Source organism: Phaethon aethereus, assembly GCF_964289735.1.
Source record: "Phaethon aethereus genome assembly, chromosome: 1".
Lineage (NCBI taxonomy): Eukaryota > Metazoa > Chordata > Aves > Phaethontiformes > Phaethontidae > Phaethon > Phaethon aethereus.
Window position 1 is genome coordinate 125,964,215 of NC_138575.1, and position 144,179 is coordinate 126,108,393.

General features: G+C 45.5%; 1 protein-coding gene across 1 annotated transcript; it reads right to left on the bottom strand.

The window, feature by feature from the left end:
* Positions 1 to 16,831: 16,831 nt before the first annotated feature.
* On the bottom strand, positions 16,832 to 117,711 carry TSPAN7 (tetraspanin 7; the record flags this gene model as incomplete). Its single annotated transcript, XM_082013891.1, has 7 exons — positions 16,832 to 16,900; positions 24,722 to 24,805; positions 30,655 to 30,810; positions 32,660 to 32,755; positions 34,237 to 34,311; positions 36,494 to 36,682; positions 117,631 to 117,711. 7 exons carry the CDS (start codon positions 117,709 to 117,711, stop codon positions 16,832 to 16,834), a joined length of 750 nt encoding a protein of 249 aa, XP_081870017.1.
* Between the last annotated feature and the right edge of the window lie 26,468 nt (positions 117,712 to 144,179).

The following is a 144,179-nucleotide window of genomic DNA, read 5'->3' on the forward strand; positions in this document are numbered from 1 at the left end:
TCTGTAAATAGTTTAGTTAACTTCACAGCTCTCCTATGCTTGAGAGCTTGACTTGGGAGCATTACTAGGGTGCTTGGGCATGAGCATTGCTGGAGTACTCGGGATGCCATGAGGAGCAGCAGGGGTTGAACATCGCTGATCTGAGCCTCTCAGCCAGCTGCCTCGGGGTGAAGACCCCGACTTGACTGCCTTTCAGGGCAGACACAGAGGTCCTTCTCACTGTCCATCCCGGGACTTCAGGCTGTTTTCTCTCCATTTCAACGTCAGCGAGTGGAGTCATTGCAAAGCGCTTTCCCACACTCCCCCTTCCATGCTTTCCTTTGCAGCATCGTGGGAAATACCATGTCCACCCTCCTTATGAATACTCCCTACATGACTGAACGTTCATGGTGGGAATACATAGGGGGACTGATTACACCATCCTTTGCGGAGGGTTTGTTGGTGGTTACAGTATTTCCTCTTTGGCTGTGTTTCTTTCCCCACTCTCTCCTTTTTGCTGGAGATACAGCACATTTGCCTTTATTGTGTTCACATGGGAGGCTTCTGCTTTCGCCAAATCATTTGACTGTATCTCATCAAGCTGAACACACTGACAATTACCGGGTGGCATGCTGGCTGTCATTTTGAATTGACATTATTCTTCTTCCAAACTTTCAACCTACTTTGAAAGGCGCTCACGGTTACCTGCCAGGATGCTACTCCCTGCCTTTTCCTTTTCTGTGGCAATACAGTAGCTTAGGAGCAATTTCTACTAGGATGTTACAGAGTGAGGGGATGACCACCAGAAAACTGCACAGTGACCTGCATGGCCTGGCACGTCTTTCCAAACTTGCTCCCTGTCCTTGTTGTGCCTCTTGCGAAGCTCATGACGGGGTACAGCTACTCAAGCCCGTATTTCTGGGGTGACACACCACCTCTCCTTTCTTTAGCTCTCCCCATGGACATCTTGCTCTCTTTCAATGACTTTTTTTTCCAGTTTAGCAGCTTTCCAAAAACAGGGGCGCTCGGTCATTGTCTCAGCATCACCAAGCATGTTAAGTCTGTGCTGCACATCAACAAATGTCACAGTGTTTGATGGATTATAGTTTAAGAGTAAAAATCCTAATGAAAGAGACACTTGTGAAGGTAGGAAAGAGAGACCTCATTTTGCGGTCATTGACATGGCTTGGCAAAGTCCTATTATTTATTTACAGCTGCATTTTGGCTTGTAGCATAAGCCTAATTGCAGTGGTTGAAGAGGAAGGAGGAGGAAATACTGAATGGCGATGCTGGTAAACACTTCAGATCCTTGCCCTCACCTTTTCTCTACGTCCACTGCTCTAGCTGTCACACTTATTCTGTATCTGAGCAATGCAGTGTCTTTAGTAAATGGTTTGAGTTGCAGCGCTGGGTGTGAACACACTGACCTACTTCAACCTCCTTTGCAATTTCTATATTTCCCTGTTTACCCCTTTCATTCTCAGCTTGTTCACTGCTGCTTATAATCAGCAGGCTCTACCGCCTTTGTGGTTGGTTTCTCCAGACATAATTAAATTGTCTGGGGTTGACATCTGGCTCTGCTGAGGTTTGGGCTTTATCTCCTTGGCTGCCTCAATGTCCTCCTTGATTTGGGATTCTGCTCACTGCCTGTCCCTGCATGGCACATCATCAATGGGCACTTTCATTCCTGCAAGAGTCTCTTGTATCTGCCATAACGCGGTGAAGTGTTTCTGGCTCTCAAAGCACTCCGGAAGGTTGTTTCAAGACCCAGTCTCGACTGTGGTGCCTGTTGTGCATGCTGGAGCCTCCAGTGGGCCTGCATCAAACTACAGCAATTTACAGGGGTCCCCATCCCTTCGCAGGAAGGCCATGAGCTGATGTCATCCCCTTCCCACCTGACCGCATCTTTGCTTTGGAGCATCCCTTGGTCCTTCGGCGGCTGATAAAACTCTGCCAAATAGCTGATTTGTGGAAGAATCAGGTCTCTTCCTGCTGCCAGTGTTCTTGCCTAAGGGTCAAAGCAAGACCTGGTACCCCTCCTGCCCCCCTTCATCTCCTCCATTGTTACAAAGCCTTCTCTTTTTTTGTATGCTACAAGCTATGCTCTCTGCGCTCTTCTTCTTGCAATGCTTCTTTCAATCCTTTAATTTCAAGTTTGTGAAACGTTGCAGGTGCTAACAAGAACAGACCTCATCTTTTCCATGACGTACCTTTATGTCCCTGGGTGACATCCCTGTATCTTTCATAAGGATACAGGTAGTCACCTTGCTCCTGGGAAGGCTTTTTGCTAGTTATTGTTGTAGCTTTTGATGACGTGCACCCTCTTGGTCTTAAGCCTAACAGCTCACGTACATCCAATCTCATGATGTGCTGCTTGTCTTTGTCATTGACTTTAGTGGATTTAGTAACAGGTACCCAGCCTAGAGATGTCCCTCATTGGAAAGTTAGACATTGCAAGTTTTAATGTTCAAATCACACTTCCTGTATTTTCTGGTCCTGTGCTTGCTTGTGTGGCTGTGGTTAGCTGTGACCATCGGTACACTGTGTTTTCACTGCTGAGGGCCTTAAAACTTGGCAGATTGTCTTCTTGCTGCACTTTTATGACTCCTTGTAGAAAAAGTTTCCCCCTTTCCCTTGGATTTTGTGTGCACTTTTCGTCTGTCTGCTTTACTCTGGCATTTCCAGTGACATGCACTTTGACACTTTCTAGACATCACATTACAGTTGTGTTTGTTCCTTTCTGTTGTGAGCACATTGCTTTGCCCAGTGTGATCTTTGCACCCATACAGAGGCTGCCATGTGTCTTTGCTTTCTGTAGCCCAATTAAGAGATATTCTGCACACTTGTAGGGTGCTAAATGAAGATGTGTCAAGAGTTGATCAGTTTTGAGTTATAGAGTTTCTTTAATATGCCAGACTAACAAGGCTAATTATTTCTTTAAGTTTCTTTTAAATATGTAGGATTTTTTTTTCTTTCTGAGTCCTTTGCAGAACAATGGTCTTTGGTAGATCATTTATGTAAATGTGTCATCTCTGAAGTCATGTTCTTTCCTTCTTACCCTCATTCTCAGCCTTGCAGCTCCAACCACCACTAAAACCAACAAAAAGTGCCACTGACTGTGGTGTTTCCCATTTTCCTACCAGGAGGCAGGCTTTTATGTGAGTTTTTTTTTCCACAGTACCCTTCCCCATTCCCTATATTTAATTTTCTAAGCCTGGTGGCTGATCTGTAGTAAGTAAGATTTCTAAAGTAAGCAAAGTCAAGTTGTAGAGCAAGCAGCCTACTATGCTCTAGTCTGGCTGTATTCTGGAGCCTCTTCCCAGCTCTGTGTTCGAGGCGCTGTGAAAGTCAGCTGGAAACTTGGTGCCACACAATAACCCGCTAGGAAATGCAGTCGCTTCAGATTTGCTGCTGGGCTTAACACTTCGCTGGAGATTACCTCTGTGTGCAGAGACTGAGCCTGGCGCTACACAGGCTCTTCCAACTTGCACTAAATGACATGTCCTTTATCTGTGACAAAGTGGGAAATCGTATTATTAGCAAGATTGGTTGCCCTGATCTCAAGCAGGAGAGCAATCTCTTAATTGTACCCTTCCTTGATTAGGCAGTCTTTTCCCAAGCACCTGAGCTGCATGAAAGCTCAGGTCCTGCAGCGAGAGCCCTTAAGGAGCCCCAGCTGCGCGGCGCGGTGCGGCCAGCAGAGCTCTTCCTGGGAGAGGCTGGAGCTGCTCTGGGCTTCAGATGCTGCCAGACAAGTTTGTTTAACAGGAGGAATATGTAAAATCCCGATCTTGTGCCTGTGGTCATGACTATATAACGAGAAATCTTTTTCTTAAGCCTGTGGTTTTGGTTCTGAAATCTCTGGACTGAGTCCCCCATGACAATCAGAGCGTCTAACTGTGTTCCAGCAGCACCTCATTTACACCTGGGCTCATTAGTAAGAGCGAGATTTACAGAAACGAGCACTGCCGGGGAGAGGGGGCTCCTCTCTTCCTGCATTTACCTCCCTGGCTCCTAACTAGAAATGCTCCTGGGATGAAGGGAGTGGACCCACGATTATTTGGCATCCAGCACAACTTGTTTTCCCCTGCGGTGGAGGTGGCGGATCGATCAGCAGAAACCAAGCTGAGACCGGTTTCAGGTGACTGCCCTTTGCTTCCCATCGGTTTCAGAGCCGCCTCCGTGACAGGCGACTGAGGGCTGCCGGCGAGTGCCACCGCGCATCCTTCCCTGGGACTGAACTGCCACCGTGTCACGAAGCAGCGAGAACCGCTTTGATACGCTCCGGGAGTGAAATGGCAAGTGCAGCTTGAAAGGGAAGCACCAGAAAGCGGAGTACAAGCTGCTGCTTGTCACTGAGCAGAGACAAACGTGAGCGCAACCAAAACAACAGCGTTACCTGATGAGCAAGTGCCTGCAACCCGCCAGGAGTGGATCTGCAAAGGCAGGGGATCTGTCAGCTGTCGTTGCACCACCACCACCGCGAGTGCCACAATACATGAAGTGGGAATAAAGAGCGGTGGTGTAACAGGTGCAGTTGCAGTAGTGCTGAAAGGGACGCTGTCAGAGCTTGCAGACCTGAAATTGGATCTCCCGACCTCCTGCGTGGGTGTGCGGGAGGTGCAATGTTATATTGCACTGAGGCTCTGCCTGATGGCTCTGCTGCGGCACCCAAGGATGTAACGATCCCGCGCTCAGGCAGAGGGCTTGCGAAACTCAGCATCCCCTTCGCTCGCGGTCCAGAACAAGCAGAGGACTGCTGCAACTGGGACTATCTCAAGGAAACTCTCTACAACTACCTGAAAGGGGGTTGTGGTGACGTGGGTGTCGGTCTCTTCTCCCAAGTAACTAGCGATAGGACGAGAGGAAATGGCCTCAAGTTGCGCCAGGGGAGGTTTAGACTGGATATTAGGAAAAATTTCTTTACGGAGTGGTCAAACATTGGAACAGGCTGCCCAGGGAGGTGGTGGAGTCACCATCACTAGAAGTGTTCAAAAAACATGTAGATGTGGCACTTGGGACATGGTTTAGTGGGCATGGTGGTGTTGGGTTGGTGGTTGGACTTGATGAACTTACAGGTCTTTTCCAACCTTAATGATTCTGTGATTCTGTGAAAGCACCTGGTGTATCCATGCTTGGGACCACTCTGCTGACCTACCAAATACATGTCTGCTGCCCTGGAAAGCTACCTCTGAGACATGTATCAGCTTTAAAAGCAATCAGTCACTTTTAACTCGTCCTTCCTCTGCACATACCCTTCCCATAAATCAAAAATGTATTCAATTTCAGTCGGAGTATAAGGTATACAGGTATGTTATACAATGATGGTGATGATGATGATGATACATGGCATAATAGCTGTCTTTTACACACAAATGCAGATGTGAGTACCACCACATGCCTACTTTTTACTTTACAGAAAATACTCAGTATATGAAATGTCACCTAAGCATGATTTATCTGATCATATTTCTTTTCTGAAGGATTAAGTGGTAAAAATAAAGAACAATGGATAAATTGGAAAGTCCATGTGGGGTTTTTCATGGCTAGGGATTCTTCTGCTCATTAATCTGCACAAAACAGAGAAGATACGGTTCACATGAGGGGCTGGTATATCGTGCCCATCTTCCACTTTAAAGATTTTACAGGCCAGTTCATTAGGCTGCTACTAATATACTCAGTTTAGTCAACCAGCCTTTGGTGGCTGGGCTGTCTTGGGACCATGCCTTAGATGCAGAGATGTGCACCCGCACTAGTACCTTCCCCAGGTGGCACAGACATACATCTTTCTCAAGGAATCACAACCCTGAGAACGTTAGTTGGGGGAGAGAAACCAAAAAGCGTGGTCCTCGAATGCGGTGTTGAAAATTGCACCATCGGTACCAACATGGGGCCGGAAGGGACTGCCAGGACTGAGAAACGCGGCTCTTCTAGACCCCTGCAGCTGGACCCGTGGGCCGTGTCCTCCACAGCACGGCTCAGGTTTAGTCAGCTGGAGAGGGACCGGACTAACGGCCGCACGGCAGGAAAAGCGGGCCCTTTGCTATTTGCCCCCGTGCCATTTTCTCAGACTCGCCCAGGAAGGTCTGAATTTCCAAATGCCTTTTGGGTGCTGGGACCCCATAATGCTGCCAGCTGAAGCTCTGCTCCCCACCAGCCCGTGCGCTGGGGGTCGTGAGCCCTCCCTGGCCATTTACCGGCAGCTCCCCGGTGTGCCGGTGCCGGGCCGAGCTGCACAGCCCGGGGCGGGGGGGTATCACACCCTGTGCCATGCACGTCGGCCCTTCGGCACAGCCGAGTTACGCCGCCTCGTCAGAAGGTGAATGAGGCCCTACAGACGGACGGGCCTCCATATTCGCCTGCTAAACCTATCCTTCCCTTCCCTGGGCAGCAGGAATCCATCACATATATCACACCTTCTTACAATCTGTGTCTTAAAAGCAGCTTTTTTTCCCCCCCCGGAGAGATGACAGCGTTTGCTGTGGGTTTTTGGACACCTGTGCAGACAGCGGGCCTTCTTCGACCGCAAGCAGAGGACTCGGGTGGCCTTGGAACACTTACCCTACTTCTAAAGGAAAAGGGCTCCAGTTACCCTCAAATACAAGACGCTTGTTGGCCGGAGAGAGCTGGGGAGGCTGAGGAGCGGTAGCAGACGCAACTTGCCTCTGGGAGTAAGCCAGGGGCAAACACGACGGCTCATTTTGCGCCTCGGCTAAAAATTCCCTGCCGGCTACCGTAACCGCGCAGGGTGTCCAGCGTCGAAACCCTCCCGGGGTGGGCAGCGACGTGCCGGCAAGCTGATGGCAGGCAGCGACGCAGCAAGAGCGCCGGCGATGATGTGGCCGCCGGTTGGAGAGGTTGAGCTTCAGCTTCGTGATGGACTGCCACCTCGCTCTGCCACCACAGGCCGGGAGAGAGAGGTCAGCGCTCATTTTTGACGTGACCGAGCTTTGGGCATCCAGCCGTAGGCTGCTTGCGGGGAGAGCGACAGTTTGGCCTCCAGGGACCGGGAACTGCAGCCCCGGGCAGCGCCGCTACTGCAGCTGCCGCCACGGTCTGAACCGGGCGGTGGGTGCTTGCTTGGGCTGGAATTTCAGTGCCTTTTTGCAGAAACGCAGTCTGACTCCAGAAAAGAGCTATTATTAATCGTCTCAGCCATCCAAAGAGAGACGCATTTGCCGTTACGTAAACAAGCATCAGGTCATCCACTAGGAAATAATGAAAAAGAAAACTGCAGAGGAACAGTTCAGGTTCAGAAATTACCACAATTTTGGGGTTTCTTTGTTGTTGTTCTGCTTTTTTAAGGGAGACTGCAACTCTGTAGCTGGAAGGAGCTGAGCTCCTTACTCCGGTGGCCCAGGGGCAGCCTGCATTTCTGTGCAACTCCCACCCTGCCATCACGACACCCCTTTCTAAGAGGGCAACGTAGGTACATCTCATTCACCCCAGAACTTGCAGGAAGCTACTGGCAGACTCGAGATAAAATGCGACAGAAGAGCAAAGCAGTCTCCTTACTCCTTCGTCTCCTTCGTCTCCTTACTCTGTCAGCCTTTGCTCTCGAATCGCTGCCGAGCGCAGCCATCCGTAGGAAGCCCGGCAAAGCCATGCGGGGGGAAGAGGGGGTGCTGGACGCAGTACCCCGTGGCGGTGGCATCCTGGGAGGGATGGTGGCTACCCCGCAGGCTGCCGGGGGCTGACAGACCTGCCCAGGGGCTGGCGCGGGGCAGCTGGTGGGTAATAGCCAACCAGGCTTTATGTGCACTGTGCCTACCTGGGTTAGGTTCCTTGAGTGCTGTATTTATCAGTGGGGGTTTTTGCAGGGCAGGTAATTTATGGGGAGGGTTTGTGAGCACCTCCCACGTCAGTAAGTGCACCTCTGTACCGCACACAGCTCCTGCTGAACTAAAACACACTCGTCCCGTTGCGACTCCATTGAAAGGCCACTGGCACAGCCTGGTTTTGAGCTTCTACCTGCCTTTATGCCTCGGAGTCTGACCTGTCCTAGCTGCAACTACTCGCAGCTAATGTTTCTTGGCTCTGTGGCTGTGATGGCTTTAAAGGATACTTTCCTTTCCAAGCTTCAACCGTTCCTACAAAAATTACCTTTCCTAGTATTGCAAGAAAATGAATGACGGAAAATACAGGCTGCTACACACTGTATGAATCCATAGGAGACCTAGCTCTGATCTTCCTTAGTTCTGTAGTAAGATCACACCAAGTCTTCATCGATTTAGTTTTTTGAAAAAAGGAAAAATTGACCAGAAAAAAGAGCAACTCTCTAGAAAGTGAAAACTGCAAATACAAATACAGCAATTTAAAATACCATTATATTAACAAGAAAAGTAATCCTCAAGCCACTGCAAATGTGGCAGTTAAGTGATTACTAATTCATGTTTCAAAGCTAATTACACCTAGCTGTACTTCTGAAAACTTCTAAATTGGAAAAAAATTATTCCCCCCCCCCCCGTAAAACTTTCCCCAGAGTTCTGTCAGCAAAAAGGGAGGAATAAAACTCTAGCCAGTATTAAACTGAGGGACCTTTTCTTTCCCTTTACACTGAAATCATGACACAGCACTGGAATCAGCCTTCCCAGGGGGCTGGGTGCTCTCTGTGAGCATCCCCTTAACCCCCACTCCCGGCAGCCCAGGCAGCTTTGCCTGCAGGCCAGCAGCTGGGCAGCCCTGCTCCACCAGCCCATAAAGAGCTGGTGCGACAAGCACCAAGGGGATGATTTAGGGATTGCAGCCCTGCTGAGGTTCCCTCAGAGGAGAGCTATGGTTCAACCTGAAAAATATATTTTCCCCCATGTACTTTTTTTTTGGAAGTTAAGCAATCATATCAAAACAAACATGTGCTCAAAGAAGCTTACAGCTGCAAAATTAGGCATCCATAATCTTCGAAATGCCGAAATCGAGATTGCCGAAAGCAACTGTAATGCAGCCTGGTGCTCACTGCACTGATCCAAATAGCCTCCACGCTGCCTAATTCTCTTCTTCTTATTTTCTGCCCCCGCTTGTTCCTCTCCTCAGACCTACAGCCTTAGCTCCACGGCATGACTGCACTTCCCCGACGTATCCAGCCAGACGGTGCTCTGATGCCGCACCGTCACCTCCAGGCAGCACCGCAGTGCAAGCTGAGCAACGATTGCAGGTACTGCTCATCCGGGTGTTTCGTCTTGCGGCACGCGGCGCCGAGCCGTAAGAGGAGACGTGGTCATCAGAGAGGCATTTTGTAGAGCTGGCTATTAAAGTTTGTGTTGGCTCCTGAGCCGGCTGCCACGCTTGCCTCCAGTGCTCACACGTTGCCCCCGGGTCTACAGCACATTCCCCCTGGCAGCCCTGGCCCCCACCGTGGCTGGAAGGTCCCTGCTGGCCAGGGAGGGCTGGAACGGAGGAGGAGAGGCTGGGGGTGTCTATTTGCCCCGGGGTGGGAAGGGGGTCCCCTAGCAAATGCGTGTGAGACGGCAGGGGCAGAAGCGGGCAAGGAAGGTCTTGTCCGCAGCGTGTAAATTCGCTGATGGCCTCCTTAATGCGACCACCCGCTACCCTCTGCCTTTGCCGGGCAAAGCCCTGGGGGCCAAGCGCCCCGGTGTCATCCTGGACCACTGCTTCCTAATTCAGCAGCCCAGCTTGGAGGGGAGGATTCAGCCCTTCACTTGCATCTTCAGGTTTGTAAATGTCCTGGGGAAGCTTTTGAAGCCTGGCTGCAGGAAGCTGTGCCAGCAGTCCCTGGTAAGCCGTGGCAGCTTGGACCCCCCCGGCCCCAGGCCGAGCACGGGCCACGCGCACATCGGAGGGGAGCGCTGCCCCAGGGAGCGGCGAGGATGCGCCCAGGGCAGGGGAAGGAAGGGGAGTCGTTGTCTCATCTGCTCGGGCTTCCCTCTGACAGAGAGCACCTGCCTGCGCTGTGCTGACCACCCTGAGGAGAACCAGGTGGCCGTGGTGACGGCGGGTGGGCTATCAGAGCAGGGCAGCCACCGAACTGAGAAGTCTGCGTGGTTTCTGCATCTGCAGCAAAACACGAATCGGGCTGAAAATGCCAACGATCAGATAGGGTCGAGGGGGAAGGGATGCCGTCGCCTGGTGCTCATTCCCTGTGGTGCCCATGGGTTAAGCAGTGAAGGGGAGACAGCAGGGACGTACAATCCTCTGCCACTCAGCTGCCAAACACCTCTCGGACAATAAAATTGCCCAGTCCAGACAATCACGCAGCCGAGTCATGTTCCGCCCTGCCAAGCTCTATGGACACATTCAGCAAAAGTTAATAGCCAGCACTGGTACCACTGTACCCGGTGGTCCTGTGGTACCACTGGAACCACTGCCTTCCTAAGCTTTGCACCTAGGAACAAATGAGGCACTGGTCTTTTTGTATGCTTTGCTTCAGCTCCTTAATGAGTAAGAAATTGAGTCTATTGCGTTAATCCTAGCAAATTATTAATGGCCTTTCATTTTGAAGCAACCAGCTCCAGCATTTGCTGGAGTAGGATTGCCTCCTGCTTGTGACCGTCCCACCGCCTGTGTTGTCAAACAATATTGTTTTAGAACAACATTCATCTGAAGTGGATTATTATTGGGTTGACTACCCCTTGGGGTGTAATGAAAAGCATTCATTAATTCTCAGGGCAGGAGGGCTAATTACTTTTTTATAAAAAAACGTGCTAATTGCCAATAGCTTTTTTATTGAATGGGTCTCATAGAGACAATTTTGATTGGCTTTCTGATTTCCCTTTCACACTGTAGCACTTAAAATGCACAGTCCAAACAAGCAGGGAGCATCTAGGTTATCCAGACAAGCATCAGGAGGAAACCCCACATCACAAAGACGGGTGGACTGCACGAGCCCACACTCAGTTCAGTGCTCGAGCTTGCTGTGGTGCCGGCTGGGGTTTTCTGAGTCTTGTACCTCCACGCTGCCTCATGCTTCCGCGCAGGAGGTGGAGACCGGTTTTCTATACTCCCCCAAGGCACGGCATTGGTTTTGGCAGGCCGTGTGTGCCAGCGAGGCGGCGGGAGCACGCAGGGCTCGGGCCGGTTCCCGGCAGGGCTGAACTCCACCTCACCTGCAGGGAGGAGGCAGCCCCTGGCCCTGCAAGCACCAGGGTTGCATGAAGGTAAAAAAAAAGGAGTAGCACACAGCAATACCCCACGGGCTCAGTGTACCAGTTCCTGTACCTGGGAGAAATACTCCTTCATCTGATGTTTGGGTCACAGTGAACCAACTCCAGGCTGAAGAAAATTCTGAGCAATTTTTTTATTTGCTTTTAATTGTGAATAACTACAGGCCTGGAGATACCAAATAATCAACATAAGCACTAACCAGTTCTTTTGAGCAAGCAATAGCTTCCAAATATGACGTTAAATGTCAATGCCACAGAAGCACAGTAAGCCCATGGGAACCGGAGTAGGAAACTACCAGCGTCAAACCGCTCCTGCAAAGCCATAGGTAGTGCCACGGATTGACGCTGGCTGTGAATTTCACTGCATGTGAACCATGGTAGTTTCTAGCAGTCTGACGCCTGCAGGCTCCCACAAAAGGCTGCTCTCACCATCAGGAGGACAGAAGGGGTGTCCTGGCAGGCAGCAGTCCCCTTCGGACCAGACCACAGATCCCCTTGCTGCTGGCACCGCCCTGTTGAACACACAATCAGGATGAAATACTTCCTGTTTCAAACCCTTTTGACTGAAAAAATAGAGGGTTATTTATTTTTTGCTCTTTTTTCTCCACCTATCCAGTTCTTCTTCTCTCACATCATGATTTCTGATTCTGTACTCAAGGAGATAAAGCACGCAAACCATGGCTTCCATGACAAGCCAGAAAGCTGTCCTTGCTTCCCCTCTGGAAGTGATTGCAACTTAAAAATACTGTTTTTTACTTGGATGAATAATCTCCATTTTAAGAACAGATAGGGCTTTCAAAAATGACTTTTCACTTCTGAGTGCCCTGAGAGGTTCTGAAACAGCTGGATTCCCAAAAGGTAGGTCACTCGGCACTTTCTGAAAGCTACAGCATTTTGGAAAGACCTCCAGGGGATTGCCCGAAATCTCGTGTTTCTGAAAGTCTTGGCCAAGATGCTGTGTTATATGAGGATAGTGAATAAAAAATAGCATTCTGGTGATTCAGTAGTTGCATTGGGAATTTACATCACATTATGAGTTACACTGTTGTATGGCTCACCAGAGACGTTCTATATATCTATGTGTATATATACACACCCCAGTTATTGATTACACGGAAGGACCGCGATCTAAATGTATGTCACCTATAGATAGCTTCAGCAGAGACCAAAAATAACCACACTACAGTTACAGTGGAGCAGAACAGACTCCAGAGCTTGAAGAGCTGCTGCCTCAGCATGGCTTGCTTTTAATGAGCTCGCACGTACCAAGTATCTCCGGTCACGTTGGGCAAAAAACAAAACCCCCTTTGCTTCCTGGTTGCAACAGAAACAGGTGAAATGACAAGAAAAGGCAAGAGCAACAGGTTTTTTCTTCAAAATTAGGTCAAGCTGGTAAAAGCAGCTTGCAGAAAGTTGACCAGATTTTACGTGTTTGGGGGGAAAAACACTTATACTTCCAAAAAAGCAGAAGTCATTTGTATGTTGAGTCATGGAGATCTCTATTTTGGTTACACAGGTTTGTACTGAAGCAGCCCTAACTCAGCCCTGGTAGAAGTCTGACATCCCGATCAATCCTGCCCCTCCGGTGGGATGCCAGGTATTTTATGCATGGGGCTTGGCTGGCAGCAAATTGATTTGCTAATCTTAAAATTACCTTAAAGAGTAATGAGCCATTAAAGTCAAGGGGAAGAGCCACAGAAGGCAAAGTAGTTTTAGCCCCTGCCTTGGGCCCTCCGAGGAGCAACGGGCCGAAATGCCGTAGGCAGGCCCGCAAAGCCAGCCTCCTCCGCAGCGGTGCTCGCCCAAGGATGGTGGCAGCCAGCAAGGCCCTCCGGCATGGCCACCTGCTCCCAGAGCCGCCGTTTGATGCTACTGTGAAAAATCACCTTCACAGCAACGTATTACCCTCTTGGCGGTGTGCGGGGCTGTCCTGCTCAGCGGAAGCCCTGGGAGTCAGCTCAGGACGGGACACGTGCCACCTAATGCCACTGGTCCACCTTGCAGCCAAACCAAGGTAGCAGCTCACCGGGGCCAAAGGGAGGTGGTCTCAACGCTCCTTCTTCCTTCCCCGACAGTCCCACTCCATCTTATGCTCTCCTCGTCCCCCAGCCATGCCTTGTTCCACTCCCCACCCCGGGGCTCATCCAGTCGCCCTTTCCCTTGCTTTGACTCCCAGACCTGCCCGCCCTTCTTTTGCCCAGCTCTGGTCTGGTGATGGCAGCGAATGCGACTTGCTCAGGGGGGGATCAGGCCGCCAGAGCCAGCCCGGTGCAGCAGGAGCTGGCCCCCTCCACCGCTCCTTCAGTTTGTGCCAGAGGGTGGACCTCAGCCCCTGAGGCAGAGCCCCCGGGTACCCCGTGAACCCCGCGCATCTGTGCCCGGCCGACGTGAACCCGTACTCGGCAGCTCCGGCTTTGTTTCCTTTCCACTGCCTCGCTTCTCCCTCCGGGAGGGAGGCCCGGCAGCGCGGGGGTGCTGCGCCCAGGGCAAGGGATGCCACAGCGCCAGTGCAATCCCCCTGCCGGAGCTGCTGCCTGGCCCCGGCCCCAGCCCCAGCCCGGGGGATTTCACTGGGGAAACCCCTGGAGGGTCCTTCACCAGGAGCCTGAACCTCTCCACGGAAGCTGTCGAGAGCCCAATTAACACACCTACCCCATAGAAGCAGCAGTGCTGCTGGGCTGAGGGAAACAATTGTGCACGCACCGAAGGGCTTTGCTGAATGGACTTAATTCACCGCTTACGCCTTAAAGCCGAGCGCGTGCTTCACTGAATGGGCACGGGCAAGCTGGAGTGGTTTGGGGGCCTGCTGACCTGTCACCCAACATCAGCATCTTCAAAAGAAACAGCTCTTGGCACAAACAACTCCTTCTTTCAGGAAAAAGAAAAAAAAAAAGCAAAGAAAACCGAGGATAGGCTGGTGCTTTTCCACTCCGGAAGGTCGCCGAGGGAGGAGGCGGCAGCCTCGCCCCACTCCCTCCCCTCCATGGGGCAGGGGAGACCTCCCTGGGGATGAATAGGCGAGGGAAACTGGGGCGACTGGTGGGCCAGTTCTTTCTGGAATGGAAAAACATCCCCCCGTGAACTTCCTGCGCTGGCGGGAGAAGGGCACTGCTCCAGCATCGCGTAGCCCCAGCAACCGAGCGAGCGGCTGCGACCGTTCTTCAGCCTTGAGAGGGGACTGCAAATGTGAGCGCTGCGGCCCGCGCCCGGTGGCTTTGTCCCCAGCAAAGTACACATGAACTGCCCAGCATTTATGCAAGCCGTGTTTTGGCGTTCTCCACGTTTAAAAATGGCCCGCTCCCTCATGGCAGATGCTTTACTGAGGGCAGATTTAAATTTGTGGACCAGCTTCCTCTTCTCTTATTTACAAATCTCTGTTTCTCCTCCCTGCGCTGGAAGCGCTCTCTGAATAAAGGCGAAGAAGGCACCGGGGTTTTTAAGACATGACGCCTCGGCGTACGCCGACAGGGTTTTGCCCGTGCGGCTGCAAGCCCTTCTACAGTTGCGGGTGAGAGCGCAGCGACCACGCCAGCACCACGCTGAGGTCCCTCGGGAGCTGGTGCGGGAGGCACCACGCAGGGCAGTCCTCCCTGGGTGGAGGGACGCGGTAACCGGGTGGGTGGCGCTGACGGATGGACAGACGGACAGAGGACAGGCTAGGACTCTGGCAGCTGTTCGGGCTGTGCCAACACAGGCGCTGGGCGGCTCCTCCACAGCCGGAAGGCTGCAGGGCTTCCCACCTCAAGTCTTCTTCTCAGTCCAAAGGAGCTCTGTCCGAAACTTCCAGGTTTAAACTTCCAGGGGCTTTCTATCAGGCCTTCAACACTCCATGTATTCAAATGAGGAAGAGATAAGTGCCCGCCTTTCCACGAATGCAGCAGAGATGGCTATTACCCACCACCCTCAACCCCAAATCCCTCTTCTCCCCACCCTCACCAAAATTGGACAGAAATGCTTAATACCAAAATCACGTGTGGCACTAAAGAAGGGGTAATTAAACACTGCAGAACGTTATCAGTCACAAGAAGAAAAATTGCAAAGCAGAGGGTATGTATTTCTCACGTGGTGAAACCAGCTGTGGAAGGTTTTTCTAGGAGTTTTGAAACAATTCCAGCTCGCTCTCTTTTTCCCCAGGGTAGCAACATTTTTCTGCCACAAGCGAGTTAGTTGTTAAAATATGCATAAAGACATGTCACTCCAAGCTGTGCACTTGTGTTTCATGTTCACTTCCCCCCTTGAAAGAGTTTTGTTATGACTAAAGAACAAAAAGGAAGCGGCTAGAAATCTGTAATGGTTCCATTTATTAATACGTATATCACAAATACTCACAATATCAATGCATTCTCGTTGGCATGCTAGACAGAGGCATTATTAAAAAAGTCCTATTTTTTTAAAAAGGTTTTTAAACTTTTGCTTTCCCCCAAAAATATTTCATATGCCTGTTTTTTTGTGATTTTTTTATTTGTGTGTGTGTGTTTTTATTTCGATTTGTTTCAACAACGTATTTGGTGACTGCAACCTCAATGCAAAAAGAAAGAAAAAGAAAGAACAGGAAAAAAGTATGAAGGCCGCAGTACAGCACAGTTCAATTAGTTCGTAACTACCTAATAAAAATAAAGGAAGCAAAATTCCTGCCTTCACAGTAAGCAACAACACAGCTTAATAACAGTATTACACAGGATCGGGTTCAGAGGCAAAATGCACTAGACAAAGCCTACCGGGATACGCACTAGGCATACAACACTGAGTAAGAATCAAAGATGTAGAAGAACATCAGGAATAACGGTTCCCTTCAAGCACAACATTTTAACATCATTTTCAAGTATCTTTATGTTATGTTACTGATTCCTTTGTTTTTGGGGAAGGGGGGCAGGCGCAGGGAAGGGGGAAAGGATGAAAACCTTAGTAAAGCAATAAACAAAACATGAAATTAAGATAAAACCAAAAGAATATATATTTCATATACCGGTTTATATGAACGTGTGCAACACTTATTAACCATGGTGAAAGGCTAATTATGCCCTCCAGTCACTACATGCACAGCCCGATCAATGCTGTTAATGAATTACCTTTGTTAACTTACAATGCAACTACTGCGTGACCAAGAACATACATACGGTGCCGTCCTATGCCGAGCCGTGGGGATGGGGTCTGGGTCCGGAGGCCGAGGGGACTCGGCTGCTCTCGGTGGCACCGCGGTACTTCACAGAATGGTACACTACGCATGGGACAGAGTTCGGGAGGTGGGGTGCAAGTGTGCGCGCGCACGGGCTTGCTTGTGGGGGTGTGGGTGTGCGTGCGTGCGTGCGAGAGACAGTGTGTGCTATAACATTCGTGTCAGTCTTTCTCCAATTCTGCAGCTCCTGACCTTCAGACAGGCTCTGGACTTCACACTCCTGAAAGACTAGAGAGCAGGGGGGATAAAAAAAAAGGTGGGTTGCTCTGGTTGTTAACAGTGTTCATGGCAGGTATTTCGTCCTCTCTTCTCAAGAAGAAAACTGAAATGACAAAACGTTCAACAATGCCTTTCCCCCCACCCCGACCCTTTTACCCACCAGACAGAATATTGAGACGAAAATCCCAAAGCAAAGAATCCCACGGGAAGACTTAATTCCTGAGGAACACACTGAACATCTAAAACTTGCCTGCTGTCTTCAGCAGAAGCAGCACAGACATGACATATATACTGGGGTGTATATAGCATACCACATGGAAAGCAGAGAAAACTCACCTTGTTACACCATCTCGTACTGGTTAGCAGTAATAAATCGGGACAGACAGCATGCCAGCAGCATCCCGATCAACTGTTCCGGACAAGAACAGAAGTAGAACAGAAGTTAAGTTAAATAAACGCAGAGCAAAGCACAGGCCATGATGAGCAAAGATTTCATGTTCTGGAGCTATTATGCACTACAGAATTTATGCCTTATTTTAAGGACCGCTCTAATCAGAAAAACAGCATTAAAAGCTCCCAACTTTCTTTGCCAGACCTCCCTCATGATTGCTATCGGAGCATATTTATTTGATAGACAGCATGACTTTTTGCTACTTTTCAACCCCAGTGTCATTGCCTGGCCAAGTCAGATGTGGATGGGTAAACTGGCAGGGGTGTCGGCACACTACCGGCTGCGTTTCACTCGCAAGCTCCACCTGGGTCCCTCGCCACCACCCACCACCACCGAGAGCTGGCGGCCCCCTTAACTGTGTTGACAGTGTGCTGGGGAAAAGCTTCCTACTGCCCCAGAGTGATTACGCTTTCTTTACAAATGATGCAGGACCGGAGAAATAAGCGTTATAAATCTGGAAATAAATTAAAAAAAAAAAGTCTTTGACTATTCCCTTGGCTGTCACTCAGATTATTGAAAACAGATCCCTGGCTTCCACTCGTCAATAAGCACTCAGTCATTTCAACGTTTTGCCTATTGCAGTTTGTTAGCGTTTCCTGCGTTATTATTCCTAAATAACTCAGCCTCCCTTTTCTCATTTGGATTGGTCAATTAATTAACTCATGAGCATGTCCAGACTGCTACAGCTCATCCCTGGCTATGGGGGAGAGGCGAGAGGGCCGTCTCTGCAGACAGACCAGCCTTCCCTGGAGCTGGCTCCAAGCAAGGGGTGTCACAGCTGCTTTTGGCTGTCTCCCCGATGCCTGCGGGAGGGGACGCCTCTGCCCGTCTCCTTTTGCTGTGAGCAGAGTACATCGGAAGGGAGCGGTGCTTGAGGAGGGGGATCACAACCTTTCGGCAGCAGGGGAGCTCCCTCAGACCCCGCAGAGCATGCGTAGATAATGCCTGGCCAGCTGCTTGTCCAAACTGGCTCCTTCTTCTCTTTCGCGTTTGGGATTGTGCGCCCTTTCCCCTAGACCGTCAGCGCTCCCTGTTAATGCGATCATCACCAAAATATATGTCTTCTCTACCAGCCAACTGCTTGATTTGGGCTGGCATCAGCCCAGAGCAAGACCAAGCCAGGTGCTCGGAGTGATGGCGTTTGTCTTCCCAAGAAACCACTACGTGTGATGGAGCCCTGCTTCCCTGGAGATGGCTGAACTCCTGCCTGCCCATGGGGAGTGGTGAATGGATTCCTTGTTTTGATTTGCTTGCGTGCGTGGCTTTTGCTTTACTTATTAAACTGTCTTTATCTCAAACCATGAATTTCCTCACTTTTACTCTTCCAATTCTCTCCCCTGTCCCACTGTGGGGCAGTGAGCGAGAGGCTGTGTGGTGCTTAGTTGCTGGCTGGGGCTAAACCACGACACCAGGGTACCTGAAATCCGGGTAAACTGTTTTCTGCCCCTAAGATGCCACATTTCTGGTCAGGACATGCTTCATTTGCTAGAAATTTGCTCCCTCTCCTGTTTCAGTGTCCACCAGGACTGCTCTGGGCATCTCAAAAGGGCTTAAAGTCATCTTTAAAAGCAGTATGAATCCCCATCGTCCCCTACATGCAACCCCCAATTTTGCCACCAAATACCAAGGATGACACTGCCTTGGTTATAACTAGACGTGGGGCACAGATAACACCTCCTGACCCACCTCCAGTAAAAACCTAAGCTACTAGGTTTTGGGGGCTGTATTTTCACAGTTGCCAAACGAGATGTGGGTGCTGAAAACCCTCCTCAGCTTTTGAAAATCTCACTTGATACCAAGAAGACAGTTTAGCCATCTGTGCTTTTCTAGTAAACTCCTCTAGACGGGTGTTCCAGCAGGAAGCTTATTTTGTAGCCGGAGTGCTACTCACCCAGGAGTCCACAGATCGGCAACAATGAGGATGCCAGCATATTCTGGCTGGGCTTTGTATTTCCATGCTTAAATATTCCAGTCACCAGGAGGATGATTTTATCAATTTGGCTGTTTGGGAAGCGTTGCTGAAACCCCACCACATCCTGTGGGTTTGCTAGAGAGTCTTTAACGCTCCCACTGCTTACTCGTGCGATGTTTCTTTAGCTCAGCTGAGTTTTGGAGAATGAGATTTCCCATAGCGTGTCCCTCATATGTATTTCTCTGTGCTCTGAGAGGCAGAACAGAGTAAATGCCTCTGGGTGGCCCTGTCCCACCCACTTCACTATCCCTTTTCTGTGTTTTTGGTACCTTTCAGCCTTCTCTCGCATTCCTCAGCTGGTCTGAGAGATTACTTCTCTGCCTTACTGCATTTTTCATTAAGATGAACTTCACAGAGTATTTCATCCTATTTATTTTCACTGTGCAAATTCCATCCCAGACCCAAATCAGTTCTTCCCTCATCCTACAATGGCCAACGACTTACATATATTCAAGTTTCCCTTTTTTTTTTTTCCTGCCTGTGCCACAAAGTATCTATTATTTCCCATCATGAGCACCCAGATTACGGCCATCATTGTTCCTGACCACAGTCTGCTGCTCGTATCAGGTTTACAAGGGGAAAAATGCTGCAGCCCATACAAATAGGAAGCCATAGGGCTTGCTTTCCCCCTTCAGCTGTAGCAGACGTCCCCAGCTACCTTTAATTAGGTATTCTTCTGTTTTACACAGGCTGTAACTCTAATAATCAGTGTGTCTAAGCTTTGTAGTATTTGCAGGCAAGTGACAATGTTTTGATTTATTCAAGTCACTTGTAAGATGAATGGCAGGCTACACATGAATTTATCTTTCTGATCTTTGGCCCACATTAATTCTTGGCTCTGACCACATGCTGGTTTATGCATTTAAGTGGTTATAGTACCATAATATTAAACTTCTATATTTTAAAAATAATGGCATGCATATTGTGCCGTTGCATACGCATTTTATACAGCATTTCTAGCTAGTACCAGGACATAGCAGAGCTATAATAATAATAAATCTTAGAAGTATTTTGAACACATATAAAACCACGTATTTTCCAAGGTGTGTGGACTTCCACATTTAACCACAAGAGTCCTGTCCCTCCAGTAGCCAAGAAGAGGCAATACTGTATAAAGCTGCAGAATTTTCCTCACGGTGCTCTTTCATTACAGTCATAACTACAATCCTCTGCATTTAAATCAGGTTAGAGGCTCCCAGTCTGCGAACCACAAACGAGTGCTCTCCACCCCCAACTGATCTCTGCATTTGCTTGATCACTTGCAACCTCTGCTCTTCCGATGGGAGGAAGCCCCTTATCCTGTTGTGCAGTAGGTCCCCGTGGCTTCTTTGTGAAACCTGAGGAATTGGCATAAAAAGATCCCTGCAAAGAAACTAGCTGCTAGAAGTTGCATTCGTTTCCCTTCATTCCCATTGTCTCTCAAGTGCCCCATCTCAACTTTTATCCACTTATTAATTCATTATTTTTAATAGTCCCAGTTTTTTGGGTGCTGAGATGCCAGACTTGGTTCTGCATTTGTATTCTCTCCCACTTTTCCCCTTTCTTCTCTTTTTTCTAAGATTATCTTGGTCCTCTGAACTATTACAGAGAAAACTGAGAGTTTGTCTTGGTAACTCTGGTCTTGCCACAGGAAACTTGAAATTGCTGACAAATTATTTGGCTTAGAGCACTGGGAAACCCGTATCCCTCCAGTGTGTCTTCTTTACTACCACCCTGTTGGCCAAAGCTCATTCCAGAGAGCAGAATGCAGTGCATGTATTGTTAATCTCTCCATGGTTTCTAGCAGTCATCTCACGCATATCTCAGATCTGACCACTGAAATCCATCCACAGCAACTTCCTGGCAATCTTATCTCCCATCACAAACATGATAACTGGCTTTTTAATATAGTTATTTTGCAGGAGTTAACCTGGACTGGAAGCTGTCCTGCATGACATATTTATTACATCTTATTATACTGAAGAGAAACTAAAGTGCAATCTGAATTTCCATTTTATTTTGGGTCCACCATTTCTCATTCTTTGAGAGAATTTCTATAAATAGAAATGTGTTGAACTAACTGTGAATTCATCAGTGGATCAGGTAAGCTAAAAATGGATTTTTTTATCCCTCAGGAATAATTGTTTAGTTAAATGATCTACCTTGCCATATTTTCAATATGCAGATCTTCAAGCAGCCAGGTTCCCTGTCCCTATTTTAGAAGACAGCAAATTTTTTGTGTCACAAATCGCTTACCTGAGTCAGCCTCCTGTGCCGAAGTATGCCTCTGGCACAGGTCCTATCTCCATGCTGAATCCACAGTGATTAGTATTTAGAAGCAACAAAATTCATCTTATATTAGATTTCAAATCACATATTGGATCCCGATACAGATCCCGCTCCCTAACCTTGGTGCAAGGGGTGACAGAGGTGTAATCCTGTGCTAGGGCCAAGTCTCAGCCTCCCTATACTCAGACGGGAGCTGCAGCAAAGGTGGATGATGTCTGTACCAGAACTGCATCCACAGTCAGGCAGAGCTACTCACATTAACATTAACAAGTAAAGAAGGCAGGTGGATGCCGCACTGTAGAGGGGGACTGTAGCCACATGAGAACATATTTTCAAATGATGGGAACCGAGCATGTTCAGGAACCGGTTTTGAGCATGTAGAGAGGACCTGGCTTCCAGTCCTTTTGTACAAAAGAAATAATTTGGCCTTAACACTGCACTGAGACTCCCCTACTCAGGGACTCTACTGCAACCACAATCTATAAACCCCCACCCAAACCCTGCCTCTTGTGTCCCTTAAGGCAACGCCTGTGCTGTAGTTTTATCTTGGCAAAACTCCTCATCGTCTATGCTGCTTGCATAATTTTACTCTCTGTTGGGCACAACACAGTGATCATTTTGCTGCTCTGAAGAGCACCTGCTAAACTGAAATTATTCCAGCTGGAAGTCAGCATTGGCATCTGATTCCAAGAACAGGCAAACTGTATTTTATTATTATTATTTCAAATCTGAGGAGCACTACAGACAATGTCAGCAACACAGCAGTTTTTTTTAAAACTCTGACTCTGACTGGAGGGTCTGTGCCAGGCCTGTAAGATGTGTAATGCCATTACATCAACTTTCCCTGTTTCTGGGAATCAGCACACTCCCCATGCTAGTCAACACCTAACAAATCATGTGAAGGCCCTTGAGCATGCTTTACTGTAGAAGAGCAACATGATCTAATTTGTCTTTTATTCAGATTAAACCTATTCTCAGTAGGAACAGCGAAATCTCACCTACAGCTGGAGCACTGCCTGGCATTATTGCCAGCCACGGTTAACCTGAAATCAATTTGTAAATACCGTCCCTAATTGGGTCCAGCAAAACAGATTAGGCAGTAAATGATAACCGGCCACCTTCTATTCTTCACACCCCAGGAGAGATGCATTTTTGTGTCCCCCCCCTCTTCTCCTTTTCACACATTCACAAACACCTCAAGCAGCTGAGTACCTACTCGGAGTGCCAGAGCCTTGCGCTTAGGCAGGGGAGTGACATCCCCAGCTGGCAGCAGGGCGCACACTGCCATCAGGCAGCACCAGCTGACAACGCCGCATCAAAACATACTTCGGTTTTCACTCGGAGCTGCAGCAGCAAAGTGCCTTCCCCCCCGGGCTGCCTGCAGCCTGTCAGACTAATCTCGCCTTGCGCCAAAGGGCTCCCGTTGCAGGGGCCACACTCTGCCCACACTGTCCGCCCGCCTTCCTGTGTCGAGCTCACCAACAACTGATGACCTAGATCAAACATCCCGGCACGTGCCAAAATACTGACCATTCGTGCTGCACTCTTCCTGCAGGCTCCTTCCCAGCTGCAAACAACTTTCAGGCAAGATAAGATGATGCTTTGCCTATCATACATACAATACATCGATTAAAGGCTTTCAGGTAGCATTGGTCCTGACTGACGGGTTTGCCCCAGCAGCATATGAATTGTAAAATTCTACTCATCCCATTTTTCTTTTGGATAGTTTATATGAAGCATTTTGAAAGATTCTTTATAGCCTTGTGGCTGTCTAGAAACCAAACTGAAATAAGAGCTCAGAGTCCTATAGCAGTAATCAAGTCATAATCAAGGTTGGAGAAGAATATCAAGACAACCGTGACCCTTCAACAAGAACTAGAATAGCCTATTTAAAAAAATGCCCAAACTCCCCCTGCTCCATGCATCAACAGCTCCAGACTGGTGGTTTCACTGCTTCTGGATCTCAAAGACCTGACACCCACACACAAGCTCTGGGTGGCTGGCAGTATGATGAATCAACATTTATGCCCACATGAAACAGGCTGACAGGCCAAATCATGGGCTTCTCACGTCTCACACCAAGTTAGAAGGCATCAGGTCTCCCGATATGCCCCAGGCAGGACAGTCAGCTGGTCTGAGCCTAAGAGTTTTAGGGCTCCATTGGGTTGTGCGTACATTGACCAAGAGAGGATGTGGTGGCCATTTTCCACACGGCTTGGGGGCAGCTACTCTGAAGAACCTGGAGGCAATTGTAGCTGCTGAGCAAATTAAACCTCAGAGAGATGTGACTAAAACACTGCTCAGCAGAGTACAGGCTGATCGCATGGGGCAGCAGGGGCAAGAGGGCAGCCACAGCCCTCCCATTAAATTCACTTGCCCAACAGTGGCAACAGTACTGGCAAATCACTTGTTTCCAGTGCAGCACAGTGTAAACCTGCAGCTCACTAACTGAATTCATGAGTTTTAAGAAGTCAAATAATTTTTCCTATCACCTCATTTTTTCCAACCACTGGATACACCTAGGTCATTCAACAGATATATTCATATTTTCAGTGTTGCCTCAGGACCCAGATTTTTAATATTGTGCGAACGAAGAAAATGAAGGGTCCGTGATTGTTTGAGAATACAACATTTGCAGTTGCACTGGGTACTCTCCGCAGAAAGAAGGCAGATTGCCTCTCAGGTAGAAGTACGTCATACGGACATCATACATGTCACTGTGCATTTTTGCTGAACCATTCTGCAAACACTTTTGTGTTGCCCCTGTTTCCCTCTCTCTCATTTTTCCATGTTTCCAGGAGTCCTTGCCATCACACACAAAGTGACGAGTATAAAGGAGCATCTTGTTAAAAGATGCAGGTGTTTTCGGACCCCTTCTTGATCAGAAGATTCTGACCAGACTTTTAGTTTCCCCAACTCCTGTCTAGGTGAAGACAGTTTGAATATCAGGGAGCAGCAAACACCTTTTTAGCCCTCCTCTTGTCACTCCCATGCCAAACTCCTTTTGGTGCAGGCAAGGAGTTGGTTTAATAATCTGATTTTGGCAGATCTCTGCTCAGTGTTCAGTGCTAAAAGGAAAAAAAAAAAAAAAATTGGTCACCAAAACCAGATGCCCCCTCCAGGCTCCAGGCCCAGGATGGTGAGGCCTGAAGGTACACTCTTATTTGAATTCTAGACTCCTTTAAGAAAAAATAAGAGGGCTTAGAAGATAGAAGCTTATCCAAACAATGGATAAGCTATTTGTCTTCTTAGCTGTTTATGCTCCATTTAAGCCAATGTTTTATTGGGTTAACCTCTATTTGACCCAGTGGAGGGACAAGTTGTTTTCCTTGAGCTAGTCATTAACTCAACCGTAACTGATATTCCCAAGGAGAAACTTCATTTAAGTTGAAAAAAAGAAAATCAATGAACAGATGACCTCAGGACTAATGAGCATGCTGAGTTCAGTCCCTTTCCATAATCCTTCCTTCCTTGAAGTCTGGGTAAAGAAAAAGAGAGAGGGGGCAAAAAGGGGGGAAGGGAAGTGTTTATGCTCTTACCTGTGAGAATGCAATCCCAAAAGCCACTCCAGCTATGATTCCCATATTTGTTTCCATAAAACTGGTCACCAAGTCATAACAGCCCTGCAAAACAAACAGTCATTCCTTGTATCGACCTTCCCTGCCACGAATGAATACATACAAATTTCTCATTTAAAATGTACTTGGGCTAGACAATATTTTTGCTGTAATTTCTGACAATGTCACCTTTTTATTTAATAATAGTTCTGAGTGAATGATGGAAAGTGGTAGAAAACCGAGTTCTTTTTAGAAACAAAAGTATTTCAGTACTTTTAAAAGCTAAATGTGATGTTGTACTCATTTTTATAGGTCTTATTAAAGAAAGTCAGTTCACATATTGTTTTAAAAAACATTAATATAGCTTTGACCTGAAACCAAACCAGTAACAATATAAGGTAATGTTATACTACAATACAGGTGTCAAAAATGAATAAATGATGCTGAACTCCTAATAGTCCAAATATTTAATAAAAGCATGCTTCAGGCATCCAGTGAGGCATTCTGCTTGCCTTTGCCTGTCAAAGGACACCAGGCAAGGTACTGAGTAGTATATAACTTTAAACCATGTAACAAAGTTATCAAGGGGTTTGTATTAAGTTTCTTGGTTCGTTTGCTCTTGGACATAAAATTCCCTGTCCTGCTCCCCAAACCTAATTTTCTCTCTCTAGCTCAGACCCTGACTCCATCAGCTGACTTGCTTCCTCGTGCCTCCTCCCTCCACCCTTTCTGGGGCCAGATGATTCACACAAATTTCTCCCCTTCTCTTGGATAGCCTTTTTTGAGATGTCACTCTCAGTATGATAATTTTTGTGAAGTTTCTTCCCTCACCTACTCTAACCCTCAAAAAAGCATTTTAAATAAGGTTTCCTAGTTTGTGGTGTCTAAATAATCTAAACAAGTGACGCAAAACTTGAAGAAAAAAGGATAACAGAAGGAGGATCCGGGGGAACTACAGGCCTGTCAGCCTGACCTCGGTACTGGGGAAGATTATGGAGAGGTTCATCCTGAGGCCGCTCACAGGGCATGTGCAGGACAACCAAGGGATCAGGCCCAGCCAGCATGGGTTCATGAAAGACAGGTCCTGCTTGACCAACCTGATCTCCTTCTATGACCAAGTGACCCATGTAGTGCATGAGGGAAAGGCTGTGGATGTTGTCTACCTGAATTCAGTAAAGCCTTTGACACTATCTCCCACAGCATTCTCCTGGAGAAGTTGGCGGCTCATGGCTTAGACAGGTTTACTCTTCACTGGGTTCAGAACTGGCTGGATGGCCGAGCCCAGATTATTGTGGTGAATGGCGTTAAATCCAGTTGGTGGCCAGTCACAAGCAGTGTTCCACAGGGCTCAGTTTTGGGGCCGGTCTTGTTCAATATCTTTACTGATGATCTGGGTGAGGGGATCGAGTGCTCCCTCAGTAAGTTTGCAGATGACACCAAGTTGGGTGGGAGTGTTGATCTGCTGGAGGGTAGGAAGGCTCTGCAGAGGGATCTTGACAGGCTGGATTGATGGGCTGGGGTCAACTGTTTGAGGTTCAACAAGGCCAAGTGCTGGGTCCTGCACTTGGGTCACAACAACCCCCTGCAACGCTACAGGCTTGGGGAAGAGTGGCTGGAGAGCTGCCCGGCGGACAAGGACCTGGGGTGCTGGTTGACAGCCAGCTGAATATGAGCCAGCAGTGTGCCCAGGTGGCCAAGAAGGCCAACAGCGTCCTGGCCTGTATCAGAAATAGTGTGGCCAGCAGGAGTAGGGAAGTGATCGTGCCCCTGTACTCGGCACTGGTGAGGCTGCACCTCAAAACACCTGTTCAGTTTTGGGCCCCTCACTACAAGAAGGACATTGAGGTGCTTGAGTGTGTCCAGAGAAGGGCAGTGAAGCCATTGAAGGGTCTGGAGTACAAGTCTTATGAGGAGCGGCTGAGGGAACTGGGGTTGTTCAGTCTGGAGAAGAGGAGGCTGAGGGGAGACCTTATCACTCTCCACAACCACCTGAAAGGGGGTTGTAACACAGTGGGTGTTGGTCTCTTCTCCCAAGTAAGAAGTGATAGGACAAAAGGAAATGGTCTCAAGTTGCGCCAGGGGAGGTTTAGACTAGATATTAGGAAAAATTTCTTTACAGAGAGAGTGGTCAAACATTGGAACAGGCTGCCCAGTGAGGTGGTGGAATCACCATCACTGGAAGTATTCAAAAAAAGTGTGGACGTGGCACTTTGGGACATGGTTTAGTGGGCATGGTGGTGTTGGGTTGATGGTTGGACTTGATGATCTTAAAGGTCTTTTCAAATCTTAATGATTCTGTGATTACTAACCTATCTGCCCACACAATCCAAGGGACTGCTTGGCCCCTTTTGCCATGCTTCCTCAAATGACCAGCACCACTCTCAGTGTAAAGCCAGTCCCAAGACATTTATTAATTGTTATTTAATGTTATAACCTTATCCACTTTATCAGAAGTTGGAAAAAATCAGAAATAACAGTAAATTCCTTTTCCTAGTTTGGACTCCTGTCCCATAAGAGGGAATTGCCTCCGCATTCCCCCTCCATCCACACCCCCTCCACTTCTGCAAACACTTTAGAAACTCTTTACATGACTTCAGAACATTAGATGCTTGTGAAAAATAGCAGCTAGAAGGAAAGGATGATGTCCTTCGTCAGAGACAGGCCAATCATGAACTAAATTATATCATTTCTTCAACCTCTCTTACAATATCAGAAGTAATTTTATTTAATCCTGAGAGTAACGAAGTGGTAAACCTAAGAGTAGCTGAGGACCAGCACAGCTGTAATTCAGTTCTGAAATGTTTAAGTGTACATATTAATCCTTAATTACATCTTACAACAGTGTACAGTATGTCAGATTCAAGCCTGCTTATTTAACACATCAAGCAACTATAGTTGTGTGTCTTACATGTTATGAAATGAGATTAGATTTCTGAAGCAGTGCTTTCATTCCGTCTGACATGACTTAATGTTCTCCCAGCTCTTCTGAAATCTGTTTTGTTCAACAGCCTTCAAGAGATGCAACATCTAACAGCAATGGTAATTTGAGGGAGACAGAAGATCTTGTTAAAAAAACATGAAAGTGAGATAGTTTTGATCGCCGTCCTCATTTGAAGACTGTGCTTTCCCAAATCACAATCATCTGTTTCCTGAAGTGCATCACATAAATATGGCTTAATTGCTCAGCCCTCACTGTGCACGGAGTGAGAGTGCAAGAAGCACCCAAGAGTTGCATATACAGTACAGACATATGTGAAGCATTGTGTGAGCACATCTGTGTGCTGATTCAGATGACAGAAGTGACAATTTAGCAAGTGTCCAATCACTCTGCAGTCCATGCATTTGTTCCTTTACTAAGATTTTAGAGAGAAGCAGTTCTTGAGATTTGTTGGCAATGAGCTCTGAAGATTAAAAGCACTATATGAACAGTAATTAGCTAATCCTAATGATAGCTCTTTAAAGTTAGGTATTAGTCCCATCTGAGATGAAGAAACACAGAGACTAAATGATTTACGCAAGGTCACTAAGCAAGTTAGTGGCAGAGTTGGCAAAAAAAATCCAGGAATGTTGTCTTTTAGTCCTGCAATTAGATCATTAGTTTAATCCTCTTTGGATTATTCATCATTAGTCCTCATAAACTGCTAGTAATTTGATTAGCTCATTGAGAACTTGTCTTACTGATAGTTTTGCAAGATCCACCAAAGAGGCATATTCCAAGTACACTTATCTACAGGAATGGTAACAAGGGTCTTCCACACCAGAGACGGTATGTATTTTCCTTTTTCTCCAACACATGCAGAGCGAAGTGCCTACTTCCAAGCCAAGCAAGGGGCTTGGGTCAGAGGCAATGATGCTTTCTTCCTATCTGAAGTGAAAGCATAGGGCCACACAACATTTCCTCCTGCTTGCTTTTTATTTTCTATCCCCTTTCACCTTACTCACATGGTTTGGACAACTCCTAGATCTCACAACTGCTAAACAGAAATCTTTACAACTTTTGATTACAAACGGCTATCTCAGAAAATGGGACACAATTTTGCAGATGTCGCAGGACATTCAAACTTCCCCTAGGTAATTAAATAAAGTAATTAAGTCAACTGCTTCCTGAGAGATCGGCATTCCTCTTCTGTCAGGCAAGTTGTGCATCTTCAGGAGAGATGCTTAGGAGCAAGAACAGCTGCGAGTTACTAGCCCTGGACTAGCACAAGCTCACTCATCCTTCAGCTGCTTCCTATGATTTTGCAGGCATCTTTGCCAAGAGGAACTCACAAGCGGACAGGGATTTCTCTGTGCAGGCAGAGCACGCAGAGCAAGCCCAGAACTTTGGGGAAACATCAGATTGGTGGTGGGAATGCAAATGGCACCTGCTCAGTTATGCAGCCAGGAAAGGTTCAGAGAGTATGGCCATCCCGAATTGGAAGGGTGGGACCTGCTGGTAGAGTACCAGTCTCACCAGTCAGCTTTCCTGCTGGGAAGGTGGGCAGAAGCAGGGGCTCAGGATGGGCTGCCCAGGAGACACTTTGCCTGGAGCAGATGCTGTCTGTACTGCACATCCCCTAGATCCACCCTGTCCTGCCTCTCACCTTCTTTCCACTTCTACAAAACCAGAAAGTTACTACAAGTTCATGAAGTGCAACTGAATGGAGTGGCTCATCCTTTATGCTCATGATTACTTTGCTGGTGGTTACTGTGTGTTTCTTAACACATCACTAATGTTCCACATAGGTCTGCAACAAGATCTCATTAAACTATTACACAAAGGAAAAGCTTGGTGGAAAATAATCCTCCACTATCTTTTTTTTAATTCATGCTAGAAAACGTCCACTTGACTAGTTTTCAAAGAAAGTTATTTCAGGCTGTGCTCAGCCACCACTCCAACCTCCCGATTCACAGGTGACTGAGGTAAAAAAGACAGAAACAGAAGACAGAGAAGCATTTCCATATTTTCCCTGTTATCTACTCAGGACTTTATTTTTTTAAATTCAACTCTGAAAACAAAAACAGAAAAGAAAATAATCCTTCAGTCTGACTAAGTTATGTTGCAACTTAACATGGTGATTTGGCCACAATATCATTTCTTTTACCAACAAACTGTCTGTTGCCTCTCTTGCAAATCTCAAGTGAGAAGGAAAGAATTGATGATGCACTAGCACTTAAAGCAATAACTTGAGTTGTATTTCTGCACTGCAGTGTCTGCTATATATGCTACCTTGTTTTCTCTTTATTCCTCCCTTTCTTTGTATTTTCTGTATTTTTATTCTCCAATTATTCCTTTTCTTACTGTTTTCACAACCTGCTTTCCTAACCCTATTCTGTTTTCCCAACCTGCTCCTTCAGGTGACACCAGGAGAGGGGTTTTGCCTGTGTTATGCTTGTAGCAGCACATGTTCAAAGATTTTAAGAGTCACTGTAAACATACTAGCCAGCCACGCTAGTTGCCAATTACCCACATTTTCTCTGTTTGGGATGACAGTTAGGCTCCAGCACTGAAATTACTGTTTGAAGAGTAAAACCTGTCCTTCCCTCCACCTAGGTACCTCTGCAGGAGTGAGCAGAGAAACAGAGAAGTGCTGACCAACCAAACCCTCAAGGGCAGTCAAGCACGTGCCACTTGTGGTCCTGTGCCCGGCCGGCACTGCTTCTGTGTGCAGTGCTGCACCTCAACCTCTGCTGTGAGGAAGAGGAACAAACCCCCTCCTCATCAGAAACATTGCTGCACCTGGCCATTTGAGAAAGGCCAGCTTAAAGAATTTGAAAGCAAGCAGGGGAAAAGCCCATCCTTACCATCACTCCAGCCCAATACACACATTATCAACCAACCATTTGAAATGAAATGCAATTGTAGGCAGCCGTACGCCCCACTGGTGTACTGGATGATTTCATAACAACTGCCTCTGGCACAACGTTACTGGTACCTTCTGGTTTACTTTAGTGGCAGCCACAGTCATGTTGCGCAGATCCTGAGTATTACAGTCACTGGAGTTCATGCAACAGCTTGTAGGGATGCCGTGTTTGAAGAAGTAAGGGCTGGTGCTCCAGTTGGTGTAGCTCTGAATGCCACAGCAGCTCAGCTACGAGGAGTAAGAGGCAGATTGAAAACAAACAAACAAACAAACCAGAATTAAAACTAGTACAGAATCATTACTCCCCAGTTAATAAACTTACAATCAAAACAAAGACAGGATGTCTCCAGTTTTGAAAAGTAGATACCACCCCCTGCCCCATTTGTCACAAAAGTATCAGGAATGTCATTTACAGAAGATGGGAGCAGACAACCTATTAAAAAAAAAGGTATTTTATGAGCAGAGCTATTATTTGTAATATTTGACAAAGGTCCGGCCATAAAGCCATCTTTTTTAGTTGAAGGTCTGTTGTTTTTTTCTTTCTTTGTTTGTTTCCTTTGCTTATTTATTTATTCAATTAAAGATGATCCTGGAAATCCATGACAGAGCCTCACAATGCGATCAAAAAAATGGCCTTAAAAACCCCAAAGCACTGCATAGAATTACATGTAACACATACAGGGTCAAATTAGTACAAGTTGCTTAAGGTGAAGCAAGACTCTCTAACTCACCAAAATAATTTCTAGGAAAATTCACTGAGCCATGAATAGAAGGGGACCATATGTTCATAGAGTATGTCTATGAAATCAGCTGAAAGAACAGTAGTTGTGAAGGATATTCTGCTCTAGATGCTAAGCTAGAAGACAGTCACTCAAAGATATGGAGTATGTTTCCACATGAAAATTTTTGGCATGAAAAGGGCTTATAAAACAGAGCTACAAATGAAATGAACATTTTGCTACAACCGAAACACTGAACAATTACTCAAAACTATTTAGGTTAGCCAAATCCAAGGAATCAGAAGCTCAAAATACAGGTTAACATTAGGTAAACAAACAGACAATTTGACAGCAAAATCTACTTAGTTTAGAGCAGTGCATTAATCTGCTAACCTGAAGAAACCAGGTTAGAGGCACAGTTTCAAACATGCTGAGGGGTACAACATAATAGTTGCAATTTCTAAAGAAGTTCTAAAACTCTTTAGAGTTTAAAACTCTTTAGAGTTTAAAACTCATCAATGGAATTACATTAAAATTTCAGCTGTTCAGCAAGTTACAATCATATGAAAAGCAAACTGGCTCATAGAAGGGATAGCTTCTTGCTATGGTACAGTTTCCAGTAGGAATTTAAATGTGAATTTTATTGCTTTGTGTTGTAGTTGGTAGACTTGGTCCCATGTGGTTCGCATCTCCAACTAATTTGGCCATGCTGTGGCACTTGCTCATGTTCTGTGCCCTGCTGGAAGGCAAGGAGACCTCCCATTGTCCTGCTACTGCACCCCATGGGTCAAAAAGGCTCTTCCACCGAGCACCTAATCCATTTCTCCAACATGGCTGGAGAACAGCTTTTATTGCCAACCTCAGCAGCACATTTGTCCAACCTCTTTTCCTCTGGAGAAAATACACTCTGTTTCTCCCCTTAACTCACTATGACTCCTTTGCCAGCCTCTTGTTGTACTTGTGAAGAGAACTGCTGCAATTTACCAGTGATACAGGATGCCAGATTATAAAATCCTGTCTCATCCAGCTCCAATTTACAATATTTCATAATGCTATTGACAGATTCCCTAAGAACAAGGTGTGTTCTTAGGGGATAAAACTGGGCCCTAAACCTAATTCAAGATCTGGGACCAACAAGAAGCAAGTGGGACAGGCCCTGTCTTTATTAGATAGTTGCTCATTAAAACTTAGGCATCTTGGACAAGCATATCAGTTGAAATACTTTTTCTTTTGATCAGTTTTGCCAGCCTCTAATTTTGCTTACGGATTAAGCCATCCACACTTCAAGTTCTGTGATCAAATCTCAATGTACTCTTTGTCTCTATTTATTAATTCTTAATATCCAATTTTAGACTTACACTTTCCTGTACGTTATCCACCGCATGGCTCCGCTCATCGTTCTTGTTGTAATTCTGTATTGCTTCAGTATACGTCCGAAGGAAAGTATCTTTGATCTATGAGGGTGAGGAAAAAGAGAGCCCATGTGAGCAACCAAACATGTAACATCTGAAGCAGTTTTCACAGGAAGAAAACACATTTCCAAATCTAACAAGGCACCCAAACTAGCCCTTCCCATTCTTTTTTAAGTGTGTTTTCAGAGCTGGCAGAGCTCCCTCTTAATGGTCAGGAGTCACTCATGCCATTTTTCAAGTGGGGTGTCTCGGAAAGAAAACTACCCCAGCAAACTGCTACATGTTAAAAAACCGAAAATTACTTAACCTATAAGAAAGACATCCTTTGATGCTTTTTCCCCAAACACTTTGTTCCAGCACTAAGCCTGAAGGAGGCTGCATGCTTCTCTTTGCTCATGGATGCCTGATGGGAGTCAAAGCTTGTGCAAACTCCTTAGTGACAGAAGCCGGTGTCATCAAAAGAAGACATTAATCCCCTGACCAGGCGGCAGCCCTTGTCCCCAGCGCTAATGGCATTTGGGTAAGGAACAAGAGGTCTCTCAGCTGGAGAAGGTCTGGCATGTCACTGGGAAAGGCACTTTGACTGGGTGGTAAAGGGGCTGAGTAGCAGATGATTTGGGCAACCCATATGGCTGTGACCTTCACAATAGACTGCCTCTCCCAACAGGGAGCAGCAATCTGACACAGAGGTTGCTGCAGGTTAGGCCAGATGAATTTGCAATCTTCAGCAGATGGACAGGTATTTCAGGATCAAATTGAAAACTACCCACCACTTGCAAGGGTAGACACCAGAAAAGCCTATAGCAAGGTGAATCTCCTGTCAAAAGAGGAGACTAGAAAACCAGTTAATACAAAGAGAAGAGACAAGAAGGGTCTCCAGGGTTGTCCTGGTTCAGCACTAATATCATGTGGGTCCATGGACTTAAAGCCAAAGATAGACCTGATTACAGTGGATAAAGCAGAAGTGCTACTACAAATCTAGACCATCATGCTTTCTTAAAGCTTCTTGCTGTCCCAGTTTCTTATCTCACTCTATTTCTAATCTCTCCTTATTCTCAGGATAGAAACAAAATCCCATCCCACTCCCTCCCCGCCCAAAAAAGAAAAAGATTTACAAAACATTGAGTCTGATCTGCTGCAGAAGTGCTCTCTACCTTATATATACAAGCACTTGCCTGGCTGAAAAAGCTGTGTTTAAGAAAAGTATTTAATCTATTTTGCAGCCCTCAGCATATGTAAAAGAGTAAAGAAGATCTTACACGATGGACACACAAAAAACGATAGCTCCAGAATAAATTATCAGGCAGCTGAAGCCAAGAGCTTTGGCTAAATCCTTTCATTTGGAATCACATCAGTTTTTAAGAGCTGTACATGTTACTGTTGCACATCAGCCGCATCCCTGGAGATGCGTACGGAGCTGCTGGGCTCAGCGACCTACACATTCTCCATGCTCCAGAGAACTTATCAGCAGCTCCTGCCCAGGGAAGCACTGCCATACGCAAACTCAGCACATTTCCACCTACCTCGTGGCGAAACACAAACCCTGAAATGCCAGCCACTAGCTCAGCCAGGAACACCAGGGACAAGAACATGGCATACTGAAAAGAAAGGAGGCAAGAGAAGTCAGAATGTGACAGGCTTTTGTCTCAGCACAGATACTGCTCAGTTATCACATAAAATTTAACTTTCTGCTCTAGACATCCTTTAAAGATGTTAATAAACCAAAGGTCTTTTGGAGGCAATACATAGGTTATTGACTCAGTATGTGTTTATACAACTCACAAATGATATGTATTGTCTAATTACTGGCTTTTCTGACATCTCTGTTCCCACATTTCTTTGCATTCTCATAGAAATTAAAACACACTCACATGCAAGAGGTGGATCCAAGTCACTCGGGTTTTGATCTTGCGATAAGGAATACAAACAGACCCTTTATGTTTGCATGACACTCTGATAAAGAAAATAGGCTTCTCCAGGTGTTTTGGTTCGTGTTTATCTATCTCACTGATAGACTGGGATTTGTGGCCTGATTCCTGAAGTTTCACCAATGAATGAACTGAACCACTGACTTCAGTGGAAATATTCTCATGGTAATACTAGACAGATGCCTCAAATACTTTGCTGAGCTTTAGGAGCAACATTTGGATCTGGAGCTAAATAAAACTTGAAAACAGTGCTTTCAGTGTAGACACTCACAAACTATTAAAAATATATCTAAACAGAAATAAAGAAGGTAAAGAAAATACGGCAAAATGGGATGGTAAAATTTGAAGTTGGGGCTTAATATTCCGGAGGGAAAAATTACCTTTTTTCTCCATGTGTTAAATAACAGTTAATTAAGAAAGGAAACATTTTAAATTCAGTTCAGTCCTAGCAGGATTTAGTGGAAAGAGGGAAATGTATTTTTAATGGAAGATTGTTGGGGAAGGGAAGGTCATAGTGAAGGAAGAAGTAGAAAAATCATTCTCTACAATTAATGCATCTGTCAAATCATTGTCTGTATTCTGTTCAGAAGAGTAAAAAGTTCTGAAATATTTCTTGTGTGTACAATAAAAATAAAATCATGTGCTTGGAACAGCACATGCCGCTAAGTGGCATACCTTTAAAAAAGTTACATGACTTACAGAGCAACTAGCAAAGCCTGAATTCCTATGGATTTAGATCCTCTTTCACCTTTATCCCTTTCCCATCTGCACTGCAGTAACTCTGACAAGCCTCTGCACGTGCCCTGACAGCACATCACCAGCCAGAGACATCAGTGGTGCACCTACAACAGTGTTATGTACATGTTGACTGGCCACTAGCTTATACCTGCTGACCGATTTGCAGCTGCTACCTCTCCCATACTGTGCCATCGGTTGAGAAAATTAACTCTCTCTAAGATGTCCTTTTTTTTTACATCCAGTTGAAACTGGAGAAGAATCAGGCCCAAAATATTGTAGCAGGAGACGCATTCTACTGTCAAGCACTTTTCCACTATCTCAGTGCATCAGAAATGCTATTTCCACCCTTCTAATCATTACACATGTAGGATTTTGCTCCTCAATATTCCTACAAACATAGTTTATCATAGAGGTTTGCTTAACCTACAGTTACTTTGCATTTTAAGATGGGCTGGAAAACTCTGAAGAGAGAAACTTATAGGGAGAGAGGTTAAACTGGACTGAGAGACGGCTGCTGTACCTCTGCTTAGTGTACCTCGAGTCCATGTTGCTTTTGAGATGAGGACAAACATACCATACAGAGCTGTTTTCTGGGGTTGACTTGCTTTATTCTAGTGAATGTTAGGAGAAAAAGAAAGGCTGGTGTACTTTTAGAAGGTACCAACTATTTTTTCCATAGATTTCACATCAGAGCATTAAAATGACCCCTTTAAAATATACTTCAAATGAATTTCACATTTATGATGCTTTGGACATGTTAAAGATTGTAAGTATACCTAGCTATCATCTGGTTCACAGAAAACCAGAACAATTGTGGAATTACTCACAGAGTAATTCATCAGCAGCATTTCACCCTGCTCCCAACCACACATGGGCCTGTGCACTGTGCAGTAGCAACATCATTCATACTCAGTCAACAACTGGTTTTGCAAAGATTTTTCTCCCTTTCTTTATCCAAAAGACACACGTGTTGAACATTAAGATCAATAAAATCTAGCTTATGTGCCTAAAAAAACACATTAACATCTGTTGAAGCTTGGCAGGGGGTAGGGGGAATCCCAATATATCAACAAAACTTCTTCCCCTCTTGCTTAAGGCACTTTGGCATGCTTACCAGTTTCAGCATCCATGGGCTGCCACGACAAGTGGCAAAGCAGCCAAAAAGCCCAAAGACAATGATTGTGGTACCCGTCCCAATGAGCACGTAGGGGGCATTGGTGGAGTTCTCAGCAATGAGAGAGATGTACGTGCCAAGGGTGAGCTTGCCCCAGACACCGACTGCAAGAAGGATAACGCCTGTGATCTGCAAAGCAAGAGAAGAAAGACGTCAGAAGCTATCAGGGAAGGCATCCAAATTCAATACACAGTCAACCTGAAGAGATTCATTGGTGCTGTTGTGCTGGCAGAAGGAAGTCTCAAGACTTTTACTAATTCCAGAGGGATGGACAGAGAAAATTCAATTTCCAGCATCTGTAGATGTTATGTTAAGACTGCCACTGGATGATAAACATCTAGGACTAAACACCACAAAGCTGATGATTGCCAAGGGAGGATGCAGTGTGCTGTCTGCAGGAACAGGCTTTCTGCTCCTACAGCATACTGAGAGAGGTGGCCAACTCCATCACTCTTACCAAAAGCCAACAATAACTGCCCCCACCTCACACCTCCTTGAGTTTTGCCACAAAAACTACCTGAACCACAAAAACCTGCTGCTTGATGTCCCGTCCTTCTTAATGCCAAAATTTCAGGAACACAAGCATCCCTTGCAATGCATTGCTCTAACAACTGAGCCTTCCCCACTCTCCACGCTACACAGCAAGCGAACCCCTGGCTGCACAGAAGCCTTCCCCCCTGACATGGGGTGGGAGGACACCAGCGAGCTCCAGGAGCACCCAGCCTCTTGCCTGAGATGTGCAAGCAGAGGCTGCCATGCCCCAGGGCAGCCGGGGCATGCAGGCTCCCAGCACCAGCAGGGACATAGGGGAAGTCCATGGTGTGCTGTACACCGACATCGAGCAGTGGCCACAGCAGGGATGATGCCTCCACCAATCTGCTGATCTTCACCTGATGCTGACACGCCTGCTTCAAGACTGTGTGCCTGTAACTCATTCCCACGGCATCGCCAGAGGTGGGCCAGTCCTGAGTGCCAGCTCTGCAAACTCTTCCTGGATTCCCCCAAAACTTCTTACTAGCTCCTCCAGGTCACTGCCAAAGGGCAGGAACAGAAGAAACATGCTGACAGTATTCTTTCATCCCCTTTCCAAGTTTTCTCTCGTGAACATCTTTATACTGCTGTGGAATCTTGAAATTCAACACCATTACACCAGGGTTGCCCTGTAGTCGTTGGTGGAGGGAATCCTTGTTCACAGTTATGTTGCCCCTAAAAAATCCCAGCAGAGCTACATTGTAAGATCTTTCAGCTACTTTTCCTACAGGAAAAAGGAAATGTGAATTAATCCTACAGGAAATGTGAATTAGTTCAGGGAAGGCCTTCTCGAAGGAAAAAAGGAAAGCAGCTTTTGGCTTTTTTACCTAGGCTGGCTCAAAAAGGACTAGGCAGGGTGCACCCCCCTCGCTGCCTTTCTCCACTGTACCCTTTCCACCGTCCTGCTGCTCAGCCCTAGCAGGCAAAGGAGCCCATCCTCTGTTCGACCTGTGTCTGCGGCAGTGGCAGCAAATGCTGCTCTGGTGCAGCATGTCTCCCTCTGTGGAGAGGGAACTGCGTTCAGCAGAGCTGCTGAATATCAGTCACCTAAGGAAATTACCAGGAGGAGGGAGGATACAAATAGACGCTCTGAGAAAAGATACAGGAGGAGGGATGCAAGGAAAAAAAAACCGCAAAAAGAGAGAATAAAGAGAGGAGACCAGACAGACAAAAGCAAATTAATGTGTCCTCAGAGACAGGGGATCCTTTCTATACCAGAGAGAAAATAATCTCACCTGGCAATTTTGACACTTCTTAGTTCATCCCCTTCCTTCCCCCCCATCTTCCAGAGCTGTAGGGAAGACATGCCCCCAGCTGGCTCCCACTCAGAGCACACCGGAGTGCGGCATTGCCAGGGAAACCCATCACACCCCGCTGTCTCCCTAAGCCTCTCCTGCTCCCCCTGACCAGCTATGGCATTTCTGTCATACCTTCGGGACAGGATTAGCAGGGATTTCTGCTCTCCTGCCCACGGTGGCGATAGGAATAAATCCAGGTTCTGCCCATCTTTCAGTGCAACTGTGTGAAAAGTGCTGATTCCTTGCTCTTGTACACCACCAACTAACAGCTGAATGTCAAAAAAAAAAATCATGAAGTAGCTTACCTACCCATAGGCATCAAACACCTCTGCTGAGTTTGGTCCCATCCACACACAACACTATCTTCACCTCTCTCCCTTTTCTCCCTAACAAAAGTTTTTTCAGAGGGTGCAGATTAATCAGCAAAGTCTGAAAATGAGCTGTGAGGGACTTGGAAATCCACAGACAACTTTTGGTTTCTCGCCTCCAGTTCAACAAAGGGTTGGTTTCTGTGCCTGAGCTGCTGAAAGTTTTACCACTGTCCCCAGGGAGACATAAAAGCAGCCTTCGCTGCCAAAATGCACAAGCAGCTTCACATTTGAAAGAGAACTCAAGCCTTGTAATAAAAAACATTTTTAGTTGGCTGTTTGAAACAATTACTAACCCTTTACTATGCGTTTTAAGAGTTTGGTTTCCCCCTGTCTCAGGGGGGCTATCCAATTTATGGTATACACAGACTTTGGAAAAAAGAAGCAAAGTCTCTCAGTGGTCCATTCCCCTTCTGTTTCTTAATAGAGCTCTGATTTACATGGGCTTAAGGAAATCCCACAGTTCCTGGTGAGGTCTAAACGCCCAGCAAGCCTGGCACTATGCAGAGGAGATGGGACATTTCCACACAGACATGCTGCAGTTGCACCTTGGGTTGCAGCAGCGCCAGATGGAATTTCGCTTGTGAAGAGGGAAAATCAGAAGATGTCCCTGCAAACCTTTTCATGACTTCTATTTAACAGAGCACGAGCAGTGGTATGACTAATGCCCACCTCCACCCAAAGAGGTTTCCTTATTTTCAAGATACACTTTTTATCCTTATCTCTCTGCTCCATCATGCAATCAAGGGAAAAATCAATGTGCTGGCCTCTTGTGTGGTTTGGTTTTTAGGTTTGTTTTCTTTAAAAGCAGGAGGGACAAGGGCAAACAGAAGACCACGATAGTGCTGGTCTGAAAACAAGGCAGCAGGAATACACACTGCTCCTGCCACTCACCATCACTACACCCATCTTCTCCTACTCTACCGCTCGCCCCAACAGGCTGTGGAAGTGATCCCTGTATGGTTGTACCTGATAAACAAAGCAATTCCTTCATTTGACCTGAAACCACCACGCCAGCCTAATTCTGTGTCCAGCGTGACCTGTGGGTCAGTCCCAATAGGTAATGTGGGTCCATTCGTATCTGAAAGGTCTAAAAGGAAACTCAGAGCACCTCCTGTAATACACAGTCTTCCCCACTCCCTTCCCACTGTAATGTTTCCCTTCAGATCATGATCATATAGTTCAGTGGCAGAATGGAAAATGATTAGGAAATCAAGATAAACAGTGGCGGATAGATATGTGGATATGATCAACACATCTTATCCTTCAGATGTACAAAGTATTTCAGATATCCTGTCAGGCAGAGGAGAGCAAGCACAAGAAGTCTTTCGATTTTTAGATTCAAGATTCACCTTCCAGAGCAGCTTTATCTATAAACACCTGCAACAGCTGGCACACACGGAGCAAGAGAGCAGCAGTCCCACTACAATGGCGGACTTCTACAGCAACACCTGGCCTTTAGATGGCTCCTCCAAGAATTAAGATTTGTCCTGGCAATGCTATGACGACTACAGCCTGTGCTAAAAGGGGGCCACAACCTCACCCCAGCTCCTTGGCAGACAGAGAAGGCAGCTGCAGAGCCTACGATGCCCAAAATGAGATATCTGGAGGGGTACAGAAATACGAGCATTAGCAAAGGCAAAAAAAAAAAAAAAAAAAAAAAGGTTTGCTTCTAAAAAGCGACTACAGGAGAGATCTTACTATAGATAGTAAGGAGCTGTGGGACAAGTGTCAGTAGCTGCTTTTTGGAGGGCTGGGACCCCATTCCTCCCATAGTCCCTGTGGGGCAGAAGGGTCAGGGCTGCCTCTCTGAGCCTCGACCCATTTTACGCAACACCAGCTGTGACAAGCGCGATGTGATGAAGGCAAACACGGCTTTCACCACCTCCCTCAAGCATCTCTGACTTCATGGATCAGTTTCATTTTTTTTTTATGGTTTCAAGATCAGAGTCTGCATATGCACGGAGGCAGCCGATCGGAGGAAGGATGCACAGGGAAGGGCTGCCTAGATAGCTCAGCTGTTTTCAATATCTACCAGCCAACATGTACCACACCATCCCCTTGCCCAGTGGCTAACGACTCCATGGCGCAGTGCGAGGCAGGAGCCCCTGCGCCGGCAGGCGGCCGAGGGGTGTCCTGCGGGCGCACTGCTGCCCTCGGGGCAGGATTAATGAAGCCCACGGAGCAATTTGCAGGGCTGGGCTGGCAGCGCCCGGGCTTGCAGCTGTATCGGGGAGTTGCCGCCATTGTTGGGACCCCTGACGTGGAGATTCTGCCCTCCTAAAGCAGATCTCTGACCACCCCCTTCGTCACAGCGCCTGGGCCTCACGGATGACGGGGGCTGAGGCAGAGCCACCTACACTGCACACAACCAGCGCCAGGCAGGTGGAACGCGCCCTCAGTGCTTAACGAAAAAAAACCCCGCACAGCGTGGATGGAAAAACAGAAACTGTGATTATTACGTGATGAGGTTACCCAGCGTTTTGTGCCGTCCTGTCCTCTGGTGTGGTTAAGGGGAAGCGAAAGAGAAAAAAACCCACGAAATACCAGGTTTCAGGGCCTGTCACAAAACATACCCAATGCTTTGATTAAGCAGAAGAGCTCTGAAGTTTCCTTGGACTTTATACAAACCTTGGTTTAAGCAGTAATAGCCCACACCTGGATAAAACAGTCACAGCACGCACCCATCCCCAGACAGATAACATCCTTAGAGAGAAATCCGTGCCAGCAGCCCAGACAGGCCTGGTTTACCCGTGCTCAGGGCCAGCTCCTACTGCCATAACGAGCCCCAGAAACTCAGACAGGTTTCTTGGGCTTGCAAGCAGTTTGTGCTGGTTTTTTTCGGCTCTTTTTAGTGCTTGCAAGCCGTCCTGCCTCTCACACTCTTTTGATGGACGCTCCCTTTCTGCACGCGTTTCCAGGCCAAGGCACTTCATTTCGCCTCCTGACGTACGGCACTCTCCCTCCCGCCTCGCGCGTGGCTGCGGTCAGGAGAGCCCCGCGCCTCAGAGTCCACCCAGCGAGGGAACGCCCCAGCCATGAAAGTGCCGTGCCCTGCCTGAAGCGCTGCCCATCCCCGACAGCACCCACAGCACCTCCCGCAAGCAGCCGCCACCAAAGCAGTTTTTCTTTTGCTTGGTGACTGCCCCACTACCGGCATCGCTGTGGTGCTGTTCCAGCACAAGGGCAACCCTTCTCGACATGGCGGCCGCAGGCCGAGAGCCCTGGGGCGTCTCCTGTCCCTCGCCAGCACAGCACACCACGCGGTCGGGCAGCACAGCTGCCTTCTCCGGCTTGCCCCTGGGTGGGAGACATCACTGCCAGTCTCAGCAGAGCAAAGGTTTGCAAGTTACTGGTACCTGCTCCAGGCTCATGGGCCGAGACAGGCCAAACTGAGGGAAGGTGAGAAAATGAAGACACCCTTTGACACACCATTACTGCACCGACCTTTCAAGACCAGCAGCCTTGAATCACTATTTCTTTTTGGGATCAGACAAAGGGAAAAAAAAACCCCCACCCTGAAACTTCTGCTTCTTTTCTGTGCTCTTCCTCCACCCTTCAACACTATTAGAAAGCTATTTCATCCTGGATTTCAGCCAAGGATGAAATCCCTTACAAAATTCCTTACAAAAGATTCACTGCGGTGGAAGCCCCTAAACTCACGTTTCCTCAGCCAGGAAACCCGAGATGTAGCATTCAATAAAACACTATTAGGCCTGCCCTTCATTTAGGTCAAACACTTCAAAGGTTAAAAAAACAACGACAACATAGGAGATAGATATCCAAGTATGGCGAGGATTGTAAAGACTACACGCAACTAGAAATTGTATTGTTTAGCGCTAGCAGGTCTCACATTTCGTTGTGTCTGAACTCAGGCTCAGCAAACACACCCCAGAAACTCTTGGCCAACAAGATGGCAGGAAATGAAGCAGGTAAGCCACCTGGTCATTTTCTAAGAAAAACTCCACTGAAATCAAGATGTTCCCATGGAGTGTTTTAATCTAGATGACTTGGCATGTTCTGGCTTAGAAAAAAAAGGAGGGGGGTGGAACTCCAACCAGCTCTACCCCTTGCTTTGTCCATGTCCATTATGCCCAAACCTCACTGGCCTCCCAAGCACCATTATGCTCCCCTGGTCCTTCCCAGCTAACATCTGTGCGTATCTCATGTAATTTATTCTGTGTATCTGACATTTACTCTTGCATCTGAATGAACTGGGGACTGTCAGTAGGACAGCAAGACTGTGCATGGACCACCAAAGCATCTCTCCTTGCCTCACCTTGCCTCTCCTCAAGCATGGTGTCACATACACATCCTACCAGTCACTGATTTCAGTCAAAGGCAGGCTTTCTAGCTCTTTTGCCTTCCTTCAGCGTTAGTACAGATGTTTCCAATGTTATCTGCAGTATTGCCCCCAATTCTGGAGCTGATTGAATGTGATGAAAAAGTTAACATGCTACAGGCAGGCAGAAATACAACTGAACAGAATATTAGGTCTAACTTCACTTGCCCAATAAACCGTCTGCTTTTAAGAGACACGCAGACAAAGATATGGCCAAGAGCGTTAATACAAGGGTATGTGCTGCAGCTTTATAGGAGACAGGGAGAGTGATATTCTGATAACGCTGGGCATTGCTGAAATCAGAACTAATGCTAAACACATGCAGTTTCTCAATAAAGGGCAACAGAAAAATGGCTAAGAATTACTTCTTTTAATAATGCTGCAACAAAGATTAAACTGTCGACCCCCTCCTTCTGGGTAACAGCGACGAAATACGTAAATAAAAGAGCATTCAGAGAATAACTTCTGAAAGTGCACTATCTTTAATTCAGTCAGAATTAGGGAGGAAAACACTATGTACTGCTTTAAACTGCATGCACGCTACATCCTAATTGAGTCTGTTGTCTTCATACCCCAAATCTTACAGAGCATTGGTAGCGTGGTATAAAGGGAGCTGCTGCCTTAAACTGAGGTAGGAGATATGAAAGCTACTACATCTTGCATCTACAGAGATTCAAGAAGGCCAAATGCAGAGGAACTAATTTATATGCAGGGCTTACACATGGAACATTTAAAGTTTATCATTTACAGAGGTGAAGATAAATGTGCAGCAGTAATTGCTAGTTTATTTGTCTACATAATTCATGTCCTCCTGTTCATTACAGATGTCAACTACTTTGATTCCTAAGGTCTGGCAAAATAAATCTTGGAATACAGTCCTGGTTGATATGGAGCACACAGTAATCCCTACTGCTTCCAAAAGCAGAGGAAAGAACTCAGCATTTCCCTGGGACTGGTTCTTTATCCACAGAACTGAGATGCAGGAGGGCAGCTTCATTAATCAGGATCTCATTATAAGTATCATTTTTATATTTCATTTCATATTTGCAACCTTGCTAAATGAACATAAAATGTGTGCAACTAGAAAAGAGATCCAAAGTGGCAGCAAAGAATCAGATGCAAGGAAAATACCCATGTTTCTGGTATTTTCAGCTCCTTGATTCCAATACTTTCTTTTCATAGAATCATGGAATAGTTTGGGTTGGAAGAGACCTTTAAAAGTCATCTAGTCCCACCCCCCTGCAATGAGCAGGGACATCTTCAACTAGATCAGAGCCCTGTCCAACCGGACCTTGTATGTGTCCAGGGATGGGGCACCTACCACCTCTCTGGGCAACCTATGCCAGTGTTTCACCACCTTCATCATAAAAAAATTCTTCCTTACATCTAGTCTAAATCTGACCTATTTTAGTTTAAAACCATTATCCCTTTAGCAATAGGCCCTGCTAAAAAGTCTCTCTCCATCTTTCTTATAAGTCCCCTTTAAGTACTTGGAAAGGCTGCAGTAAGGTCTCCCCAGAGCCTTCTCTGCTCCAGGCTGAACAACCCTAACTCTCTCAGCCTGTCCTCAGAGGAGAGGTGTTCCATCCCTCTGACAATTTTTGTGACCTTCCTCTGGACCTGCTCCAACAGGTCCATGTCTTTCCTGTGCTGAGGGCTCCAGAGCTGGACATAGGACTGCAGGTGGGGTCTCAGCAGAGCGGAGTAGAGGGGCAGAACCACCTCCCTCGACCTGCTGGCCATGCTGCTTTCGATACAGCCCAGGACACGGTTGGCCTTCTGGGCTGCGAATGCACATTGCCAGCTCATGTCCAGCTTTTCATCCACCAGGACCCCCAAGTCCTTCTTGGCAGGACTGCTCTCGATCCCTTCATCCCCCAGCCTGTATTGATACTAGGGATTGCCCTGACCCAGGTGCAGGACCCTGCACTTGGCCTTGTTGAATGTCATGAGGTTCACATGGGCCCATTCCTTGAGCTTGTCCAAGTCCCTCTGGATGGCATCCTGTCCCTCAGGAGTGTCAACCGCACCACTCAGCTTGGTGTGGTCTGCAAACTTGCTGAGGGTGCACTCGATCCCACTATGTCATTGATGAAGATATTAAAGAGTACTGGTCCCAGTACAGACCCCTGAGGGACACCACTCATCACCGATCTCCATCTGGACATTGAACCATTGACCACTACCCTCTGGATGCAACCATCCAACCAATTCCACTGAACAGTCCACCCATCAAATCCATCTCTCTCCAATTTAGAGAGAAGGATTGTGGGGGACCGTGTCAAAGGCCTTACAGAAGTCCAGATAGATGACATCCATAGCTCTTCCCTTGTCCACTGATGGGGTCACTCCATCATAGAAGGCCACTAGGATGGTCAGACAGGACTTGCCCTTGGTGAAGCCAGGCTGCCTGTTTTGAATCATCTCCCTGTCCTCCATGTGCCTTAGTATACCTTCTAGCAGGATCTGTTCCATGATCTCCCCAGGCACACAGGTGAGGCTGATAGGTCAGTAGTTCCCAGGGTCCTCCCTTGTTTAAAAATGGGTGCAGTGTTTCCCTTTTTCCAATCTCCAGGGACTGCCATGACTTTTCGAATATCATGGACAGCAGCTTGGCAACTACATCAGCCAATTCCCTCGGGACTTTGGGAAGCATGCTGTCAGGTCCCATAGACTTGTGCATGTTCAGGTTCCTCAGGTGGTCTCAAACCTGACCTTCTCTTACAGTGGGAGGGACTTTGCTCCTCCAGTCCCCATCTTGCAGTCCATCCACTCAAGAGGTATGGGAAGAGAGATTGCTAATGAAGACTGAGGAAAAGAAGCTGTTGAATACCTCAGCCTTCTCCTCATCCATTGTTACCAGTTTGCCAGGCTTGCTCTTTTCCAAACACCAGCCTCCATGCATTTTGGTAGAGGTACGCTGTCTTTGCACAGCTCTATTGCGATCTTCTCATCAAATAGGCTAGGGAACGTCTGTGCATAAAATGGATGAAGCCAGGGGAAGGCAGACAAGAATTAATGCAATCCATCTTGGCTGAAGCTGAAAGGTTTAGCGATAAGTTTAGCAGGCTGTGAGGAAATGAGAGAAGACCAAGGCACACAGCTAATTAGATCTACCAGACATGTCCCCAAAGGGGGGAAACTTTTTCACGTAGAAAACGGTCGACCTTGACAGCATCCAGAACAAACCCTGCATTAAAAGCATGTCCAGAGAGGCTTAAAAATAACTGACCTACCTCTGAAAATTTTATAACTTTCCCAAAATAGGCAATGGATCACATTCAAAATGTTCTTGCTCTACAGCCTGCCAAGCAATGGGAGTGACTGGCTTTGAATCTTCTCCTGCGTCAGCCTCTGGGCTCTCATCAGGCAGGCAGGTGACTAAAACAAACATAAATCTTCCTTTGAGCTTCAATGTCAGCTTTTCACAGGCAGGAGCAAAGCAGTAAGAAAAGATATGATGCAACATGGAGATGCATGTAAGCCAGCAACACAGCTGGATTCTTTAGTCTCACATCTGGTGATCTTTACACTACAAAGCCAACCTGGGCTACCTTTTGCACAGGACCGACCTCTGCTGGAGCTAATAAGAAATGAAGATGTCATGAGCTGCATCTTTGGAAGAAGGCAATTCTTTCGTGTCCTTACCTCCTCTTTGGAAAAAATAAAAGATTATGCCCGCTGACAGAAAAAAGTCAAACACAAACCATCACCAAAGGTGTAGTCACCAATGGTGCTGCCTACTATTTCCACTAAAAATTAAGAAAAAAAAAAAGAAATTCTAATGATAGACAGAAACAAATGTCTGTTTTTAAAATCTGCTCTAATTACACTCTACTCATGAAGACTCTACTCAAGAAAAAGTTGCAAGCCAATTAGTAAGCATTTCTGAACCATTTGCAAATGAGACAGTCTGTAAAGGTCACTGTGTTAGGAGAAAACACTTTCAGTGACCATTCTAGTACATATCTGTTCTAGTGCCTTCCAGTCCCTGACTTCACCATTTCTTAACACATTCCCCAGTACCTGACATGACAATTTTTTGTCTCCCTGCTCTTCTAATTCAGGTCTGTCCTACCTCTTCCTCCCCTTTCCTGCCAGTTTCCCATCTATATAATTCATTCCCAAGAAAATCCAGCCAAAAGGATTTAAAGAAAAAACGCTCTAAGACTAATTTGTTAGATTACATTCCTCTCTGCCATCCATTGCCTATCTCACCTGGGCAGGCTGCAACTCTTTGGGCTCAGGGTTGCCTCTTCCTATTGCACATGCAGGATGTCCAGCGCAACGGGGTCTTGCTTCGTCCCTTTGCCCCAGCAATCTATTTGAGTTATGATGCCTGCTGCTAAGCATCCATCTAGTACTAGCTGCTGTCACAAAACGGATTATCCACCACAGCTCTTGCTGTTTCCATCCAAAGCTGCCATTCCTATGTATTAAAACTACTGGCCCATGCCCTACCTGCAGAAACTGTCATCAGGGATACCAGCATGTGCAAACTACGGCAACAGGGATGCTGCCTCTACTCTCATGTCGCCACCGGGTCAGACCCAAGTATCTAGTGCACCCAGGTCAGGACACAGCCACCAGATTTGCCCTGAAATACAGTGGAGGAGATTTTGATTAGACACATTGATGTCAAGCTTAACAACCTGTTCTTGCACAGTTACTTTCTGTAAAAGGACTACTATTCTATTTTCTTTCCAAAAATATTTTTAAGGTTCAGTGCTTTTCCTTGCTGGGACACTATTACAAGTACACAAATAGCTGTCCTGAGTGAGCTGCCACCAGATTAATGTCCTCAGAGGTCAAACTGTAGTCCTGATTAAAAAAAAAATTATGAAAAGAAAGTAAAATACTGACTCTCAGATAGATGCCAAAGTGAATAGTAAGTTATCATGGAGTTGATCTGGCTACTCACCACTGACTCCGCAGACAACAGGGTGTGTATGCCTAACTTTAACAATGCCTCTATCAACTACAAGGAAGTAGAGTTTAATGACCTCTGATAGGAAATGCAAATCGTATATACAACCCATCTGTTTCCCAGCACCCCCACCCATACATACGCTAACCATACACCAAGGTTTAATAACACTTTCCATGCAGGCTAGGGCAGAAATGAGAACCAGGGCTGTGTCACTTATTCTGTAGGGAAAACAGGTTAAAAATGAGAGAGATGTGATTGCAACCTTCTCCTTGCAACCCAGAGAAGAGGCCAATGATCATTTAATGAACAACAGGGAAGAAAACATCAGAGTCATTTTGTTTGCTGCAGGATGAAGAGTCAGATATGGCCCAAGAACTAAAAGCACGAACAAACAGTGCAGGGGGGGCGGCACACAACACAAGAGCTTGAAAACACTCTTGCAGCATGGCTCAAAACTAGCAATTTCTTTCTAATACAGTAGCAAATACCTATTCTTATAGAATTTTCCTGTAAGGAAATAATTAATTACAGGCCACATGTAGGAAGATTCAGGAAGAATAAGATTTGATCATCATACTAAGACCATGCACATAATGAATGGTTATAATAAAGAGCCATATTATTATGGTGAAAACTCAGCTTTATTACACCTTACACTTACAGAAAAATAATTCGAAATCTTAGTAAAATTAAGTTCTTCATCATTAAGCTTATGCTTATTTTTATCTAAGACACTTCATTAAATCAGAGAAAATACTCTGTTTTACAGTTTAGTCACCAGTGGCTCTATTAATTGATGTATCTTTTAAGTTGTCTGCAGACAAAAATGTGGTCATCTCTGGATAAAAATAAAATGCAAAAATACATTTCTTCTGGGAATTTTCAGACCTAATTTCTTGAAATGTAGCTTTAAATATGCATGACTGAATGTCTAAGGAAAAAGAACTTACAGTTTGGAGACATGAAAAGCAGCATCCCACTCTGCAAGCTAAAGTGCGTAATTACGAGAAAGGAGGTGCCTTCGGCACCCATCGTTAGTTTGCGGAGCACGGCTTAGAGCCCTGAAGCCATTCATGCTTCCCAAATACTGATTCATTGAGCGTGCCATGGTTCCTACGCATGTCAGTTGTTGTTACTTGTGAGGAAACTGCATGGTGGTCCATGGCCACCAGAACAAAAACCAGGCTGGTGGGGTGAAAGCCTGCTTTGGACTGCGCTTGTAGAGGCAGAGGCTGTTTCTGGAGAGTGGCTGGACAGCTTCAGCTTCAACGTGCTCTGCAAAGCTGCAGCCTGCATCTGGCAGGACCACGGCACCTCAGGTGGTGGCTAGCCACAGTTCACCTGTTTGTCCAAGCTGTGATGGAAGCAGGACCGGACCTCCCCTCCCCTCACCTGCACCTCCTCTGTTGAGCTGTGATTAGAGATGGCAGGCAGCTACAGCCTCCCTTGTCATGAATTGGGCTCACAGAGCTGAGTTTTCAAGGGCCAGCAGTTGGGCAAAGGCTAAGGCACAAAGCCAAGACCAAGAACACTGCTCAAGCTTGACATTGCACCAATGGGTGTTTCACATTCCGTATCTCCATCACCTTTCAAGAGGTACATGATGACAGCAGAGGCCAACCACGGACAGCTGATGCAGCAGTGAGGCAGCATCTTTGCAGCATGCATCTGGCCAACACACCTCGAGGACGCTCTGCAAATGCTGCACCTGCATTGCTGAAAACTCATCTGCAGCGAAGTGCTCTTTCCTCAATTTTTCTTCTGAATATCCTTCTTCCTCTATCATGTATTTACTCTGAAGAGGGCCTAGTCCATCTGGTATTTGGCTAGACGTCTACTCCTGCTACCAAAGTCTGAGTATGGCTTATCCATGAATGTCATCCAAACTCAGAGAGTTCAAGGACTGTTCCCCACACTGCAACTGAATTTCAGCACAGCAAAAGGCTGTCAGGAAAGCAGAGATGGTGTTCCTGTACATGACAAAAGGAAAAGCAAACCTTCTGGCACTTGGATTAAACCTAATTAAAACCAGGCTGCCTTTGGGATGGGAGGAGTTGATGAGAAGCAATGAAGTTACCATCTAGATTTGACAGTGGGCAGAGCGTGCACAGAAGAATCCAGCCCTGGCATCCTAGGTATGGTTGAACACAGAAAGAAGAGTATCCCACCTCACCAGTTACCCTGAGTTAGTGTCTGTTTCACCAGAGAAGACTTTAGTTTACATCTGCTGGTCTCAAAGGTGATAGTGCCCACCTCTCTTTCTACTCCTCTTGGGCAACACAGCAACTTGTGGACGAGAACGTTATCACAGAGCTTGAGAGTCACTGTCAGGACTGACGTCCAGTGAACTACCATGCCAGACTACAGAAGGACTCTCTTCCACAGGAGCCACATCACAGGATAATTGTGGCCCTCTTCAAGCTCTGCCTTTCTGCTATTCATTGACAGGCTTCAAGAGATGGAGCAATTTCCCACGGTGGCAATTTCCCTGCCCTGCCCTGCCCTGCCTGTGAGCACATGGGATGCAGCACTGCAAGTCAACAGCTTGTCAAGGTGGATACAGACCAACGCATACCCTTTCAGATGATTTAAACCTCCACATTTGCTTGGATAAACAAACCAGCAGGTCCTCCTCAAAGTTAGGAGCCTGAATTTCACATCTGATATTTGTGTCCACATTGTGGCCTTTTTTTCTAGTTACTTGCTTGTTTAACAAACATTTAGGGCAGGCTAGGCTTACTTTCTTCCAGATGTCCACCTCTTTTAGAGATGTCCTTCCTTCCTTGCCAAACTTCCATGCTTTTAAAAATGTTGAAATCTATTTTTGAGTGATTAACATGGTATTGAAAATTGCCAAGTCTTCAACAAGTATGACTTTAAACACGTGTATACTCAGTTCTATGTCAATGAGAAAGCACTCTCCTAACCAAAGAAATAGTGGATGTTTTGAAGGTCTAATACTATATATAGTAGAATAGAAGGAACTAATTGATCATCAGCAAAGTGATACAGCCAGAGAATATTTACCTATGGGACCTGAAAGTTTTTGAAAGCTTAAATGCAGCAGCTGTCCCTCATATTCACACTTCTAAATCCTTGCAGTAGCAATACACAATGATGAAAGAAATGTGGTTTACACAGCATAATATAGTTTGACCTCAAACTTTAAAACAGTTCTCCAATTTTACTGAGATATAAGACTTTGAAAGATAAAAAAATGTAAGATAATCAAGACTAGATGTTCTAGATGTTTTGAAACAGGAATATCCCTTATTTAAATCACAGAATCACAGAATCATTAAGGTTGGAAAAGATCTTTAAGATAATCAAGTCCAACCATCAACCCAACACCATCATGCCCACTAAACCATATGCTGAAGTGCCACGTCTACATGTTTTTTGAACACCTCCAGTGATGGTGACTCCTCCACCTGACTGGGCAGCCTGTTCCAATGCTTGACCACTCTCTCAGTAAAGAAATTTTTCCTAATACCTGCTCTAAGATATTTTTAACAATAATCCTTTATTGTTTCTTAAATGCTCTTGTTGATTGCTTGCCGCCTAATAAACCCATGCAAAATCTAAACTTCTATAATCCCTATGTGAAGAAAGTAAAGGAAGAAAAGGAAGACACCCTGAAAAACAGCCTCTAGTGCTATCCATGGCCATCAGACTAGCACTACATTCAAAGACCATGCTGGCATAAGAATTATCTAGACTTCAGTGGAAAGACTGTCTCGTACCTCAGGACTGACCAGGGCAGGGAAGACTTTGAGGGAGTCTCAGATGAAAGAGTTTTGGTAGTTTCAGCAGAGCAGTCAGCACAGGAATTCCCCCCTGCACATGTAACAGTCTTCAGACATGTAGCAACAAACTTACAGCATCATACCACATCACCCTAAACCCAAGCAAATCATCAAAATTTCTTCATCTCTGAACAGCTTGGTGCAGTTCATCCAGCTCAAGAGAAGAAAAAAATATGTGTGCATCCTGAGTTAAATGTCCAGAAAAAAACATACTCTTTTGCACTAGCACACATGTTGGATCACAGCAGGCACCACAAAAGTTGTCAGAATAGATACAGTCAGCAAAGACTCTGCAAAACAACTCTGAAGGGGAGTTGCTGCAATGCAGTTTAAGAGAGGAAGCTCCTCCAGGGAATTATGCTACTCATATACTGCACACGTGTAGTCAGCATGTGGAAAAAGGATTCTCCATTGCACTATGACCAGCAATGTGCCCAGAGGGCAAAGATAGCAACCAGGCCTGCTGGGTGCACAAAAACTCTTGGGCAGTGTCAGTTCAGTTCCATCCTTAACCTAGGCACTAGTCTGCCACTGCCCATATGGCTATTATATTTCTGTAATTATGACTTTGCTGATCTTACACAGCTTCCTTCTGCATATAATGAAAGGCAGTAATGGCATCCACAGCAGCACGAGACCCAGAGAAATTTCTCACTTTGCTGGCTGTGGGAACTGGAGGAAAAGCAGAGCTATCAGTTTGTTTACCTGCTGGTAAACAAAGTTAAGATTTAGCAGTAACAAAACTTGCAAAGAATTTAAAAGTGAGATACAAGCTCATTAGTCACTGCACGGAACAACCGTGGTGTGAAACTCTCTCGGAATCACTTTGTATTCGAGCATCTACGCTCCTAATAACTTTCAGAAATAGCAGAATACATTGAAATGTGAGATAATAGATATGCAATGAAATTCAATAGTGCCAAATTCAAGGTTGTGCTGCTGGGACCAATGTCAGAAGTTTCAAGCTCCTAAATTTGCAAATAATAGTGAAGGAAAAGGATTTCTGAACGCCAGTGGACCACGGTGTTTACGAGGAACCACTCATGGCACACACAGAGAGAAAAAGGCATGTGCAACCCAATGGTGCATTTCCAAAGGCAACGTATTTCCAGAAGAGGTTGCGCACGGGCTGCAACTGCACAAAGCAGCGGTGAGCCCCATCCGCAATGCTGTAATGCGATCCGCAGTGGGCCTAAGACTGGTTATCCTCATTCAAGAAAGGTGAGGCGATACTGCAACAGGTACAAAGAAAGACTCCGAGGACGACAAGGCAACTGAGAGTGTCTCTAGCAGGAGGGGAGACGCGTGGCTTTCAAAGCCTCGCATGAAGTGGGATAAAGAGGGGCAAGGGGATATGAACTTCCCTGTAAGGGGATTACACGCCAAGGACAAGGGAGAGCTATTTAAGCCGCGGGACAATGGCACTGGGAACAAAGCGGGTGCATGCTGGCCACGGTGGCATTTAGGGTGGAAATGAGAGTAATGAGGTTGGGAGCAGCCTCCTCTTCTTGGAAGAAGCGAGGTGGGAGGGGAAAAGGTGAAGCCTGCAACATGACCGCTGCCTGCGAAAGATGACAGCCGGGCAGCTTTCATCCCCTCACCCGTGGGAGGGGAGCTGCTGGGCCGCGGCACAAGCGGCGAGCGGAGGGCCCCGCTAAAAACCCTAATTGGCTGGAGCCTGTGAAGAGGAAGCGGGGGGCCGGGGGCCTCATGACCTCCACCTGTGCAGTGCCAGGCTGCCGCTGCCAAGAAGGTCGTCAGCTGCAGCATTCACTTCAGTTCAATCCATGCAAAAATCAGCTTCGGAGTGTGCGTAATGATCTGATAAGGGCTTTGTTTAAACTTTAAAAAGGATTTTATTATTGTAACCAAGCCCCTAATGGGCTGATCCCATTTTATGGAAAATCACTGGTTATTTACATTTTCCTAATCATAGTCAGAACAAGCTGAGAGCTGCCATTCCTACTGTGGGACTGCCTTTTTTTTTTTAGAAAGGACACAGTTCTTTCATAATTGAGACTTCTGGTTCTTTTCCTTCTCCTTTTGCATGAGTCACGTTTTCCCCTCCAGCTCTTCCAGGCACCGTGCTGCAGTGAACTTGGATGGTGGATACAGGTCTGGTTTTGGCAAGCAATGCACATATGGCGGATCCCCACTATGTTGCTGTACAGCTCACATGGTCCATTTCTCATCATGAGAAAGGAATTGTTCTCATTTCAGCGTACCCAAGTCAGTTCTTCAAAACCAATGATACTCTCTATAACCATCTGTATTTGCTCTCACCCACACCTTGGCTACTGCCCCTCCTCCCAAACACAAGTAGTAACACAGGCAAGGATGCGAAAAAGGTAACAAAACAAGGCTTAGGAGGGCAAAAGTAAGGTTTGTTCCACTCTTAAAAGAACCCAGATTTGTCCCAGTCAAGGTCCAGCACTCTGGCTTTGTGTCTACACAACAGCTTTTCATACTGCTCTGTTTTTCATTTGTGTACAGCTCCGTTTTTCATGTCCCGCTCCTACTAGAGAAGTCAAAGTCAGAAGTTACTTTTAATAATAAAATGCTTTTTTTTAGAGAGAGGAAGGAAATATCTGCCCCAAATTCCATCAGGAAGCCATTCCCGTGGATCATGGTGTGCAGATGCTCTGTGCACTCTCCTGCACTGCTGGGAGATGGATTTAATAACCAAGGTTGTTTTCTCAAGTCCTATCTTCCCAACAGCTAAAAGGAGGAGGAAGAAGGCAGATGAAATTCAAATTTGTCAATTCCTCCAGAACCCACAGAGACAGCATGTGCAGCCGGCTCCTAACTTTTTAAAGTTTTTTTGAATTTGTAAGTGTGCATTTTTAGAATGCACAATCCTTAAAACCAGCAACTGCCTACAGATAAATCAGACACACGCACCCCTGAAACAACTATGTGTATGTCAGGGGCCTCCTGTATGAGACAAGCTGCCAGCTAGAGTGACCATCAACTCCCTTCTTTGCAGGTTTAGCAGGGATACAACGTCTTTATCCGCAGGCAAGTTGGATATTCAAGGAGATGATGCTTGGCTGTGCATGTGAAGCTATGTGATCAGAATATTCTTATCCTCAGTGGAAAAAAGATGACTGCTCCACAAGCTGGGCTGGTAGAAAGGGGAAAGTGACAACAAGGCCGCTTTGAAGGACTGCAGAAGAAAAGCTTCAATTCCCTAGCACGCTCCTAGCATTTAGCACAAGACTGCAGTGAACTGGCCCTGTAGTACACCATGTTATTAAAATAAAAATATTTCCAAGAATCAAAATTCAAAACTATTACCCCCCCATCTGACACAGCATAGCTTATCAATATTATTTCAAAATAGTTTATGACCTGTAACCATTCACCAAAAATCCCTGGATTATGTTAAAAGAAACAACTGAATTGTGTTTTATGTTTCTATACATAGACACATACCGTTGCTTAAATGGTTGAGATACAGGAGTGCCTGTTTGTGGGTATTGCACTGTGTATGTGTCTGAAAATAAGGGCATATCCCTCACATATAAGTTGTTTTTTGCTACACATTGGAGTTGCTTAATGAAAATACTGACACTTTTGAGTGTGTGTATGATTGTATGTGTTTTCATGTAAAAAAAGAAGTTTTTTTATCTAGGCTTGCAGTCAAACTGCTAAATTCCAGCTGAAACAAACCAAAAAGGAATCAGCCAGAGCAGGAACAAAACTTTAAAAATTTCAACCTAGATGTGTGAAGTTGTGAAGATCTGTAGTGCTATTAAAAAAAAAAAAAAAGACAGTAGAAAATACTAGATGATCATAATACCAAGTGACACTACCAGATTGCTGATAACACAAATATAACTATACTGCTGGTACTCCAATGCTCTTTTGAAACACAAACTAACCTGCAACTCTATTCTCCATGAGGACAGTCAGGCCATCAGGAAAGTTTTTCAATTGTAGGTGTCCCACACTTAAGTCCATGACTTAAACTCATCTTACGTTCTGGTCCAGAAGCTGTGGAACACATGCAGGATTCCCTCATCCCACACTGAAGTTTTGCCACAGCTCCTGTGGGAGCACAGGGACTAACACCCTTGTTAGTTGTGGCTGAGCCGCTATGATTCCCTTCAGAAAAGCCTCAGGAGGCAAAGGCTGCCGCTTCCATCTGCGGACCGCTCATCATCGCTGACGTACCTCCATCTGGCCTGTAAAATGTCCTTTGTCAAAACCAGCGAAATAATGAAAAACTTCTGAGCAGGAATGCTCCTGCTCTTTGAGATGCAGTACAAGATTCACAGAAGGTATGGATGATGATGATGATGATTATTAGCAAACTCTTAGATTTCTACATATAATACTTGTGGCTCACTTGCTCCTTTCTTCTTCAAGTTTTCTTTTCTTGAAACAACCACAATGATGTCCTAAATGACAGATGGACCAAATTGTATGGGACTTTGCATATCTTATTCCTATGAAAGATGAGTCATTTTTAAATACTTTAAGACTTCTTTATTCCTATCCATCTCATCAGCTCTAATCAGGTTTTGATATACCATTAATAATTACCAACCAAAACTGCAATCAAAGCAAATAAATGAAGTAGGTGGATTGTTTAAACAAAAGGAGAGAGGAGGACTTTATCATGATCCCTAGCTCTGGCACGCACAGTTTCAAACTCTAACTTTGCAAAGCCTTGCTGAGCCACTCAGAGCAGATGCTGGAAAAGTGGAGGTGAGCAGTCATCCCACTGGCTCTTGGTGCTGCTCTGCAGTCCCCCAAACATGAGATAAATTCCCCACAGTAAGAGATGAGGTTTGTTCTGTGTGACAGCTCTTCTGCGTTTCCTTTAAAGCGCCTGTAACTAAGCCAACTGGCGAAATCTCTGCGTGCATTTGGCACTAGTGCACTTTCAGCTTCACTGGAAATAGGGCTAATAAAAAAAGCCCATGTTTACACACAGCAGAGAAGAAATATGTTGAGGAAGCAATTTCATTTTCAAGCTTGAATGGAAGTACTGCAATTAATGGGAAGTAAAAAGATAAATGCAAAAAGTAGGCATTAAAAAACCTGTTATATGTTTTAGAGCAGCAATTAAAGGAAATGATTCAGTGTAGAGCGCCCATTGAAAAGATTAAAGAAAACCATCACCTCTTTCTCAAGAAGAATTACAGTTTGAACGGAGGTTTTATCCTAGTATAATGATAGTTTATTTACCAATATTCAATATTTATCTTACTATTATTTGTATTAGCAGTAAAGCAAGCTAATGTTACCATCATTATACACATCATTCTGTTTTATTTCATTTGACTGGTTGTTGTAAAATTCATGTTTGCACTGTTGCCAGTCAGTCTTGCTCAAGCCTCATCTATGATCTTTAAAGATTTTAATTTGGGGAGCCACCTACTAACGAGAGAAAATAGAAGGCATTAAAAGGGTGAGCATGAGCTGTACAAATTCCTTGTTGATTACTCTTACATGCATTTACCAAGCTTTCCTATTTTACTTCACCAGCTCTTACTACACACTGCCAGCAGCTGTCACTAAGACCATACTCTGACTGGCTCCAGGCAGGGAGGTAGCTCCCAAATTTGCCATCCTATCTGACTGTAGCTGATGCTCACTGTTAATCCGTGATGACACACTGGCAACATGCTGGCTTACCAAATGGGCTACACTAAGCTTCAGGTATCGGAGCCCGGCAGCCCAGGAAAGCAATAGTAGCAGTATCAGCAAGGAAGGCAACAGCAAATAAAGTTGCTACACTCATGTATAATGAACACCCCCCCGCCCCAAAAAAACCCTTGACACAAAACACTATGGGAAAAGACCAACGCTATGGGAAAAGACCAGTCATACCTTTTCCATTTTGTGTTGCCAACCTCATTGTTAACACACTTCACAGTGCTTTCACTTCCAAATTCCTGGCATATACAAAAGGAGCACATCCTCCTACTTAATTAACATATATAAATATAAAGACCAGCATTTTATATATGGATTATATTAACAGGTGGACTTTGTGGCTTCCAAGCATGACAGGCTGTTAGGGAGCTTTCCTGCCTGAACATTTCTGAGGACAAAGCTAGGGCATCATGTCCTTTCCAAGGATTCAGAAGGAAAAAATGTACAACAAAGGCTGCTTCCACCTGTGACAGCCCTTGCAAACAGCTCCAGTATGTTCTGCTTCTTCAAAAACATGTTATTCCCAACTAAGTGTTACCAACAGGGAGTGCTCCAAGATCAACCTCTGGAGAAGACGACACAGCCCAACAAGTAACAGGAATTTCTCTGAGACAGTCTACACGATCTCTGGCTTCCTCAGCCTATAAGTCCTTCTTGGACTTCGAGACTCTGTCTACAGGCATATGAGATTAGTGTAACAAAACTCAGTGTAAGATTTCATGGAAGTGGAAGGTGATTTTATTTTATGAAACTCCAAAGCTGATTTTACTTACTTACACACTCACATTCAAATACTCATAAGCACCAAGACATATATGTCCAACCAACTAGTCTGGCCAGGATCACCTGCATACACACACCACAGAGGTCAGGAGATGTTGGCTGTCCAGTCTTCACAACAGCTCCTGGGTTCTTCTCAATGAGACACAAAAAAATTATTTGGGGCTCATCTTCCATACCATTTAGGAGTAAATATTATTCAGAAACTTCTGCCTCATTATTTTGTTTTACTCTTCTCACAAGTCTTAGACAAAAATTCCTTAATTTCACAGTTCTTTTCTTTATCTGGGCATCTTATGGCTCCAGTCTTGTTCTTCATCTTATCCTCTCAGGTTCTTCTTTGTCTTCTTGCCATTTGGTCCCTTGATTGAACTCGTGCAAAGGGTACTGTAAAACATGCTGTTCCTTTAACCTTTGTTCTCTGTTTCTTATGGAGGTTTCACACATAGACATTTCCATTCATAATTCACTTACATTAATCTTGGTATTTCAGTTACAAGTTTCTACACTGCAAAGACTTGATGCATTTTGCAGAGCATTTTGCTGCAGTGCAACTGCAGAAATTCCTTCATTATCAGTAGAAAGCATCCCAAAACATGCTACACCAAGAAACATGAAAATGATAGAATTAACAAGAATGAATCTTTCTCATTTGTGCCACAAGGGCCAGACTTTCAAAAAGATACTTCAGATACACTGTGAATGAAGCATGGAAGGGCTGAAACTCACTGAGCTGTAGGTTACTCAAATACCTTGCATGGCATCAATGAAATACAGATGGCAAAAACTCAGCAGCACACCCTAGACAACGCTGAAAAGAAACCCAAAGGAAGCCTGATGAGCTTGGAATAGTTGTATTTGGTCTGCTCTTGCTATCTGCTCATTGGACGCATCATACATATAATAAAAGGGTGTTGCGTTCTCAAAAGTTAGTTTTCCTTTCGCTAAAATGGCCCTTGTAGACTGGGAAGTCAGAAGGTGAGAATGTTCCCACAATACAAGTACGTTGCCCCCATTGTACGTAAGTATTATTGCCAGCACAATTCAAGGCCTGGGTCTAAAGAAATGCTTGGGAGAAGTTCCACCTTAGCTATTTTGTGCTACAGTTGACAGCACAGCAGAACACGCTGTTACTGCAGCAAGAACGGAAAAATAAAGAAGGAATACAGGAGAACATAAAAAGAGAAAAAAAGCTTAAATAAGTGCAAATAAATCAAATATCCAAAAGCAAACATGTTCTCCTGAAGAAAAGCAGATGAAGTTTGTTATCTGGCAGGAGCAGTTTTGGTATATATCTTCACCCACCAATGAAAAATAAACAAAACTGTTTTAAGGAGGCTCTGCCACCTTTCTTTCATCCATTTGCATCTTTGGCTGTTATTTTGTTCCATGTCTCTGTTTTATACTCCTCACAGGTGCCTGGGCATCCCCTTCTAGGCATGCCTGCCAGGCACTTGGGCTCTACAGCCCAGAGGTAGGTTTGCTCACTTCTAAATGCCAGCTCAACACAAAGGGAAGCCAACAGAAACCATGGGGAAGCTGCCAAATGTTTCAGTGGCTCTCAATCCCCTCCCTCTGTGGAGGAGCATTCAAAATGCACTTGTGATCTGCTGGGTGCGGAAGGGTAGAACAGAGGGGCTCTTTTCCACTACACTCTACTGCTTACTTTTTTAGATCATATAAAGAATACTTAAGAGTATCCTTCAAAGCAAAGCAATGCTTCAACTATAATGAAAACATGTCCTTTCTACATACTTTGCCCTCTCCCCCAACAGGACTGCTCAAACACAGCCAAATTCCCCTTTGTGCTAACCTGACAAACCAAGCTGAACTTACTTTCATCAAATTTGCTGATAAATTCAGATCTGTAAGGGCTTCTGAAACACATTTATACATGTGTTGAAGATGTGTCAAAGAAAGTGTTTTCTCATTCAAATGGATATTTTAATGTCAACACAATATATCCTTGCTGCATCAATTACAGGAATCGCACTGTTTAAGAAAGCAAATACAAGAAGAAAGTAAAACCTATGAGAAAATGTGGCTATCGTTTTCACTGTACAAGCTGATAAAGTGCCAACAGAAATGGAAAACCAAGCCCTGCCTACTGGAAAAAAGAATTCTTGCAGCATCTACAATCAGGCATACCACTAGGTATGAGCCGTTGCCTCCTCCCTTTGGTATGGCTGGCACCTGGCAGCAAGTCATCAGCAAGGTATTATCTTCACTGTTATTTCTTAAACTCATAATGCCCCAAATGCAACAATATTATGAAAATGTTCTTTTCAAAACTTAAAACCAGCATTAATTTTCAAATAAAGATCACTAGTGTACATATTTAGCAGCACTGCCTGCATTACTGCTGTTAAATGAAGCAAAAAAAAAGTGTTTTATTAATTTAAACAAATGTCCTTTTTTAACATAAAAATATTTTTTTCTAGCTTGCCTCACTTGCTTTATCAAATGAAGTCACAGAAGTAAGTAGGAAGTGGGATAAAGCCATGCAACATGGCTTCCTGAAGCTTAATTATTGCAAATTAACCCGAATAACTCTTTCTGAAAAGCTGGCTCACTTTTTATACAACAGAAATATCTCTGGAATCACATGAGTTCCCTTCAGTAAACCTGCTGACAAAGCACCACGTGGCAAACACAAAAAAAGCTGTACAGAAACAGTCAGATTATAAAGGAGCTGGCAACACAGGGGAAGCTGCAATAGCCTTTGCCAATAGGAGTTATTAGAGAAATTCTGCAAGCATTGGAGCTGACTTATTTTTATGAGCGTCACAACAAATTGGGAATATCCTAAGGAAAGTTTATTGGTGATGAAAGAGGCCAACACTGTCACACAGAGGAATACTGTCACACAGAGGACACTGGAGGAAATGGAGGCATTTTACACCAAAACAGAAGGAACACAATTAACCATGTAATGCCCTCAGCGTATGAATACAGATCTCTGCCATACGCTGGTCTCAGTCAGCAGGAATTACAGATGAAAGACCTGTACCAGCTGCTCAGAAGGTGAGTATTAGCTACCAATGCAATGAAGGTGTGAAAAATGCTTGTGCAAATTATATATTTCCTGTAGGCACATGGAAATACGGGTGCTAAAGAACAAAGCATTGATGAAATCTCTTCTGGAGTAGAGTATGATTCTGTCTGTCCACGTTCAAATGTGACATAATGACAGCGTGGAAGATCTAGAGAAGAAATGCTCAGCTCTTCCACCTCTGATCAGCCTACTGTATGAGGAAAGAACAGAAGAACATGGCTTGCTCTGCTGAACGCAGCAATACCTGAGAGTAAGTCCAACTGTCTTTGAGCTCAGCCAGCTTCCCTTGTTTACTCCCAGGGAACTGCATGAGTACAAAACCACAACTCTATTGTCTCAGGATAAAATCAGGTGTTTAAGCCCTCATACAAATGCATTTCTGAATAGCCTTTCAACAGGACTTTTGGAGGCAACAGCTAGATCAGTTAGATCTGAGACAGAGTTTGGTCAATACACAAAGGTATCAGACGATGTAGCTACTAGTGGTAGCAGGGAGTAAGGTTCTTTCCTCCAGGAGGTACTTTCCAGGAGGTAGTTCTAGAAATATCTACATACCACAGAATCCATATTCATGTTAGGTTTTTTTCAGTGTTAAAACACAGAAATAATCAGACTTTTAACCTGGCTGGCAACGCTCAAATCCCAGCTCTCTGCAAGAGACTTCTGCTCTGCCTGATCTGCACTCGGCACAGAGAAGAACCTAAGCCCTGAAGTGGACTAAAGCTTGAAGTGGTCCATACTGCCCAGAAGCCCTGGTTCAAGATGCACAGCAGTGAATGCCCACAACACTGTTTGGATGCCAAGTCTAACACACGCATTTCCTGGCAGCAAAACCTAGAAAGGGAACAAAGGGGGCGTGAAAAAGCAAGCTCTTCTCTTTTTTCTTTAAAATCTTCATCAGAAGACTGAAGCTTCTCAAACTCCAGTGTGTGACTCCACATCAGGGTCACCGGTGCCTGCAAGGAGCCTCCACGAACATTGTGACTGCTGCAGAAACCAGTTTCCCAAGCTGCCCAGTGGGTTCCTCATCTTCCTCCAGCAGCAGCATGAGCCACACGCATGATGGTGCAAGTGCAAGGTCTAGGGGTAGTTTCCAGTCATGTTCTTAACTGTTCTTTGCAAGCACGCATGACTCGTGTGACTATGTGGATCATGCATAAAACTGGCTAAACAGCCAGTTTAAATTAGAGCTGGCTGGAAAAAAGATTGTAGAAAAAAGATTGTGAGAAAGATCGCATTCTGGTTTACAAGTTTTATATTCCAATTTGACAATGCTGGCTAAACTTTCAGCCTCCTGTTCTGAAGCATCAAGCATCTGGATCTCTCTAAATTCACCCATCATTACTCAAACAGAGCTTTCAGATCTCACTTTTCCTTTCTTAACATATAAGTGAGCACCCACACCCACAAAATAATGCCTGCCTGACTCTGCAGAAACACTGAAATAAAGGCTCAGAAGTCTCCATCCATGGAGGCACTTTGTAGACTACAGATCACTTATTTTAACAGATTTTAGGTATCTAAATGCTAAGCCAGAGCTGTGAGCTCCCTTCTCCTCTATTTCGTTCATTGATCTCTCAGTCCAAAAACCCGGCATTGACACTTAGCTGTCAACACTACTAAACCACGAAGACTGCAGCCAAGAATGGGTATTACAGGGCAGAGGATAAAATATAGAGGCGGCAGCTTTCATAACTACTATAAACCAGATTACCAGAGGCTGCAAGAAGCCCTGCATGTAAATAGGGAAATTTTCAAAAGCATCAAGATATTTAGAAGGGATAATGGACTAGAAAATAGGCACCCAATTTCCAAAGACTGTCTTTCATCACACAGAAGTCCATCAACCAGACCATCTGAAAACCTCGAGATCCATCTGCACCTTTAGGTAGCTAAACACCTTTAGAAACCTGACTCTACATAAACATCACCTTTTCTGACCACTCTCATGCCTGCATTAATCTGTCACTTCTCTCATATCCCTTGACATATGTTCATTTTTTTCATTTAATCCATCTTAGAATAACATACCAAAATATTCAGTATTTCAACTCCCTACCCGCAGCCTTTTAATATAGACACAACATATTTACAGTGGATTTTTAATATAGATGTGTAACTAGAAACACCAGTAGAGATGATTCCTGTAAGGAAAAGGTCACATTAAATATACTCTGCAAAGAACATAAAATCAGTGACATTTTGACCATCAGGCCTTGAGGAATGATCTGTACTTCCCTGCTCACAGCGTGCTGGCTGGTGCTGGGCTGATGCTGAGCAGATGGCTGCAGAGCAGGTTTTGCTGGCGCTGAGCCATCGTACTGCTTTTTCTTGCTTGTGAAGTTTGGATTATTTATTTATTACGTGGCCTTAGACGCTTGTCATCGGGGCATGATGGAAATGCAAACACATGAACAATAAGATGATGTTGCAGTGTGAGGGACTATTCATGATCAAACTTTGATTTTCTACTGCCAATTTTCCATTTACCACCTCTCGCCTAATAAAGCCTTCCCTTGTCTCTCCAGCTCTCAACTGCTAATGAAATGCTTGAGTGTTTCTATGGAAGTTGATATTAATGTGCTTTTCCTGGTAGTTTCCATTCTTTACAAATAGCGCTGAGGATGTCAGCAGACCTCCTGCAACCATTTTTGTTAAGCATAAAGGTTAGGACCTCAAACTAATTGGCGTAAAGACAGAAGAGTCTTTAATTAGAAATCTGTAACAGCGAAAGGCATTAAATACAGATGCAGCATTATTAGGTGCTAATTTTCATCAAATTGTTCAGAAAATGCATTTTTAGTAACTAATATGATGCCCATTTTTCCCTTCTAAACCAGTTCCTCTAAAAATGGTAACTTTTTTATCTTACACTCTTTCCTATCACTAAGCTTCTCATGGATGCTCTTGTTTTGACACGACTTTTGAGAAAAAGCAAACCAAGAACCAAATACACATGAACTAAAGTAGAAATAAAACCTATTTGACTTAAAACTAATATCCACACAAATTATGCTGCACCAAATCAATAACCACTCTGCTTTTTGCATGCATATTTAAACAGACCTAATCCCATACATAAAGGCAGCAGGTTTAACAATTACAAGATAATTGTCAGACAGACTTTAGATCAACCAGATGTCCAGAAATACACTGTTAATCTCAACTGTAGTTTTACCTCCAAAATTACGCTCTATTCTATCTTCTGCCCCCCATGCCTCATTTTTAAATCCTTCCATTATTCACTCCATAGCTTTTTATTATCCTCCCCTTAACTCAGTGTGATCAGTTAAGTTCCAGTAGATGAACACATTCTCCATATGAATAGGAAATCCAACATAGCCACATCGCTGCCTGGTGTTTACATGTTAAGTGGTAAATCTTATAAGAAGAAAATTAAAACAACATCAATTTATACTTTGCATTAAGTGAACCAGACATCTCCCCTCTCCCTTCCCCTGCTCCCTCCCACCCCCTGAAGCTTCAATGACGACAGCAGCACTTAATCTTTTTCGCTGAATGATGTTAACAGCACTGGGTGATGTGTCCTGCTCCTCTAAGTTTCTCGGTTATTAAATACTTTTTCTGCTTGGTTGCTTCCAGGCTTAGAGTCAAGTTAAAAATAAATGAATACAATGCAATTATTAATACTCAGTTCTGAACCAACTTTAAGTTTTTAAGAGGTAGTGAGAGAGCACAGTAAATGTTTGAGCAGAAGTTCTGATGAAATTTATTTCCTTTATTTCGATTTAGAGGTGAAAGACAACAAAAATGCATTTCTAACAACTGACTGGTGTCATGTATCAGGGCAATGAAAACTCAGGAATACTCTACGTCTGCTTTTAAAAATACTTTGCTCAAAACTAAACACGAAGCCACTCCCTTCACCCCATACAAACTCACAACTAAACTTTGTACATTTTGCTCAAATGGTTTTGTCCTACTGTCGTGGTTTAGCCCCAGCCGGCAGCTAAGCACCACGCAGCCGCTCGCTCACTCTCCCTCCCACAGTGGGACAGGGGAGAGAATTAGGAAAAACCTCGTGGGTTGAGATAAACACAGTTTAATAGGACAGAAAGAAAGAAGGGAACAATAAGGATAATACCAACAAAGGAATGTACAAGAACAAGTGAGGCCCAATACAGAGATTGCTCACCACCCCGTGATCAACAGCCCGTCCCCGAGCAGCGATTTCCGCCCCCCGGCCAACTCCAGTTTATGTACTGGGCATGACGTCGGATGGTAGGGAATATCTCTTTGGCCAGTCTGGGTCAGCTGTCCCGGCTGTGTCCCCTCCCAGCTCCCCGTGCACCCCCAGCCTGCTTGCTGGCAGGCCAGCACAAGAAGCTGGACTGTCCTTGACTGCTCAGCAGCAACCCAAAACATCAGCACATTATCAACAGTTCCTCATCCCAAATCCAAAACACAGTCTCACACTAGCTTCTGTGAAGAAAACCAGCTCTATCCTGGCTGAAACCAGGACACCTACAAAACCCCAGATGAGTATATTCAAGTGGCTTAAGCTCCTGCCTCGGTTCTGGGCCCTGGTCTGAAAAATGAGTGGGTGTTTCCCATCCTCTGTTCCCAGGCCAGCTCCCAAGGGCACTGTGTTTTTTCCACAAGCCCCTCTGGGTGGCATGGGGGAAATGGGACAAAACATCCCCCACCAAAAATTGCCCATCCCGTTGGCAGCACTACAGGTAGCCCATCTGCTTTCTCCACTCTTTGCCTCTTCCCTCTCCTCTGCCTCCTGGGAAGAAGAAAGCAGGAAAAACCAGCACATTTTCCAGCGCATAAGCCTAGTTTCTTGACAGTCTGTGCCTCGCTTGATAACGCGGAAGCAGGCAGAAATGGGGCAGCAGGAGAGAGGTTGCAACCGTACCAGGCAACACCTGCAAGGGACTGCACCTACTGCTCCAGCACACCTCACCATCTCCAACACCGATGGCCACCAGGAGGACAGCAAAACAAAGCACAGAGCTGCCCAGGGCAGCAATGAGACCCAGGTGAGGGCCAAAACGACCCCGGCCACCAAGCCGGACCCTGCAGAGCTGCCGTTTGGGCTGCTCCTGCTGGAAGGAGTTGCCTTCTTCAGGTCATGCATGGTCCTCAGGCCAAACAGATCTGACCAAGGCCTCATGTCCTGGAAACTGGGAACTTACTTAAACCAGGCTTCGGCGGGTCGAGCGAGCACACGATAGACCCTGCAGGTATGGAGCTGCACTAGGCAGCTGAAGGTAAGAAGCTGAGGTTGCAGCCTTGCTCGGGTCCCAGAGAGCACCGTGTAACATGGCAAGGCTTCGGTGACACCACCGCTCGGCTGAGCGTCGCTCACGTGGCTCGCACACCACCACCCGCGTGGGCAGATGAGGCCAACAAGCCCAGGAAAAGCAGCATGTCAAAGAGTAAAGCCAGAGGAAGGGTATAACCCGCCGGCCACAGAGGATTACTCCTCCCACCCTCCACCCTCCTCCCTGAGAAACAAACCAAACCAGAACAAAATCAGGGCAGAGAGAGCTGAGCCAACAGCCAAAGCCGTGTGGGAGTGCCTGGACATTTCTGCTGAAAGCCAAGACGTAAACTCTGCTTCTCCACCCCAGAGGCCTGAGTGTTCATGGCCTTGTTTAATGGGTTATGTCACGGTTAATACATAAAAGAGTTAAAAAAAAAAAAAAAGACAAAAGCATACTGGTTTCCCTCAGGCAGAGGTGGCAGAACCTGAATGTGGGGCTCAGCCTCCCACCACCCAGAGCACAGGGCCCCAGCACGGTGGAGACGTGGCACCCAGCCTGGGCAGAGGTGATGGAAAGGAGCCCTGGTCCCCTGTTGGGCTGAGCAAGAAGAGCAGAAGAAAGGACCCTGCATGGGGTTTTAACAGCGAGGACACAGTGCGTAGGAAGAGGAGTGTTAAGGCTCTTCTTCCATCGGCCAAGGAACACAAGACAACAGCCTCTACCCTCTCACTTTCGGGGAAAAAGGGAGACAGGAGCAAGCAATGAATGATGAAGGCACAGCATGCGTGTGGTGTGGATCACAATTGTGTCCCTGATACCATGCAATCCTCCACCTCACACCAACCACTGGTACCCGCTGGCTCCCTGGAAGAAAAAGCAATATGATTTGTAGTTTGCTGAATAAATTCCTCATTTCCTTTTCCAGCTATCTCAAGTGACAGTCATTCTTCTTATCACAGAAAAGTACATTAGCAGAATGAACATTACCCAAGGCAACTGTGTTCATTTTTTCTGGAGGAGGAGATTGCATCAGAGTAGCTAGCACAAGGGACACTGTCAAGAAGGTATAAAATAGCTTCGATGGCCAAGAGGAACCTGATGACTAAGGGAGTGCCCTTGAGAAGGCTTTGGGTTATTCTGTGAAACGTGGCCCATGGCAGGAGGAAAGCAAAGGGCATAAGGCTTCTTCAGAAGGCACGTCAGTATATACTGAAGTGACACATACACAGGCAGTCAGCTGTGCTGCTAATCAGTCATTATCCTTCACCCTCTTACAGGTGCTGCTTTATATCAAATGCCATCTATAAGTTCTTTACACTGTGACAAAGCACATGGAAAGATGGAAATGACAGTAATCCAGACCTCTCAACACACTGGTATCACTCCAACATGAGATTTGGGCCGAGTTTGTCAGCTCTAAGCTCTGATTTCCCAGTAAAGATACAGGTCTCACACCACAGTTCCCACAGCTGGGAGTCACCAACAAATCTTCTTATTAGCAAGAATAGACTTGACAAAATAAAGATGGGTGAAATTCAGTTCTTATAGGATCAAAATACATCTTTTCAGACAATGTGTAGTAAGCATGCTCATGGCCAGACCGACATTCATACCAGAAACATGTTGACGCAATGTGGTGTTCCTGGATGGATTTTTGTAGCTACGATCATGTTTTGTTTTTCTTCTTCAGAGAAGTGGAGTAATTCAAGCCTTCCCCACAGCTCCTTTCCCATGCCTGAGCTGAATTTCCTGAAAGCTACCCCTATGCAGCAGTTCTTGAGCTTAGGTATCTTAAGAAAGATGTCCTTTTCATACTCCTCCTCCTCGCAGGGGAAAGCCCACACCACTGTTCCAGCAGGTCATCACAGGCTGACCACAGCCACCACTGTCCATGCAGCATTGCCATCCTAAATTTGTTTCCTGACACCTGATTAGCAACTCAAATGTTTTTCCTGGAGGCCTTTCCCTCTCTGTATTTTCTTATACTTTGCTTCATCCCACTGGCATCCAAGTGTCCTGAATATATCACTGGAAAAGGATCCACCATCACGAAGACAACAAAGTAAATTCTGTCTTCTGGCTTACCATTGCCTGTCCATTTGTGGACTGAATCTTCTGCAGCTCCCGTATAACCACTCTCACCAAGACTATGTGCCACTGGCAGGTGGGGGCTCTACTGTATGACCATCACCATGCTGGCAGCCAGTTCCACTTGGAAATAAGTTTGACAACAAGGAACAGAGGAAATAGAGACTGACAAGACAAAAAATGAAGAGCAATAAAGTAAGACAGCAAATGAGATCAAGGAGATGAAACAGCAACCACCACCACAATGTTTATATTGATATTTTTGCAGCCCATCTGTGAAGCCCTATATGCTTTACTAGTGCATGTCTTGTGAGAAGAGATGTAAAGAAAATCAATCCCTGGTATGCAAATGCTTATTGCTGTAACTACAACTGGTTAATATCCTTTTACGCTTTTAACCTGAAGCTGTTCTACTGTGAACTGCCCTCCAAAACAACACAGTCAGCTATTTAACAAAGAAAATTCAAGTAGGTGAGACCACAAGTACGTAAGACAGCCCTCTGTGAAAAAAACACACAAACCCTGTTGCCCTCTAAAGACAGCACCAGTGATCTGGTTTATGGCCTTAAATGCCTAGAAGATTACAGATAAAGTTGATAATCCACCTTTAAGACGGCTAAGTGACCGTTTTGTCCTCAGACATTTGCATATGATGTAGGACATCCTCTTGTGGTGGTTTGACATCTTCTAAGCAAACGCCAAATCCCCTTTTGTGTTCCAAACACCTATAGATAAATTAATATAACAATCTGACTGCTAAATTTAGGTCCAAATTTCTAGCAGTCAGTGCTAGATGCACAGTGACCTGTAACCTGCAAGCTAGTCTTGCTGAAGAAGACTTTTCCAAGGCAGTCTAATCACGAGCACAGGCAGCTCCTCCTCTAGAGGCTGCTCCAGCCACAGGGCACAGAACACAGCCCAGGAGCCTGCACGAGCCCTGGTAAGCCTGTGCCCAACCCCACAGGTTGGGTGCACCCCACCGCAGGGCCGGTGTCCCCCTCTGTTTGGGAGGTGGGGCAGGCAGACCTCAGAAGGCAGCACGCCAGGGTGGCCCTGGCTGCTTGCTGGCTGGAAGGGCCTCGCTCTGCCCCTCCATTTGGCGCTCAGACCCTGCTGCCACGGGAGGCTGCACAGAGCCACGAGGTAATTCAAGTAACGGCATTTCATTTGGGCATGTTCAAAGTGCTGTGCAAACAGAGGGATTAATTAATCCCCATAACAGCAGTGCAAGGTAAGCACTGCTCTCCAGACAGAGAAAAAAAATACGACAGCGGCAGTGTGGAAAAGCCAAGAATAAAATGCAGGTCTGTGTGCCTTGTCAGGCTCGATTTCAGTCCCTGGGGCCACATAGGAAAACATTTGCCTTTAAAGGGGGAGTGCTTTATATGATGATCTGGATCTCAACCTTGACCTATTTTAACAATTATAACTGGACAGGAAAAAAAAAATCTCTCCCAAAATGTTAAATGAAGCTTTTAAATCAAAATCTTCTCTTCCAATGCAGAGGAGTTTTCTGCAGAAAAGGAAGCAACTGCAAACCCCTCCTGGCTCTGTGGTGGCAGGTTCCCGAGCTCACTTTTCCCAGAGCGATGCTACAAGCAAGCAGTGCTGGGACGTTCTTACAAATAGGCTGTGCTACTGGCTCTCAAGTCATATACCAAGTATGATAGCAAGCAGAAAGCTGTTCTGTCACTGCTTAGACCCAATTGCTAAATTGCAGTAAATGTAGCTAAATACAGGAAATCAGTACTTACATACAGGAGTGACTGGTGTAACTACTCCAGCGGTGCTACATGATGTTGGAATCCCAGGAAACAACTTGGAGCCATTGTGCTACATGAAACCCAGCATTTCAGGACACCAAGTTTATTTCCCATGCACACAAAAGCCAGCTGACAGGAAGGAGAGCAGAAACCACTCTTTGCCACATGGAGGAGACAGTAGTTGATATGAAGGGGACACCATTCTCCAAGGCAGGAGGTAGAGCAAGAGTCCCCTGCGTTCACTGAAAACCCAAGATCTATACACTTGCTCTTTCCCCACAAAAGGATTGAGCAAACTTTCATATGATGATCACTTATTCACTGGTGGGCAGGAAATTATTGCTATGTAGGTTAAGATTAAGTCATCTGGAAGACCAAAAATTGCAGAGTCCAGTTTTATTGCCTGGGAGATCTTGTCTCCTGTGCTGTGAAGTCCAAAGCAGGCTTTAGCATCGTCACCCAGTTATCAAGGAGCACATTCAGAGCAGCCCGAAGTCCACCACAGTCCCTCTGCTTTGCATGTCCTATGAGCTGAACCAGGGCTCCATGGCTATTCCAGCAGGCCATACAGACACATAGGGGCTCTGGTGGAATTCAGGGTGCCACAAAACTGTCCCATCTGCTGAACATGGCCAGTCTTTCCTGAAGCCTCTTCTATGCAGAGTTCAGCCCTGCAACGCTGATGGACATGAATTTTGACACTTGCCTCAGGTTATCCTTGCGGGCAGACAGCAGGGCTGTCTGAAGAGCTTTCCCTGTTCCTGCTCTGCCCTGCCTTCATGTATCTAGCAACAAACATCGAGAACTGGAATATATGGCCATCTACTCTGCCGGAAAAGTCGTGACAATGAATAAATGGCAACTGTGCCTGAAAAGTAAAGCTGGGCAATCTCTTAGACAAAATCCAGTATGGAGGGGGCTTTGGAACAAGCAAACAAAACGAAGGAAGAGAATAAAAAGAAGATATTCGTAGCCATTGGTTCATTTGATTTGCCAGAGAAACATGGGACAAGCTGCTGGTAATGCTGTGACATTGACAGGTAAGAACTGGCAAGATGGCACAGAGTGCAAAACCAGGAGTCACGGTGGAAAAGCCCCTTCTTGAATATGGTGCTTCTCGCTGCACAGCTAAGAAGCTGTGAGGACTACACTTTCCGGTATTAGCTGTCTGGTTTCTTACCTTGGGACTGGAGATTGGGGAGGGAAAAAAACATGGATTTTCAAGCACTCTGCCTAAGATTGGAACGAGAGTGCAAGCTGCAGGACGCCTCACCAAATTGATCACTATCACTTTACACCCCCACTGAGGTTGCACTATTACCCAGCGATAAGTCAGAAACAGGTATAAACCACACCATTACAAAGCAAGCTGCCCTGCCTATTAACAACACTTTACCCATCTCTTCCTGCTACTGGTCTTCACAGAGAAACCACATTATTTGTTAGTGACCTGAGTATCAGGGGGAGGTTCACTGACACCTTGTCGGCAGCCACGCACAAACCTCAAGCCCCTGTGCTGGAACTGCAGTAAGCTCATATACTGCTGCAGCCGCCACACATGTACCTGCCCCTGCTGCCCATTTTGCTTCTTTTATCCTCATTTCTGTCTCTACTCAGCACTTAAGAAGAGGAGGAAAGGAAAGGAAAGGGACAGAAAAGAATCAATCATTTCTAGTAAAAGCAAAAATAATTCTCTTTCTAGCGGAGAATGACAGCATAACTTTATTTTCAGGCTTGACCATTTTCTCAGAGCTAATCAGCAAACTCTAGCTCATGTGGGAATTAACTGTTTAGAGCAAGAAAATATCGAGACAGCCAAAGCCTGCACTTCTCCTGCAGCATTGCTATGGTCAAGGTTATGGTCTCTAAGCATCAAAGCAGTTCTTAGTGAAATTTCACTGGCAACATTTTAATTCAAGATGTACCATGTAACTCAAGCTTACCATTTAAATTCTAATGGGATATATATTAACACAACTTATTGAAAGGTCTGGCCTGCTCAAATCCCATCCTTGTAGGAATGTTCCTACCCAGGGGGGAAGACCACACCAAGATACAATGCCAAGAGCCAAGTTAGTTTGTCTTCCAGCAAAGTTACTGAAGCCTCAAAATCTAATGTCTGAGCTATCCTCTTGGCAAGAAAATTTTAAGCAAATTAACTGCATTACCTGGTGCTGCCACCAGATGTCAGAGAGCAATAGACAAAAATTGGTTGTAGCTGTCCCAAGTCAAAAAACTGGTATTAGAAAGGGGACATAACAAAGTCAGCTCAACCATGACATCTCTGTGTCAGTGAAGTCCACATCATTCTACCTCTATTTACTGCAACATGTCTTATCACACCATAATATCTTATATGCAGTGAGTCTTCTTTCACATAAACACCCCCAGGTTTTCAGAATGCCGTCAGAGGAAGGAAGGGAGAAAAAAAAGCAAGCTTGGTTTTCTGAAGCTGGAAAATTAAAAGAAAAACCCTAAGGTAATGCAGCAGCATTATGTAGGTCTTAAAGGCACATAGCTCAGAAATACCCAACTTCCAACTTTAACATCATCCCTGCTTTGTGCATATGTAGCAATATTATTACATATACTGTTATCTTTCCTCCTTTAATTATCATGCTGTTGGCAGCAAATTTTACACACTTCACTCATATCTCCACCCTCTCCAAATCCCCTGTCAGTGATGAGTAAAATACAGACGGGTGCATCAGAGACTCTACAGCAGCCACATTCTTCCTGACAAATTTAAAGAGTCCCTTTAAATCACTCTGTAGCAGAGTCTGACAGTATGAATTGGAACATACAATGGGGAAGGAGAGCAAACAAGGTGATTTCAGCATGAGTTTGAAACCGTGCATTGTACACAGGTGGTAAAGCCACAGTTGGGTTTGGATGGCAAGATAGAAATGTTAAAAAAAGCCACCCTTACACTCCATAGCCCTGCATCCTCCATATGTCACCTTTCTGGAAATGCATCAGACAGCTTTTCAAATCTTACTACAACTCTTCTTTTGTAACCTTTCAATATGATGGATACAAGGCTTGAAGGATGCTGAAGCCTCTTAGATGATGTAGAATACTTACACTTTCTTGTGAAGAGAGTAAGAATGTTAAAAATTGTCATCTTGGGTCCTTTCCAAGCTAAGATGGACATGCTACAAGTCCCATGGGAAAGGAAAAATTCCCACTTCTCTTGCAGTGCAAATCTTGTTCAGGAGCAGTCCAAGAATGTGATTAAAGCCTATGGCTGTTTAAATTGCACCTTTGACTGGCTTCAGGCTGAGAAATTCAGAGGTCCAGAGGAGAAAAATATTTCTATGGCAGGTTGAGTGGCTGAAAACCTCTCTAACACTTGAAGACAATCAAGGACCGAAACGGGGCTGAGCGTGTACATCAGGCGAGAAGAGAGACGCCTAGCAAAGCAGCCAGTAGCATACGGCAAATTAATTCTTTTTCTAGAAATTCCACATGTATGATTTCATACCATGCATTAGATGAATATATATACACTTCTACATCCACGTATGAAAAATCTAAGGAGCCACATTTGAAAGCAGTAATTTGCCAGCCCTTAGGATGGAGTTACTGGGCAACTCCTCACAAAGCCCATCCCAGGACCTGAGCGACATGTGAGAGGACCAGCAGCTGGGAATACAGCTGATGCCCTGGAAACCTGCGAGTAGATGGGAACTGGAACGATGGATGTCAGCAGGGGAACGGCACGGGTAGCACTTTGTTCCGGATGCTTCATGCTGAACGTAGGAGATTATCGGTTATGTGAGCAGCAGATATATGGGCAACAGCTCCAGCTACAGTGGATGCTCTGCTTCCCGTCCTAATCCCTCTCCCAGGCGATGAGGGCAGCAGACGCAATGCTTTCCTTTGCTATCTGGAACACAGCACGCTATGAAGTACAAGGTAAACAGAGCGTCAACAAATTGGTTTGTGCCAGCCTCGGCATAAAACACTCAGTACGTGAAGCACATGGTACAGGCTAATGAAAATTGCTTCAGAGGGTTTGAGTACCAAATGTCTCAGCGAGGAGATGGCCCCATCCTTCTGTTAAGCCATAAGACTAGGGAATTCCCATGACACTGGAGAGCAGTTCTGCTTGTTGTGGTGTATCTGGCTGTTGCACGCTATAAAAACAGCCACTAAGTCTGCACATTAGTTCCACCATATGTCAGGCAGCAGACACTTCTAGTATCAAACATTGCAACAGTACTTCCTCCTAAAAATTCCTGATTTGGTCCTTAGGGTTACGGCAACCTGGGTGTGAAGCAGGTGCTTAGACTTGCAGGGTTATTATCTGATGCCAATTGCTTTTTAGAGTGATCTTTTGTACTGAACAAATTTATTCTATAAACAGCATTTGCAAAATCTCCCAAAATGTACTTGCGTCCTTATTTATTTATGGAACGGTGAATAATTCATGAAAGAGGGCAGACAAAGGGAAGAGATGGGGACAAACAAGGTGCTCAGGATTATAATACATGTATAGATTTGAAAAAACAACATTGGACTTTGAAAGATAAGACTGCAAAGTTATCTGACAGTGTCGGCTTTGAAGCCTTATGATGTCATTTCATGCTTCCAAACGCACGTCAGCAGCCACAGGAGAGATTAATGGTTAAAAGCCACACCACACACAGATCCATGCACAGACCCACTGAGCTCGCTGTGTGCTTTTTCATATAATTGGCCTTACCGTTGCGTAAGAGAGTGGGAGGTTGTACAAAGCGCACAGGCATGAGACTCCACACAGACCAGTGGCCTGAATTAAAGGCAAAGCCTGGAGACCTGCGCTCTAAGGGCTGATCACAGCTGCAAAAAGGGATGTCATGGCACAACCCAAATTCTGTGATAAGCAAACCTAAACACTTTATATGATAGAGCAAAAAAAAAACATCCTGAAAAAAAGCCCCCAAAGGTCTTTGGGGGGGTACCAAAGTATACTTCCAGATGCTGTTTCTCCAGCTGTCTAACCAAATGCAGGCCAGGCCGATGGCACCCAGCAACTGCAGACACCAAAAGCAGTTCATGTTTCAAGCTCCTAATGTTGGCATTTGAGTTTGAAAGAATCAGGTCAAGATCAGTCTTGCTCAGTCTGATATGATGCAGACTTCTGGATCCTACCCTGCTCACCAAGAAGATGTGAGACCTCATTCTCCTTTCCCAGAGTCATGTTGTTAAAAGCTGCCAGAGAAGTGCTAGTATGCCAGCAACAAAAAAACCAAACCCTGAAGTATGGTGAACATTTTCAGAGAGGGGAGGGGAGGTTAGGCCAGTTCTTGGCCTCTGCATTGCAAATAAGAAAAAAAAACCCTCTTAGCTTTCACCAAGAAGAAGCGCAACAGCTGGGGTCATGAAACAAGATAGCAAGACTGAGAGGGCATGATATAAGACATCTTGTTCAACACTACATCCAAACTTTTGCCTTCCAGTTTCAAAGAAGAGCTGTTCTTCTACTCTTAAAACAAGCAATACGTGAGTGAATATGTATAGAAATCAGTACTCACATCTTTGACGTATTGATGAAAACATCATCAGCAGATGTATCGTAAATTAAAAAAATACTTTAAAAAATACAGAAACACTACAATGAATCTCACGAAGGATACATTCATTCATCTGGGTAAAAAAATCTTCATGAGCACACTGTAGTTTTAATAGTAAACCTTTTCTTTCCCAACTGATGGAGTTTTCCATGCTTTTCTTTTGCTTTTAAAGACTGAAAGCTTTTGATGCAAGAACAAAGTGGAAGACAGATATAATACTAAGAACTTTCGGTGCCACCAACTTGCACTATCTTGAGTCCTACTCTGAAGCACATTTCCTACAGGAAAAAAAAAAATGGAAATGGATAACTTGCCAGATGAAGCAGGTACTAAACCGTTTAAGTTAACTGACCTATTAAAAGTCAGAACAAATCCTGATGTACGGTCCTATCATGTTGTTAATAAAAAGAAAAGTAGAGTGAACAGGATGCGGTACCTCCCTCCCCTAGCTCTAGCTCCTGCAAAAGCAACGTCTGGCAGCGTACACTGTCACAATCTCTCCTCCATGAGATAGGCACAGGTAAATGGTGCAAGTCGGAGAGTGGGGGGTGCATAACTTTGCCCATCCATCAATGGTGAAAGCAATCTTAGCTAAAAATGACCCAGAATCTTGCCATGTTAAGTAAATAAGATGCCTTCGATGAAAAGGGAGCTTCCAACCTCGTAGGAGTTCTTGTATTCCCAAGTGGTTGAAGCAGAGGGGACTAACACGGTAAGGACACGCGTTAAAAGGGTGCACTGAGACTGTCTCCAGAAAGGGATCTGCACATATTCCAATCAGTGAGGTCTTTTAATTAGAGGAAGGCTTACTATAAATTGAAGGGGTTGCACAGAAACGTCAATAAGGCCTCTTAATGCTTCAACACGTCTCCTACAATTTACTCAGGGAAAGCAAAGACTAATCTACTGCCGAAATACAAAAATAAAACCGCAAGTCAGCCTGAAGTCCAGGTTAAGGAAGCCAGTTGGTTTTGACACTGGGAAGATACTTAAGAGTCATTAAAGCAAAAAACCCATAGCCCTGCATATTTACCGCCTCAGACTGTCTGAATCCCCGAGAGAGAAGCAAGTGGCTGCTGATTGCCACCTGCTAATTATAGCGCCGGTCTCACGATGGGGCCATGCCGCTGCCGGGGCGGTGTGAAGGCAGGCGGCTCTGCGACACATTCACCAGCAGCACTCCAAAAACAGCCCGCTCCCACCCGCCTCCATTTCACAGCCACCGTTTAATTGCCGAGCGCTGCACAAGGAGGGACGCGGGAGGAGCGGCCTGCCCTCCCGGAGCGGCGGCTCACTGCTGCTCCTCCAGCCTCCCGTCTCAGCAGCCACGCTGGGCTGGCAGCAGGTAGCACACGTGACACCCGGTCCTTCTCGGTGGAAGAAAACTCAAGGCAAGACCCTGCGGAGGGGGAAAGGGATATTTATTTCAACTCCCTCCAGATGCGGGGGATCTTGCAGAGGAAGCGGAGCCAGAGCTGGCAGAGCCATCAGGGCACCCGCGGCCTGAAGCGGTCCCTGCCAGCAGTTTCCATAGGAAGGCAGGTGACCGGCGCGCGGCACAGCTACCAGGTTCGCAGCTGGGGCCCTGGCTGTGAAACGATAACTGCTGCCCATTTATTGCTCAGCCCCCAATGTTTCTTCAGAATGGAAAGCAAAATAAAGCAGGGGGGAGAATGCTCCTAAAATGTTTTTCTTGTCCTGGAGACAGCAACAGCTTGCTGCAGGCCTCCTGCTGGCCTACCCTTGGTCAAAACAACCGAAAGGGCTGCCGCACGTATTTCTCTCTCACAGTTGTTTACAGAGTTTTGTCCTTCCCTCAGGCACTTTCCTGCCCATGATTAGCAGCGATGTGTGAAGATACTTCGGTATCAGTACCCTTTCCCTGGAAGCGTTCCAGTCCACCGGCCCTGAATGACTGCTGTGAAGGGCAGCGTTAGCCCCAGCCAGTGCATTTCTCATCCTGTACAGGTCCCTCAGGTTTCTTCCAACACAGTCAGAAGCGGGCGACGAGGCACGCACGGTTTTGCAGCAGTCGGCAGGTAGTTTTTCAGTTTGAGTCTGCCAGTGCATCACTGTAAGAGTCCCGTATAACCAGAAGACTGTTTTCCCTACGCTTCTGATAATCACGCAACCAAAACGATGCCACACAACCTTAAACATTAAAGACTGCACGACAAGTCAAGTCTAAGGAGACACTTAACATAAAATCAGTGCTAAAGAGATGGGGAAACAGAGATGGAGAAGGAATGAAAAATAAAGCCAGCAAGATAGTGCATCCAGCCAAATCACATCTTAGTTACTTTTCAGTCCACGCAAACTGCCTCTCTTGGAATCAGTTCCAGTTGCACCTAAACTAAACCTGATCAAAGTTTCTATAATTACTTGTATCTTTAAAGTATCAACTCATCAGTAAGAATGAAACAGAGTCAGCTCATCAAATGCTTCTTCTCATTATTACAGTCTTTCACAGCAGGAGCCTGCATCTTCCATCACTGCAGACATCTGCTATTGCCATCAGAAACCCAGAGACAAAGCAGCACGAAGACTCTCTTTTTCTGGATTATTTCAGTTTGAACGTTTGTCAGTGCCGCACACGCTATCTCCATTCTGCCCAGCTATTGCATCTAAGATGCACATAAAGAAGCGCAAAATTACTATGAAAAGTACCTACTGTAAAACCCACGCACTGACAAGGGATTTGGGGATAGATATAAGTACTTGAACCTACATTTGCCTTCAGTCCATGAACTATATTAGTTTTCAAGTCTATGGGGCCATTTAGTATGTGGGTTCCCAAATGCTAGCATCTAGTTGCATGTTCTTCAACATTTGAAGCCAGGAATGTGCCCATACCAGTATTTGTTACTTACCAGCTTCCAAAATCCTTACATTTATGACTGATTTAAGTTTTCCTGCATGATTTTCACCTGAAATTAAGGTTTTCAAGTGAGGAACCTGCACTTATATCAACATAATTTTGGACAATCATTCGCTCTTGCAACTTGACTATGGTCAAACGGAAGAGAAAGCTAGTATATTAGCATCCCATGAGTTTTCACTTCTGTAGGAAAGCTACAGATCCCTCTGTATAAAAATATTTTTATAGTTTTTTGTACCCGCATAGCCACTCCTCTTTGAATGCTACACCTACAGATGTTCCCATAAGCAATCAAGGAAGCACAGTCTTGATGAAACCGGCAACGAATGGAGGACCCATACAAGTGTCATTAATGGGTCACTGTAAAAGCAAAAAGAGATGTCAAGTAGGTTTTGCCCTTTTTTTCTTGTTCTTGGTTCTATTCCACATTGACATTAGTGAAGGAGAGGAGGAAGTAAAGGACATGCTTATTAAAATTTGCAGCGCACAAGTCTGGAGGGAATGCAATCATACTGGAGGACAAGATTATACGAGATTATTTCATCATTTGAAGACATGCTTTGAAATTCAACATGGCTAGGAGTACAGTTATTATACATACCCAGAAACAACCAACTGTACAAATAGAGGTTGGGGAAAACTGTTCAAACAACAGCTCTTCAGAGAAAAATTGGAGGTGGAACAGACCATAAGGTGAACGTGACTCAGTGAAGTCATACCGTTATGAAAACTGAACATGCTGGCATGTATAAACAGGAGCACACACCACCTACAATATAGGTCATCCTTCTGCTCTGCTCGACTTCATAAGGCCCCAGATGAAGTATTATCTCCTGCACCAAATACTTCAGGAAAAAAAAGGGGGACCAATGGAAAAGAGGTCAAAGAACAACAAAGGTATCTAGAAAATACAACTTGTGAGGAGAGGTTGAAGAAAATTGTGTTGTTTTCATCTAGAGATGAGAATGCTATGGGCTGGGTCATAATGGACTTCTGTGTACATCAAAACATGCTACAAAAGTCAATAGAATGATCTGTTCTCCATAACCACAGCAGATAGGGAATAATGGGCTGAAATTGTAGCAAGAACAACTCAGATCAAGCACTATAAAAACTACATGTAGTGATAACAAAGCACAGAAATAGATTTTATGGAGAGTTCTTCAAACACAGGGTAGATTAACACCAGTGATGAATGACTGAAGTATTGCTGATCATACCCCGGAGCAGGGAGAAGAACTTGATAACCTCCCAGCATTTCCCTTCCAACCCATTTTTTCCTAGTTTTCCATGAATCTCAGCTTTACAACTGTAAGCACTAAGAGCTACAACAAGATTATAACCATAAGAGCTACAACAAACTAACCCCAGTGAAGTTTACATTCATCAAGTACCTCATTAGTACTGAAAGTTAAGTCACAAATGGTCTGTGCGATCTGGCCAACGTGATGGCAGGGAAGTGCCTTTTACTAAGGACACGATTCAACTGGCATAAGTTTAGCAGAACAAGTGAAATTTCAGCCACATACTACTCTCGTCCCCCAGTGTAAGAGAAACACCTCTGGTCGGTGTCTTGGGATGACATGGGCTGCGTCAGGGCTGTGCTCTGCACTGGCTGGGCAGGCAGCCTTCAGGCTAGCTCAGGGCTTGTCTGGAATTGCAAGTTTTATTGTGCAGATAACACAGTAAGATTTGTATGTGTGCACCATAACATTTACCTGTGTGCACTGCACCTCACCCAGAAGCCCATGCTTACACTTCCAGCTGTTTCCTTATCAATGCAGCTGGCCACAAAGAGAAAATGCTCTACGGCATTGGCACATGAGGTCTCAGACGGATTTTAGGTTCCTCTTCTTAAAGGATTTTGGCTACAAACTTTACTACATAAGGGAGCACAGCATCCCAACATGCTTCAGGGTTCTCACTGGTGTTAGTCCATATGGGAAGTCAGCATATTTTTAGAGTAACACTTCTTTGAAAACTCTATGATTAGCCCTGGCTCTAGAGCCTATTTTTTTTCAAAAAACAATTTAGGACGCTATGGGAGAGGAACAGTTCATGTTATATCCTCACTGAAACGTCAGGTCTAGCTTTTTGCAAGTAAGAAAAGCATAAACTTTCAGATTATGTTTCAGGTTTGGGGTCTGCATATTTTAAACACCAGAGAAACAACACACACCGAAGTTCATCTGTGTGGTTCACTGGATTTTCTCCTGGCGGGGCATGGCCTCTCTGGAAACCATTACAAAGCCAGGGCAGTGCCGTCCGACAGCTCACGGGCCTTGTGCATGGTGCAGGAGATCAGCGATTGCTTTCTTACACCGCAGTGTTCGTTCCAGCCCCTTGGGGCCAGGCGGGCGAGGAAGGCACACACAATTCCCCTACTGTGGAGCACATAGATAATTTCTTCTACTTAGAGAACTCTAAATATTTGGAAGTCAGCATCCGTTATTATTCTGGAAACTTCGTATGGCAATAGAAGACGGGCTGATTCTGGCAAGCACATTATCAGGCAAGCACAGAGACACTTTCCCTTTTTTCAGTGTAATAACACCAATAGACATATTACAGCAGGATTTCTACAGCCAGGCAGAGAGCTCAGATGATAGCTCTACAGGGGAGGAAAGGCAAACTTTTAAATGCGAACGTCCCAAACAAAGTGCATTCAGAGATCCCCTCTCCTGCCATAGATGAGCCTGTGTAAAAGATTTCTGCCGACAATGGCACAGAACATCAACAGAAAAATAACTGTGAATTCACATTCAGTTGTGTCTTTCAGATGCCAATACAAGATATGTGATTTCTCTTCCCTGAAATGGCTTTGGAAGAAAGAAATAGAGAAAGGGGGAAAAGGAGGAAAGAAAAGAAAAATGTACTGGAATGGACTTTGGGAACAAATGCTACATCAGCTGGAAGAAACCCTTACTGGGGTTGAAACAGCACTTTGCTATACTCAACTGTACAGATTTGTCTGACTGGACACGGCTGCGCTCAAGGATGTTGCCATAATAATTGGGAACATGCTGACATCTGCATCAGAGGCTCAGTCTAGTCAGAAGTCAAAGTCTTAGAAAGAGGTGGTGAGATCATCCTTAAGGGTCTTGAAAACTTGCAGTTGAGCATTTTGGGGAAGCTTGACTATTTAATTCTGATACGTTCTTCCTAAGCTTGCTGAAAATGTTGCAGAACAGAGAGTTGATCCTTTACTCAAACACTTCTCTCAGACCAACCCCAACCTACACTTCACTTGATTAAAATGCAGTTAATTCAGACTTTTCTTAGCCAGTACCACAGACTATATCTGTTGGCCTATTGCTGGGACTCATAAGAACAGTGATTGCTTTAACTGTTTGTCAATTTTGCACATCTAGTTATGGTTTAGCTTTGAAATAGCAGAATTCCTATATGAGAGAAAACCAGAAGGCCTAACAAATAACAATTTGAGTCATACTCTCTTCTTGCCATCAATTTGCATGGTGCTGGGAGATGCAGAAAAGGAAAATGCATAATAGAGACAATGCACAGTTTTGCAAGAAATTGCTCATCAACCCAAACCCTGACATGCAGAGGGGCCAAGAGGAATTTAATTTCAAATGAAAACTTCATTAAATTAAAAACATCCAGTCACCAGCACCTAAAATTACTTCATAAGAAATGACATTTCCAGTTACACACTGTGTTCCGCTGGTGAGAATACTGCATCGTTGTTCTAGCTTTGTATATAGGATCCATATCCCTGCTAGGATACAACAAATAACTAGTTTTCTGACTGCAACAGCATTTATTTTTGTCTTCCCAGTCATCTTTATTTTGAAATTAGGAACCACTTTTATTCATTCACAGCCCGGGAAGATAAGGGCTTTCTCTGCCATCACACGTGTTTAGCATGGGTCCAGGACACATTATTCGCTGGATTTGTTTGAAATTTCTTTTGGTTACCAGACCTTCACTCAAAATGCTCTTCAAAAAGAAGAAATGTCTCACTTCCTAATATCAGCAGCAACATAACCAGGATCCTGACGCATCCACCATATCAAAAGCTGATGAAATTCAAGAAGAAAACAAGCTTTGCTTCCAATACCTAATGAAAGGACCAGGGAAGTAGTACTGAGAGAAACATTTCCTTTAGGAATATATCTGAGATTTTTTACTGACCTTAACTCGACCTGTGATTGTCTAAATCTAGAATTAGATCTTTGTCTTCCAAGACAGGCAGTCAGGCAGTGGGAGCCTCAGAAGAAATTAATAGTACAAGACAAGAAATAGGCATCTTCATTCACGTCCTGGCACTCCCTGGGTTACCAAGGTAGGAACAGCTTTGTCCTGTTCCTAACATGGCTTACACAAATGGTCAGGCACTTTCCCTGAACAGTGTCCAGTGACCTCCTCCTGATCTTCATTTTCCTCACTTGAAAGAGTTTGGTATCATACAAGTTTAAGTGCAGAGAGGGGTTGTAGGTAGCCATGCAGGTGACCCTGAAACAATCAAAACCAGCCATGCACCTTGCCTCAGCAAACTGCATTTGCTCTTGCAACATTACATTTTCTTTACTGTCTCCATTGGGGGACTGGCTTGACCTGACGTATGACCTGCAAACCTCACCAAAATTGCCTTTTCTCTGTTCTGCGTTTTCCTTCCAGGGTGACTCTTTGATCTAGTCTTTACACAGGAGTCTTCAAGGGCAAAGGGCAAAAGGGAGCTGCGGGAAGGATGGAGGAGAGAAAAATCACACCAGGATGTGGACAGCAGCACAGACTGCAGCTAATGCCAGAACAGTCAGACCTTTCTCTCACTGGTGGGGACAACTTGCACGGCAGAAGGTGAAAGTTGGTGCAGTTGGACTTTACGTTCATCACGGGCTGCCGGCAGACAAGCGGCAGTTGCCTGGCCCCTGTCAGTGCCATGCACATGGGTATCACTCAAGGGAGGCTAGTGTCTCCTGCGATGGTGGTATGCGCAGTCCCAAAAACGAGACCAACGCATAACAGACTTGGAAACTGCTCCAGTTAAAGCTAGGAAGGATGACAGCATGTAAAACCAGCACCCTTCACTTTCCAGAAAACCACGGAACAAAACCAGAAGACTTTTAACAAGACGGTACTCAAGAATTTGGCAGCAAAATTATTATTGTTAAAACACCTTTCCTTCTCCCCTAAGGCTGCAACTGTATCATGCAGCAGAGCAGGCGAGGACACCACACTTCATCTACACATCACCTCACCGCCGAAGGGGCATCACTGCATCTTTTTGGGAAAAACATACCATATTAGCACGTCAAGTCTCAAACATGCAGCCTTTTAGGTTAAGGGCAAAACCATCTCTTTCAATTTAAAACAGCAGCAGTTTGGGAGCTTCTCATTCATGAGTTTCCAAGAGCATGTGCTATTTCCTAAAGTCTCTAAAAAGCTGAACTAGCTATTGCTTCAGAAGCAGCTCTGCACAGGCCATCCTCCTGCAATATACTTCGCAGTTCTCTGCCCGCACAAATGCCCCTGCACAGCCAGGTAGAGGGGCAGACACCAGATGCTCTCAATGCAGCTTTCTGTTTCCTAATGCTGCGTTTCACAGACAAAAAATAAAACAGCCCAAAACAACCCACTGGTTTATAGGTACTGCACACCTCATCCGTTTCATCACCTACAGCCAAGCTCCGTGCTGCAGAAACAGCTACACCTTGACAAAGAAAAGTTCACCGAGGTAAAGTTGTGCGAGGGGAAACTAAAGAGGGCAGAGGCTTTTGTAAGGAAAGCATTCTGGCACGTCTCTTCCTTGGTGGCTTGGCCCCCTGAGCAGAATACAAATGAAGAGCATCTCACTGCCAAGCCAGCATAATATCTCAGTCCCCTTTACAAGTCACCCGTTCGGCTCACGGCACAGAGACAGTGCAGCCATTGTCAGAAATACACTGGTCGCAAACAGAGCGAGAGGGAGGCCCACAGACAAACATCACCCCATTGGGACTGAATACTGCCTTAAGAATATACTAACAGATACAGCTATTAACATGCCTGCACAAAATGGAATACAGGCAGAGCACTCAAAAGTGCTTGTTCATTCCGTATCCTCCATTTCAAGCTATAACGTCACCCTGTAATTAGCTGAAATAACCTCTATTCTGTTCAACTTCTCTGCTGATGAGAAGCTCACAAGAAGCATGAATCGTCAGGGAAGGTTTAAAAATACACCAAAATTTTACAGCAACAGCAAGAGAAATAAAGCACTTGCTTTCTCTGTGTGCTTTTTTTTTTAATCTTGCAAGTGCTGATTAGCAAGGATGTCACAAGTTTGGCTGTGCAAGCTCGTTTGGAAAAATTAAGTGGGCATAGACTTTTCCTAAGTGGGAATAGACTTTTCCAAAGCTTCAGTTCTCAGGCAAAAGGGCCATGCCATTGCTGGGAAAGATTTGGGCATTTCATTCTCTAACAGAGGTACATTGTAAACTCCAGAAATGCCTAGCTCTAAAACAGATTGAGGTCAAAAAGTCTACTATCAAGGCAAAAGAACTAACACAGCAGAATTTCCATAAGAAATAAAAAGTTGAGGATGTCATATATTTTATTGGCTGATCATCTTTGCAGAAAAACATGGGTGGGAACTAACTGTGGGTAAATAAGGGAGCCTACATTTCAAACAGCATATTATTCACAAGGTTTTTTCTCCACCTCTGTTGCTCTGTGAACATCTGATTCACCGGGCCTTTTGTGTTTTTTTCTTTAATCAAACATTTCAAGCCATTCACCACATCTGACTAATGAACCCTGCATATTTCACTCTCGTTTTGTGTGCAGATGGGTTGTACGCACAACTGTGAGCATTGTGGCCTATGAAACGTAAAAAACAAATTTAGATTTAAAAAGTAAGGAAAAAACCTCCACTCTAATGCAATTTTAGAAGCTTGGGAGAAAAATACAGTCTGAGTGCTGGGGAAGCTCAGGCTGTCAGAATGCCAGGAGAATCTGTAACACTCACATATGAAGTTGCAAAAGAGAAATATATTGGGATAACCAAATAATTATATGCAGGAATTGGTTTTGTAAAGAAAATGATGTGCTGCACAGGAACAGTAAACTACTCTCAAGCCCAATTCATGTTCTTTAGGCACCAAATTTATACAGACTGTAATGAGAAAGGTATGTTTAATTAAGCTTTTTATTTAAAGAAAGTGCTGATAAAACATGAAAAAGAGAACCCCACATCTCTGGTATGCACTCCCTGTCTCTTAGTTTCACTTGTTCAAAAGTCAAACACTGAGAAGATTAATTTATTGGTTGGAACAGAAAACCAGTTAAATAAATAAATAAACAGCTTGTCACTCTGGCTTCAGAATGAATCTAGTGGAAAATTTTTTTCCTGGGAAACCTATTTTGGGAAAGTAATAAACCACTGGGAAGGGCAAAGGTTAAAGAAAAGGCTAGAAGCGTTAAAAGAACCACCTGGAGACACTGCGCTATTTCGGACGTTATTGAGGATATTTGCTCGGTTGCTTCATCATTGCAGGTGTCAAATGGTAACGTTGATTTCTCAGAGATAGCACTTGCCACACAGCGCAGCCAAAGCTGGATCCTCTGCTGCGGAGAAACTGCAACGGGGGTGAGAGGAATTGCCTCAACCAGCCGTGCATCAGCGGCAGAGCGGGGAACGCCACCCACGCGTCCCGCAGTCCAGTGCAAGGGCTCGGGCCACCGTAGGCTGCTCGTGGCCAGCGGCTCATAGCCAGCGCTCGCTCACCGCAGCACCGCCGGAAAGGGGTGAGGGAGCCTCACATCCTTCTTGAAGCAGCCTGGGTGTCTGGGGAAACAGAGGGACGTCTCCCCCTCCTCCTGCCAGATGCTGAAAGGGGGATGGCAAGGGTGGGTAAGTGGCAAGTGGGGGTAAAATCTGCCTCACGGGTTTCTCTGTGATGCCCCTGTTGTCTAAAATGGGGTGGCGGGGGGGGCAAGGAGCCCTGGGGAAGGAGCCTGCAGGGGCTGTACGCTACAGCCCCCAGCTACAAGAGGAGCCCACAGTCCCCGGGTGCCAGGGCATCTCCCCCCAGCTCCACCCAAGCAACCACACTGCTGCTCCCACCCCGCCATCCATTGTCTATGGCGGATTTCCTCAAAGAGAACCCCTTCCTATACTATTTGGCTCCTGATCTGTATGACTGCAGAATGCCAGTGGTTTCCTCTGCAAAGATACCAATCAGCTGGGCCGTGCTTAGGCCTGACGGACGCAAAACACTCGTGAAGGGTCCCCGTATGCCTCACTGCAAGCTGCACTATTACACATCAGCTCTGTGAAAAGGTGTGAAGCAGCTCTCTTCTGCTGCCAGCCGAGAAACCAAAGTGGGGAATATTACTATACACAGCATAGAAAATGTTTCCTTTGGCAGCAGTTAAGAAAACGCTATTCATCCTGTACACAGCCTGCATGCTCCTGCATAATAAAGAGAGCAATTGAACAGTCTTTTAAGAAGTTTACTGGGTCACGTTTCTCCGGGACTAAGGCCAGCGCTCCCGTTATTCCCCAGCGCTGGGTGCACGCTGCACAAATCCTCTACTGGTCTCAATCCTTATTTCTTACTGATGCTGACAGTGCCTGAAAACAGAAATACGAACCCTGAAATTACTTGCAATGTAAGACATGCTTCCAAAGGTTGTTTAGGGCAAATCGATAAACCCGCTATCCTTGCTTCTTAGGTGGCCAACGTCCCGTGCACTTCAGCATCAACTGGCACGGGTCTGTCCCCAGTCAAAACAGCACACACTGTTCCTCAGAGGCTTGGATGAGAACGAGAAGCAAAGTAAAATACAGTGAAGGGTAGGATAATTTGAGAACTTGATTATGCAAGCCATTAAAGTTAATGGCACTAGTCATACGAGGACAAATTATACCAGGGAGTATGGTTTTGCAGAAAAGCGCACCGAGGATAAATTGTACTTTCCAGCCAGACATTCGTGCAGCTTTCTAAGGCAGTCAATTCTGCCCCTGCCACAATCAAGGAACCACATTTTCCAAAAAGCATGTGATGCAAGACGCTGTGGGCAAGCGCCCATGCAGCGGCACTGGCGTCCTCTTGACAAATAAGCTCAATGACTTGAGACAATCATCTACTGTGTTTAGTGGTTCTCCAGAGAACCAGCAGAACACAGAGACATCAGCAGTTGCACAATCAGTGTTCAAGGCTCTCTAGGTCAACAGGAATTGCTAGGAAGCAATACCCCCTTTGAAAAAGGAAGCAATTTCTTACAGAAGAAGATGACAGAACATCTCCCCAAGCAAACACTGCCCCCTCACCCCCCCAAAAAGAAAAAAAAAAAGGCAAAAAAAAAGCAGGGGCATGAAGGAGAAGGAAATAGAGAGGAAGATGGAGGCAATGACAAAGGGATACCCAGTTTTTGGAGTCCCCTTTGAACAACCCTGTTTGCTGCCTGGTTGTGATAACCATTCCACCCCGGGGAACAGCAAGTGATGCAGGTCTGCTGCTTCTGGCACAGCAACCAGCACAAGACCTGGTTGCAAAGCCAGCCCTGTCCCACACCACTGCCCAATGTTACCAGCCACAGCCTCTTCCCCCATGTCCAGGGAGGAAAGCGGAGGCACGGGAAGGACGCTGGGTAGCCAAACAGACTGGGAAAGAGGTAAACCACCTTGCATTCTTAAATTAGCCTCTTCTATATCTGAACACATGAGAATGACACAAAGGACATAGACTTAAAAAGAAAAAACCCAACAGAACAAAACAAATGGGAGTGCTGGTTGACAGCCGGCTGAACATGAGCTGGCAGTGTGCCCAGGTGGCCAAGAAGGCCAACAGCGTCCTGGCCTGTATCAGAAATAGTGTGGCCAGCAGGAAGTGATTGTGCCCCTGTACTCGGCACTGGTGAGGCCGCACCTTGAATACTGTGTTCAATTTTGGGCCCCTCACTACAAGAAGGATGTTGAGGTGCTGGAGCGTGTCCAGAGAAGGGCAACGAAGCTGGTGAGGGGGCTGGAGCACAAGTCTTATGAGGAGCGGCTGAGGGAACTGGGGTTGTTTAGTCTGGAGAAGAGGAGGCTGAGAGGAGACCTTATCGCTCTCTACAACTACCTGAAAGGGGGTTGTGGCAACATGGGTGTTGGTCTCTTCTCCCAAGTAACTAGTGATAGGACAAGAGGAAATGGCCTCAAGTTGCGCCAGGGGAGGTTTAGATTGGATATTAGGAAAAATTTCTTCACTGAGAGGGTGGTCAGGCATTGGAACGGGCTGCCCAGGGAGGTGGTGGAGTCACCATCTCTGGAAGTGTTCAAAAAACGTGTGGATGTGGCGCTTCAGGACATGGTTTAGGGGACATGGTGGTGCTGGATTAATGGTTGGACTTGATGATCTTAAAGGTCCTTTCCAACCTAGTGATTCTGTGATTCTGTGATTCTGTGAAATAACAACTATTTTTTCCTTCTCCTTAGCTGTACTATTGGGTTTCCCATCTGTTTAACTGACAGGTCTTCTAGAAGAGTTATTTTCTCTGTTTTTCTTTAATGATTCAAAAATTATTTTAAAAAAAATTTAGTATTTTAGTGCTTCAGGTACTAGTATTTAAGCAAAGCCCATCACAAGCTACATTTCAGCAAGCGTTTCCATAAACTGAGGGTAAGAAAGCTATAGAGAATGGCCTGTGCACAGAAAGAAGAAAGGAGCTGTGCATGTTAGGTATCGGCAGCAGTCGCGCATCCGGAGGAGGGCAGGAGGGGAAAAAAAAGCTATAAACCCCAACCTCTGATTCAGCCATGGAAAATCAGCCTTCCCCTGCGCAGTATCACAGCTGACTCACTCTGGACACCTTGGGCTAAGAGGCAGTTCTGAGAGAAAGATGCAAGATGGCTCATTCAGGAGCGGTTTGCACAGCCGACTGACTTGCAGACTACTTGGATTAGTGACTTTGCAAGGCAAACTGGCTTTCCCAGCCCAAGTCTGAGCACACAAGAGCTCAGCTCGGCCGGGTCGGTGATCTGTCCCTTCACGAGCAGAAGGCACACGTGGAAGGTGAAGACTCCACAGGTCACAAAATAAAACAGGCACAGAGGTACGTTTGCAAAGCCTGGCCAAGGGTTTCACTCCTCACTCCTGTTAGACTAATGGGCACAAGTGCAAGGAGGTCCAGGCTTAGGCAATTTTGGATAATTCTTCCCAGAATGTCCATCTGGGGCAATTTTAAATCATTCCAGATCTAAAAGCAAGAAGGGGAAAGTGAGGGGGGGAAAAAGCAGCAAAAGGAAAAAAATCCTTTGAATCTGTCCTATTAATAGTGTTAAAGAGTCCCAATAGCTTAATTTCAGGCCCAAGACCTAATTTACTATGTAGTAATAGCACTGTTGCTGTACTTAGCAGAAAGAGCCATTTTGTGTTGTCCCAGTGAAACGTGCCCTTTAAGGTGTTACTAAAAAGCCTGCAGGAAAGCCTCACTTTCTTGTTTTGAAGAAACTTTCAAGCAGTTGATCCTTTTATTGAGGTAGCTACGCACAAGCTTCGCAAAATTACGCGCACTCTTTTGCTGGCGTTCTTGTAAGGGCTGTAAATCAGCAGTGTGCATACTTGCCTAACACCTCACCTACTACCAAAGGGGCAAACGAGCTTCTGCAAGAGGCCTCGAGCCGGCAAGAACAGCGGAGCAAGGTTCTCCTTGCTCTGGTCGGCACTGAGCCCCCCAGCTCCCACCGGGACAGCCAGCCGAAGGGAAGGCTCTCCTCAGCATCCTTCTACGATAGCCTCTTGGCCTGGGCAGCCTCAGAAAGGTCTCCCTTCTTGTCCACGGCATGAGCAAGGAGTGATGGCAGCACCTTGAGCCAGAGCTCCCTCCCCCAAGTACCCCGAAGCTGGGAGAGCTCAGCCGCGAAGTGGCACCCTCCCGAAGGGATTTAAAAATGCATGTTTGTCCAGGCAAGAGGTGGCACGACAGGCGCTTTGTGGATTTTCTCAATTCTCTGAGTTACATTTTTGAGCCTCCCGTAAGCCTCCCCTGCTGGGACCCCCACCAAAAACTTGGCTGTGAAGAGGCTGCAGCTGCGCGGGACTGCAGTGATGTCTGGCAAATCCCCCAACTCCAGGGCAAGCACATAAAAACCAGAAGTAGACACTTGCAGTGTGCCATCTCTCCGCTTCACACAGCAACAGTGCGGTTCTTTAGTGCTCCTACAGACTCGCCAAACCGTGCCGATACTCCCCTTTTCTGCCTGTCCATTGGTACAACCCAGAATCACAGAATCATTAAGGTTGGAAAAGACCTTTAAGGTCATCAAGTCCAACCATCAACCCAACACCACCATGCCCACTAAACCATGTCCCAAGTGCCATGAACACACGTTTTTTGAACACTTCCAGTGATGGTGACTCCACCACCTCCCTGGGCAGCCTGTTCCAATGTTTGACCACTGTCTCCGTAAAGAAATTTTTCCTAATATCTAGTCTAAACCTCCCCTGGTGCAACTTGAGGCCATCTCCTCTCGTCCTATCGCTAGTTACTTGGGAGAAGAGACCAACACCCATGCCACAACCCTCCTCTCAGGTAGCTGTAGAGAGCGATAAGGTCTCCCCTCAGCCTCCTCTTCTCCAGACTGAACAACCCCAGTGTCCTCAGCGGCTCCTCATAAGACTTGTGCTCCAGACCCCTCACCAGCTTCGTTGCCCTTCTCTGGACACACTCCAGCAACTAACCCACCCAACAGCATTTCTGCAGTACAACAGTAGTTCCCAGAAGAAAACCCGAGACAGCTCAACAATTGTGACATGTTTCCCACGAAAGAGGTGGTGTTAATCATGCTGGATATGCTACAAGCAGTGTTTACATTTGCACAGTTTTAAATGAGCAGAGTTCAGTTTCCAGTACATGTAAGAGCAAGCTGCGGTAAAAATTTAAGCTTGTGACACTTGTAGGAAGGAAGGCTGGGCTGATAGGTGGTGACTCAGACAAGCTGGCACTGAGGAGCAAGCTGACAGAACATTTAATTAACAAATTAACTTTCTACTCCCTTAAATAAGCATTACAGTCTTGGAAGCATCCAAGAATATAGCATTCAATTTCTACCTAGAAGGCTATGCCTGACATTTTTCCAAGCCTCACTTCCCAGTTTCCATTAAAAACACGTTTACCTACTGCATCATGAGATGTTCTGCTGACAGCAACATTTTGCTCTGTACACTTCTTTGTAGCCGCGAGGTGTATTAGCTCAATTCCTCTGAGTCACTTCTAGCAGTGTCTCTATCAGTAGAACTGATTTGAGCGAGTGCCTGTTTGCTTGGCTGTCCTCCAAGCAAACCAGCTTTTCTGACTGAATCTCCTGGTCCCTTTCTGAGCAAATAAGAGTCAGGAGGCTTGCAGAAGGTCTTCTTCCCATTGGGAGAGTCACTCAGCAACAAAATCTTGGAGACCTTTTTCAGAACTGACTTAGAAGAAGGAAAGGAAAATGGACAGGAATGAGAGAGATACGTTTATCTCACATTTGTCCCTTTACAAAAATCTTAACCTTCCAAATTTGGGGGAAAAAGTTAACCAGTGCCAATACTGACTGCTGAAGGCCATTTCCAGAAAACACACAACTCTGAAAAGAAGTGGCTAAAGCTACAGAAAAGCATCTTCATGTGCTAACCTCATCTAGGACACTGGACCAATCATCTGCCCAGATGATTTGAACTCCTGTTCTGCTTTTTGGTCACTAACTTTTCCCCGCTTCTGCACACAACCCTTGCGTCCTATGTTGGAAAAAAAGATTTACCCTTAGCAAATTGTAAGTGCTTTTAAAACAAGTTTGGCTCATGTTTCCCAAGCTAAGCCATCTGCAAGTTCAGGCGGACTAGAGCACCCATCTTTCATTGTGAGCATCTGCTCTTACACCGGCCAGTCCTTAGACACCACAGCCCCAGTTTCCCCAGCAGCCACTATTCAGGTAGAATAATGAGTGTCAACCACTTAACCAGCAGATGGGAGCAATGGCTCCAAACACCATTCAGACAGGTCCCTTGGGCTGGGACACGGCTGTAACCCTTGCAAAAGCAAGCCACCTACTACACACAGCAGGAACCCGTAACAGACAATTAATTGTAATTAACAGTTTGCTGAAGGAAAGGCAGCAGTAGCAGGGCCAGATCACAAAGGAAAAAGACGCTTCCCCTTTCTCCGGGGACAGGGAGCAAGGAGCAGAGATCTCCAGCAATTTGAAAAAGCAAGTGGCGGCCAGCCAAAGTGCCTCGGGGATTCCTGCTGCAAGTGGGGAAAAGACTCCTTGGCCAGGAAAAGCGACCTGCGAAGCAGGAACTTCCCACCAGACAACGCTAATTCCAAAATCCCTGATGGACACGCAGTAGGAAAGCAGGAAGAAATCCCGTCTCTCCTCCGTTTTCCCCAGGGCACTCTTTCCACCCTCCACGTCTCAGCAGCCTGTGAACGCTTCCTCCCTGGAGCAACGGGTTTGCTCACCGCATTACCATCAGCAGGCAAATCTGGGCTGTTTATTGTCCCTCTCAGGGAGGGCGATCCCGTATTAGGAAGATTAAGGTCAGCCAGTAAGCGCGTGACACTATAATCTCCTGCAGGCGCCAAAGGGGCCGTGACAGAGAGGCGGCACACATCCTTCCCCAGCTCCGCACCGGGGACGGCCGCCGTGCCAGCCAGCCCCTGCACGGCTCCCGCGTGCTCAGGTCGCTCCTCGGGTGCTGCCAGCCAGGGCGTACCCCGCTGTTCGCCCGCCGTGACCAACGCGGCGACGTCGGAGTGCGCAACCTCCGCCCAGAGTCCTGCAGCTTCAGCTGCTCGACCACGCAGCACAAGCCAACGGGGTCTGCACGACCTCCACGGGCTGTTGGACTTGGCTGCTGCCTAAGCCCCCCACCTTCCCCACCAAGACACGGTATTTTGGTCAAAATATACCAGTGTTGCCTTGGCATCCCCTCTGTCTTCCCAGCGCCATGCAATACGCTCTCCTGTACCTTCTGAACAGCTTGTAAGACAAGCTCCTTCTTTAAATGTTAAACAAATTACACTGGTAAGAAGGAAAGGAAAATGGACAGGAATAAGAGAGATACGTTTATCTCACATTTGTCCCTTTACAAAAATCTTAACCTTCCAAATTTGGGGGAAAAAGTTAACCAGTGCCAATACTGACTGCTGAAGGCCATTTCCAGAAAACACACAACTCTGAAAAGAAGTGGCTAAAGCTACAGAAAAGCATCTTCATGTGCTAACCTCATCCAGGACATCCAGGACATTCCATAACCTCATCCCCCATTCCAGTGAAATGGGGGAATGTATTTTCTAAGAACGGCAGCTGTTACTTCCCTCCTGAAGGAATAAACAACCCCTCTGTACGTTTTGGGAGAGCAGGACCGGGACTTTTTAAAACTACTATTTACCTCACGAAACTAAAGGTGTAATTTAATTTCACACTGAATAAGAGAACTAAACGTGAACTGTAGTTTAAAGCACAGCAGCACCAACAGAAAAAAACCCCACCAAACCCCAAGCCCCCCAAAACCTAAAACTTATTTCTTGCCCATAACATCACTTTACTGCTGTCTTGGGAGAGAAATATTAAGCTATTCCTAACAAGCCCGGTCAGAACAATTTTCTTTGACGGCAATCCAGCATTCAAGTGTCTGGATGCTCCCCCACTGCGGCTCAACAGCATTTCAAATATTTTGCAAGTGACGCCACAGACTTCCACTCCCGCGCTGTCCCGACGGGAGGCCTTACAAGTGCAGGAACCGCCCGACGTGCAAACCAGGCACACCGCAGGCAGGCAGTGCCGCGTCCACTCACTGTCTGAATCCCCCCCATGTTTGTGGGTTGCTTTACTTCTTCGCTAACTGGCAGCCCCCACCCTACTTAGATCAACCTCTTCATCGTCCCTCCCCCCCGCCTCCATGTGCAGGGGAGACTCCAGCCCCTGGCTCTCGTGCACCCAGGGGACTGCAGCACTGATTTTTAGCAAGCGTTATCACTCTCGCTCTCGTTTCATGGGTGAGCAACAGCTTTGAATGCTTGTCTTCCCTTCAAACACTTAATTGCTTGATGTATCGAGAAACTACCTTTTAAATTTATTACGCAGCTCTGTATCACTAGACCTCCATCTCCCAGCATCAAAAGCCATCAGGCACAATCGAGCCAAAGGAATCTGTTATCATGGCATCACAGGGAAAGGAGTAAGATCGCTATGGATTAAGAAAACTGCTCTTATGCAGGGAGTTCAGAATGGTCAGTACTTTTTGTCTCAACCTTTCTTCTTTAGAGCCCAAAGCATTTTTTCCAGACCTGCCTAGTACTGATTTTCCACCAGAAACTCAGGTGAGGAAATCAGTATGTCCATTCTCAAAAGCCCAGCCTTACCACTTATTTTGCACCTAAAACAAAAGAAGGAAGAAAAGAGCCCTCAGTGTGGTTTTGAAATCAGTGCAAATGCAGTTAAAATTTAAGTACAAAAACCTTATTAAGTAAACCTTTATGTAAAGAAATCCAACCTGTTCTGATTCTCCTTTTCAAATTCCACTTCCTATTTCCCCTTAAAGCTAGCAAAACCAGCTAGGAAGATCAGTCCACGCGATGGAGCACAAGCGTTGGTGTTCAGCGTACGAAAGCAGCCCTTCACCCCCAAACCACTCCTGTTTCTGAGGGCCACAGTAAGATGCTGGGTACATCATCTATCTGCTTAGCACCAGTCTCAAGGTCAAAGTTTCTTTTAAGATCTGATTCCTCCAGAAAATGATGGGTTCACTCTATCAAAAGGTAACTCAAAGTCCAAGCATCTTTGCTACACACAAAAATATAGGAGTGTCAAGTGAGAAAAAGAATGGAGCCCCCTTGGAGAGAATCACAGCGACTACTGAAATATTAATGAAGCTCTTTATTTGAGAGAGTCTAAAAAGGACTTTGAATAATGCATTGCAAGCAACGGTACATCAGCAGTGGCTTTTTTATGCGAGAGGCAGCTGGCATTTTAAAAATAGACAACTTTCAACTTGATGGGGGTAGCTTACCAGCAGAGGAAATTATCCACAAATGCACAATCATTTAAGGGAACAAAGCAGATAAACAAGCAGAGCACAAAGAAAGTTTATTAGTACAAATGTTCTGAAACTGTTCTCTCCTGTCAGCACAGGCTTGCTCACTATAAGCACAGCTTCACTATTATTGGGCGTCTCAACATATTCTGTCCCTTATTGTCACCAGAAAAGTCTCTTTAAGCTACTCCACAGCAGGCACGGTCTGGCAAAGATCTAATGATTTGCTCCTGTAAACAAGAGATGTTCTGTTTCCTCCCGGGAAGCTCATGAATTTCTGAAACTTATTTTTTTAAATAGGATTATTAGTGATATTGGCTTTCTAATTCAACAGAAGAAAAAGAAATGGGAGAAAATGGCATTGTAACAGGAATGGGTTGGAACGTAAGACCCTTGGAGCCTGCTCAGTGGTACACCCAACTGGGCAGTGGGGTCCTCTGCCTTTGGGATTACACTTAAAGGCCCCATGCCCACAGCACGAACGCCTTCAGCAGCAGCACATTAAGCAGCCACATGCAATGCAACCAGTGAACTGCTTGTCACTTTTGGGGTTTCAGTGTTTACACTTATTAATGGCAACATGACTGATGGACAAAGACGTTGCTGTAGCTGGCTTTGTGACAAGTCCCCCAGAAGGTGACAGAAGTGCTTGCAGCCAGAGATGTTTTCTAAGTATCTTCAATATGTGCTTGCTTTCCTATGCAGCCAGGATCTAAAATGCTGTTTTAAACTACACGAGCATATCCAAAGGTGTAAGGCTTGACTCAAGGCACAGGTGCCCTCCTACCTGCCTCTACCTGCACATTTACGTTGCTAACAGCCAACACCATCGGCACCTTTCTTTTTCAGTAGAAGCACTGTGAATCTCAATGTCACCAAGAGCCACGACATTACAAAGCTATTTGAGAAAGGGGCTGACAGTTTTGCAGCCACCAACAGGACGTTTCCCTCTTCTGTCCCAACACAGTCCCCTCTGAGACCCACTGATCCCACAGGCCAGCCTGCTCCCACCCCACTTCCTTCTTTGCGTGCCCCCAGAGTGGGGTCAGCGGGGCAGCAGCTCCTCACCCCAAGGGATGGGGAACTGAAGCGGTGATAGAAAGCGGCATGAAATGACTCCACAGCAAAGGCTACATACCAAGTGCTACAGCATTTTAGTTACCTAGTATCACATACACGCGGAATGGCGCTACTCCCATAGTCCTGATAGATCGCCCATCATTGCATGTATAGAGGCACGCCACTACTGAGGCAGACAACCTTAGCAAAAGTGCAATGTCCCAGAAAGCAAGTGCACAGGGCAATAAAAGAGCATGCCCTGCCAGCCCCTTATCCTCCTCCATCTGCCCACTTTATTCTATCTAGCCACTTATTTATTTTACTGGCCATCAAATGACTGGTTGGTTGCCTCAAGCATCGGTTTCCCTTTGCCCTTCTCTTCTCCATTAACTTTTACCTTCCTCCTCCATACGTCCCCCTCCTCCCCTGCCATGAACCTTTCTGCTCTTACATCTTTGCCTGCACAACCAAATTCCATCAGTGGTTGGTGTCCCATTTCACCCAGCTAGAAACAGGCAGCCAACAGCGCTAACATCCACGCTCGCTCCCGGCAGGTGAAGCCGTCTGAAGGAAGAAAAGCCCAAAGGAAAGAAAGGACAAGCCCCTGCCCCAAAGGCATTACATGATGTCATGGCCTTAGAGAAACTCCCAAATGGTACTGGGGGTGAGGAGCAGGGCAAGGCAGGGACCCCTGAGGCAGCCAGTCTCCTTGCTCCCACCCCACACCAAGGGCTGCTGCCCCACCACAGCTGCCTGGCACCCCCAGGCCCGCGGCATCGCTGCCTGCCGCTGGAGGATGATGCGTGAGCACAACATGACGCAACCCTGGGCTTTGCCTTGCCTGGGCAGGGGAGGAGACAACTGCCCGCCGCTAACACAGCAGGCAGCCTGCCCGCAACACCACCTCTGGGGAACGCCTGGGAGTGCTGCCGATATTCACACCGCGAGTCAGGGTCCATCTATGCCCAGGCAGACCATACTGCCCAGGGGGGTTAGCTGCGAATGGTGAGAAAGCTTTTTAGGGCTTGCAGCCCAGTTTGTGCTCCCGACATCTCGGTGAGTGCCAGTGCTTCGTCCGATGCCATTCCCTCCTGCGTCAGCATGCACCGCACCACAGTTGATGTTTTCGCATTCCCCTTCGCACTTTTGTTTTCCATTTTTTGCACCTCCCCTCACTCTTTCCCCTCCCTTTTTTTAATACAATGCAGCCTTTTTTTTCCCATGCACGCTGCTGAAAGTAAAAAAAAGGAAAAAAAAAAGACCAGCACATCTCAAGGGCAGGGCAGGGACTTGAGTGAGAGGGCGAGCGATGCCGTCCTGCGCACCGGGGAGCGACGGCAGAGCGGCTCAGGCTCTGCTCGCAGGTGCCCAGGCGGGCAGGGCAGGTGGCCGCACTGAAGACGCACAGTAAATAACCGCAGCCTCATTAGGAAAGCATTACAAATCCGAGATACAGCTGGCACAGGACAGATTTAGCATGGTTGTGCTATTCAACATTGGCATAAACCCCTCTGGCCTCGCGGCCGGACCCCCTGCCACCGCAGCGCAGCTACCCCCTCCCTGTGTTAGCAGCACCCAAGAGGCAGATCCCCCGTAACATGCAACTCTCCAAAAACCCTGAAAAAGGGTAAAATAACAGGGAAAACTGCCTACAGTGAGCACCTGACCCCCAGACCGTACCACAGCCTGAAAGCCCCAGCAGCATTTGGACTCCTGATGAGCTGAGTAGAGTTTCAGAGAGAAGGAGCTCGCAGAGGGGAAGGCAGGTTCATCTAAACCAAACTAAAACCAGATGTTAGACCTTTAAACTGTGTGGGGAAAAAAATAAAAATAAAAAGAGAGAAAGATGATTTCACCAGGAGTTTTTAAACCAAAGGCAACAGAGAAGTGCAAAAGCACACAGTGTTCAGGATGATGCATTCCCTGCAGACCAGGTCATAAAATCTCTGCAGCTTCAAGCTGGGGACAGGATGGGAGCTGGCACAATGCAAGGGGGAAAAAACAAACATAAGTCTGAATATATTGTCCCATTTAAAAAGGACATGGGAAAACAGGGAACCAGCACAAATGTATATACTTGTACACAATATGGTGGAAGTCTAAAACACATGATGCAGACTAAGATAGGGGGGACTGAAGTGTTTGGTTTTAAATGAGGATGCCAAGACACCAACAACATCAGAAACCTGGTGGAAGGGAGGTAGTAATGGGGTTTCTTTAAAAACTTAGTACTAAGCTACTTAGTACCTATGAAAGAGAGACTGGATCATATTGGTGGGGGACTAGCACTGCCTTAGCAATGTGATGACCAAAGGTAGCAGTGGCCATCACCAAAGACAAAGAAATCTACTGTCCTTCTCCAAAAGAATGAAATGACACATTTGAGGGATGTGGGAAGATTGCTTAAACATATCCATCTGTAACTACAGGGCAAATAGTACCTGCCAGAGGAGGCATCAGAAAGACCCAAAGCAAGCTGCTGCCACGAAGCAGTGGTCTGTCGACCGCTGATGAACCTTTGTGGCTACTTCTACAACAAAAGACAAATGCTGCAGGTGCATCCCTCACGCCCCACTGGCACCAGGGCTGCGTCCCGGGCAGACTTCACAGCAGCGGTCTGGGAAGGGACCACCCGATGGGACAGAGGGAACCTGCTGGTTAGACAAACGGAACTATTAAGAACAGGACAAATGTTTCACTGCTTTATTCTACCAAAACATAAGCTAGAGGCATCGGATGCAGAGTGAATTTTGAACTTCAAGATCACTTCCAGGATGTTCAATATTATTGTTGTTGTTGTTATTATTTAGGTTCGATATACATAAGAATACCATTTTATCATTAGGCATTTCAGGACAAACTGTTCACCATTTGCCTTTTCATTCCTGAAACTGGCGGCCTCGAAGGTGCAACCCAGGTGTGCTGTAGAAACACTGGCAGGTATGTCAGGAACAAAGACATCTAAAACTTCAATAGTGTGATATTTGTCAGTAACTACAGCACTACGAAGAGTCAGAGAGGGTTTCAAAACAGGCGATGCTAGAGTCTTTCCTTCATCTTTGATGAGATCAAGTTACCTAAATTCTTCCCATTTTTCTAGATTAATCATCTTTCACATATTGTTTGCTGGAATACAAAGCGTAGGAAAATCTTCTGTCTTCACAGGCATCCTCATGTCCTCTGCTCAAACTCAGGCCTCATTTGAAATATGCATTTGTAATGTGAAAATCCACAAAGTCTTCCTACAACAGGAACCAAGTGCACGCCTTTTACACTTCATAGTTATCTGTGGTTTTCTTGGCGCTTTCAGAGTCAGGCAAAAAGTTCGTGGTTCATTGTAACAGACCTCACCAGTGAGCTAGAGAAAAGGATAGCAATGGATAGTGTTATAACACTGATATTCTCCTTCCTAAGCAGATAATGAACTGTCTTTTCCTCTAGCAGTGCTTGCCAAGCCCACACAAAAGGAAGCTGCCAATTTCTATCTATCTGGAAGGCTAACTTATGAGGTCAAAGTATTATTAAAAAGATCTTTTTGCCTGTCAACTTGTGATATACACAGAGATCTTTGAAAAGGAAAGAAAGGCACTACATTTAAACTCTGGTGTGAAGTTTTGGGAGGAAGGTAGAGGTTAAATCAGGAATCTGTGTACGCTATGCCGCCTTTACCATAATTTTTACGTCACTTCTCATGCCCATCAAGAATATATTTTATATATAGCAGCCAGCGTATGAGCAGCAACCAAACTCATGTACAGCACAACAGGGAAGCATCTTCCTCACCATCCACATGCTGATCTTCCTGCCAGAACAAGGAGGGAAAGAGTAGACTCCTGACTGGATCAAGTTCATTTGTTAGTGGCCTTCCACTCCTTCCTTACCAGGCTACTAACAAATGAATGAGCTATTTCTCAAGACCAGAGCTTAAGGAGGCAAAGGAGAGTTAGCATTAAATACTTTGATCCCTTCAGCAGCTTAGGTGCAAAAGCAGGTGCTCCCTCCTTTGCCATTCTCCAGAAGGTATGCCATGGCACTTCATCACAGAGCTAACAGAATAAGAGAGCCAGAAAAAACTCAGCTGTCACCTCCACCAAGGGTAACTGCATTTGACCATTTTCCACAGTCATGTATTCTGTGGCTCCTGCTGCAAGTGGGAATAAACTCTTCTTCCCCTGAAAGACCAACAGTGTAATTCTAGTCCCATGTCCACAAACGTGACCATTGGTGAAAAAGCAGGGCACGGCATTGGAGCAGACATTTACATCCACTGCAGCAGTCCTAGCTCTCACAGGAGAGGCAATCATCTCATCTGAGTTCTTAACTTGGTCAGTTCATAAGGGGACCCATGTCATATCACAGAATGGCTTTTAGTCCACCATGAGCAGAGCCCCTCTGACTTTCTAATGCCAGACATGTGGACAAGAGTCTTGCTAGCGCAAGCCGGAAGGCTTGGGGAAAAAGCTGACAGAATGAGAGAACTTTGTGGTGGAAACCTGTAACCACCTGGAAGAGAAATTTCTACAATATCTCAGCCCTTCCTTGAAAAATCAGAAGGCAATATGGTCACTAGACTTCTGAAAGCTATTCACTTCTGTAAGTTGAAGCAACTGCCTCAAGGAAAACAACCTTCCATGGAAGAAAACGGGTTCATAAACACAGAATGGCACAAAGAAGGCTTTAATTGCCTTTGAGATTATTTTAGTACCAAATGAGGCAAAAGATGCTTTAAACGGAGGGAAGGCAGTTTCTAAAATAAGAAGTCTTGCATTGATTTGGGAAAAGGCTCCAGATATATCACTTGTATCTCTCTATTTCTTGAGCAACCAGAAAAGCCTCTAAGTGAGTCCACACAGAATTTGGTTTTACCCTAGACTCAAGTAAGCGTGAGTATGTGGGATGAGGGAAGAGGAGGAGTTTTCACTGTCCCACTTGGTCTCCTCTCCCAGGGCAATTCAGAGACAGTCCTCATGAGTCTTTTCATAACACGTTGCCAACCTTTTCTGCTTATGCTCAAAAGGCAGATGTCAAGACAGCAATAACTATTGCCATCCCAATGATGTAGCACTATGAAAGCACAACTTCCATAAACCAAGTTGTGAGACAGAAATGCAGAAGTGTCTTTCCCTTGCTCAGCTTCCCAAGGAAAAGGTCTCAGCCTGACAGGATCACCTTAGGTCATCTTCAGCATCATTCTCTGAGCGCTTCTAATGTGTTTTATCTAGTACGGGTTATCATCTTACTGTAGAGAAAAGAAGTCAGAACGTTATATCATCCCATGCTTGACATAAATTCTAGTTACCTTACATGAAGCAAGGACTGCTTAGCTTCTGTCCCATCCAGGGGAAAGGAAAAGGATTTAAATTCAGACTGTGGCAAGGGGAGAACTGAATTAAACACTACCTTCTAAATTGGATTTGCATGGGTAACTCCCAGGACAACAACAACAACAAAAAAAACCCACCAAGTGAAGATTTTCCCATGTCTGACAGGGAATTTTTCAGTAAGAAGTTTCTGCCATTTTTATTAATGTGAAAAAGGACAGTTTCCTGCCTCCCAGACACCTGGTTTCTTAGTGTCAGGAGGAGACAGACACCAATATATACCGCAAGAGCCCGCCGAGGGGCCTGATCTACCAAATCACAATCACACGGCCATGTCTAGGATCTCTTGGCCTTTGCCTGCTAGCAACTTGACGAACATCCAACTTAATACAGTACACAAAGCAAGCTGTAATTTCACTGGTTGGGGCTAAGCCTTAGCCACCTTAGCAGAATCAAAGACTTACCTTAACACACTGTGTTTAAGACCACAGTTTTATCCACGCTTTTTTCCCTGCCCCCCTTTAGAGAGGCATCTACTGCTACAGATGAAAACAAGCCAGAGCGTGGAGGATGCTCCCAGCCCGGTGTTAAGAACAGACGGTCCCAGAACGGGAGCTCTGCGAGGCAGCCACTTTCTGACACAACCCCCTCTCCTCTTTGGCCTTTTGCCCATTGTGGTACTGAAGCATTTCACTGCAGGAGCAAGGCTAGCAGGGGAAAAATTGGTCCGAAATGTCTATGACTAATTCTGGTTTTCCTCCTTCAGCTTTGCATTAGTTACTGCATTTTAAGGCCATCCTGTGGCACAGTGTACATGGAAGCGAGATTACATAATGGAACTGGCTGCTCTCTTCTGTACCCTTTCTCCCACAGTACTTTTGATTACAGGATAAGACAAAAAAAGGGGAGAAAAACAGCAAGCACAGTGATTTTATCCAAGAAGGGGTATAATTTTCAGCATTATTGATATAGCCCAACATGAACCACATACCTTAATTTTCAAGTATGCCAAGACTTGGAATAAAGAATACCAAAATTCAGATTTCCACAATTCCAGTGCCAGCTGTGCTCCCTCCTGGGAAAAATTCACGTTGATATCCACAACATCTATGTAGATAACACTGGCTCCTACCCCTATGATCCTCCCTGCCCTAGCTAGCATGGGCCATCTGTTACTGCTTAGCAGGCAGCCCCACTAGATACTAGATTGGTACTACTTACATGAAAATGATGAAATAAACTGCAAGCAAAAATGGCATTAAGAAGTCTTTCCTAAGCAACTTGCAATTTACCATTGGAAAAGTGTAATTTAAACTGTGACAAATAAGGTCATAAAAGACACCAAAGCATGAACTAAGCCACAGGCCACTCTCTGTCTCTACATGATACCACTTATGGAGAAGCAGAAGTGGGAAACAGAAATCATGCTGCAGCTTACCTCAAAGTTCTCTTTTTTTTAGTTAGCAAGGTCCAGGAATGCCAGAGAAATTAATGATGTTTTGCTGAGACCTTGCTGAACCCTTTCCTCTCCTGTTCACCAGGCCATACAAGAGGATAAGGACAAGACAGTGACTGCCCTAAGCTATTCTCTGCTCTCAGCTATAGCCACTACAAGAGCCATTAGGATAAAACTGTGCAAGGACCATCAGAAGAAACCCAGCCTGCCATTCACCCAGACCCACTCAGCTTCAAGGTACATGCTAGGGTGAATGGTCCCTTCTTTCCATGAGCTGTCCCAGCCTACACCCGCCAAACAACAAAATACACCTTAGTCTACGGCTAGTGAAAAAACTTAATTTAACTCTGCCACACAACCAAGGGCAGGCAGCATTAGCTTCTTCCAGAAGGGTGTGGGAGAACGCAATGACCCACCCTACGGGCTCTCAGCATGAGCAAATTCTCTTCTTCCTGAAGAAACCCCTGAACTAAATGCTTCCTCCGAGCAAGAAGTTACCTGAAACCCGCATCCTCACAACCTGTCCTGGCCTTAATGGCCGCTGGGGAAGCCCACGCTGTCCTTCCCAGCACAACTCAGCCCCAGCCCCGGTAGGTGCTAGTGCACTTTCCCTCTGCTAAAGCAGGCTCCTGAGAGCTGCCATCCACATGCGGACTGTACTTTGTAGCTCTCCCATTAAAATTTAGCAAAGAAAACTGCTAATAAGGCTCCGCAGTCATCGTCACATCCACTGCACGGGGAAATTAGAGAGAAATCCTTCTTTAGCTGAGAAGTCAGTACGATTCCTAGGAGCACTTGACAATCTCACTCAGAAAATCTGACAGTATCCACAGGTTGCAAAATACTGCGTACTGGTCTTTAACCAGAGCTCCATGTTAGCAAAATCCTTCTCCGTATCTTCATGTCTGCAGCAGGGTAAAAGTCAGCAAACTAGCTTGTTCTGGAGGTCAACATTTAAACTCGATCCGGCTTGCCACGCTTGGTACATACCATGGAGATAACAGATGACTGACACTTAGCACAAAGAGGATGAAGGACATTCTTAAGCCGGGACACCGGGTGTCCTTCCTTTGGGGTAAGCATGTCAACATGCTTGCTCCCCAGCCAAATGATCTTTCAAAATAGAGGTGGATATCCATCTACAGAAGCAAGCACTTATTTCCTTGAAGGAAAACCATCCCCCCGATGGCCTGCCCTTTTTTTCCCACAAAAGGGCTTGCCTGATCCGTTAAGTCAGGAAAGTTGCCTGGATGACCCGCAGCCGTGGAGGCCCACTCGCCTGGGGGCCTGCTGTCGTGCACCGGCAGCTCTGCTTCCTCTCCCGAGATATCGGGCAACCTGAAGTGCTTTTTGCAGTGCATTGTGTGTGCAACTACAGAATAAAGAAGCATCACGGTCCACCAATTTCACAGTTCAGATACAGCCAGCTGCTCCATCCAATAATCTCTTTCCACAAGCAGTATCCATTAGACTTCTCAAAAATATTCCCATACTCTAGAATCTACCTTAAGAGCAGGTAAAATCCAATTTTTATTTCAGCTTGCTATTCCTGTAATTGAAATAAGATGTCAAAGTGAGTGCTGCAATGTAATAATTATTACAGTCAGGGACTTAAAATAACCGATTCACAGCTGTGCCAAATTTGACCAAACTGTTCCTTAGGCGTGTTGCTTGACTTGCATCAGTGCCTTCGTCTATAAAACGGGCATGCCAACTATTATTTTTTAAGGACTACCACTGGTAAATAAATCTGAAGATTTAGTTTTCTCCTAAATAATTACACAATGCTTCTTAAGAACAACAGTATTTGAAGAACAGCAAAAGCATAATACACAACTGTCAATGTTGTAAAACACCCCACTTGTATCAACATACAGGGAGCAGCCAGGCTCCATTTTTTTTCTGAATTTAATCCAAACAACGTGCACTCTGCCCTGACCTCTGATGCCAGCCATAATAGTCAGCATTTATTCATCCACCAGCTGACTCACGTGTGATCTCGCAGCACACTATCTCATCAACACATCTACAGATCGAGTCTTTCGCCCTCATGTTCTTTAGTTTCGGCTTTGTTTTCAGAGAAGCTGCAAAATTTTAAACACAATAAACACAGATGGGGTCCATCTAAGTTTCAGTGGAACCACCATGCTGGAGGAGTGCACATCTTCTTGGGAAATGACGTTCTGCTGCAAAATCGAAGGGCAACCAAAGCAAGTCTAGAGACAGGAGGCAGAACTTAACAAGTCTTCTGTCTTGACAGAGGGTGGGAAGAAAGGTTTATCCTGCTCAGATATCCAGCACAAGAATGAGTGATAATCCCTCCAAATGCAAACTCTATGGGAATTCTGTGGGATCCAAGCCAGAACAACCTTCTGTTTCACCGAACCTGAATATTAAGCATGGGTGAATTTCAAAAACAATCAGCTAACTGCATAAGACAATCTGGTCATATTATGATTCCCACTGATTTTAAGCAGAGCAAGATGACTTTGCAAGATATTTTATACATTTCATATGGACAAAGCTCAGCCCACCCACATGCACTCAGCAACCTCAGCTGATTTAATTCTTCTTAGAATGTTTTTTTATCTCATATCCTTTTCCTTACCAGTATTGCACTAATACTGGTAATTCTGCCTTTCAGAAGGCAGATGTTACTGCCACACAGACTCAGGCTTGGGTGCACGACTGATCGGCTGGTGAATGGCACCAGAAGAAAAACTGGTTCACTGTCTGCTTCTCACTGATGAGGTGGCTCTGATTTTTGTATCATTAATACCTTGATTGATTGCCTAAGAGCAAAGACATAGCATGAAAATCTTCTTGATAGCCTTCAGATTTAGAGGTCTGCCATCTTACGTATTTTACGTATTTGATGGCGCTGGAAAAAATAGGAAGTCGTTTTGGTCTAACACCTGGCATGAAACTGCAAAGCCAAGTTCTTCATGAAATTAAAAGAATAAATCAACTAAGTGGCTGTGGCTTGGTTATACTCCTGATCATTTGGGGATCGCAATGCTCTAGGAAACAGCCCAGCTCCTTGCTGTAATACTGGATATTCTTCAGGGTACAGGGATTAATCCTGGCTGGTCCCCTGGCGAGGTCAGTGAGCGAGGGGGGAGGGAACACTTTAAATCTGATACTTCTGTTAAAAAATAGCTATGGTGCAGCATGCTCAGGTTTCTGTAGGACAGGGACCGGGTTTGTTTTGTGTTAAAGAGCACCCGTTTCTCTGCGTAAGTATTACATGCATATCATACCGGCTCACAGAAACTGAGGCAACTTCTCCATGTCGTTTTGAAGAATTTCACGAGCTGAAAATTCTCTCTCCCACAGATGTATCTATTTTAAGCACAACCATTTTCACGTCAGAAAGCAACGAGCTGTTGCTTACAAAACACAAAACTCCTGGAGGTGGGAGGTTTTATTTTTGTTGCTGGTTTCAGTTGAAAATAACGCAATTGCTGGATGAAATACTCGGTTTACTACCACACTGGTTGGTCCAGCGTATCTCCCGTGGCTTGTAATTTCACAGTGGGACAGCCCACCCCGTGCCTGCCCGCCCCAGGGCAGACCCTGTGGTGCCCTCGCCTCCGCCGGGGGGCTGCCGGCTGACCCCCGGCTGCGGCAGGGACCACCTCGGATGGGGCAAGGACCACCGGTCCCGTCTTGCATGCCTCTCTGGTGAGCATGCCGGTAAACACGGCCGAGCGTGGGTGAGCTCCGCGCCGCGCAAGGGGACAGAGGGCACGGAGCTGCCCTTTCCATGCTGGGAGGATGCTCAGCGAAAGCATCACTTTGAAATAGGGAGACCAAAGGGGAAAGGTTTAAAAAGGAGTGTTTTTCTGTAAGAAAGTATTTGCCTACAAGGCCGTGGGCAAAGACAACAGTTGCCCCATCCTCCCAGCAAGAGTTTTGCACAAGCAGTCTGAAAGCTGCACAGAGATCCTGCACATAACATACTCAGTAAATACAGCAAGGTCTTGCTGACTCCTGGGAAGGCTTGTGTGTGTCCCCGGTCTTACCTGCCATGACAAAGGTAAACCCATAATGCCATGCCCACGAACTACATTTTTTTTCTTTTTGAAAGGTGTGACCTTCCACTAGTAAATCCTGATCCAATCCCTTCGCATCGTCCCCTGTTTTATGAGAACATGCAGCAAGGAATACACTGGGGCTTGGCTTGTATGTTCCAGGAAATAATACTGAAATACTTCTGACAACCAGCTCCCCGACATCTTGAGGTCCTGGTTCTTTCTTTAGGAGTTTTTAAACTGCACTCACTTGTGCAAAAAACCCCAAAGTCTGCAGGTGATGCACAGATGGTCTGTAAGTTGTTCTGGAACGAGAGAGATCAGTTTAAGCCTCTAGGTCATTTGACCTGTGTAATTTAATTCAGCAGTTTTTCCTGAAGTATGCGGGAAAGAGAAACTCGGTCCCAGATGATATGCAAGCTGATCTCAATGTTAGCTAGCAACCGCAAACTGGGTCTGCTTCAACTGACTCAAAGACACAGCTCTACAAAAAAAGCAGCTCTAATAGTTTCAATGACCTGAGGAAGTTAAAAAAAGAATTTCTAAACATGCAATAATATCAGCTGCTGGTTTCCTGTAAGACATTATTTTACAGGTAAACTGAGTCACGCTCGTCTGCGATCAGTGCACGCCACCGAACACTAAGTCCTACAGCCAGCACAGGGCAGCTGCATCAGTAAAACTGATCCCAGCGATGAGGTGGAGCCATCAGGGAGAGCATCGAGGAACCGAGGGTAACCTATCTGTATTTCTGTTTCCTCTTTGTTTTCAAAGGGAAACAGAAGTGACATGCACTTAATTATGTTATCATTCCAAGCCTAAGTGGAGCCAGTTAGATGTTAAGTAGCATTGAAGTGAACCACATACAGGAGGATTGAGTTTCCGTCTTTTCTTCTGTTAATACATACCTGGAAACTGTCCTCTCTTTTATCTTAACCTATTCTTGTAAGAATAAAAGCCACAACTTTCCTGACAGATTTCTGGTGTTTTGATTGCCTTTTGATGCAGTGGTGGCAACTGCAAGTTGTAATGAAAATGCTTTGGCCAGGAGACTATCAGGGTACATAAGGGAAATTAAGGGATCTTCCCTCTTCCCCTTCACCATAGGAAATATGCAGCAATCCTCCATCTCAAATAGCTTTTGGAATTGATCTGCATGTGTTTCCATAAACTGTATACAATGTCCTTCTCATTTTCTTTGGTGAGGTCAGAGCAGAGCATTTGGACAGCCCCAGGCAAGCTGCACACTGTCATGAACCTTTGCGTTATCTTCTAACACGTACAAAAAAACAAGTCCAGGCGTATGTCCTTGCAGACTGCATGGGCCCGCTGACCCCAGGTTCCCCATCTCTGCTACAGACTTTCAACTCTGGTTGGGCCCCAAGCCTCAGATACGACTTTGAAGCCAACACACCTTTATAGATCTTCATAAGGGCAAGCCTTGGTTCTGCCTTATTGGACCGATTCAACCCATGCCATGACATAACCCATGATGCCATAAACTGGCCCAAGTTCAAAGTCCAGCTACAAAAAAGAATGTCAGTGTTACCCGGCATATTCAGGAAATTCTTGTTTCTCTTGTTTCTTTGAAAACTTCATTTTTTTTAGGATTTCCCAAATCAACGACAATTTCCAGCCCTGAGAGGACTACCTCTATCAAAAAATTCAGGTTTTGATATAGCTCCCATTTATTTTTAGGAAGATACAAAATGAGCACTTTTTCATATTCTGTTGCCAAAAATGCTGGAAGGAATTTTCTAAACACTTCAAAGTTGTTGCCAGACAGGGGTCAATCCATTGGCAACTCCACCCAAATGATAAATGTTTTTAAAACTTACCAAAGGATTAAATCAGCAAGGTCTAGCTGAAACTTCAGTTGCAGGGAATGTACTTAGGTCCTTGCAAGAAGAAGTATTTCTTGTGTGCTAGGGTTGAATTGTAAACATACTTTTACTGGTGGTGTTCAGCGCAATTTTCTGTTCCCATGTACTATATTCTCTGAAGTAGTACCTGTAATCTGGTCAGGAATAAGACTCTGAAGAACTTGTTAGCTTCACTGATAACTTCAAACCTGCGGCATCAGCAGGTCCGAGCTGCTCGTTTCTATTCAAAGGCATTAAGGCACTGAGTGGTTGCAAGGGTCATACAGCATTCCTTCACTTCCCAGTTCTAGGGAAATGTAAGTGCTCCTCTTCCTATGTTTACAGGGTTTCACCCTCTTCTCTCCTCCTTCTCTGCTGCACCATACAAGCACGCCAACCTTTTCCTTAGGTCTGCTCCCAAGATCCACAGACTTTTGCAGATTAAGTCCATCACCTCATTATTCACACCATCACATTCATCTAGCAAATAAACTCTTAAAAAAACCTGCTTGAGTAGAAAAAGAAGAACGTTTCAACCCGATCCGTCCAAATCCACAGGCAGCCCAAACCCAACCCAACCTTTTCTCAAAGCGCACAGCAAGTAACTCCCAGAAAGACATGATGACAGGACACAATTTCAGCCTTCTGCCCAGCCTGAGGGCTGCTCCGCAGAGCCCTCCTGCCTTGTGGTGCACCCATCCTGGCCTCCGGGAGGGGATCACCGCAGGCACCGCACCGTGACCCGCCGCCACCTGCACGCAGCACGGCATGCCGTTCAGGGAGATGAGGAAAGCAAGAAACGGAGAGGGGAGGGAGCTGCTTGCTTCTTTTAAGGATTTTAGCACTGGCCCCAGAACCATATAGATGAAAAAAGAACATCTGGAAAACATCTTGCAAAACACTACATGGAAATTACAGCAAAATTAATATTAACAGCATCTCTTCCATTCTTTTATTACAGCTCCTAAAAATCCTGTGGCCTGCTCCCAGAGCTCAAAGAACCAGCTCATCTATGAAATAACGATAATCCAATAAGACATGAGCGTGCCATGCTTCAGAGTCCCTTTAGTACAAGAGAAATTTAAATGCTTGCCTCTCGTAACCCAGAACTGTTATAAAGACAGAACATATAAGCCATCTGCCCACCACAGTGAAAGCGAGCTAAGATGGAAAGAGGCCTGCTCTACCGATGTGAAGGATCTGTTCTCTGAGAGATGATCAAGTGCTAATTAATAGTGATGAGCCTAAAGAAATAACATATGCAAATAAAAACAGTCTTACAGTAACTGTCATCTGCTCCCTATAGTCACCTCTGGAGTCTTGTATTTTAAGATTCAGTCACCTAGGTTTGCAAGACACAGAGGTCAGCAGGATTTTCAGCCACAAATTTGGTGGATGCAGAACAGACTCGGTACTACAGTAAAGCTAGCATCTCTGTAATAAGTATCATTGGACTGAAAAAGCAGGTGAAAGTTTGAAGGAGATGCTTCTGCAAGCTCAGGTGCGCAAAGAGCCTTTCTAGATACTCATCTATTAACTCACTGGCAGATACATTCGTAGGGCAGTTGCAACAACCAAAGAAACGATGATAAAAATCCAGAGATGGAGACAAGTTAACGGTACCAGGTAACCTAATTTACCTCCCTGACAGCACAGGGAGTTGATAAATAGTCACATAATCAGAGATGAAATCAGATTCTTGGATCCATTTTAAATTCCCTTGGTTTACCTAGCGTAATTTCCTCCATTTCCTTGATGAGCAAGGCTGGTATGAACCAGCATCCAAGAAAAGGGACTCTACTGCCTTTTTGATGGAAAAGTGAAAACAAGGCCCCCCTGCACCCTTCCTAGAATTTGTATTTACACTGCTTAGGCCACACAACAGGTTGCTTAGAGCAGGAGCGAATGCTAAAGAGCCAAAGTGTTTACTACACACACAGCAGTACTCCATCACACTCCTATCCCATCACCTATCAAAGAGCAAGAACTTCTACCACTGCTTGTTTATGAATGCATCCTATGCCTTCCCAAATATAACTGAAACTCTTCAAGTCACCCACTATCCTTCTTCACCAGTCCAAACTGACCTGCTAACGTGAAAAAGTTACCATCCCCAAACTAGAGAACTGTCCAAATACAACTCCAAGGTCAAGGTGTAGCAGGTACCTCATCAAGACTTAAGCATAGTTACACAAGCAGCTAGAAAAGAAAGAGCATTTAACCAACAGCAAATTCAATTACTCCCTCAAATGAGCTGTACAGTGCTAATTTGTACCATACACACACAATTTTCAGAACGCGAATGAGCATCAGCGATGCAAAAACTACACCGACTGGCCAACTCCTCAGCTGCAAAATACGCGAGCCGACTACACTCGCAAAACCGGCTCCCTGCCAAGGAGGAGAACGGGGTGAGATCCTCGCGAAGGCACAACCGATGGCGCAGGACAGCTCTCCCCCTGCGCCGTCCCACCCACGGGTGCCCCCAGGGGACAGGTGGGGACTGCCCCTGCACCTCCTCCAAGCACACCTGGGGGAAGAGCTGTGGAACACAAGTGGAAGTCACGGCTTTATCTTCTCCGTTTACTCATGCTTACCGGAGCTGTCGTGCTGGCATGGCGCTCCTCTGTCAGGACTGTCATCAAGGGGGTTTTATACCGCAGCTGTGATAAAAAAAAAAAATCCCACCGAAAAATCGCAAAAACTAAGCCAAGTTGGGTAAGTACCCCCACAGGGAACTTAGAAAGCTGACTCTGGAGCTTTTTTAAGCTCCATCTAGCCTTTTTTTTTTTTTTGTTAATCCAGTTATTTATTTAGCCACAGAATTCACCTTGGGCTATGCTCACAAGAAAACACCATTATCTTTAATCTTTCATGTATGTCATTATGAGAACAGAACAGGAAACAACTGACTTAAGGAGGCAACCGTATGAGGCTTGTGCCTAAACAATGGAGCACTTCAAATCCATTATGATGGGGATATTGTGCATTTTTTGGGGTGTAATTTTTCTGGATCTCAGGTATCTACGTAAAAATAATAAAATTTCTTTCTAAAAGTACAGCAATGATGACTTTGCAGTCAATGGAATCACCAAAAGATCGAGCAATCTAAGCCACGTGGGAAAGCTAAAACATTTCCCAAAATATTTCCTTTAAAACTGTCTGCTAACAGATATTTTAAAAAAACTAAAAGAAAAAATATAAGCATGGTAAGAGGTATTAAAAAGACCAGACACATGCAGAAACCAGTGCAGAAGCAGTGGACAGAAGTTCTAGGGAGAAAACCAGTCATTTCAGCAACCCAGCTGGACATTCACAGCGAAGATGACTAATGCCACTAGTAACTCGAAGGGACACGCAAATATAATCCCATATTATAATGCACGGCTCGAACGGCTGCATTTGAAGATGGGTCAGCAGTTCAGCCATAAATTTGTGTTACAGAGCAGGCCAAGCTCTTCGTCTTGGGCATTTCCCAGAAAACGGCTTTGTGAGCTCCCGAAATGGTGGGCGAATGCCACCTTCGCCGTACCGCTGCAGCTGCCTGCACCAACGCCACAGCCTCTCCCAGCCTCCGGCCAGCGACCTCCTTTTTGGGGAAGCCTGAGAGAAGAGGGAGATGGTGGGGCTGCTTCTCCAAAGCAGACACGGGCTCTCCCCACGCACCCCGTGCCAGAGGGGGCCTGAGCCCGTCATCCTTCGTGGGGCCATCTTCTTACCACCTGATCCCTCCACGCTGGTGACATCGCATCCCCACAGCCACCAGAAGCACTGGCTAAAAGAAGATTAATGATACGGAAATGTGCAATTTCAAGCTGTTTTAAAATCACAGCGCCGGCTGTGGCCTCGCAGCCAAGCGACACTTACCTGTCCTGCCACACTCCAGTCCATGGCTCTCCTGCCACCAGCTAACCTCCAAGGGGTCGTACCAGGAGGCACAGGTCAATTTTCCAAGTGATAAAAACTTGGAAAACTAAACTACTACTCTTGCAAATAGATATCTTAGTTCTGATTTTATCACATAGCCGAAGACAAGCCAAGTTCTAAGAACCTAATTTAGTATCCAAAACATCGATCTTGGTTGGAGGATGCTCTTCAGATCAGTGACCCACCTTGGAAAAATATATGAATGGAAACTCTACTTATATGCTTTTATTACATTAATTAACAGCAAGAAACCCCCATACCAGCAGGACAGCACACCCAAAGCACTTGCTTGAGTGCCAAGTGTCTCGCAGGGCCTAAAATCAGAAGCTAATCACTTTGCTACAGTGCCTATTTGGGGCAACACCAAGCTTTGCATGGAAGATGAAACCCGTTTTCTGCAGCCCTGTAACTTTAAGGACCGGTGCATGCTCCTTTGGAAGCTCCCTCCCAAAATACATTGAGGCAGGCTGTTAATTTGGTAACAAAATATATTTCCAAGCCTACAATGAAATATTAAGTATACATACATTTTAAGAAATAAGATCACTTAAGAACTAGATAAATATAAGGTACTGAGGGGTGCTTAAAAGTTTCACTCCCCTATAAAAAAATCACTTCGAATTCTAATCCAAAATTCATCTTCCCTTAAAAACAAGACAGGTTATAGCTCAGATTTCTATGCAAGCAATTTATGATACCCAGAAGGAAAAAAATAAAAATAGCTAACAGTCAAGTAGTGCTTTTATTGCCTTTTTTTAATCTACTAGTTCCAAACCAGATGCATTCAGCACAGCATTCTGATTAGGAAAAAAAATGGCTGTTGAATTTTTATTACTATGTCCCTTAAGGACCAAAAGTGGTAACCCTAGGCATTTAATGTGTACTATGAATAACGATACATATGAGCACATAAAAAGCTAGTTATCTCTGTTTATGGATTTTTTTTACCATGTTGATACAATTACCGAAAGAAGTCGGGAAGTACGGGGAGGGGGAGGAGAGGAAGCTATCAAAATAACAAATACCATTAAATAAAACCTACTTGGAAAGGAAAAAGCTACGCATTACGAAATTTGAATGAACCATGTCTCTTCATTACCTCCCTGCAGATCCCATGTAGTCAGTGGAGCCTCATTTAATGCTTATACTAAAAGTCTCCATCGACATACATCTCACCCATTGATACAAATGCAATTCATATTTAACCCTGACAAATAATCACTCACGATAGGAACGTTCTGCACACATAGATTTTCTTCTCTTATAAACAATGTAAACACAGAGAAGTCCTTCTGGACGTTTCAAAACAGCTCACTGGATTCAAAGAAGCATCTTGTCCCCCTGTCCCCTCACATTACAATTCATAACCACTTGGCCAGATATCTGAAGGGTTTCCACCACATACCTCCCTGTCACAGGACCACTTTCCTCCCTGTGTTACACTGCAACTCCATCCCCACAGCTAGAAAAAAACCCGTACAAACTGCAGCTAAGCAACGCAGGGCTTTCTCCTTCAGAAATCAGCTTACAACCTCTCCCAAAAACATGGGGAACTCGTCAGAATAAAATTCTACAAACCAGCCATTTGTGGCACTGGCATGGTTTCCTTCTGGTATTTAGATAAGTCCAAGGAATAAATTTTTAAAATAGTTCCTCCTATTGAATCCTTCCCGTATTTTCAGCTCTGAGAATTCACAGGGACCAAATTTGCGTTATGCTGACTCTGGAGACAGAGCTTGTGAGAGTACAAAGAGCACTCCAGAAAATAACGGGGGGGGGGGGTGAGACAACTCTGCGCATCCCTCGGCTCTCAAACTCGCCTGTAAAAAGAAAATGAGGGCACGGCGAGCGCACACCGTGTTTCTGCTCTAATCATGGCAAAAGGTGCAGCCTGCTCCAATTTTTACTAAATGGGGTGAATTTATACTAAATTCAAAGCCCAGAAAGGGGCCAAAAATGTAAGTAGTTTTTGTTCTTCTGTGCTAAAAGGAAGAACAATTGATGAAGACTTAGAGTCTGCGGTCAACTGCTCTGGACCTTTACCAAGCGCTTTGTTGTCTTCCCCATTGAGACCTGCCTGGGCTTCCCTCGGTCGGTGCCTTGAGAAACCAGAGGCAACAGCAAGCATGATGGAAAAGAAATCCATGCTCTTTTGCTCGTGGTTGCAGGATTCTGTCTCCAACCATTTATTTTCTTCCCCCTTTTCCAGGCTCGAGGAAGAGGACAAACAGACAAACATCCTGACAGCTGCCAGGTGTTAAGTAACTGGAAGAGCCACATTAGTGGGCCATGCCCTTGGAGAAGACTGGGACATATGGGAGCCTGACAGACAGTTCAGAAGAAAAGAATTTGCACTAGAGCATCCCACCAGCACAGATGCATTGCTGTAGCCCAAACCAGAGCTCAGCTGTGTTATTTACGCTGCGAGGTCCCAGCTGTCAACCTGGCCTGGCATCACGACAGCCTACGGCGCAAATGCCCTTAGCCAGCTGCTTGGCTCAACGTACAATTCTCTCTTTTTTAATGAGATTAGCGTTCACGAAATGTGCTAGCTCGACGGGAGTGCCGATTTAAGTCCTCTGTTTATTCAGGGTACAGCAGATACAGCCGTCACTTTTTAAAAAGACACAATTCAAAAAGATACCATGAATTCACCAAAGCTCCTGCAGTTGTTCATTAATCATAGGAAGAAGAGGGGTTTCTTATAGATCCGTTGAGAACCAAGGACTGTAAAGGATGAATCTGGAAGTTGTGGTAAGTGTATAAACTTAGCAACCTACCACCTTGAGACTAATGTGGAGGATCTACTTGCCAACAAAATAACAACAGATGATCCCGGCTTCCTATCCATTTCAGTCATCAGACACATCTGCTGCGGTTATGACCAAGATTGTTAAAAAAGAAGAGCGGGGGTGTATGTTAAATTCTGGGGTAAGTGGGGGTCAATAATGCAGAGGTACTGCTGTAGGTATGGATTAGCAAAATAACTTTCAATCATGATTTTTTTTAACTAAAAAAAACCTATTAAGTTAAAGTTGAAACAGGAAAAGTCGTATGTTCACTATAAAGAGGTAAAACGTTATTGCCGTGAATAAGCAATTCTTTGTTTAGAATGCATTTTTAAGCAGAGTGATGAAAATTTGAGTGACTCCATTCCACGGACACTTTTCACAGCATAAAGCTATTAAAACGATAAGAGACCATCAGCTTCCCTTGCTGGGAAGTGACAAATTCGCTTCAGTGTATTGTATCAATGATGTGCAGATTACGGTCTCTAACAGCACGCAGCGGGGCCATTATCATATGTTGCCACCATGTACCATTAAAAAGTCTTTAATCTGCAGATTGCTGCCACGGTGCCCTGCTCATGCCAGGGATCTGCTGAGTAACGGGCCGGGGCGCTGCGAAAAACCTCCAGCCTCCGGGGTCGCCTGACAAAAAAAACAACCCCGTTCCCCGTCAGTCAATCACTGCAACTCAATTAATGTATCTGGGTCAGAAAAATGGTTTACGGGAGCCTGAGCCGGGTTATGAAACGCAGCGCGGTGGATATACCGGGCGGCGGCGGTCAGCACCCGCTGCGCCCAGGTAAGAGCCGGGCCCGGCACCGGGGAGGGGGTGCCGGGGAGGGGACACGCAGGCGGCACCCCCGCCGGGACAGGGGTGCGGCAGGCAGCGGGGAGACGGGGCGCCGGGGCCGCCTCGCCGAACAATCCCCCCGCACCCCCCTTCCCGGTCCAGCCGGGGAGGGGGGCGGCCATGGCGGCAAGCCGGGGGCCCCCTGCAACTTTGCCCCGCGGGGGCTCGGGGGCATTTGCTCGCCGCAAGAAGAGTCAAAAACAAAAAAATATTCTATGTCTGTGTGCCTATATATATAGACACACACACATATATGTGCACATGTATATACGTGTGTACGCACATATGTATTCCGGCATCACTAGAGCTACGTCCACGCACGGCACACCGGTGACACCCCGGCGGAGCCCCCGCGGGCGGCCGGTCCCGGCCCCGCCGCCCGCTCCGGGCAGGTGGGGGCCGCCGCGCCGCCTCGGGGGTGCCAGGCCCTGCCAGGCGGCCGGTCAGTGCCCGCGCCGCGCCGCGCCGCACTCACCCAGAAGACGAAGGAGTAGATGATGAGGAGGGTTTTCAGACACGTTATCACGGGTTTGGTCTCCATTCTCCTCGATGCCATAATACTGAGATCCCGGCTGCAGGCTGGGCGCGGGAGGAGGAGGAGGAGGAGGGAGGGAGGGAGGGAGGCGGGCGGGGGGGGGGGGGCGGAGGGAGGTGAGCTCAGCGCTGGGCTCGCCCCGCCGCGCCGCTCGCCGTGGCCCGGCTCATCGCGCCGCCCGCCGCCGCCGCCGGGAGCGCGCCCCGCCGCCGCCGTCCGCCCCGCCGCCAGGGGGCGCTGCCCTCCGGGCGCCGCCGGGGGCCGCGGCCGGGAGAGTGGGGGAGCCCAGGCCGCCGGGCGCCGCGGCCTCTTCCCAGCGTCGCGTTATTAACTCGCTGAAACTTCATCTGCCGGGGGAGGGGTGCGTGTGTGACCGCAAGGCACCGGGCTCTGCCCCCAGGGTGAAATTGGCTGGAATGTATTGGGGGGGGGGGCGGGGCTTGAGGTTCTGAAAGACGAAGTGAAAGACGCACCCCACCCCCCTGCCACCCCCTTTTCTTGTGAAAACGCTCACAGGCATTGCTTGACCTGCTCGGGGTCTGGGGGAGGTGGGGCTGGAACGTCGCAGCTGGACAGGGAATTGCCCGTATGGGAGAAAATGTCTTTCTGTGTCATGGTGAAAAATGGCGTCCATATTGAAGCTGCAAGGCTGTCAGGAGGCCATAGCAAGTGCAAGTACCACAGGTGTAAGAGTGCTGTGCTTACAGCCCTGTAATAGCGGTGAGCCAGGCAGTACCTCGGAGCAAGAGCTCTGCACCGGCTCCATTTGAGGGGCCAGGGCTCCTCCAGCTCCGCGTCGCTGACACGCCTCTCCGGCTGCTCAGGTGCATGCGATGGCGCTGAGCTAGTGGGGTTTATGAATGTTACCTTACAAGAGCAGGTCATGAAACTGGGATGCTGCTGGAGCCGGATGCCTAACCTTGGCTCCACCTCAGCCTGAAACCTGAACTCTATCCTAAAACTAATCCGGACACTGAACCCCAGCCTAAACTGGTCAGGAACCTCATACTTCTGTGTGTCTTTGCGACCCTGAGCTTCAGCTGGAACAGACCTGGCTTATCGCTGCAGGACCAGGATTGGGCCTCGAGTGACGACACACCTTGGAGGGAGAAGACAGCCCTGGAGGGAGCCTGCTTCTCCCTGTTGTCACTTTAGTGACCAGCCCACCCTGAAATTCAGCAAGGGATGGACAGCAGAGGAAATAACCATATCAGTCTAGGAATGGAATGCGAGCTGATTCTGCAGAGCCCTGGCAGCAGAACAGCGGTGCAGGTCTTGCCGGCCTCCTCTGGGTGGGGATAAAAGAGGCTTGTAGTGTGGCTGCCTTCACAAAAAGCATGGCCAGAAAGTGTGTGCACGTGGACCTCGGCAGCCTGAACTGCTGCACCAAAACCACGGGCAGGTGTGGAGGGAACGCTTTCAGATTTTCCTTTCTGCAGTTCACATTTCAGAGGAGGGTATGAGTGCTTGGGAGTGAAGGCTGGAGCACAGCATTCCTAAACGGTGTGCCTGCACACCTCCCAAAGCAATGCTCCAGACTATACCTTTTACTGCCTTAAAATCGAAACAAGGTCAATGCTAAACAGCGTATCTCCTCAAGCTACAAAAACAATGTAGTTTGTGCAGCTGAGACGTATCAAAAGTGATAAACCAGATTTTGCCATTCAAGGGACAGTGCTTAAAAACAGAGTGACAAAAAATGGTCCCTGAGCAAGTGCTTTTGTGATATGCAGAAGTTTTGCCATGAAGACTGCCACACGATTTTGCTGGCTTTGACGTATGACTTTAAGAGTTGGTTATTTTAATGGATAGCCTACTGTTTCCCATAACAATGAAAGTGTTTCAAGGATGTTTGGAGGGGGAGCATTCTGCAGGAGATACTCTTTTTTGAAGCACTCGCCACTTTTGTGGAAAATTCAGATGACAGGTGCATAAATCTTCATTGACTCGGCCATAAAAATGTAAATAAGTACAGTAACTGCAAAAAGTTATATCAACACTAACAACAGTTATAAATATTCACTATACAAAAGTTACAGTAAGATTTTTGACAGTAAATAGCTAAGCAAGAGCAGGAGAGACTTATCTTCCTGCCCCTCACACATGGACTGTAGAAGAGATAAATGCTACTGTCACAGGCCAGGGGAGAGTAGCCATTTATTTCAGTAGCTATAGTTGTACCTTCCCTTCAGGTGTTTTTTAACAAAGTGTGAAACAAAATACAGTATCAACCACCCAACAGAAAGCATGTATGGCTATCTTGGTAGATGCTGATTTTGACAAAGGCAACAGCTCATATTTTTTGCCATTAGCACGTGATTATAGGTCACTCCATTTTGTAGTGCCTAACTTGAGATACTTAAGGTGTCCTTAGGCACCCAGAGAAACGTTCAGCTCTAAACCATTGGCTTCCATTGCTTGGCAGGGAACGGTGCAGACTAAATGACCAGTTTTCCAAAGAGAGTGCCGTTGTCTCCAGCTTCCTGGGACTATCAGTTGTGTCTTCTGTTTCACACTTCCAGGGGCAGAGTTACAGCAGTGGGACTTAGGGGAAGGTCACACTGCTTTTGCAAGAAACATCAGCCCCTGAGGCTTCTCACAAGGATGATGTCCTGAGAACTGAGAAACAGCGACTCCATGTTATCTCCACCCAAACCTACAGTCTCCTTGCCGAGACTGTCTTTGGAGGAACACTGAGCTGCTTTTTGACATACAGTCAGGCAGCATATACTTTATTGGAGATAGATGAAAATTTGGGATTAAAAATGAGAATGTCTGAATGGAGCTGGATATAGATCTGCCCGGTTACAGCAAATACTATTAAAATATGACAAGAGCACAAAGCCATCAAACATTTTAGTCTTAAATGGAACTACTGAACAATTGCTAAGCCTTTATATGTGCATTGGAAACACGTTTACCTTTTAACATTATTTTATCATATTTTTGCAGATTTTCAAGTATTTTTTGAACAAAATCAAAGCAAGTCTTTCTAAAGCAAAATACATTTTCAGTTCTGTAATCCATGTTTTCAAAGCGGGGAATATAATTGCTCTTCACATCTCCTTGCAGAGAGAACATTCTTGTAGCTATTCAAAACAGGACATTTTTCCCTAGCTGTGTCATTTGAAAAATATTTCTTTAAAACACTAGCAGTTTGCAGGGATTCTTCTGACAATCAGTGCCCATGAGCTGCTTTTTCTTCATAATGCACAGGGAATATCCTCTTTCTTAATAAGTCTACCTGCAGCACATCGATCTGGAAGGAGCTGCTTCATCCCACAACAGGAAAGCATCACACTGCAGAAAGTGAAAACGAGGACTTCCATCCTTACCTGAAGCTGACATTGGTTATTTGGTGGTTAAATAGGAACTTACAGAAACTAATAGAAGCTGAGGAAAATGATGGAAAGATGTAAACAGCCATTGTATCAAGTGTGGTAAGGCTTCGCACCCTTCTGCAATTACAGCAAGTATAAGGAAATGTGGTGCTTTCTTCTCTTCATGCCCACGCTGGCCTTCCCCAGATTCCCTGTGGTGCTGTTGAAGGTGAAGACTGCAACCTCTGCTGTCCTTTACCGGGCACTCAGGCTTATAATCCACACTTGCTTCAGCCTCCCCAGAGATCAGAAGTTTGGCTTTTTTTCTCTTTCTCTCGTTCCTTCTCTCTCTGTGTTGCCTGCCAGCATCTGTCCTCAGCTGGCAGTACCTACAACCTGGGTCAGTCCATTGCAGAGTAAAGACAATCTTATTGGCAAAAGGCAGAAAGCAGAAGGAAAAATAAAAGTCTGATAATTTTGCTGTGCTCACGTGTCTCGGGTGAGTTAGGCAGTTCCATACGGGTCCCACCAACACCTCCGCATGGTAATTTGGCTCTAAGAAAGCAGAGCTCTTGTGTATGGCAACCAATTCTTGACATGGCTGGTAGCTACACGCTTTTGGCAGGCAGGTGCATCAATGGGACCAACCTGTCAGGCGCAAGCCCCAAAATGTGTTTTCTAAGGAAGCCTCAGGCTTTATATGTCCCCAGGGAAGCCATGAGGGGTACACAACCAATCTCAGAGAATGACTTGTCAGAAGAGACCCTGTAAGGAGGCACATGTAGTGTTGATGATGTCAACTAAGGTATGCCCATTTACAACAACCAATGAAGAATGTCCAGTCTCCTGCAGCAGAGACATAAGGGACCAAATAGATAGGCCAGCTTTAGTAGTTTATCAACAAGTATGAGTTAGGATGAAACACATATTCAGCACCAGTTCAGGAAAAAGGGCTTGTGGGATGGATCTGCAGTATTGAGAACATAGTGCCACCTCAAACTGCTGAGCAAGCAGTACATCTTTACAGAGGAAGTAGTAGTAATACTCAGAAACTGTCTTAGACCTTTTAAGAAAGTCTTAGGATGCTTTATAGGAATGCACATCATGCTTTATAAATTATGCTGAGTAAATTAAGGCTTTTGGCTTATGTTAGGCCAAAAAGAGATGTCAAGGGAATAAGAATCAAAAGTAGTTTTAGGAGAGAAAATTGGTAAAAGGAATGAGCTTTATACCTCTAGCAACACAAACTAACCAGTAACAAGATCAAAACTGGTACAGGGATTAGCAAAACTGAGGTAAAGGTTATACTCTTGTCCTCCTGGAAGCCAGGTGTCAACTAGATATATCCACTTGCCATGTTTGTTTCAGTGCTGTTTTGTAATACTTATTAGATGATAAAGTAAGGTGTCTGCCATGCTGTGATCTTCCTTTGGCTCTGGATTGTTCCTTGCTACGGGGACAATGAAATTCCTGATTTTTTGCAGCTTTACTTCCAAAGCTTGAGCAACTTTGTCCCAAAAGCCAGTCAACTGTGTGGAAGCAGGAGGGAGTGTGTGGTGGAGGGATGTGCTTTATCCCGTTTCCCTTCAGAGCGGGCATGTAATATCTGGCTTTTATCAGTAATGTCAACACAAATATGCTTTTCATAACTTTTCCTATTTCTCAGCAAATACCTTGATTTAAAAGGGAAGTTTCTAGCTGTTTTGTAGACAGGCACTTCTGATGGCTTGTGATGGCTTTCCTGATTACTCCAAAGGCATGCAAAGTGTCCTCTCTGAAGGGAGTAGAACAGAAATACGTTTGTGATTAAGTACAACTACCATAATAGGATAAATTGAGATCACCAGCATTTACAGAGAAAGAGCAGAGGACTTGGAAAAGATAAGAGATCAGAAAGCAGAAAAATACGCAAAGACCATATCTATATTATTTCAGGAGAAGCATTATTACATCTCCAGAGGATACAAGTTTCAACACAAAACAAGAAAAATGGAACCATACAATTTTATAATGTTCATCTTTAGCAATAAAGTAACAATTAAGCCTGCACATTTGTGGAGTCACTCAGATTGGTTTGTCACACTCTGTGGTTTCTCTTTTTTAAATTGTTTTCTTTCTTTGTAGCTCTGAATACCAGTGCCAGCTTCTGTCCTGGTGTCCCTGGAATACCTGGACATCTTCTTAAGGTCAGTAGGTAATTTACAATTACCCTGGGAGGAATTAGATAATTTCTTCTTCCTGAAAGGTCAGTGTAAGGGGTTAAGAAGCATCTGTGAGGTCCCTCTTGTCCATGGTTTTCTGTTATATAGCTTCTGTCAAGAAGCGTGGTGGAGCTGCACCTTAAAATTTGAACACCACAGCGTTTGATACTGTTTCCATTTCCCTCCTTTTCCTTTCTTGACTGTGCCATGATTTGTTTTCACTAGATTTCTCCTAAGTCTGCCCTGAAGCAAGTGCAGGTAGAACTGGAGATCCTGGCTTATTCTCCAACACTGGCAGAAGTTACCTCTTGTCATCGCAGGTTTGTAAGTGTTGATGTAAGAAGTAGGGGCAAGCAAGCAAATTCCAGCTTTTCTGTTATGCAGGTGCAACTGTCCCCTTATGTGACAGATGGAGACTCCTGACTGGCGTGCATATTGTGCGGTATTTTCTGCCCAGCAAAACACCAGGGTAAGAGATGGGTCACCCTGGCCACCTGCAAGGATCTGCCTGGCCCCATACCTTGTCTCTGCCAGCAGTTGGTACATGGGGAATGACCCTAACGAACCTCCAGCCTGGGGTGCTCCTAGTCTGTTGCCCCAGCTGCAGACACTGGATTATTTGTGTCAGCCGTAAAAGCCCCACAGAAACAGCGTTCACATCCTTTTAGCAGAGACCACTCCAAACAGTTACAAATGCTTGGGTTTGCAGTGTTTTTCCCCCAGTTTTGGAAAAGCCTCATTTTCCTTGATGCTCGCTTTTCCTTATGTGCATCTCAGGCCTAATTCAAGAGGAAGGGAAACCATAACCTAAGCCTTGTGCAGCTATTTAAGCAGAAAGGGAATCCTGAATGTCCTCATCTTATGGATAGAGGGATTGAGAAAGCTTAGGTGTAAGACAGCTGATGGACTGTGGACAACACGGATGCTGCAGAGAGAGGTCAAGAAGTGGAACTTCCACTGCAATGGAAAATTATATTATGTTAGTATGACACACGAGCATAGGAGGAGGCGAAGCACCATAGGAAGAGGGTAACATCAGGGACCTGCTAATTCTGCTGTTAACTTCAGGGTACAACTGGCAGGACCTCATTCCCACTAGGAGAATGAAAGTACATACCCTGGGAGACCCAGAGGAATCTTTATACAGTATAGAGGAGGACAAGGAACAGTGTAAAGAGAGTCACAGAGGCTACGGTCAAGCCCAAGAGCTCTTAGATAAATAGCCATGCTCAAGGTGGCAAAATGACACCATGCACACAGTGAAAGGAACTTCGAGGTATGCTGCATGAATTTGAGCCAATGTGTTTTCTCTCAGTGTGGCGCCTAGGTTTCCTTCTCCTCCTCTAGACAATGACTCCTCTTCATGCCTTCAGAAAACAAGAGAATTGATTTTTAAAGTAACCATTTATTTTACAACAGCATACTAGGGATAAATAGAGAAAAAATCACAACAATTTAATAGTTGGCATGTTTTGGCAAATAGAATTAAGCTGTATAAAGAAATAACATTTAAAAAACAATTCATTACATATAAAATATACTGACAACAAATCTTGAAATAACCAAAGAAACAAGAGTGGTACTTAGAGCATACCTTGTGCCCACCTCAGTGCCAGTCTAGGCAGAGATCTTGATTTTTAAGGGCAGACTGTTGCATGTTGCATACAGGTATCTGTTACATGAATGTGCAAAAGATGCAGCTCTGGCTTAGAGGCCCGGCTGTTTCTGCAGCAGGCTCCTTCCCTGTGGTGCTGGGGAATGGAATGGAATGGATGTGATACTACTCACTCAGACACTGCTTGTTTCTTGGATGAGCTGAGAGGTGGACGAGAGCAGCTCTTCTTTCCTTGCAGAGGATTTTTTTCTTTGTGCCCACATCCCTTCCTTCTGGAAGAGCAATCTCAGCACTGTTTCCAGGAGACACCCTTTGCTTACCTTTCTCGGGTTCCTGCAGTGAGCAGCCTCGTTTCCTCCACAACCATATGACGATTTCCTAAGCCAAGCCATTGCATGAGGAACTACATTCCTCTAAACAGGGGAGCAGCAAACAGTCAGGGACTCAATACATGTCAGTCTTACCAGCCATAACAAGCACTGCCTGTCAGGCCCCTAGCACACCCTCCTACTCTTCCTAGGGTCTAGACTGCTTGGGCTCAGGGCCACCTTAGACAATGGGTGGAGGCATCACATCCTGAATCAAAGAGGTGTTTCAGAAAAAGCTGTGCAAAGTCTTGAGGTGAAAGGCTGCCCTTCTCTCAGGAGGTGCTTCTAAGCTGGGCACTCTACCCATGTTCTCTGCCCGAGCTACACTGCAGCTACGTTGCAGCCATGGCCGTGCCCATGCCTATGCTTGGAAGCTGGCCACCCACTGTAAATGAGCTCAGGTCAAGGAATGCAAGAAGCATAAGCAGCCTGTTCACAAAGCCTCCCTGGCACTGGAAGCAAAGCACCATATGCTTGAGCAGCAGGAGCAAAAGGATGAGCTGAAGGCGAAGGGAATCGAGAGCAGAAGGGCAAGGAGATGCACAGGAAAGGCACCAGGACATCATGCTTCATGTCCCCCATTCGTCCTTATAGGGCGTGCCCTGAAGTGTATATATTTGTTAAAGTTTCATTTTTTTTGCTGGCAATCTACAGAAATATACCTGTATTAGGAGCTGAGATAAAGGGTTTAGTGACTCATTTGAAAGAATTTTAAGGATGTAAAAGTCACTTATATTCAATACTCGATCTCACATGGCAAAATGAGACATAAAAAAGGGGCTGCATAAACATCAGCACTACAGCACACCGTGGAAATTATCTCTGTAGACCTCCCTACACTGTCCAGCTTCTCTTGGGGCTTCTGACCTGGTGCTCAAGAGTTGCAGATCAGCACCAGAACATCCCACTTCTTCCTGCCATCCTGCTGGCTTCATGGATGAGGGAAGCAAAGCGTGGCATCAGTCCCTGCAAGTCACTGCAGTCATCCCAGTGACATTCGTGTGAATGTCCCCCGTGAGGAGGAAGAACTCAGCAAGTCTCTTACTCATCACTTTGGTGCCTGAGAACAACCTACAGGCTTCAGAAAATGAAGTAAGCCTCTCTGCCTCTTCTCTTTTTCAATTTCAGGGAAGCAACGTGCTTATTCTTCTTCCAGCTTGCATTTTACAGTCCTCTCCAAGTCCCAACCCAGCCTGCAGACATGCACAGGATCTTTTATCCCATGGGCCACCTTTGGGGAGGTTGTCGTGTGGCAGTTGCACAACGTACGTAAGTGAAGGAGCCACACACATAGACTGCACAAGTCACAAGAAGCCAAACTAAATTATAGACTGTTTTTTTACTAGGTTCTGGTGACTTCAGAAGCGCAGCAAGGGCCTCTATAATACTACAAATTACTGACAGGATATTATTCCTGTGCAGCAGGACAAAAAAGATGCACAGTGGGTGCAGCACGCAGGTGATACCGTGCAGGCATGAGAGAACCAGGTACACCTTTCAGGGCCATGTGTTGATGCAGGATTAATTTTTTAGCACCCGGATAACACCACTGACATTCAGAGCATTGCTGTAGTCGGTAAAGTAGTATCAAACAAAACCGAGTTCTACATTTACTTTCTCATGAAGACATTTTCTGTCAAATTGGGTCGACTTCGAACTAAAGAAAGAGAGCATTTTAATCTGTCAGCACTGCAAACCTAGCCTGGGATTTGAAAATTACTTTTGTGCTTATAAATGTTGTGGACTCCGAATTTGGCATGCAGTATTGTTGGTGCATAAGATATAATGGTATATAATCCAAAACCTGATAATTTCTTCTTCATGTAGCTTACCATTATTTTAGCAAATGTTTGCTTTGGTGGGTTTTTGGGGTAATATGAGCAAATAAAAACTCCATAAAGATATTTTTGCCAACATTGAAAATAAAAAATAAACCAACATCCCTCCAGTTTTTTAAGCAGTAGCTTTTGTCACCTTTATAAAAATACTCTCTGTTATAGACATGAAAGCAGATCATAAAACTGCTCTGCTCAGATCTGCAGAGGAATCAAACAGATGGCAGAGCCCACTGCAGTTTGGATGAAGATTTCATAGCTGGATATGCAAGAGAATAGTAAAGTGGTTTCAAGGTCAGCAATGAGGTGAAAACTGTGGCTGAATTTTCTTCAGCTAGGAGCATGTGCAGCCTTTATCGCACATTTAAAGGACATGCACCAAACCCAGAAATTCCTTCACTACCAGGAGTAAACACCTTTGATGCAAGACGATGTTGCAACAGGGGGAGAATTTGCTTGCTTAAGTGGCATTTTTAAAATGCATATTTTACACTAATGTTTTTACAAATAGTTGTTCATGATTATGTGTGAATATGTGAGTATGTATTTTTTTAATTCACTTAGATCTGCAGGTAGTCACACAACAGATTGTAAATAATATTAGTTGTGAATCTTGGCAACAAAAATGATTCTTAAATAATGGTTATTGGTTTTCAATTAGTTCTGGGCCCAACACTCATCTAGAGCTGTTGGCAACTGATTTTTTCCTCTGTGCTTGTGTCTTTTATGCCCCCACAAATCTCTGAATTGAGTAGTTATGGCTTTAAATGGAAGATTTCCTCCCTGATTTGTTGTGTTCTTTTAAAAATAAAAAACCCTAGCAATCTAGCTTGTGATATCCATCAGGCTCAGATACACAGATCTGGAGGCTATATTTCTCTCTTGTTTATGTCATTAGTCTGGTTTTAGTTAATTTTCACTTCCAGATGTCACTTGTGCCTGTTTTTTTTTCTGGTTAACAGGATATAAATTACCTTGATAGGCCAGAGCTGTTTGCTTTGTTTTACTTCTTTGATTTCTGGATACGTTTTACAAAGCCTGATCCCTCATCATCACAAAATAGCTTTTACTGGCTTACAAGCCAGATTTCACTACCATTATTTAGTGGCATGAAATATGCACAACCGACTGAAGAATCAGACTTGTAGTCTGAGTGCTTGTCTCCTCTTTCATTAAAGGGGCATGAAGACCTGCTCTGGCGAGGGTTGGATCCAGCTCCCGGACCAAAAGTATTGCGAAGACTCTGGTTAACGTGGCTGAAAGAACGGAGGTGTGGGTTACTGCTGTGAAGGATGGCTCCTGCTTGCCAGATTAGGATGTTATCTTCAGAAAACAATGGCAAACTGCATCACATTCAGTATCTCCCTTCCATGCAAGGCAAGGGTTGTGGCTTTCCTCATTATCAGTGAAAGGTGTTGTACAACAGCGTTAGCAGATCTGCAGTGAGGTGGCTGCCAAGCAAATCAATTCTGTGCTGCATCATCTTCTGCTGAATCACTTCTGGTCCTGAGGTTTCCCCCTGAGGGAGTGGAGGATGGTGCCAGGGTCCAGGTAGCTCCTCCAGGTTTTTTCCTGCAGGGGTTTCTGAAGAAGGGTGGTTGGGGTGCAGTGGTTGAGCAGATCCCCACAACACTTCTGCAGTTATGGGTGAGCTAGGTGCCTTTGCATATGGATATTTAGTTGCTGGATTATATAAAGCACTGCAGCAATCAAATACTTCCTGCTGCTTTTGCAAAGAACTGCTGCAGGGACACTCATGCACTGCATACAAGGATCCCAGGGCACCTTGTACTTTCCTCTGTAGGCTTTGAAAACTTAAAGAGATGAGATCCAGTGATCTTAGAAAAAACCTGGGAACTGGTCCTCAAGTACTAAATTTGAGTGGCAGGGAGAGCCCCTGCGCTGTTCTGTGCTGCCATTTCCCCATTGGTAGCCCAGGACTAACTAACATTCAACTACAGGCAATCAAAAAGAATAGAAATGCTTCTATCATTTTCCAAAGCTTACAAAAACATGCAGAACCATTATTACTTCTCTAACCTAAAAGGTACTAATTCAGGGGCCTGCTCTTTGCAGTACCACCTCCAGACAGTTCTTGGTGGGACAAGTCAACTTACAGCAACGTTTATTCACCTAGGGACAAGCTGCAGGTCCCTCTTGGGCAGCTGCTTCTGGCCATCCAGCTCAGCTGAACAGAGGTTGAGAAAAGCAGCCATAGAGCAGCTGATGCACATACCAACTGCTATCACTGAGGTTGCATATTAATTGTTATTCAGAATTGCATTGTCAAACGCACTATTTTTGGTATTAGGCTAGTCAGCCGAGATCTTGAGATCATGCTGATCAAGGATCATGAAGGAGACTGTGCATCAAGTCAGTGAGATTTGTATGCTGAAAGTCACTCGTGCTTTGAGATCCTGCCAAAAATAATTTTTCAGAGGGCATGTATAACACTTCCAAAATCAAGCTGATGAATGGCTGTATCATTGAATTTGGATGCAGAATGAGGGTCAAGTTCAGAACAGTCTAGCAGTAGGCTATTCACACAATCTAAGCAGGATGGCCCAGGGCGTTTTATAATCAACACTTATTAAAAATAAGTTATTTAGCTCTTTTTTATTCTAAAGTGCAGTAGAGGGAGGACAGAGAGGAATTAAATCTGTAAGGTAGATGACAAGGCAAGTTTAGGGTCGTACAGTGCCAGGCTTATCTAAGCATTTGGGAGTTTCCTCTAGTTAGGCACAGTAAAACAAAGAGGGGAAATGCTGATGGTCTTCTCTGGAACCTGTACACATCCAGGAGTTAGTTCTGCAGCACTGGTGTTCACTCTTTTCTTCCAGAAAAATAGTTGTTCATGTTTAAAATTAATTCAAAACACAGGAATAAGTCTGCAGATGAAATACTGCATGCTATTTTTCCTGAAGATGGGAGAAGTTTGAATTTAGATAATGAGACTTAGTTCTGAAAGCATACAGCCTTGCATTTCATTTTTTAATTGAATAATTTTATCTCACTGGGTAACAGGCAGGTGATATAGCAAGAAGCCTATCCCTTTTTCCTATCTGGAGAAAGATGGTGAAGAAAAACACAGATCAGGCACAGAAGGTGTTAGGTCTTGGCCGAATACCCTCCCCTCTTAGCTTTTGCTTTTCAATTCCATTTACATTCTTCACTTTACCCAGTGAGTGCTTTCCCATTGCTTTTAACTGAAAGAACCTTTTTATGGCAAGTTACTTTGGGCTTAAGCCAGTTTTAACCAGTTTTATGGTCAAAGACCCATGTGACCAGGCGAGATATCACGGTAATTCAAGTCCACGATGACAATTGCTGAGAAGAAAACCAAGAGCTTACCTAAGAGAGAATACTGCCTAAAGTAACTGCCAACCATGATACTGCTAATTGCTATTAACTTATGAGAAATGCGGTATCATTTCTAACACACACAAAGGGCAGTGCATGGGGGTATGTTGGGAATGTCATGGACAATTTAATTAAAATAACTGAATATGGTAATTGTGGCCAAATCCTACTATGATTTTTGTGACCTCAGTGATATCCTTTCTTACACATCAGTCATAAGCTCTTGGAGTGATGACTAGCCAGTCCAAATCCATGGAAAAAGTGCCAGTCCTTTCTGTGGCACTGTGTCCAGATAATGACATAACAGACAGATGACCAAGAAAACCACTTAATGTAAATTAGTTGCTTGTAAACAGAAAACTCATGTGAGAGCTCATGATGCACATGGCTCAATGGAAAACAAATACAATAAGAGAACAGCAAACATATAATTAAATGGAGCTTAGAGCTGAGCCTGTCTATCCAAAATCATTTGTATAGTGTTGCCATAATATCTAGCGCTGGACAAATCCACCCCATTGTATCTGGACATGCTGGTTTAATAGATACTAGTTGCTTCTACATCTGTGCTTAGATTACTAAATGGCTCGTACAAGGCAAATTAAATCTCATGGCAGCATATTACATTAGAAACATTAGCTAAGCTTTACAGACTCAAATGATTACAGAACTATTCCAAATCATGAATGATGATTTATACCAATCTTTCTATTAACTTATTGCCTGCCCCAAAATTGGAAAGTTGCTCTTCAGATAAAATGTGTCACTTAAAAGAAGAACTGAACTCCAGGAAGACAAAGAACCTTAATTCAACATAGCAAAGAGGGTAATAAGGGTTGAAGAGTTTGTGAATGATGTATTAGTTTGCAGTTTGAATTCAGTTCCAGCAGAAATCTTGCCAAGATGCCCAATTCTCTTTCCACACTTACCTCTGGACAGCAGATCTGGTAGCTGTCCGTTTCATTCAGTGAACAGTCAGATTTTGAACCATATACTAAACAGTTACCAGTTTATCTCTCTTTCACCCAAACAAGCCCATTTTAGTTATCTTTAAGGTCAGAGCTAGGGCTGCGCTGCGCACATAAGGAGTCTGTCTTTAGCTGCAGCCTTCTGCCCAGCCCCTGCTCAGATGCCTCATTCTGTGCTCCTGGGCTGGACCACAAACACCTTGTCTCTAGTCAAGGACCTCACCATCACCGCCGCGAGCAATCAGTCGTGGGTCCGGGCTAAAAGTGTTGGCTGCTTTGTTCCCTGGTCACCTTGTGCTTCCTCATGTTCTCCCAAACACGCCCTGCCTGCATGGTGAGGGCTAAACCTGGCTTGTACCAATTCCTGCAGCTTGCATTTGTCTGTGTACAAGCACTGATGAACTACAGTCCCTCTCCAAATATCCTTGCAAACAAACAGTGGCAATTCAAATGTTTGCTGAAAAACAACAGAAAGGGATGCCAGACTGGCTGACCAGGATCACAGAATCATAGAATTGTTTAGGTTGGAAAAGACCTTTAAGATCATCAGGTCCAACCGTTAACCTAGCACTGCCAAAACCACGACTAAACCGTGTCCCTAAGCACCACATCTACACGTCTTTTAAATACCACCAGGGATGGTGACTCACCCACCTCCCTGGGCAGCCTGTTCCAATGCTTGACAACCCTTTCTGTGAAGAAATTTTTCCTCATAGCCAATCTAAACCTCCCCTGGCGCAACTTGAGGCCATTTCCTCTCGTCCTATCACTAGTTACTTGGGAGAAGAGACCAACACCCCTGCTTAGGCACAAATACTTGAAGATACCTTTCTCCATCATTTTTTCAGCTGATTTCCAGCTATATACTTAACTGCTTACCTCATTGATCATCTACTGTCAGTGTCTATAATCAAAAAATACTGATAGTTTCCAGAGAGAAGTATGTTTCGTTCTCCTGGGAAAAACTGAAGGTGACAATGCTGCAAGGCCTGGAGAGTGAAGGTGGGTCTTCATAGGCCGGAGGAAGGGAGGAAGGAAGAAGGAAAATAGGAGGGAGGAAGAAGAGGTGGCTATAATTTCATTAGACAAAGGGGTCACATTTTTAAAGGTCAGATTTTTCATTTCCTAGATACAATCCAACCAGTGCTTTGAAGTGCGTTGCTGCTCTAGCTGTAAACAAACTTAAATTTAGGCCAGTGTTGAACCAGCACTCAACTCTATAGCTTACATGACATCTCCTCTTTTGAGACTCATAAAAAGCAAATTTATACCAAGAGGTGTTGGCTTACAGCTGGTGTCAGATTCTTGTAGAAACAGAGATTGGAAATGAACATCTCAGCAATGGTGAAAACTGCTTTGTGTTAGGAGAGCATGAAGTTAAATGGCTAGCCTGCATCAATTTTTCCTGCTTCAGCTGTGCAGCAGTGCTAAAACCAGACAAAAACACGAACAGCTTGCCTGCTTTTATGAATTCAGGTTGCCCTAGTTTATATGGATGTACGTGCATGTGCGTATGTACGTGCAGTTACTCTGGGTGAATGGAAAGAAACCTCCGCCTAGAAAAACTGCTGCATATTTTTGGGGTTGTTACAGGCTTAGAGGGACACTGGCAAAGGTTGGTTAATGCAGCTGCAAAAAACGTGGCTCACAGATCAGAAAAAAGAGCTGTGATGCATTTGGAGTAGCCAGTTGTGCTTTATGAATAGGGTATCCTGGGGGAGTGAGTAGTGCTGCTGGACACAGAGTACAGCTGTATATACTGTGTATAGATGGTGTAGAAGAAGACCCACATGGCTAGGCTTAACTTTGCCCTATTAGGGAGGTGGCCCTTGGTCTGGTCTAAAGGAGTAAAGCAGCTCAGTGGCCTTTTTAATAGAATTTTTCAAAATGAATAATAAACATAAACTGAAGCAAGCGTGCTAATTAGTTTATTTACAAAACTTATAAAATGCAAAAAATACAGTAATCAGTTATGGTCTCAAGTAAGAGTGAACCAATAGATTAATAGCTTCAAAGTGCTTCTGTACCAAATTAACACAATAAGCAAACAAATTAAATGATGAGGCTGTCACTTTCATTTTCAGTCCTCGTCACTAATGAAGTTGTGCTGAGTGAGTCAGAGGAAGAGTTGTTTGCTTTCAGACCAAAAATATCCAGCATCCTACTCAAAACACTCCTTTCATTTGGCTGGGGAGGGGCCCAGATGACACCATGTATTTGATTTGGACTTAGACCCTTACCAAGCAAGAATGGCAGAGGTGAGTGATATTCCTCTCTCAGCCTAGGTTATGTGCAGCTATCCAGGTATAAACAATAACTCTTCACATAACATTTTTTACAGTCTTGGGGCTGTGTCAGGGTGATGGGTGTCGTTACCAATTCCCCTGCTCATGCACACAGTTTGTAGGATAGCAGATCTACCTGCTTAACACAGACGGGATCACTAAATAACGCATGATGGCAGCTTTTGAACAGGTTTCGACCTCATCAGAACTTCCTGACTAACTCAGTGGCAGGCTGGTATTTATTTTTATGAAACTGTGAAAGGTGTTTCTCCCTGAGCTGTACACAAACACTCATTTGTAACTGGGGGAGGAGGGTGGCGGGAAGAAGAGGGAAAATAATTAGGCTGAAGTCAACCTGGCAGAGAAGTGATTCAGCGAGGAGCCAGCGGTTGTGCCTGTGAGCCAGGCAAGTGCCCGCTGGCCTGGGCTGGACCATGCCCAGGAGCTGGGCAAGTGCCCGCTCCCCCGGGAGGGACCATGCTGAGTCCCTGGAGCAGAGCTGCTCAGGCACCACTTGATTCACTACTGGTGACACACAAATTCATGGGAGACAATATGAGGAAAACCAGGAGGGGATGGAGAACGCACTGCTCAGCAGCCCCCAGGAAAATACGCTCTAGGAGAGGCTGTGCTTTCCGATGACTGTAACATTCCCTTCCTGAAACAAAGCTGAACCCCAATGAGTGCTGGGTATAAGAAGGGCTAGATTTATCCTGCGTGGAGATATGCTGAGGAAAAAATCTCTAGATATTTCTCTCACTAAAATATCTCACTAGGAGAGTTCAAAGGCAGATACCAGTGGGCTTTATGAAAAGAAAGAGCTTTCAACCCATCAGAGAGCAACAATGTGCTGCCCAAGGAATATGAAGATAAGCTACTATAATTTCACGCTGTGTTATTTTATTCCATAAGACAAACTATTACTTGCTTTCACAAATTTATAACAGTGACCGTACAAATTATGGTTTGATGTCACAGGCAGTCTCACGGTTTAGCTCGTAGGGGAGAGAAAAAGGTAATTGCAAAATGTACAATGACAATAAAACAGCAAAGCTAGGTGGTTATGTTAGCAATTATTCCTGATGTGTGAATGTTTCCACTATATCTAATTTTCAAGAGGAAAATTTCTTTTAAAGAAGAATCGTTCCCAGAATTTTAATAAGGGCCGGAGGAAATGGATGGTGAACCTCAGGGTGAGCTGGGTGAGCAGCATGAACAAGAGGTAGCAGGGAAGTTAGCTGAGATGTCACTTCTTGCTTCCTGGCAGCTTCAGGGAGAGGATGTCAGTCGAGGACTGACTCTGAAGTAGCTGGTGTGTTGCAGTCTTTGGATATGCAGTAAACAGACAATGCAAGAAAGCAGCTCAACATCACTCCTCTGAGCAGATCACCATAAGCAACAACCAGAAATTTCTAGCAGGTGGTGAGAGGAAAGCCCCCGCAGCAAGTCTGTGTGGGTGGCTAGCAGGAGCGCGGTGGTCTGCTGCTTTTCTGTAATTGTTCTAAAAAGTTGGGAGGACACTGAAGGCAACCTCTCTGGGACAATGGCATTGACTTCAGTAACTTTTAAGTGAGGATGAGCCAACAGAAAATGGGTTGTGGGACAAAATAAAATGCACTAGGGCATTCTGACTATTGCAGTAGGTGCTTGTTTAACATGGCTGGGAATGCTGTTATTAAAATAAATATCTGTTGCTGAGATACCCCGTTAGTTCAATAGCTTTGAAATCTAGTTTGTGTCATTAGACTGGAGGTGCAGATATTTTATAGATATGTCATTACAGCCATTGCAGACAGACCTAGGAGGCAGGGAGGAAACTCCTCAAACACTAATAAGAAATAAAGCAGCTACTAGCAGCAGCTCTGACCTGAAGGGCGAAGCTATCCTTGGAAGACAAGCAGCTTGCTGTGTGAGAGCAAGAGAGAAGAGTGAGCAGGAAAACAGTGGCCAAAGAGGAGGGAGAGAAGGAGCAGGGTGAGCCACAAGGGAAGGGAGCGTGCTGCCTGGTAAATGCCACCGCAGCTCCAGCACTGCTGACTTAGGCTGTATTCTCCTCAGCCAGCGAGGAGGAGCGGCAGAGGCAGACCTCGGAGACCGAGGGGTGGTCTTCTGACACCAAGGATCCGTCATCCTTACTACAGGAATTTCAGGGGTTTTACTTGAGTCTGGCTCTGGAATTGTCCCATGAGCTGAGGTCCAGTCGGTGGCTAGAGCAGCATAAATGTACCCCTACAGTGTGTCTCCTCAGTTAGTGTTGTCCAAGCACAAACAAGCACCCAAAGATATCTAATTTAGGTCAGCTTAAGCCTATATTTTTTAGGCCTCTAGCCCATGGTGTAGAAACATTTATTCCAGCCCTCCTAAAGCAAAATACTCCGTACCATTGAGAGAGGGAAAGAGGTGTCCCTAGAAACTTCCAGATGCGAATTCAACATCTTTGAATGAGCATCTCTCTCTCTCCATTGATAGTTTAAAAAATGAGTAGGAAATGCTGGATGACTCATACCACCAGAGGTACTCCTTTTCTGAGGAGGATCAGCAGCTTTTTAAAGAAAAGGCAGTGGCAGTAGTGTGTCTTTTTCTTCGTCTGCCTCTCCCTGCCACTTCACCGTGTAATAAGAGTAGGGGGTGGAAAATGTGCTTTGAGTGCAAGCAGCCTTGGCTAAGAAAATCTCGTTTTGTCTGATATGAGAGCATGCCAACCTCAGCATGGAGGGGAGCCAGAGCGGGAGATGAGGAACCCTCTGCCTCTCCTGTTGACAGGGAACCTCTCTGCAGTCATTAATGGGGCTTAGCTCCCAAACCTCATGGGGCTCAGCAGGAAAGCTAGCAAGAGGGAGTGTGAGTCTCACCTGGGAAGTGGCAGGAGGCTCTGCCTCTTGCAATATGTCAGTAATAACACAAGTAGTCACTGAGTAGGATCCAGGGTGTTTTGGGACAAGACACCGACCACACCTTCTTGAAGGCTAACTAGAGCCATTTTCCTCTTGCCTCTTCTGCTTCTGGCTCCATCACCCTCACCTTCCAGCCAGAGAGGGGTAAGGGTAAGCAGGGAGGTTCTTTGTGTGTTTAGGTGTCTACCAGAACTGGTCCCATGGGTGTACTGTACCCTGCCCAGACATTCAGGCACCAGAAAGGTCCCGGTCTGCAGATTTCCTTACCAGCAAACACATGAAAGCTTGAAAAACATCACCCCTCTCTTGCTAGAGACTGAATCAAAAGGGGAAGCACCAGGGTTGGATCCTGGTTTCCGACACAGCAATCCTGGGGCAATGCTGGCAAACAAAGGAAATTTCCCATGTGTTCCCCCTATTTCTTGGGGCTTTAGCAGCTGATACCTTATTAACATGTATATTTCTCAATTCAGTTTACACCATTTTGTTACAAAGGGCTTTGCCAGATGCCAACCCTTGCTGTAGCAGTTTAAGATGTTATTGCCTCCAGCTGCCCGCTCTGTCCCTCTGTTCAAAGTTATGACCTTGTAAGAATCAGCAGAAGGGGACGTGCACCCAACTGCATCTGCTCCCATTCACAGTCCCAAACATTAAGGCCTTCAACTAATGCTGTGGACCATAATTTGGAGCAACCAAGGAAAAGTTGACCTTTCCTTCTCACATTGGAAGGTGATAACCTTTGCAACTGGGAGTGACTGACAGCTGGGGCTGGTCACATATTAAAGCAGTAGCTCAAGTCTCTCAAAGCTCACGTGTGGCAGTTGTGAGCTGTTCTGGTCCTAGAAGGACTCTACTTATATACTAATACCGGTACACCACGTGGACAAAACGGTTCGCCCTTGGGTCTGTAGCTGTATCACCATTTCTGCTCTTTGCACTCCTAAAGAAAGCAAAGCTGTGTTTTATGAGCAAGCCAAACTATCCCAGCAAACAGGAACCCTTGCCAGTATAGCTGGATCTGCACCAGAGGCTTCTGCTGACACAGCTAAGACAGTCAGGGATTCTTCTTCTTCTCCCTCCTAACAACACACCAGGCTGGAAAATATCTCTTGTAGAGGCTGGAATAAAAGCAATCACAATAGTTTGTCTTTTCTGCAGTGCTCCAATTTAAACAGGGTCATACAGGCAGCATCCTTGGGTGCAGTTTTACTGCTGAGATCAATTTCAGTGCCCTGCAGAATTCGACTAAGGGTAAGGTAGTGCGACTGTAAAATCAGAAAGCCCAGTTATGGCCGGGCTCTGCCTGCACAGCTCTCAGCTGCGGTGGTTGGAGCCACCAGTACGTTCACAAGACCAGAAATCTGCCGGAGATGCCCCGCAGCCAGCCTCTGAAAACAAAACATTGGGAGTGCACATGAAGAAGAGGCACTCACAGTTACATCTAGCTGCTGTGCTGCCTGCTTGTATAACCAGTTTTTGCTTATAGAGAAGCAATTCTGGCAGAGTATAAATATTGCCATAACAGTTCTGACAACGGTATTGAAGGAGAAATGTGTGGATTTGCAGGGATGGCTAGTGAAGCATTCATGTCACCTCTTTGCAGAGTGGTGGAAATATTTTATTATTGCTAACTTATCCTAGGAAATGGAAGTCCTCCATCCTTTTCCTTGTCCCTGCTGTTTAATAATGAGTGGTGAACCATATGGTGTCCTCTACAGTCTTCAGAACAAGAACCTGTGGGCAAATTACTAAATTCATTAACGTAAAGCAGGTAAAATCTTGATCCTACTGACTTCAGTGGGCATGGATTTTACTTTATGTGCACAAACTTGCCCATGTGTATACAGTCCTTTTGTACCGTGTTCTGCTGTTGTGCAATAGTTAAATTATTTCCCAGTATTAATGTTTAACGTAGATTTTTTTCCAGTTTTAATGCAGAGTTAATTGATTCCAGTTCTGCCCTGAGTTTCTGGTAACTGAAGCATACTTCCTTCTCAGAAGGGTGATGTATGGGGACATTATTATATGAACCTGGGACCGGGAGACAAAGAACCCGATGTGTCGTTGCCTACCACTCCTGCAGCCATTTAAAGCAGCCAGCAGTATGTGTAATGCTCCCCTATTCTCTATTGGTGGTAGCCTGGCCTCACCCTTCAGTGGTGTGAAGAACAACCCATTTTGCTGACCAGTGGAGGATGAGGTCCACAGATACCCACTTTCTCATCTTGCCTCTCCTGATAACTCCTCAGTAGCCTTGGACTTATTGTCCCTCCCCTTTTTCTCATATTTATAAACCAGGGATAATATTTATACAGTCTTTTCGCTGTTATGTTGACTATTAATTACTGTTCATGCACTACGCTGGAAATTAATGTATTGTGCAAGTACTAAGTGTAATTTAATTATTGAATATTCAGAATTATTTAACTCTACAGGCTATTTTTAGGTCTTGTTTCTTAGTCTGTACAGAAAACATACCTATTTCTTTCAGCCTGCTAAGACTGTTTTAATGGCAAAAGGCATATATGCTTTCAAGCTGGCTGCTACAGAAATATGAGAGTCTCTGGATGCCTAGAAACCAAGCAATATTTGCACCGTCTTCTATATCCACTAGTGCACCTTCCTTCTTCCCTGTCACCTCTCTTCCTTTCTTAGCATTGCATGGTGTGGTTTTCCCACCAGTTGCTACATTAAACCTACCTGGAGGTTCTGCCCATCTGGAAACAGTTTGGTCGTAAGGTTAGCTTGTCCCAGATCTTATTTTCAAAACTAATTTCATTTCTGTCTTCTGATCTCATGCTAATTTGTTGGTATCTTTTCATGTTTTAGACTAAGAAAAATAAATTCTTGTTTTTTAATGATTTATGTCTGAAAATCATTGAGGGTTTGGCTGAACTCTATGTGCATGGCTCAGAGAGTTTCTGTGTTGTCAGACAAGAGTCAGCCATGGTTCGGCTGAATGGGTGTCGCTTGGTCTCCGGCTGACTCACGACACGGATCCTGTGTGTGTACGCACGCGCGTGTTTACTGGTGGAAACAGGCAGAGAGCTGCACTTCACCCATTTTGTGCTGACCTGCCCCCTCAGGAACACTGAGAAAAAGCAGTGCCTGTGCGGTGGGGAGCGTGGGGAGCACCACTAAGGGAACTGTATTTGCTCAGTGTGTAGGTTACTGTCATTATTGTGCCTCTTCTGTCTGATGTATGCTGGGTTGTTTTCATCTCTAGAGAAGAGCAACTCTTGCTCTGTGGAGACTTCAGAAGGACCTCCCTCCCCGTGTCTACAGCAGTCAGGGAGAACAGGGTCCTAATATTTGTAGCCAGCTAAAAAAAATAAAAATCGTACTCCAAAAGCTATAGTGAGGATTTAAGGAAATGGATGAGAGTTGCATGCTCAGCTGCTCATCTTTATAACCATATAGAATCAATGTTCCAACAACAAAAGGTTATAATAAGTTTCTCCACTGGAAATTTCTCTTCTACAGACACTTTTGGTAAGTCTACAGAGACTAACTCAAGAAATGCCTGTAATTTCTCATGTTCTCAAATCTGTGCACTGCCAGTAACTCTGTTCAGGGAGTACCAGATAAAATCTAAAAGACTCAGTGACCATCCTCTGCTACACAAATAGCACAGCTGCTGCAAATGAACCTAGGGAAAAGGAGACTGGTATGTTTATACTTGAGTGGAGAGAGGACCAGGAGACTTTTCAGACTGTCTCCTACCCTAACTGTTGCCCTCGAGATCACCCTGCCTCATGTGAGACATGATTCAGGATGCTATAAAGCCTTCATTGCCTCAGGCAGCATCTTTTTCCAGAAGAGCAGTAAGAAGAAAACACAAATGTAGGAAGTTATGGAGCAATCCAGAGCCATCAACTGGTTCTTCTGGCCTAGTCCCTGAAGAGGAGGCCAGAGAGGCAGACCGAGATAAATAGTCATCGCTCTGACCTTGTCTTGATTCACACAAAAAGGCAAAAGTCAGTTATTTTTCTGGGGAAAAAAAAGTGGGAGCTGTACAATATTTTTTGTCCCAGAAAAGCCAAAATACCTGGAAAGGGGTTTCTTCTCCCCACTGAGGAGTGGCTCTGAGCAGGCTGAGAATGGCAAGGCTGGGCAGAGGAAAAGCCTGTAACAGATGGGTGGTACTGGTTGGAAATACTCCGCATGTGGCTTTTTCTAGGCAAGGCTGGTGGATTCCCTGAGGCTCTCCTGGATACAAAGGGACGTTGAAATGGAGCCTCTGGGGAGACACCTGAGCTCTCTCCTGTGCTAAAGGAGATTAAGACTCAATAGGTACTTGACTGAGTGGGAGGTAATTTCTCATGTAATCACAACAGGGTATGGCTGCGCATGTGCTGGAGCAGATTGGACTGAACAGTGAGGACAGCGCTGACCGCACTGATGGTGGAGTCGAACGTGGGTTTGTGTGTGTGTGTGTAGGCATAGTCATGCATTTCATAAAACTTAAAAGGTTGTGCCGAGGACAAATGCGCCTGGAGAAGGGTACTAGGGGTGAGGAACGGAGGTCAGCACGCAAGGCTCCTGCTAAGGGAACAGCAGCGAAAGAGGAGTCAGCTGCAGAAAGGGGCAGCCCTGCATCGACGGAAAGATGGTGTTTAGAAACTCACTGAGGCAGCTGTGAACGGGAGCCCAAAGCCTGCTGTGTTGTACAGTCCCTGCTGTATAATACTGCATATCCACATTTGTGACCCGGGGATGGGAGGCGTGACACCCTCACATCGGATGAATATTTGGAGTAAAATATTTTTGGAGTTTTTGGAGCAAAACCGTGGAGAACTGATGGCAGACAGCATGGCTCTGCACTTGTAAGGAGTGATGCATGCAATGGACGGGAACCAAGCAAGATACAGAAATAGCTGTATGCTGTACCCAGTAGCTACAGAAAAGAAACAATACTTTGAAAAAGCAAAGCTCGCATCTTGCTGGGAGGATAAAACCAAGTAAAAGGGTTTTCCACTGGAAAAGGAAGAGATAACCTGTTCAGAAGAGGGTGTCTGCAATGACATGGTTTTTTCTTGGTGTAACAGTTACTGTGTTGAGCCTTGGGGTATGAATTGTGCTGCAGTAACACAAGTAATTAAATGTGTCTGAATAAATATGCACATCTGAACAGAGAGGAAGGAGTACCAGAAACTGAAAAATGGGAAATTGTCATTCCACAGAGGAAAGGGGTTAAGTAACAGTCAGAGCGACTCTTTGTATATTCCCAGCATGTCCATGCAGCAGCTACAGCAGTAATTTAGTAATCAGGGTGCATTTGAGCTGTTACAAAATAAATGGTTTGATTTGGTTCCATACCACAGCTCTTCTGCTATTGCTGTTATGGTTTTCCATTAGTATATAATATTCTGCCTAACTGCATTTCAATAGCACACTATGGGCAGCTCTGTGCTCTGCCCAAAACAATATTTAAACAAAGAACTGTGGATTTTTAACCCACTCATATTTTATGACTAAGATTATTGAATTTCTTTATAGCACTCCAGTAATTTTCTTCAGGGGTCACAGTGGCCTTTCGCTAACAGAGAGCACAACAAGTTGCTCCATTATAATGCGGCCTCATCTTCCAAAGTTTGAAACTTGGCAGCTGAGAAATAGAGATGGAGGCAGCATCAGGGACTTCCCCGGAGACCTCCTGAGGAGTCAGACATGAATTAATTACAACACGGGAAGAAATGTGTAGTGGCTATTGCTTCAGGATATAAACCAGAAAAACGTCCATCAGGAAAGCTGATGTGATCTCAGATGAGACTATATAAAAATCTGAACTAGGACAGTTGGACATTGGCTGAGCCTGAAGAAAGAAGTCACAGGAGCGTTAAATCCAAGCACAGGTATCAAACATCATCCTGGTGCCTGAGTGGGCTCATTCCCTGTTTGCCCTCAGCCCCAGCAGAGGTCAAATCAGCATCAGGCAGAGACAGAGTCACGGGTCATTCCAGCCGGGGCGGACTGTTCAGCCCACCTCCCAGGCACCTCTGAAATGTTTTCCAGCCCAGAGTGTGTAGAGGCTACACGTGAAGAAAAATGAAGCTATTTGTTGTACCTGGCGTACTTGAAGGAGCTTGGAGGACGTGCTCTCTGGCTGGGGCTGCTCTGCCGCCGCTGCGGCAGAACCACGAGTCCATCCCGGCTCCCGCACAGCCTGCCGACGCAAACGCCCAGCTGCAAGGGTACAAAACCCCGTCAGCAGCAGCTCTCAAACGCAGCGGTTTGGGAGCAGCGTAGGAAAACACAAAACCTCCGCTTGCAGGAAGCTAGGATAAAGTCCTAGCACCCCAGGAGAAACCGAAACCCGGCTGCTAACACCCCTGTTCTGAACAAGTTGCAGAGGCTTTCAGCCGCGGTGGTGATGTGTGGCTGAGTATGCCGTAATGGGGAGGGCATGACATCTCACCGAAATCACATCTCCAGACTGAACATAACTAGGTGAGCGTGTCATCTGCAGTAAAACAGGATACAAGCATGACTGTCTATCAGGATATGTTTCTGGATGACAGAGTCATGGAAATGACCACCTGCCAGCTGTGCACATTTTGGGAACACGGCACAAGGTCCTCATCAGGCGGGAAGATACGTGACAGAACATCAAACTGTGCAGTGTTATAGACAGATTGCCTGTAGCATGACTGAGAAGGGCTGTCCATACAAAAAAAGTGTACACTTCTAATTCTGCATGGGACCAGATTTATATCAAGTCAGGTGATGCCCCATTTAAGATAATTTTTAACTGATTTTTTAGTTCTTGGTAAACCTGAACTTCTGTTTTATGTAGCCGTGGTTGTATTTTTCATAGTGAGCAATTGTCCCTTCTATCCTCCTTGGGCTTTCCATTCTGCACTGATAATCCCAAAGCAAAATCTCATTAATGTCTTCTGAAAATAACTCACAGAGTTGCGGTTTCCATCAGAGCAGCTGATTTTGCATTCCAGACTCGGTGAGCATCACACAAGCCAACGCAGGGGGCTTGGCACAGCGGTACTCGCAAGTTCCAAGATGATTTGTCTGTCAGGCACCCATTTAAATAGCATCGTGTCTCTGATAAGCAACTCTGTCCTCGTTATCCTTTCTTAAAAGCCTATACCACTTACTGATTACTTCAAGAGGAGCAGATAAGGGCCCCGTCATTTTACATTGCTTAATGCTTTCCATTACAAAAGACTGTCGTGACATTTCATGAGAAACTTTGATATATTCAGTCTTGGAGGCGGAGGGGGCTGGATTTGCAGCAGCAGCAAAGCCTTTTGGCTGGAAAAGTGGAATTCTTGTTAAGTTTTGGCTGATTAATTATGAAAAAGTTTATTGTCCCCAAGAAATCACCCTTACTTTTCATCTTTGGGAATAACTTGCTTCCTTGCCAGCATCAACTTTCTGAGGTCGGGCTGTGGCTGTAGCAAAACCGCTCACCTGACTCCTCTTGGGATGCCCCAGGATCTCTGCTGAAGCAATCTGTGATGAGAAGAGAAACAGGACAGGGGCCTTCCCTCTCCCTGTTCAGCCGTACGTTTTTCTGAGCCCGGTACGCAGCAGCAGAGCACCTTCTCTTCTGGGGCACCGTGTTGAACACCAGCATCGAACACCGCTCCTCCCTTCAGCTCCTCACCCCGCCACGTGCCGCAGAG